Below are 144,179 nucleotides of genomic sequence, written 5' to 3' on the forward strand. Positions count from 1 at the left end.
AGCTCGCGGATGCAGCTCTCATCATTATATTTTGCATAACTAGTGGACCATCGCTCGAACAACCATCCGTTGGTACTTAGCACAATCGTCTTTGTTGACATCACACAGTAGATTCGTGATAATACAACTCAAAATAATATTTGACAACAATCAGGCCAACTGATGATCCTTAACTCTCGTAGGATTTCATCCTACGAGCTCCTTCCTTGCAATCGAGAACAGTCATCACATTCAGGTGACGTCACAATCTCCTTTGCGTTAAATAACTATTTAACTTGTTGTACAAGACTGCTTGCGTTTTTCGTTTTGAATTATACTCAAACAAAAACCGATTATACCGTTTGTTTGTTGTGATCACGTGACATTCCGTGCAATAAATGAATTTTGAAAGGGGAACTATTTAATCATAGATCAAATAGCCCGTTGTTAAAGATTGCCGGCCAGGTTGGCAGAACGAATATGCAGAAAGTTCTTTGCTGTTGTTTGTTTCTGTCCGAAACATCTTAGTTCTCGTACATTTACGTAATAAAATCTCGTACAATATGCTTAATAAATTATGTTTCCTGCTCCAGTTGCTTTGTTCGCAATTTTATTGTATTTAATAAGATATCTTTGGAAGGTTTTTCTCCCATTATTTTTTCGCCACTTGATCCCCTGCGAGTTCGTTCACCATCGGACAGGTTGTTCCGCTTCACTTCTCTCGTGCAATAGAAGGCGACGCGCTGGAGTGGTATCTTGTAATGGAAGGTAGAATAATAGAACACCATTTCCCGTCATTTTGAGGCGGCGATAATGACTTGTTTTGTATCGTCACGAACGGAAAAGGTCATTCAAGCAGCTCAGAGACGTAAAAGGATTGTTTGACAGGCTCAGCTGTACAAGGAGGTTAATTGAAGTTAGAAAAATAAAATGATCGAGTTTCATGCTTGTCAACATGAACAACGCATGTTCTACTCCAACGCATTTCGTCAAAACTCGCGTTATTAGGCATAACAAGAATGTGTTGCGCCGGTGTGTGACTGTCACCGTTTAAACCTGTGGAGCCAGGTTCCCATTGGCGAGAACATTGTTAGCTTTCTTGTATGAGATTGGTATAGCTATATGAAGGTTGGAATAAAGTCATTTTGTCACACAAGGACGTTTAATTTAGGCTTCTGTCGTCAGCCAGCGTTATGCTGGCCTGATATAGAGTTTGGTGTCACAGGATATCTTTACAAGTTTGGTTCTTGTTAGTTTTATCGATCTATGTTTTATTACAAGCAGCTTAGAATCCATTCAACGCTTGACAATTTTGAAGTCATTTTGTATTTGTATTTGCCGTCTCCTCAATAATCGCTTGTTAACGGATAATTAGTCAGACTCGGCTTACCTGACCAACAGCGAAGGACTAGAGACGTTTTCGTTTTGATAACAAAAAGCTGTGGGCCGCCTTGAACTGTTATTGTTACGTAACAAAGAAAACGAGCGTGCGTCCTATTGTCAATACAAATTTAAATTATGAAAGATATCAGTGTTTATCAGGCGCCTGGGCATAATGACTCTGCGTCCACTTCATTAAGTTGGTGTTTTAAATCTGGAATGTTGAAAATCTACTTCGCTGATAGAAGGTAGAACTTTTAGAATCGCGACAGACTTTTGTTTCCGATCCTGTCGCTCTTGAGGAGAAATGAGTCATCGCTAAGAGAATGAAAGAGAATAAGAAATCGCTCTCGCTCAAGGTTTCAATGTTCGCTCTCTGACGTATGAGACAACCGTTCTTAGTGAAGCGTGACTACTTTATATTGATCGGGGCTTGTGTTTGTCATTGCATCGATTTTTACGTCACAATTCAAGATGAATAGCAATTGCAAAATTTATGTTTTATGAAATCCCCTTCACAGCGAATCCATTGTTGCGTCACATTAACTGGAAAGTTTATGAGCCAGCAGGCAAATAGAAATTAGTCTGTTTATGTTCATTGCAGACAATTTACGACGTTAAACCTTATATTGAATGAGTTTAAGTTCTTAAACGGCAACCTGCTGTTCCTTGTGCTGCCAAGTCCAGCGCAATATATGAGTAAGTATCCGGCTTTTTGTACCATCGCGAAATTTTCTGGTTTTGTCAAAACAAAGTTAACTTTTTCAGCATCTATCCACAAACTGCCTACTCATGCCTGACGTAACAACACCTTTTGCTGATATGACATCATTCATTTACTTGTCATTGGTTTGTGTTATCTTCATATCGGTCCAAGCTTCAGAGTTCGACTGTTGCCGATCGCAAGGTGTCGCGGCAGAGTGCAACAGCACGCACTGCAAGGTTCCCTGCGAAGATCGCGACTCGTGCGAGACAGGACTCTGCAACCTTGACCTTTACTTGAACATGACCTCTGGCGTCACCTCTTTCAACGCATACGCCTTTTGCCAGGTATATTGACGTCATTCACGTCATCATTGCTACGCTTGACTGACGTTTTACTTCGCTTTTCATTCTTATTTTAGTCCTCGTTACAGAACGGAAAGCAAAAGCAGGAAGATCTCTTCTCGTCTGACGACATAAAGGGCTATTGTAGCGACGATGACCAAGGCCACTTGTTTTGCATTTGCGGATATGACGTTTGCAATCACGTCATCAAACTTCCGAACGTCCCATCGACCCCAGTACCAGGTAGAGTCTGCATGGAACAACAAGAAAGATTTTTGGGAGGTCGTATTGTGATGTAGTGATGACGAAATAGAAATATTGCGAACGAAGTTAACGCGACTCTTTGTCTTAGGCTAGGGACCACAAATTCATTGTTAGTGTTCAATTGAAGTTAAATGCGCAACGTTAACATATTTAAATGCTTGTGATGGTTTCTTGAAACAAGACAGTATCGATCAGGCCGAGTGCTTCCGCATTCCGAACGCGCTCGGCCGCTTTCGTCAACAGCTTAACTACATGACGTAATTGGAGCGAGTCCACTCCTCGCTATTTTATTGGTCGTGCGTCGATAAACAGAGCAAGCGATGAAAGTTGGCGGCAACCGTTGCAGAAATATGAGGCAAAAGACGTTTGTCAACAACTTGTTTATTTGCTGGAAAAAACGAATTCAATATTTTCGTCGTTTAATCATTGACAAATAGTTGTTTTATTGCCGTTGATTCTAAATTACCTTTTGTGTTTGTTGCCACTAATAACCAAGCATTCATTTTTGTTAAGATCAACCAAAAACCAACTCGATGACTCCGATAATTATCGGGGTGTCCTCCGCTGTCCTCCTCATCCTGATCTCCATCTTCCTTGTCCGCTGCTGCATCCGGAGGCAAGCCAGGATCAAGGATGACGAGTACGATTGCAAGCTGACCGCTGGGAGTCGCCTTTCTTCCGATGACGCGAGTTTGGTCGACGGAGGACTGTGGGATGAGAGCGGCAAGCACAGCTTCTCCGCATACAAGTGAGTGGGAGACTGTTTGGAGCAATTAATTAGAATCTAATGCAAAAGTCGAGCCACCGACAAAATGACTATTTTTGTGACGTCACATCCTATTTGTTGTTAAACTGCGGTTATACTAGGATCCATGTGCTGCTAGGACACGCGCAGCATCACAATATTTGGCCAAATATGCTAAAAATTCAAGTTCTTGCTTGTAACCGTCACCCAAAGATGGTGATGACCTTCATAACTTGTTCTTTCTTCACGCAGGTACTCCTCGAGCGTTGCTACGCAATACAGCAGAGGTTCAAGAGGAAACAGTGGTTGCCATAGCGACCAACTTCTTCCGATCGACCTTCAAACTATAATAGGTATGACGTAATGTATTTGAAATGACGTGAATCTGTGAGCAGGTCCTTGTAAGTTGCGAGATAACGCACGTGAGAAAATACCATCGTGCACATAGATGCCGTAGATAGATGATGATCACGTGATAGAAGGAAGCAGTGTTTTTATGGTTTCGCGATCGCCAAGAAATTTTTCGAGACCGCGACTTTTGAACACTTACTGTTGACTATCTGCTGTAAGCTGATTGGCTGCTGTAGTTGTAAAAGTATAAATTTTGAGAGACTGTTTCGGTCCCCAAAAACTCCTTAAAACATTGAGTGGCAAATTTATATAATGGAAAGACTTGAATAGAAAATATTTTTAATCGCCCCTTCAATGGATCTACAAATTACATTTCACATAAGAATCGCAAAATTTTACTTTGGTTTAATCTAAAATGTTAGTCAGGGCCGTTCAAGATGGCTGAAGCTACGAGAGAACAAATAAAATTATTATTGTTTTGTTTGTTGCCCCCATGTATGAGTCACAAATCGCAACACTTCCCTGTCAGAGCATTTATATTCTTTTGTGTATTTTCAGTTTTGAAATAATAGAAATCTATGTTTTGAACAGGTCGTGGTCGTTTCGCCGAGGTCTGGAAAGGCAAGCTACAGCAAGACGCTTCCAGTTGTCAGGTGGTGTCGGTGAAAGTTTTTCGACTTCGAAATTACGGCGCATGGAGACAGGAGAAGGATATGCTCACTGAGAGGTCGGTCTGATGAGATTTCACCAAGAACCTATCCGCCATCTCATCCAAAAATCCTTCTCAACCGTCTCATAAACTGATTACTTTTAAACTAATTATTACTGATCCTCCGCAGGAAGACGTGACACGAAATAACGAACTCTTTTTAAAAATCACTGAAATTTGATTGATTGATTGAAATTGAGAGTTGATTTTACTGTGCAGAGTTTTGCTGTTTTCATTCTTTTTGTATTTTTATATCTAGAGATTGTCAACGCTTCATGTTTGTTCTTCTTTATTATTACGTAGCTGGATGCGTCATGACAACATCATCGAGTTCTACGCATCGGAGCAGAGAACGGTGAAGGGCCGGCTCCAGTACTGGCTTGTCACCGCCTACTACCAGCAAGGCTCCCTGGCCGAGTTCCTTCGCTCACACATCCTGGGCTGGCTGCAGTTCTGCGATATGGCGATATCAATCGCAAATGGCAAGTTCTCGAGTCGTGGCTTCATGTTTTAATACTTGCAAAGTTTGTCAATAGAACCAGTCGAATTGCGAATAGATCAGAGATGAGAGCCGGGCTCGTGTCTCCGCACCAACACTTTTTTACAATATTAGAGATCAGTGGAATTATCAATTTCAAATTATTTAGTATTAAGTCGCTTTTATTTTTTGCGTCTAAACTTCACATCGTTGACTCATCCGATAAATTTGTTTCCGAGATTAAAATTAAACGTCTGGATTGGGTCTCACACAGTCGACCAATTTCCATCTCTAAAACAGACGAAAAACTTTGTTAATTTCGACCGGAATGTTTCCTCAGCTGCTACTTTGGTTATTCCCCCACAACATTCTACTCGGGATTTTCTTCAACTACAAACTCTTTTCCAGGTCTGGCCTATCTCCATGTTGAGCGCGACTCGGCCGGGAGAGCAAAGATCCCGATCGCGCACCGCGATGTGAAAAGCTGCAACATCCTGGTGAAGGACGATTGCAGGTCGTGTGTCCTCGCTGACTTCGGATTGTCGCTCAAACTCGACCCAGAGCTATCAAGAGATGAACTCTCAAACGCAGGTAAACTTAGTTGGAGTATAGTCGAGTGTCATCTGCAACTTGCAGCGTATCATGCATGCTACCGCCTATTACGTATACTTTCCCAGTGAAAGTTTGTTGAAAATTTTTTCAAAACTTCTGATGTTTGCAGGCCAGGTTGGAACCTCCCGCTACATGGCGCCAGAGCTACTTGAAAGATTGGTCAATTTAACCGACATAGAAATGTTCAAGAGGGTTGATGTCTATGGCATGGCGCTTGTCATGTGGGAGATGGCAAACAGATGTGACGCCACTGAAGGTAATTCAGTCGATGACTTATGGAAGTGTATGACGTAATAAAAATAACGCTGGAGGCGTATGGGTAAAATAGTGCAATTATTTGGTTTGTTTCATTGGTGAGTGAAATCCTGAAAACGCATTTATTCAAAAACCTGGCATAGGGATCGCTGGTAGCTGCATGTGAAGTGAACATGTTTGAGCCTGCCTCATACTGGAACTAAAATCGCTTTTCTCAAACTCTAGTTACAGAGGACCAAAATGAAAAGTAAATTGTTTGGTCTAAAAACGCACATTTTCTTTTTTTTCATGCCGTTTTATTAGCAACAATCTGCATAAAACCAGGAACTTTCTATCCAGTCAAATGCTACGGTAATTCCCCGGTTATAGAACTGCACCGGTATTGACGAACCGTGGCTGGTCTAAACGGATGTTTCAACCCTACGTAAAACTCTAACGAAATCATAACAATCCTATTTTTTACCCATATGCCCCCTAAAATGTACAATCTTAAACCTTCGACCATGACAAAGGTTTCCACCGATATTCTGACGTAACAATCGGGGAGCACAAGTCCTGCTACCGTGGTGGCTGAGGTGGAGGTAAAACTGATGCGACCGAGTTTTAAACTTTTTCGTTTACCCAGGGATGGCCTCCACTTATTCGCCCCCATTCGGCAACAAGATAAACGACCACCCCACCAAGCAACAGATGCTGCTCCTGGTATGCCGAGAGAGGCAACTTCCGGATATTCCGGACATCTGGAGGAGCCACAAGGTCAGTCATAATTGCTTGCAGCGATTGTTTATGACGTACTGGTTTGCATGGTGCCCGTCGACCGCAGTTAAGCTCCTGTTTGCGAACAATGGAAGACTCGGGTTCACATCTATTGCGCATAAAAGAAAATTTAGCAAAAAATTTGTAACTGAAGTTCATTTTATTCTGATCAGGGTTTATCCATATTTGTCGATGAAATCTTGACCGAGTCCTGGGAGTACGAAGCAGAAGCTAGAATCACCGCTAGATGCGTCTATGAACGATTGCTACATTTGCGTGACCTTGACGTCACTTCCGATAGCGACGAGGCGGCGAGACTTCGGGAGAAAGTGGAAAATGAAGTCAACAAACTTGCCAACTCTGTTATTTCAACCGTGGTTTGAATTCTCACGGCTTTCGTCGTTATGGCGGGATACATTGCTTTTTATTCCCATGCAAGACTGATGGACAACCGCCAAGCATCGCGATTTGGGAGTTTCTTGTTCTACCTCAAAATCAGAATTTCGTGAGTGGTCATCGACAAATAAAACTTTATCTCACATAGACACATTATACTTCGTTTACTTACACTTTACACGTGCTTTTTATTCGTCCATATTTTTGTACAATCCTTGCGTTTAAGACTGAGTTTTGTTTCCGCACAACGCCGTAGAAAGGTGTCGGCTAATCCCTACCAGGGACGTGTCCATGTACCGTAAAGTCAGGCTTTTGCGATGTAATCGATTGAATTATATAGTTTGAATGTTGTGGATATGAAATAACTTAACCTCATGCAATGATTTAATTAAACGCAATTTTGTGTGGCTCTAGTGTTTGATAATAAGGCTTCTTAGGGCAAACTACTACTACGGTATAGCGGATGTTGGTGCCAGTGCTTTTAAGGCGTTTTGAGGAACCGAAGCTGTCTCTTGAATTTCTCCAGCTCCCCGCAAAAGTTTCAAATTACGTGATAGTCTGAAATGCATAAAAATTTGCTTTTTTTTCAACATGACAACCAGCCCAAATTTATTTTGTGCTTCTCTTCTCAGTTTGCAGGAACGGACCAATTCACACGGAGGTTCGATTTGCACAACTCCCCCCTATTCTAAATACAGCAAATTAGCATTAACCAGTCTTGTCCTGAAAAACAGCGATTGGTTAACAATATTACTCGTATGCTATCTTTGTTCTTCGGAGCGCGTGTGCACAAACAGGGAGACCCCTCTTACCCTAAAGCCACTACTGGTTACATAGACTAATCTCATCTTGCATCAATAAAACTAAGTTCGGATAAAGATTGAAAATTAATAACTGTGACGATTTAACCACCAAAGTTTTTAAGAAAAAAAGTGTACATATATTTGGGTATGTCCCTGAACCGAAACTTAAGAACGTTAGATTCATAGCAGATGTGACGCCACTGAAGGTAATTCAGTCGATGACTTATGGAAGTGTATGACGTAATAAAAATAACGCTGGAGGCGTATGGGTAAAATAGTGCAATTATTTGGTTTGTTTCATTGGTGAGTGAAATCCCGAAAACGCATTTATTCAAAAACCTGGCATAGGGATCGCTGGTAGCTGCATGTGAAGTGAACATGTTTAAGCCTGCCTCATACTGGAACTAAAATCGCTTTTCTCAAACTCTAGTTACAGAGGACCAAAATGAAAAGTAAATTGTTTGGTCTAAAAACGCACATTTTCTTTTTTTTCATGCCGTTTTATTAGCAACAATCTGCATAAAACCAGAAACTTTCTATCCAGCCAAATGCTACGGTAATTCCCCGGTTATAGAACTGCACCGGTATTGACGAACTGTGACTGGTCTCAACGCCAGATTGGAAAATTTGCTTATTGCCCGGGAGATTAAAATTAATAGGAAGTGACTATTTCACCGTTATATAGGTCACGCAGCCCGTTGTTAAATATAGCCTATATGGACAACTAATTATGAGTATGCAAAGAGTTAAATTTAGCTGTGTAAGGTTTTATTGGAGTTAGCTTTAGTGGCCTAGTATAAAAGTGCAGGATTCCTTTGTATACTACGCTAGGTCCCAGCTACCGTATTTTCTTGAATAGAAACCGTGGCTACTATTATTTATTTTTGAAGGTTTTGTGCGGCTTCTATTCGAGGGCGGCTTTTATTCGAAGGCGGCTTTTATTGTTAGTACATGAAGTACCGGTAGTGTTGATTAGATGACAATAAAATTCTGTGCTCTTTTTTGACAAAAAAGTTTTATTCTATTACTACGCTATCCGATCACTACTGTAATGTGACAACTGCTTTTTTTTGCATGTGCAAGCTCTCAATGACAGCCTTTTTATTACACCGAAGCGATTTAAGCATTGTCTTCTGCTGTTTCTATTCGAGGGCGGTTTCTATTCAAGAAAATACGGTGTATAAAATCTGACGTCATTAAGGCCCTGCAGCCTGCAGAGTATGTCATGTGCACACCGGAGATTTTTTGGTCCATAAGCGCTTGCACACCCAGCTACTTTGGTTAAAATCACCACGCAAAATATTGTACTTAATGGCTATAGCTTAGCAGTATAGGTATAGTATAGGCAGTAGGGTACAGTATATATATCTATATACCTAAATAATATATCTAAAAGGTTTAGAATCATCAAAAACTGACAAATGAGCACGGCTGTCTTCATCTATTTAGGCCTAGTCATAGTGATTGGCCAAATTTTGATGAGAATCGATTAAAATTTATCCGGCCCAAAAGGTTTTTTGATGGTGTTTGAAAAATCTATAGTTACAAGTGGATGACCTAGGTATGTATAATAGCGGTGAAAGATTGAATAATTGAATGCTAGGCTAGACATTAAACACTTACAGACCAGAATTAGCAGATCTCGGCAAAACTTGCCATAAAATCCAGACTGGTCCAGCAGGGCTGCACTCGCTGTACTAAAGAATCTGCTACTTTTTTTTCTTAACGCTGAATTTTAACAAACAAACAAGGTCAATTAATGGTTCTAATAATAAATAAAAAAAATCCGTGTTCTGGTGAACAGTTTAAAATTTGAGCAATACATTATATTAAAATTATAAAACAAAAATTGTGTGTCTTTATGGCTGAAGTGCGCAAAAACAAGCTTAGTAGCCTGGGCATGAATGATAACAAAATATCGCCGAGTCATGCTAAGACTTTCCTCAGTCCAAGGATAAAGATTTTGATGCCGTATAAGTTTAATAGGTAGTTTTTATATAATTTAGTGTGCTCTTTAACTTAAATATTCTCAAACGCAAAAGATATATGGACAAACATCCTAAATCGGGCGCACACTGATTTGTTCCCAAAAAATGCGCACCGGTCATTATAAAAAACAAGCAAAAAATAAATTATTGTCTTTTATGTAATTGTTGACCTATCTTTCATCTAACCATATGCTAGAAATAAGCTCATTGCATGTGTTCTGACCTTCTCATCTGAACGTATTTTGTCAGGCTATTGATTTTAGGCCAATAACATGTTTCGCATTGGCTGTCTGAACTTTGTTGTGGGACGTTCTATGCTTGTAAATTCTAAAAAGTTTTAATTTTATTTTCTAATGGAAGGTTTTAGTCTTCGATCACAAGTAAAACATTTTCAAATCTTCTTCAGAGTTAGAAGCAATAATGTGCGTTTGGCTTTGGTTGTATTTTTGTATTTATGTATTTTGCGGTTTGTACTGAAGAAAGCAATAAGTGGTCTTGAGACATCTATTCGCGTGACTGAAGTTTTTTCCTATTTTTCTTTGGTGTCTTTTAAAATATAAATCTTTATTTCGTAAAATTCCAAAAAAATTGTAAAGGCTACCAAGAGTACCGTTTATGAACGTTTCTGTCTATTTTTTCTTTATTTAAGCCAGCATTTCGTTTATGACGTAACACTAGACATAGAATCCGACATTGTTTTCAGGTATAGATTCTATACTCTATGGCAAACGTGGTCAAAGTGCGCCTCGCCGACATGTTTGTTATGGGTCTTCTAGCTGAAAAGTAAAAATCCCAAAATGGCTACTAATAATATAATAACAAAATTGACAATCATTACTGATTTTGCCGCTCGCTGGTGTTTATAGTTTTCCGCAAGTGACTCTTTCACTGAACAAGTTTGCCCACCGCTGCCTTATAACTTCAAAATCACTCAACCTTATCATTTTCACTTTCAGTGTGGTGAGTAATAAAAACTCTATCGATTGGAATGCAAAAGATGATATCATAATCGTGGTGACCGCAAAAAGAGAAGTTATTGGAGTATCGTTACGGACTTTCGGCTTAATCGAGATTAGGGGAGACACTTAGTCTAGGCTAGCAATTTCAGAATTTAGTAATGAATGTTTAAACTGAAATATACCGGAGGGTTCCACAAAAAAACTAATACAGTGGACCGATGAGGACATGAAAAATGCTGTTGATAAATTTCTGAAGGTAAAGGGAATTGCGGAAGTATTGCAGTTAATTATAACATGAATGGAAGCATTTTACGCAAAAGTTAGATTTGCCAGGTAGACACCGGGTAAACTTGTTTATGCAGCAAAACAAAACCTCACTAAAGAAGGCAAACCTCATTATTGCAGCGCGATATACATTTTTTTCTATCTGCAACATATCAGAGGTCCCTCGGGGATAGAACCGGGGGGGGGGGGGGGGGGGAAAGGAAGCAAGTGGCGTATTTGTTACAGTGAAGGGTGAATTCAATGATGTCAAGTCTATAAATAGACTAAAGGTGGCAACGTAGCTTTTGATATTAATAGCTCGTGTGTTGTTGTTTGTTTGCTTTGCAACGTTTTGCAGCAATCTTAATGCTATTTATTATTTATGGATGCTTTTTTTCTTTTTTATCAGGTGTTACGCCTCACTTGTTTTCATTATTTTCAGTTTTCAGTCACTAGTTAAGTACCGAGAGTAGTTGTACGTTATAGTATTTAGTTGTGCATCGTCTGTCTCGTTTGTTTGACACTTTCCTCGTGAAACAAATCGAGTGAATCGTTTTTTTAACATCTACACTCACCACGTCTGTTAGCGGACCAGTGCGGCTAATTTGATGTTTTGGCCCGAAATAAAATTGCAGTGCAAATTACTAATTACACGAAAAGTGGTTGCTGTTACTTAAAACTTTTATTATTACTAAGTATAGGTAGGTACCATCTTCCACCCAAGTGTGACTTATTGCAAGTTGATGCACAAGCTAACTTGTAATTAGAAAGTTCCCAAAAAATTGCGCCTAATTGGGACGTTTGACCACATATGCTAATTTTATGGAGACTGACAAGGCTAAACTTTGCAGTTTTCAGATGGGCAAGTTGATTAAACTGGATTAAAACCAACCACTTTCTGTTGATTGTTTTTCCCAAACCTCATGAAAATACACTGTGGGTTTTTTTGGAAATGACCTTACGCACAACATGGAACATCACATTCCAGAGAAGACAAATATTGCATTTTATTGGTTTTACTTAGTCGGTTTTGTGGTGAGACATTACCTAAGTTTGCAATGTGATGATGATATCAAGACCTATAGTTAAATTGTTGATTTTTTTCCAGGACCTTATGGCAGCGAGCATGATAGTGCCACTTCTACCCCTGCATGTAGAAAATCTGGGATTTAGCCCAAGTGTTGTTGGTTTATTTGGTTCAATATATGGTGCTACTCAACTCTTTTCAAGTCCTTGGATTGTAAGTGGAAATTTTATCATGTTCTCACCGCTACATGAATAATCATTTTACTTTCAACTGGAGAATGCTGTATATGACAGCCTTGACAGGTGTTGAGACCAAGTGGTGTTGATGTCTATTGAAGCTTGATTAAGCTGCATTAGACCTCATATATGACAAGCGTTCTTCTAAAACAAATAACTGCAAGTGTTTTACGAAAGTCTAACTTCAACACATATTGTTTTTGAATAAATTCTCTGGTTTGTTTGGGACAGGGTTCCGCAACCTTTTTCGCACTATGTACCAGTTTAAGTCGGACATTATTTTGCGGACCGGTCTTCACAGAATTGTATACATCCTAATGTTTGCTAGTTTACTTAATTTGACTTTGCATAATTTGATGGTAAGATTACTTTGGCACTTTTTCTTCTTCCCCTGGAAGCATTTTGTTTGTTTAATTATGCATTGTATCATTGACTGCTCGTAAATGTGAGCATAACTAATCCTTGGTGGAACAAAGCTGGATTGAGAAACATATTTCAATTATTTTCGAAGACAGTAGAAAATAAATTTATTAATTAGATGAGAGGTTCTTAAACTGTTTGAGACACCCCTCTTGACATTACCTAAAATTCCGCGCCCCACTTCATCGCAAAATAAAAAAAATTAAACTAAACAACAATTTATTTTCAATTAACTTTCATTAATGTGAAGGATGCAGTTGTTTTTGGGAAACCAAACGTTTAATTTGAGGCTTTGTAGAAGATAATGCACATCTTAGGTCGGCTTCACAGTCAAGTTTGTTCCTAGGTTTTGTCTTTACATTAGCAAGTGTAGAAAAGCCACTTTCACTTTACTTTATGGCTTTAATATTGGCTGATGTTGGCTTTAGTCAGCACGAATAACTTCTTCACAGCATAGGGGGCTATAAAAATCACAACAGATTTCTTACGCAGTCGCGCTGGCAACCGTTACGAGACTAACACATCGTGGTTTACTACTAAAGCACTTTGCCTATCATACCACTTCTTACTCCATAGCCAGTAGTATAGCATGGTAGGCCTAGTAGTGTTTTCTAACTGGTCTGAACTTCAGTTATGGTACATATGTAGCAGCCTAATTGTTGAATCTTATGACCTAATAATTGACACATTTCAGTATCGAAATTTTAAAAATATTATTACGATTGTGCCACATTATTGCCATGTCCCCCAGTTAAAAAAACCCTGAATTAGATGTTTAAGCCGACACTACAGCCATATAGTGAATCTCCACGCTATATCTATAGTTCATTTTGTGTTGTAGGCTAATATCTAAATTACCTAAATGTTTGTTAAATGTTACTCTACTTACAGTAAGGGTTCTAGGACGATTCAACCCGCGGACGATTCAACCCGTGGACGATTCAACCCGCGGACGATTCAACCCGCGGACGATTCAACCAGTGGACGTTTCAACCCAGTACTATTCAACCCGCGGACGATTGAATTGAGCACTAGACGCAACATAATGAAGCCAGTATTCGATATCGAGTAATGCTCTATTGCTGTAATGCCTTTGTGCTCCTGTTCAGAAGACCTGGTGTACCATAGTGGGAAGTGTGGTACTTGCACGATGAACAAGATCTATCATTGTGCACTTTTAAATTTTTATGGTACCTTAACAAAATACGGTACGACTGCGATGGCGCCATAACCGTTAACCATAATGTACATGCCTGTTCAGGATGGCCTAACTCTAGAGTCTAGACCAGGGGTCGGGAACCTTTTTGGCGAAAGAGCCATGAAAGCCACATATTGTTAATTTTATTTCCGTTAGAGCCATATAATATTTTTCAACACTTAATGCAACTAACGTGTGCATTTTTAAGCAAAACCAACAATTTTAGACAACGGTAAATGTCTGAATTTACTCTTTAATAACATGCTAATTACTGTTAATGCGATTTCTGGTGCTGCATGGTAGGCTACAGAAATTACAAAACTACAAATACATAACAGAAAAGTTTTATTCGTAACAATCGAGCTAAGAAATGCCAGCTTAGATTTATCTGCGAGCCAGATGCCGTCATCAAAAGAGCCATATCTGGCTCGCGAGCCATAGGTTCCCGACCCCTGGTCTAGACTGTCCGATGTTAAGCTTACAATTGGCTACAAAGTAACTTGGTAATAACCTAAGCCATAAGAATCGTCCTGAGTTTAATCGTCTGCGGGTTAAATCGTCCGTTGTTTTAATCGTCCTAGGTTGAATGGTACTGGGTTGAAACGTCCGTGAGTTGAATGGTACTGGGTTGAAACGTCCGCGGGTTGAAACGTCCGCGGGTTGAATCTTCCGCGGGTTGAATCGTCCGCGGGTTGAATCGTCCGCGGGTTGAATGGTCCTGGGTTGAATCGTGCGCGGGTTGAATCGTCCGCGGGTTGAATGGTCCTGGGTTGAATGGTCCTGGGTTGAATCGTCTGTGGGTTGAATCGTCCGACCACCTACAGTAAGTGTTTTGCCAGCACTACTGTAGTTTACCTCACTTATGCAGATATTGAATTAACAGTCCTAACATTTGCCCACTTTTTCCCCAGGTCCTTAATGCCTTTTAACTTTTAATCCCAAACTTATTGGAAATTTACTTACAGGGTCATTTAGGGGACAGGGATGGGCGAATTTCAGTTCTTCTTCGATGTTTATTCTTGTCATCCGCAGTATACTTGTCATCATCTTTTTTTAACAATGAAATATTTTTTCTTCTTATTGCGAGGGTATTACTGGGCATGTTCAAACATACACAGGACCTCTGTCGGTAAGATATTATTAAGGAATAATTTAAATTCAGTAAATCTATTGTTAGTGCCATATTTCTGCTGCGATATAATATGAGCATATCTTTTGGGCAACTGTAGCGCTTGCAGTTCATTACTATAATTAATTATTTGTTCTGCTCAGATGACTTAAGCTAAAAAGTTGCTTATAGTACAAAAAAGTATATTCAATCTGTATTTATGAAAAGGAAAATTTTTTAAAGACAAGATCTTTTCTTTTTAATTAATCACGTATTTGTTGAAATACTGTGTAATTGCAGACTTACACATATTTTGTAAGAGTCTGAAACATGTCAGTTTCATGAATGACGCAGCTTGAACATTGAGTATATTTACACTTGTGCTATTTACAACAGTTTGTTTTCGCAAATCTGTTTCATCTTTACCAAAGTTACATGACTTGCTCTTATGAAAATTAGTGTCATGTCATTTTTTAGAAACTGTTTGGCCGATGCCGCTTTAGCATCGAAACGAACCAAGGTCATCGGGTTTTTTAATTCGCTATCAAGTATTGGCGTTATTATTGGACCCTCCATATCTGGACTAATTTCAAACAAAGTTGGACTTGACAAAACCATTCCAATTTGTTTCGTGCTTTGCGGTTGTCTGTTTGCTTTGAACTTCTGCATTGTGCGACTTGCTCATTGGTTGAACCCAAAAGCTAGGCAAGATGTTGAAGATGATGTCATCACTGCAACACATGATGATTATGATGTCATCAATGCAACACATGATGGCAACAGTTCTGACAAGAATCTGGGAGGTTTCTTCCAAGAACTCCGAAAAATTAATTGGAATGTAAGTGCGGCCACACAAGTCAGCTAACTTTTGCTTCTTTGCATGACTAATTAACTTCACTATGAATTTCCAGGTGCATGCGAGCTTGTTGCTGTCAAGACTTCTCTTATCCTTTGCTGTGATTCTTTACCGCTCATCATTTGTACTTGGCCTGAAGCATTTCTACCCTGATATGTCATCAGCTTGGATCAGCGTTCTCATCTCATACAATGGATTTGTTGGTTTCATTGTTGGCTTCTCTGTCAGTTCATTGTTTGATCACAAATATTATGCAGGGAATGAAGAGAAACTGCAGGTGCCACTGAGATTTGGGGCTATTCCATATTTTTAATTTATCCAAAGTATAGGTTAATAACATCATACATAGTTGGGAATGTGAACTTTGTAGAAATGTTTTATTCTAAACAGGGAAAGCTTTACATTATTTCACAAATAAAGACAGACATGCTGATGAGTGATAACTGGTAACCATAAATATCATTACGGTGTCATATTATTTGATAGATAAGTCATTTTTGCAAGGTTTGCATTCATTGCGTATGAATAATGATCATACCAATAAACGATTAAAATTAAATAACTGTAGTGAGGCCATTTGTTGTGCGTTAAACAATGAGGTAGCGAGTGGAATATTGTGGATGGAAACGTGACTCTATGGTCATGATCGTTCGTAAATGTTCTGCACTTCATCACTCCACAGATGCACGCCATTGTTTTTGTTGTGGTTGGGTTATTGCTCGTTACGCTTGCTCCAAGCATTCCTTTTCTAATGGTTAGTCTGGTGGTGCTCACCATAGGCACTGCAACCTCCCGTGCATGTGAAGTAGCACTCACAACAAAGGTGGCACGCCCAAACGAGGTACAATGCGCGGATTAATACTAATTATATCATTGCATGAAAAGTTTTGTTTCCGATATTATACTGTGTTGTAAAGTTTGTGGATTGGAATTAGTGTTTGATATCTTTCTTGTTGCAATTTACCCTGCAGTTGTTTACAATTATAAAAAGGTCGGCAAACTGCTGGGAATGAGTTCATCAATGGTCTCAGTTGCAAGGTCAGCTGGCCCGATTATGGCTGGTTTGCTGCAAGAGGTTTCTTTTGCTCTTCCTGCATATTTTGCCACTTTCATCTCGATCATTGGGTTGTGGGTTTTTCACTCCAAAGTTTATTGCCTGAAGCGGTCACAGGAATAAAATATTTCCATGTTTGGATGCATTTGAGTGGTTTTGTTTGGTGTAATCTGCTCGATCGATTATTTTTCTTTCCTGAACTTTAAAAGGTTTCGATTTGACCACCAAAGTGTATGAGCTTGTATTTTCTTACCTCCTGATTATTTTTTGTTTTAATGTTAAATTAATTACTCCACCATGTTGCATCGTGCTTGTAATTGTTTTCATTGCATCTCTCTGCTTAAATCTTATCCGACTGTGATTGATTGCATTACATTTAGCAGTATATTATTCTAAATCAGGTGAAATATATTTACTATGCAGTGTTTGCGAAATATGTCTTTCATACGTTACAACGTGATCGAATTTTACTTCAGTGTTTGCATAAAGCCCATATGGCTCTCCAAACGAGGAAATTTTTACATCCTGTCTTTCTCATCCTGCCTCGTGTGTACAACTTCTCAATTATAAGCATACTGGTAATTCGTATACGAGTAAAAAAGGGACTTCTTGTTTGTTTAGTGTTGTTCACGATTTTCCATTTTATACACGTTCTGGTTTATCGCGTTTTTGAGTTATTTCATTTCAATTTAGATGCAGTCTAAAATTGGTAACATTCTGGATCGTTGCCTTTTCCTGTCTCCGGTTGTGGTTTTAATCATTTTCCACTTTTGATTCTTGCACTTTGTTATCGTATTCTTTTTGTCAAACCGTGTGACCTGTCTCTTTTTATTACTTGTAGTTCTCTTCCCATGACCTTTGGTCGTCTACTGATGAATAGCTGCCAAAGTTTACACTGTTTGAGGACAAAAAGCGTTTAAGTTGCATTAGCTATGTTACATGTTAGGTAGCGTGTGAATGAGTGATAATTGCAGATCAACCAAGAAAGAGTTCCTTTCACAAAAAAATCTCCTAGAAAGTAAGTAATTCCTGTGTTTTCTTGTGTAAGCCTTGCATGGTTTCCAAAAGTATAGCAATAGATTTAAACATATGGACTGGGATAGGTTTTAAAATTGTTTGTTTCCTACGAACTTTCCTTTCATTTCCTTTACTCTGAACATTTTGGAAAGGTCTGATGTAACACGAAAAAAGTTGAAAAAAGTCATTTTCATTGAAATAACGAGAGATGAGCGTCTGGCACCTAATGTGCTTGCCTTTTCTATTACGCAGTTAAAATGTAGTTGGTGATTATGCGATTTGAAGCTTGGGAGCCAGTGTTTCGCAAAAGTTCACAACAAAGCCCGGTATGGCCTCTCAACTAATTGCAAAAAACAATCAAAATTTAAAAACTTTTTCCAGATCAAGCGAACAAAGCGATGTGAAACCTGAGAAAAAGAAACGGATTAGACCGAAGAAAAAGTGTCCGTAAGTTCTATTATAATTTCTGCCAACTTTCAAGTATGAAAGGAAGATAATTTGAAATATTTCAACTTTTCAATACTGTGTTTGATTATTATGTGTAAAATAAAACAAAAGCCAAACATGTCCAAGACCAACGACATAATGGTGGTAGTAATTGTTGTAGATACTGTGGTGTCATGAATTCGAATATCTCGCGCCACTGCAAAGTCGTGTACGATAAAGAACATTATGGGGAAGGTGATTTTGAGTGCGAACTTTGCGGTAAGCGACTGACTTCTTGGAATGGCCTCGTGAGACACCTACGTGGCAAGTGTCACGCTGGTCAACCCGACGCAAAGGAGACACGAAGAACGGGTAGCCCAAGATAAAGTATCACTTATGCAAAATATAATGAAAGATTGTGATTTCAAAACGTTGGAGTCCATTAACCTGGACACATATACAGAGAAACATGTGCAGGTTAGGACGTAATGTTAATTTTGATAAGTTACATACAATATTCTTTGGATATACTACAGATAGAATCCACTACGTAATATACTCAAAGAATGTATATATACAAAGTCTTAGCAAATTTAGTTGTATTTAAAAATAAAAGGAGACCATCTTGCTGTATTTTAGAAATTACAAAAGGAAAATAAGACTCCGTCAACATTCATATCCCACTCTAATGCCATGACGAGCTTCCTCAACTTTTCATTAATGAAGAAGCTGCCATTGACCTTCAATGTGGGGGAGGCCCTTATTAACTTGAAGAATAGAAGGGCATCTTACAGAAAATTTAAAAAAAAGGTGATTACAAGCACCGCCTACATATAACCTTTAAACTGTTGGATACTTTACTCGTGTTGGTATCTGAAAACTAGTTTTGTTATTGCAAGTAAAACTACTTCCATGTTAATAAATATACGTTTGTTAACCACTCTTGATTACCTAAAATTTTTGTGTTTTCTAGGAGGCGAGTTATTAAGGAGATTGATCGCAGAAATGCGTTGGACCCAGCAGAAGTGAATAGAGTGAAGAAAAATCCACTTTTTCATAAAGCTGCGCTAACCACAAAACGTAAATGACAGTTACAGTTGTTTGATATTTTTACATTATTTCATTTTTCGTTGAAAGGGTAACTCACTATATTCTACAAACATGCAGTCTGGGAAAACGACCCCGGAGCCGAGGTGAGAAGAGCCCACGGGTAAATCCTCATGGCCTATCTGATAATCGAAAACTCGCAGCGGACAAGTGCAGTCCGCAACATGCTCGTGGAAGAGCTTATACATGGCTGCCGGACCAGGAAAGGACGATGGATTAATTATTTGTGTAAGTCACCACATTCTCCTTTCATGTAGAAAACTATTAAAAATGGATGTTTTTAATGCAGGTGCGCGATCACAAAACATTCTCAAGATATGGGGATGCAACAATTGTAATGCCCGGCTGGTTGAAGGAGGGGCTTGACAACCTTGTCCGGTTCAACGGCGAAGGTTGTGAGATTGTATTTCCCATAAAGGAAAAAAAAATCTTTCAAGTTCCGCTGCAGCAGAAGCAATACAGCGGGTGTGGAAGTTGGCCGGAGGTCGCGGAAAATTTACAGCGATTACAATTTCTATTCTTGGCAACGAAACAATTTCTTGTCAATGACAGGTTTGTTGTGAACACACGCTTCCTCCAAGCAAATGGTTGTTCGTAAAAATATGAATTATGTTTTTTAATCGCAGTCGTGCAGTTCGGCTGGTGGCACCGAAACAATAGCCGCATCAACTGAATGAAGCCCATATGCTGAACGAGTTGCACCAGCTGGTGACGTTTCATCAGAAGAAGGTTCGTCAGCTGCAAGAAGCCCATCTGCTGAAGGAATCTGATTAGCAGAAAGAGAAAAAACATTACAAATTCGCCGAAACAAAGACGGTGGCCCACAAAAATCGGTCCGGGAAAAAATAGTTGAGCCCCGTGTTGTTCTGCAGCAGGTAAATTACTTGAAACAATCTGTTAAAAAACAATCGTGGCAGTTTTGCAATTTTTGTTTTATAAATAACCTCTCTAGTGTAGCAGGTCTTTCGAAGCTGCCAGTAAGTTAAAATTTAGTTACGACTTCACAATGAACTATGGTTTTATTGATATCATTTCATGTCACTCCATGTGCTTTATGTGTCCAATGCATGCATCAATCAAGCATGGGTTAATAAAATATATATGTAGTAGTCACACATATTTAGATGAAAAGTAGAAATTTGCTTGATATACCAAAAGTTCTTTTAATAATATAGGAGAGCCCCAGCACATCTTCAACACCCTCTAGAACAGTTTTTCCAATTCCTCCCTTACCAACCAAAACACCGTCAATTCCTCCCCCCCAAAAAATCACAAAAAATAATTTCCAAAATTTGACACTATCTGAATATTGTCCCTGGATGATGTCTTTTGAAGATTTATCTCAGGAATAAAATTCAAAATAGCAAAAGAAACTTCTTACAAAATAACCAAACAAATCGTTGCTCATTGTTAGTGAGAACCGTGAGCCTCATGTTGAGAAGTTAATAAAGAAAATCGAGGAGAAGAGCGTGTGAGTTTTGCTCGAAGGTCTCCGCAAATATCGTGTGTTCCTCTTTTTTTCATCACTAGCTTACTAGCTAGTTCTATAAGTACCTTACTAACAATAAAGAGAAAACAATAGCCATTATGAACCAAACAGACACGTTTATAACGTCAGTCACTGCAGTTAAGGAGCTTGTCCTCGCGCACTATTGTAGACATCTAAACAACCTCTCCGAGAGGATTTTTCTGTTACAAATAAAATTAGAAAATTAAAGTTTTTTTTATATACAGTTTTTCGTCCCCAATTCCTCCATGGAGAAAATTTCCTCCCTGGAATTAAAAATTCCCCCCCTGGAATTAAAAATTCCCCCTTTAGTGAGCCAAGTGGCCCGGTTTGAGAAGCACTGCTCTAGAAAGAGGAAAAGGAAAGCTACTTTCGCTCATTATAGTTTCTCGGTAAGTACTATTCTAAACATTTTAGTATATTGTAATATATAGCATATATATTTACATATTTCTAAGTAAAGTAAAGGATAAGGAAATAATCTACAAAGTGCACGTAAGGGAACATTTTTCGTGGTATGACAAACCAAAAAGTCTTAACCCCAAGACTTTTACAATTAATACGTCAAATTGGCCCATTGGAAAAGTACTGTGTGATTTCGATCGATATGGTTTCCCAATGCCCCTACACACCGTTCCAGGATGGAGAACTTGTCCGGATACCATTTCCTACGATACTAACCCTCAATTTTAAGGGCGCTTTCACCCCTAACCCTAACCCCTCAAATACATTGGGTCATTTTGCCAGATGCGACCGGTCATTAAGTTCTAACTCTGAAGATTTAGAAACCGGTATTGTCTTTATTTTAGAGCCTAAGGAACTATCTTTCCGGCCATAATGCAAACAAGCAGTAAGCCTAACAACTTCGACACTCAAATTGACAGCTCTGACGATCAGAAAAAGCCGACCCCATTAAAAAGGTTCGCGTACCATTTCGGTCGATATGGAATTGCAATGCCTCAAAATACAGTTTGTCGATGGAGAACTTGTCCAGACACCATTTCCTACGATACTAACCCTCAATTTTAAGGGTGCTTCACCCTTAACCGTAACCCCTCAAATAAATGGAGTCATATTGCCAGATACGACCTGTCATTAAGTTCTAACCCTGAAATTTTAGGGTGACTATATCTTCTTTATTCTAGGGCGTAGGGGAACGTCCTTCTGGCCAGAGGGCAAACATTATTGTAAGAATAAGTGTAGTTAATTTCAAGGTGTAAAAATCCATTTTAAATTTTGACGACTCTGCTTGTCGAAATCAGGTCATGTAGAGATCATAGAGCATTCTGAACACGAAGTATTTTTCAAACATAAAGTGCTCTAACACAAATTCTACTCAAAGAAATTCAACCAAACTCGCGTTGCCGACGCACACTGTGACGATCTTAAACATAACTAAATTTGAGTGGTTTTGCTTTAACCTGACGCATATAACATAGCGAACAAGAATGAGAAACATTTTTCCAGTTTTCGACACCGCAAAAGTCGTAACCCCAAGTCGTTGGGGTTAGGATTTTTTAAGTTACTACATATTGCATTTTTCCTCCTTGCTTGGGTTAAGCATTTTTCCTCTGCCGTATTGAACAAGATGCTTCTTATTTTGTTGTCTATGCATTCTCGTGATAGCAGTATATCTCTTAGTTTCCAGTGCTAGGACGTTTGGCTTAGGAGTAGCCTATTTCCCGTGTTTCGTCATGGAGGTGGTCAAAGATTTTTACATTTCAAAAGTGAACTCGAGGCTTTGTAAAGTCCATGCCGTATTTTGCATGTTTTAAAAATTTGATATGGCGTCTCCATGCAGAGAGAAGTTGTTTCCGGTTAAAAACGTTGTTGTCGCTGATGATAGTTCAAGTCCTGTCGACGACAGTGACTTGGACAGGGATTTCCATCCAGGGCTATCCAGCTCGTCGTCCAATGACGACATGGAAACCATTGTCAGTCCCTCAAAGCTTCCCAAAAGAGTTCGTAGTTTGATTTTTCGTTTTGTAAATTCTGTTGATTAACAAGTTATAAAATGTTGTTATTTTATTTTGCAGATTATTGAAAGAAAAAGAAGAAAAATTCCGAAAAACTTTCATGTTACAAGCCCTGGGTATTTTGAAACTCGGCAGAAGGAAATGAGAACGTATGTGCAAGGGTTTAGGTAAGAGTTTTCACTTTTTCTTTCACTCTGTTCTTGACACAAATTCATACAGATTTTTTCCTTAAACTCTGTGCCAGTTAGCAGAAGAAAAAGGTGAAAAGTTTTTTTTGCAGATCAGTTCAAGAAGGCCGTGATTATGGGATAAAAAGTAAAGACCTACAACAGTCTAATTTCGGCCAAGCCGCAATCGAGAGTTTTGGCGAGTTTGGCCAGGAGTTGAGTTCTGCTTATAAGTAAGCCCGTTAACGTTAGCATTCAGATTGTTTGTTTTTATGTATACGGACAGAATTTGAGTTAAATTCTTATTTTAATTGACAATATTTGCAATTTTTGGTAAGTTTTTCTACGTCTGCCGTTTTAGGAACCTCAGCGACTCTACGGCCGAAGCCGTAGCAGCGAGAGAAATTGTGGCAAAAGTAATGCTAGAAAGAATCGACAGTAGTCTGTGAGTAAAATGGCTTGAACTTATGCGAGATTTTAAAAATTACCATGCTCTATGTAAACTGTGATGACTTAAAATGCTTTGTTTTATGATGAAAGCGAAAGGAAAAGTATCGAAAAGGAATCAGAACAAGAGATGGAAGAGGCAGCAGGGCAAGAAGTGTCGGAGAGAAAAGAAGATGAGATGGTGGTGGATGATGATGGGTTGCTGGTAGATGGTGGGCAATCTGACGGGTTGGAAGGTGACGCGGAGGAAAATGCTGCAGAGGAGGTGCAACGGAAGAAGCCTGACTCCAAAAGAAAGGCAAATTATAAATTCTCTCGTGAAGGCAAGGACAAATGCCCCTTATGCGATAAATATGTAAAGCATCTGGTGAAACACCTGAAAGGTGCGAAACATAAGGATGACGCACAAGTGAAGGAGCTAGTAATGTCGCTTGATAAACGGCGACGTGATAATACAGCAAAGGTAATTGCTTGTCTAGACATGTATGTAGCAATATTTAAAGAGAAGAAGTGCTTCAAGAACATGATGCGCTTTTAGTTGTATGTGTATTGTTATATCACTTATTGTCTGTTCAGTCGCCTGAACCAAAGAGTCCCACTTTTTCCTGGACTGCCTGCTTGAAAAATTTCTCGGGTTATCTACAATCCGTGTACGGAGGAGGAAAACGGTTGGTTGATGCAGAAAAGCAGAAATCTATTCTGCAAAGAATAGTTTCTAAATGTAATTTTGAAGATTTGCAAGCTTTCACCTTGGACACGTACCAAGCGAAGCACGTTAAAGTAAGTACCTGCGTAGAATTTGCTTCATTTGTGGTTTGTTGCGTTTACTACAGAATTCATTGGCAGTTGCTTGAGGAAGGCAGCTGCAAGCCTTCAACATTCATAGCTCACAATCCGCAGTAGTTGCATTCATAATTTTCTTGACTATGAGGCATGCGGCAGAGTGCAGCTTTGAATTTCAACCAACTATGATAAGAATAAAGCAGTGGAACGAGTTTTACCGGAGACGCCTCCAGGAGCGGTATGTTATTGGTTTGTTTAAAGTTTTGTTCAAACTTTGATGTTGCCGAAAATTGTTGTAGACGCCACGAAATCAGGGAGAGCGATAGAAGAAACGCAATTCGGACCGAAGATGTAAACAAAGTTCTTCATTCAAGATATGTTATGAGATGCCTTCAAGACATGCGACGTAAGTAGTGTGACGCAAAACTCGTAAAGCGGGTTTACAGTAAAGCCTTTTCCATTATCTACAGTCATGGTTGAGCATCCAGGACTTTCGCGGATGCGCGTATACGGGGAAGTCCAATTTTGGCGTTTGAAAATGCCCAAAGACCAAGTGCGGTCAGAGGCATGATGGTGAATGAAGCCAAGGCGGCCGAAAAAGGACAGAAAGGACTTTCCGTGATTCGAGTACGTATTGCTGGTCATTTTGTTGGCTGTCAAGTTTGTAAGTGATTGATAACTACTCAAAGTTTTGACAGGTGTTGCATCATAAGACCGGCCTGACCTGCGGGCCGGCTCAAATTGTAGTAAGACCACCGGTGATGGAAGCCCTTTTATCGTTCATCCGTGTGAGCGAAGAACAAAAGTATGTTTTCGAGTGGCGCGGGGAGCAATTTTCCAGTTCCCACGCCGCTAAAGCTATGCAGCACGTGTGCAAAGCTGCAGTGCCAAAGGGCCGGAAACTTACAGCGACCATGGTTCGCAAATGCACAGCCAGTCAGGTTTGCTTTCCTCATCTACTGTAGTACGTGTAACTATTTCTTATACCCTGTTGGGTGTTTGCAGTATGACAATGCACATACTATTTTGCAGATCCGCGCAAAAAACCCGCAACAGCGGGAAATGGTGGCAGGCCATATGGCGCACCTGCCTTCGACGCAGGAGGCGCACTATATTAATCCGCTCCAATGCGATGAGTCAGTCGTCGCTTTTGAAGCAATCCAATCACTTTATGTAAGATTGCAGCCTCAAAGAAATAAATGCTTTGTGTGTCCCATAAATGTTGAACTGGAACTACTGCAATTATTGTGTTTTAGGGTCGTGATACCATCAATGTAGAAGGATAAAGAAGGCGAAACTTGAAGGAGGAAGGCGAAACTTCTCGAAGTGTCCTTCCAGAACCAAGTGCAGGACCGTCACAACCGAGCTCTGAACCTCACTCCGAATTAACTTCTCCGGAGGAAGTGAGAACTACGGACGAGCCACAAAATAAAGACAATCCCGTTACACAAGCCGATGTGACAGAATATATAAGTTACAAAGAAACTGGAGCTTTGAAAGTTATTTAAGTAAGTAAAACCCTGGTATTAGCTAATGTTACTGTTTGGTGTTTCAGAAAAAATGAAAGCAATTTTCTAAAGAAGAACTGTCTGAAGTAAAGTGTTTCTTTGCCGAAAAAATCCACAAAGGGGAAAGAATATTCCTCAAGGATGCAAAGGCTGCATTAGCGAAGGGGGACCTAACTTGTTGTGCAAAAAAAACCCCGAAACAAATTCAAGACCGTGTGGCAGCCTTTATTAGAACGGCACAAAGGCTGGAAAAAAAAAACTGATTTGAATTAGGCTTAAATGTTTTTGTATCATTGTGTTCTGCGTTCTTCAACTTTCATTCATTGTAATTTTCTTTCATTTATTCAATTGTTAAATTTTCAATTTTCATCTAGCATTTTTCATTGTTTTTATGCGTTCATATCTTCCATCTTAAAAATAGAATTCGGAGAACATTGCTTCCTTCACATCTGACAAAATTTACCTTTATCTGAAAAAAGTTACTTAGGGGTAGGGTTAAGACCATTTGAGTTGTCGAGGTATGGAAAAACGCTTCCCTGAGTGAACAGTGGGGTTAAGTCCAATAAAGCAAGCCGCAGATGGAAAAAAGTATCCTTGTTTGGGGTAAGGACCAATAAGTTTGTGAAAATTGGAAAAGCGCTTCTCTGAGTAAACACTGGGGTTAAGGCCAATAACACATGCAGTCTGGATGCATGCAAGAGAAGGGGGACCTAACTTGTTGTGCAAACAAAACCCCGAAACAAATTCAAGACCGTGTGGCAGCCTTTATTAGAACGGCACAAAGGCTGGAAGGAAAAAAAACTGATTTGAATTAAGGTTAAATGTTTTTGTATCGTTGTGTTTTGCTTTCTTCAACTTTCTTTCATTAATTGTTAAATTTTCACTTTCTTCTAGCATTTTTCATTGTTTTTATGCGTTCGTTTCTTACGTCCTAAAAATTGATTTCGGAGAAAATTTAGGCTTACCATACGTCCCGGTTTAGCCGGGACAGTCCCCCTTTTTAACGTCTTGTCCCGGCGTCCCGATTTATTAGCCAAACGTCCCGGTTTGGCACTCAGTCAGCCAGCATAGGCATACCGCATAGAAGCCATACACGAACATTAGCATGTTCTTATTATTGTTTTTGCTATGTAGCGTACCGTTTCTTCTTGAAGAAGAATTCGTGATCTTGTTTGTTATTTATTTCATTGTATGCAATAAAAATGTTATTGTGACGTCATTGTTAGCGGATAATTGGTACAGCTTGTTACTTTGGCTAGTGGCTTCATTGTTAGCTAGTTCAGCTAATGCTGTGGTAGCTTGTAGAAATATACGGTGTTCTTTTAGTACAGGGGTGTGCAACCCGCGGGCCAAATGCGGCCCGCAAAGAAAAAATATGCGGCCCGCGGAGAAGTGACAATTTTGAACGGTGTGTGGCCCGCGAAACGAGTTTTAATTTAGTTTAGTCTGCTATGTGCAATCAATTCCAATCCCCTTGCAGTGCTGAATCAAACCTTGGCTGAATGTCTGTGACGCAACAATACCCTAACCGTTGGATATTGTTGCGTCACAGACAGACGATTAGGGCCTAACGGCTAGCTTGTGCATTTCAAGGAAAATGTAGACGCTGTTAAATAAGTAAGAAAGGGCAATTGAAGGTTAAGCAATTAGTAAATAGTCTATTGGAAAATGGACTTCGAATTGCTAGCACTTCCTTTGAAGCAAATTTGGAAAAAGTCGTCGGGAAAATGAGCCAGTTGCAAATTTCTCACTGAATTCGTTTAAAGCGGGTGTGACAATAAATTTAAATTGCAGTTTTCTTTAGAAATTCCTGCGTCTTAACTTATATTTCTGCAAGGAGATAACCCCTAATAAAGTCACAAGACCTGCAGAGGTCACTGCTTGTCTTAACTTACGTTATTCGGACTTAATTTACCTGCCGAATTAATGATCTGACTCCGTGGTTGCGTGCGGTTAGAATGCTCTAACCTTACGTCTACTAACCGCAAGTTCTTACGATTAACAGATACAGTTTATCAGAAGCAATCCTTTATTGTAGGAACTGTACAGGTTCCGATTATAATACATTCACAAACTTAACATTCATCATTTAAAACAAGTTTAACGAATTACAATTTCGCGAATAACGTAGCACGCGTTCGTACGATTCAGTATCTCTCTGTCTGAGCTCTTACTCGCGTATCAGCTCGAGTTTATAAAGCGGAGCGATGTGAACGGAAATATTCAACACAATATACACGAACATTTCAGAATGTGTGAACGATAAAAACAAAGCGTTGGCACTGGGAATTACATTCAGTTAAAACTGGAATGTTATGAAATCACCTGGTAACGCACTAAACGGCGTTTTCACATAAAGTTATTTAGGGCAAGTTTCCAAATATTACATTACGATTGCAGTTTTATCAAGTTGCAGCTGCAGCCAAATATTAAATGCTAGCTGCAGTTTTATCAATGAACAATGTTTCAATAATTAAATGGCGCATACGTTTCCACAATTGATATAACGGTATTGAAAGCGGCTCCCAGGCCGCTACATTCCTCCCCCGCTACGGAAGGAAAAAAATTGACAATTAAAAAGTGACATCCTGATTACAACAACTGTGGGCGTGAACAAACCACAGAACGACTATATACAGATACCCGAATAATTACATGTTGGTCGGAATCTCAGACAGCAACAGGCTTTCCAGATAACTTTTGAACTGTTCGTAAAATTGGGTTCCTGTTGGCATATTGATTCTAAGGAGGCCGACAAACCTTAGCAAGTCGGTTGAATGGACAGCAGGTGTGGCTGCTATCATTGTAAAGATTCTTGTCTCACAATCAGCTTGCGGAACCAGTCCGAACAGTGCTTCCAGTCGTTGGAACCAAAGCCTTAGGTCTTCCGCCGACGTGGCCGGTGGTCCGGGAAATGCCAGGATCTGCGGTGAAATATCTGGTCCCCATATTTCATAACGTTTGTATACCGGCTTTAATGCTGTTTGTTTCCAACCCGCCAAATCCTGCCGCCTGGGAAGGAGGAAACTAGAGCCATGTACGCCAGGCCTGATGATTGACTGTTGCGGAGCGGGGGTTGCCTGTTCGTCCGGTGAATCCGGTGAATCGGGAATCGGTGAGTCGGGCATCGTTTCATCCGGTGAGTCCGGTGAATCGGGAATCGTGAGGTCGATAAACGTAACCGCCGTCGAAGGGGCAGCCTGTGTAACCGACGGTTTACTGTCCATTTGAAGGTCAGGGGTCGAATCCGGGAACCACGACATGGTGGAATTGTTTGGTAGGAAGGGTAATGATGGCAAAGTCTGTGGAGAAACCAGAGGGTGGAGGGTTATTGTTTGGTTAAAGCAGGTCATGCGCGAAAAACGTAAACAGGTAATGTGATGGAAAATCGGTAACGATACAAGTACAAGGCAAGGCGACGCAGCAAAGAGAAGGTTATTACGCATGCACTAAGCGAGAGATACACTAAAATTGTCGGCGCCGACAACTACAAAGGGAAATGGTAAAAGGCTACATGCATAAGACATTAACGGCACCGAAAAACACGTTGATACAAAAAAATGAAACTCAAAGTGTGTGTGTGTCCGCGAACTCATCACGGGACGACACAGCGGGCGGCGCGTCATCGGAAGATCCAGAAGAAGACGGTTGGTCACGAGAACGTCGAAGCAAAGGCGACGGTTGAGTGTGTTGTGGACGTGCATCTCGTGCCTGTTGTTGCTGGCGCCCAGCGCGAATACGGGATACAAGAGATCTGGCATACCGCAAATGCTGCGGAGATGATCGGATAAACCCGATGGTATTGAAGAAGGCCCACATCATGGCAAGGAGTTGCAGGATGAATATAAGGGCTGAGAGAAATGGATTCGTAATCTGTGACAATGCAAGCAGTAACGTTTGTTTTGCGGCGTGCGCGAATGTGTCTGCGACGTAGGAGCCGTTGATCATAGTTTTATCAGTAGTAGTAAGACTCGTTATGACATGTCGCATTTTCTCCTTAAGCAGGTTGGCTTCAGACATAGAGCTGAGCAGCGATTGAAGGTCAGTGAACGAGTCGGAGTCAGGTAGCTCGTTGAGAATCTTCTCGTAGTCGGGAGCGTTGTAGTTGATGTGTATAGCCGACAAAGGTAAATTGAGTTGGTGCACCTGCACATGTTCGTGCGATAAAGTGTAGTTGTGATAAAGGACAGTGTGTCCCAGAACTCGGAAGACAAAACTTCTAGCTGGTCGATACGATTCCAGCAGATGTACTCCCGGTAAGACAATGTTGTCTGAGATGAGTTGGCCGTATTGACTGTGGCCGTTTTGATCGCGATATTGGATGAGAGGACGTTGGCTAAACGCGTTGCGGTACGCAAGTGACGGTAAGACGGTACCGTTGATAGAGTGACATGTTGCTCTGGACATAAAATCTCCGAGGCTGGAACCCATGGTTTGATGTCCAAGAGTGGAAGACAGTATCTCAGTAGGGAAGATCTTCCCAACTGCTTTGTAGAGTGTGCCAATCAGCTTCGTGAGTTGACAATGTAGGAACTTGTTCTCTTCATTGAAAGTAGTGAGAACTTCGGAAATGAGATCGTCCTGTTGTCCGTCGAAGGTTGCAAGAAGTCGCGAGAATTCAGAATGTGGCGTTTGAGAAGACACACGCCTTGGCAGATTCGGGCGAAAAAGAGCGAGTCTGTCGAGCTCTGTACCAGAGTTGGATCAATTACATTATTTCAGTTCAATTACAATTACAATTACAATTACAATTACAATTACTCCCTTACATGTTTCAATTACATTACAATTACTCCGTGCTAAAAATATCAAATTACAATTACAATTACAATTACAATTATAACTACTGTTAAACATGTAATTGATTAATCATAAATTCAACTTCGGTAGAGAGGTGCTCTTTGAAAACCGTAGCGACGTAATTAGCAACAATCACAAACTATTCATGTTTCATTCATGATACGTAGAATACCCTTTAATTAAAAAAAACTCGAACGTTTTCGAATATTTCAACTATTCCTAATCATGAGTACTGAAAAATACAAACACAGAAAAAAATTTTTAAGCGACTGTTAACAACCAAAAGTTTGAGCGACTGGCAACGACTAACAACGAATAGGCTACAAGACAGGCAATGAAATGTAATCAAACGAATACACAAAGCTGATAGCGGTAAGGCGCCAGCGATAAGGTGTGTAAAATTAAAATAAATGCAAAAGGAAAGAAGCTCCTGATAACTACAAATTACAAAATTTTGTTCGCATTTACATTTTCACTTGCTCAAAAACTGTTGGATTGCATTTGATGAACATTAGGGTGCGAAAAGTTTCTGGCCCGAGTAGGCCTATATTTCTTCTTGCCGTATAAAAGTTACCCGCAATTGAAAATATTCTTTCTGACGGGGCTGATGTTGCTGTTAGTCCCAAATAATCCTTGGCTAAAGTAGAAAGCGTGGGAAGTTCTTCTGACTTCTTCTTCCAATACATTAGTGGGTCTTCATGGAAATGCATGGTTTCTACCCCCAAATAGCTGTTGACTTCACTTATTGAATTATGAATAAGAAGAGATGCAAGTCTGTTGAGAATTTATATATGGCAACAACCTTTTAGAAACAGAGTCTTTAAGATTAGTTGCCAGTTTCTGGCAATAGTGGAGATTTGAGTTTTTTAGTAGTTCCATTGCTTTCAGTAAGCCAAGCACTACCGGACAAATGCAAGAGGATGTTACAATATTTTCTCCTTCAACTTGCTGCATTGCTTCCTTGAAAGGCAGTAGCACACTCACGAGCTCACTCAATGCCAAATAATCTTGATTTGTTATTTTTTCCCGTGACTGGATCAAGGTGAGAGCCGCGTTAACTTCTACGTGATCCTTTAAGACACTTTGCAACATGACAAGCTGCGAATTCCATCTTGTCACATTCTGTGCTCTTAACGTTATTTTTTTACGTTGCAAATAAGAGGTATCATTTACAGATTTTCTTACTGAATTTACAATTTTGGCCACCTTTCCCAGCTGCTTACCAACGTAAGACTTAGCAAACTCCGAATGTTGCAGACAATCCTTAATACAAAGTTGTTGTGTATGAGCAAAACAGCTTACTCTTTCTAGTAAGTAAGTGAGAAGAGCATGCAAATCAGCACCCTCCTCGGACATTTCTTGTTCAGGATCAGGATTCAACTGTTTCTCATTGTCCTCATTGATTTCTTCACCAGTTTTATGCAGTGTGAACTCAGGAAGGGAAACCTGAAATGCTTTTATCATGGAGGAAGCATTGTCTGACACAACCTTTTTTACTTTTATTGTAAATCTAAACTTTTCTATTACGTTGTCATAAGCCTCAGCAATGTTTTCAGCTGTATGCTGTCCTAAAAATGAGTCCACTGCCAGGACAAAGCTGCGTAGCTTCCATTCTGCATCAACAAAATGCATAGTGATGCCCAAGAAACTTGTCATGTTGCGGTTAGTCCAGAGATCAATTGTCAAGTAAACATTTGACAAACGTGCAATTTCACGTCTCATCTCTTCTTCCATTTGCTGAACAACCGTTGGTATAAGGGAATTTCTAAATGTGGAGCGGCTTGGTATTACATATCTTGGTTCAGCAGTCAACAACAGATTTCTGAATGTTTGACTATCTACAATACTTAATGGTAACTGATCACAAGCTATTGATTTGAGTAGAGCTTTTGTTAATGCTTTTTGAGTGGCATCATATGAAGCAAATCGCTGGGAACAACAAGTTTGAAAAAATGACTTGATAGGTGGTTGACTCTGATCTACCTATCTATCTATCTATCTATCTATCTATCTATCTATCTATCTATCTATCTATCTATCTATCTATCTATCTATCTATCTATCTATCTATCTATCTATCTATCTATCTATCTATCTATCTATCTATCTATCTGTCTTCTTCGTGTTTTCCTGGTGTTTTCTTTTGAGGTTTATATATTTAGGATAAAGATTGGGAGAACATCTCTTCAAATGCGTGATCAAGTTTGATGAAGCCTTGGTTGAAAACTTAAATTTCTTTTTGCAATTGTTGCAGCAAGCCTCAGTACTGGTCAAAGATTTAAAAAAAACTCTGACAGTGGCATAGGAAAGGGTTCAGCACAGGTTTCGGAAGAGTTTATTTGCTGTTCATCCATTTTTGAAATATTAAGATTTAGACTATATTGTAATTTACTAAGTTTTCTGTTGCTGCTGAAGTATGCTAAAGCATGGCTGAATTATCTAGTTAACGAGGCACGCATAGCACATCTATGTAAATAGGCTTAATTATTTTATGTTGTGCTTGTCAGGTCTCAATAACAATGTAATTGAAATTGTAATTAGGCAAAAATTTTATCAAATTACAATTACAATTACAATTACACAAAATAAAAATGCTTCAATTACAATTACAATTACAATTACATGAAAAATGTAATTAATTACATTCAGCTCAATTACAAATTACAATTGATCCAACTCTGCTCTGTACATTGCTGGTAGCGATAGATAAAGTTGTTGTTGTCGCAGTGAATCTGCTCGCCATAGTAGCTTTTCGCACGTGTGGAACATTTCCTCCAGTGATGTACGGAGATTCCCAGGTCAGGTAAGGAAACTCTATACAAAGACGTAGAGTTGTAATGAAGTAGCATCTTATGTGATCCAAGTAGTTTGGTGGGGGGGCAGTTGATTTTCGAGGGTACTCGCCATATAAACATACGATTGCCTGTTAAGCAATATCCACGCTCGATTGAGCACGATGCTAGCGATCCCAGCGACGACGTCATTGTGTCCGTGACGTAATCGTAGTAGATTGTAGTGTGAAACAGGAAGTCGTTGGTTACAGTCCCTGACGCTGAAGTCGGCCAGACAAACTTGTAATGGACGGCATTCCGTGTGGAGTACGCTGCAGGATTAGATTGGATGAGTGGGCCATTCGATGAAACTTTGGTTTCATTCCAAGACGTACATTTTTGATTGTAAGGTGGGTGTGCGTCAATGGTATTGGCCGATTTTTGATAACTCCCAAAAAAGAAGTAAATGGTGCTCCAGGACGTAATCTGTGAAGTGCAAACTGTTGCAGGAATCTTCTGGAGATGCAGATCTGGAGAAAACACGGTAGCAGAGCAGTTGTGTATGGTGAAGGGTGTCTGCTTTTGGCAATGCATGTCGTCATCAAAGGTATACAACCCAAGAGAGTGTGATCGTTGGCATAATAGAAATTCTTGGTCGGCTTGTTGGAAGTTCCTCTGTTCGGCTGATGAGAACAAGCAGAGGCACGAAAGCATCAAGCAAATGAACATGTTGCTTTTATAATTTGCGAAACGTTTCGGTGGAATAATTTTGCGACCAGTTCGAGACGTCTTTACAACCGTAGGAGGTTTTGTTGGCTCGGGAGCAGTAACAGTCGGTGGTACCGTTTGTCGTCTCGTTGAGGAGGAGGGCAGTGACTGCGGAGCAGGATCTTGCGTCTGCAAAGAAAAATTCTGTTGTTGATGCGAAGGTGTTGATGTTAAAGGGGCATCAATATCGATAGTGTAGCTAGGCTTTAGACGGTCGAGGGAAACGCGGTCCGGTTTGCCCTGGCGAGAAATAACAAAATACTTTTCGTATCTCTCCAATACTGGAAACGGACCAACATACGGGCGTTCTAACGCTCTTTTGACATGGTCACAGCGCACATAGACGCGGTCACAATGTTTCAAATCCGGGTGAACGTAGGACTGCATGAATTTCGTATGAGCGGTCGTTGGTGTAAACTGAAGGTCGTTGATGAATTCTCGATATGCACCGAGGTAGCTGGATGTAGGAACTGCAGAGGCAAGCTTGGCGTCTGAGAAGAAACCACCAGGGAGACGTAAGGTGTGTCCAAAAGCTAACTCAGCGGGTGTACATTTCAGGTCCTGAAGATAGCGATTACGCAGAGCTAGGACAATAAAACCCAATTTGTGAAACCAACGCTCAGGTTCATCGGAACACTTGATGTCGCGCTTGATCTCCGCATTTGCACGTTCCGTAATTCCATTGGACATGGGGTGGTAAGCAGTTGTCAGCTTATGTTGAATACCTAGAGAGCGCATAATTTCCGCCCAAGCAGAACTTGTGAAACACGGTCCACGATCACTTGTGAGGATGATTGGAACGCCGACCAAGGAACACCAGTGATTTACAAAGTAAGCGGCGACGGTTTCTGTGGTGGCATCCGGAAGTGGTATGGCTTGAACGAACCGAGTATATCGGTCAATACATGTAAGGATGTATTTGTAACCATGTGAGGTTGGAAGTGGTCCAATCAGGTCAATTGCAACATCGGAAAATCGACCTTCAGGAACTTTAAATGTCCCTGGTGCGGTTTTGGTGTGGCGGAATATTTTTCCTTCTTGGCAGTTTGGGCATTGCTGGACCCAGGTAGCGATTTGTTTACACATCCCTGTCCAGATAAATCGTTCCTTGATGAGCTTGATGGTGGCTTTCTTTCCAGGATGCGATAAGTTATGTAAGTGCAGAAAGACTTGACGTCGGAAGGAGGACGGAACCAGAACACGCTCTGTCTCGGCGGACACGTCACAAAGAATGGTTACGTCGTTATTGGGCAGCTTGCAGTCTTGGAGTTTGAGTGCTGTTGTCGCGGCGCGTAGTTTCTGAATGGCAGGATCAGTGATTTGAGCTTGTGCTATTTTTTCATATTCTAAAGGCGGCGGAAAATTGGAAATAGCATTAATGTCGGGTGTTGCATTATGCGACCTTGACAAAAGGTCCGCCACCACGTTATCAGAACCTTTGATGTGTTCCACGGTTGTCGTATATTCTGAAATGAACAACAATTGTCGGAATTGTCTTGGTGAGTAGTGTTCGGAGAGCTTCCCGAGACTAGAAACCAGAGGTAGATGGTCAGTACGTAAGGTGAATTGACGGCCTGTCAAGAAGTAGCGAAAATGTCGAATGGACTTGTAAGCGGCCAACAGTTCTCGGTCAAAGCAACTGTATTTCTGTTGACTTGCAGTCAGCTGTCTTGAAAAGAAGGCTAACGGGACAAGTTGGTTTCCTTGTTGTTGTTCCAACGTTGCTCCAATACCGGTCAATGAAGCGTCAACTGTTAAATAAGTTGGGGCGTGGAGTTTCGGAAACGCCAAAGTGCTAGCATTTGCAATAGCTTGTTTGCTATCAGCGAACGCGCGTTCTGCATCCGCATTCCAATGTAAAGGGGCGCGTTTGTTTCGATTGCCTGAAACTAGTTTGTACAGCGGCTGCAACATGGTAGAGCAATGCTTCAGGAAACGAAAATAATAGCAATAAACGCCCAAGTAACTTTTCAGCTGTTTGCAGGTTTTTGGCTGAGAGTAATCGAGAATGGCTTGCACTTTTTCTTGAGTTGGTCGTATACCCTCAGAACTTATGTGATGTCCTAGGTATTCAAGAGACTTGCGGTTGAATTCACATTTGCCGAAATTCAGCGTTAAGCCGAATTCATCAAGCCGTTGAAAAAGCATCTTAAGGTGTTCAAGATGTTCCGACAGATTACTACTTCCAATGATGATATCATCGAGGTAGGCAAAGATTCCAAGGTGCTGAAGAGGGCGTACCACTTCTCCTATGAGTCAGGAAAACGTCCGTGGCGCGACGGACAGACCAAACGGAAGTCTTGTATATTCAAATTGTCCAAGGAGGCAAACAAATGCCGTCTTATGAACATCCTCAGGAGCCACCTCAATTTGGTGGTAGGCGGCCTGGAGATCTAACTTGGAGAAGACAGTCTTACCATACAAGACATCTGAAAAGCTGTGTAGGAACGGAAGAGGGTAACAGCTGTCGGTTGTTTGTTTATTGACCAGTTTGTAATCAATGACAAGACAATACTTGTTGCCTGACGAGCCTTTAGGAACGAGTAACGCTGGACTTCCGTAAGGCGAATCACTGTAGCGGATGATTCCCCGTTCCAGCAAGCTGTCGATTTCTTTCTTCAAGATTTCCATTGTTTCTGGACTATAACGACGCGGGCGTGAACGCACAGGCGGACCTGTGGTATGAATATGGTGAACGATGGAATGTTTCACCGGTTTAACAGCAGCTGACAAGGGTTGTAGCAGGTACGGGAATTGATGTAGCAGATCGCCCACAGGATTTATCTGACTGAGAATGGATATTCGAAGCGGGTCATGTGCAAAAGGCTCTAACGTGTATTGTTGTTGGTTCGGTACATCTATCAGCTGTTTTGCTTTAAGGTCCAAGACAAAGTTGTAGTTAGTGAGAAAATCCAATCCCAGGATGCAAAAGGGTGTGTCCGCCAGCACAAACTCAAAGGGATAAGAAAAGCGAGGATGCAGAGAAACATTAAGCTGTTTAATGCCATACGTAGTAATAAGCGTGTTGTTGGCTGCAAAAAGCGGCGTTTTTGGTTCCCGATTTAATTTGTCAGCTGAACTAGCCGATAACAGCGAAGTTGCGGCCGCGCTATCAACATAAAAATGAATATCATTGCAGTAATCATAAACAGTCAACAAAGGGCAGCCTCTTATGGCAGCTGATGCGATCGACGGGGCTGAGCGTTCTATTGTTGCGTCGACCGCCAAGCGTTTTTTGTCGCTTGTGACTGTTTTTTCCACATGTAGCATGTTGGGTGACAGCGGCGCGCATCCCTTCCAAAACGCGCGTGATAGTAACATAAGCCATCAGAACCACGGGAAGCACCAGGGTAATCACCAGGGGAAGCACCATCGTAATTGTTGCGTTGATATTCTCGTTTCGGAAAGGTGGCAGGCGAATTTGAGAACCTGTCGTTGCGTTTGTTCGTGAAGGAAGAACCGCGTGGTCGTTGGTCATCTCGATCACAGACGTTGTAGTTGCCTGATTCGTGGAACCGTCCATTGTTTGCGTGTGACGATCGTTGTTGCCAAGTCGCGTTGAATGCTTTGCGTTGGTTTGCTGGATTTTCGTTGGAGTAGTAAGGATTTCTTGGTCCGAAACTCTTCGTTGCATGTTGTTGTCCTTCCGTATTAGTGATAGCAAGCGAAAGGTTGTTCCGTGCAGTTTGCGGTTGTTTAAGCAACAATACTTCGTGCGCTTTGTTTGCGAGGCTCTGTAGATTTTCATGTTCCACGCTGGCTAGCGCAATTGCGACGTACGGCGGTAACGCTTTGAGAAATTTCGCACGAATTAGTTTAACCACTGGCGGAGTAAGATTCTCTTGACCTACTGCACTCATCAATTCCCGCATTAAATGTTTGGGTGATTGACCATGCAGCGTGAGGTCAGCCAACAAAAAATCCAAATGATCCTCACGTTTATCAAAGTTCCTCAAAATTTCGTTGATCAAGGTGTCGTAACAGTCCTGAGCCGACGCAGAAGGCAAACGAAGTAATGCAAGGTCTGTAGCCGGTATTGCTTCTACTGCTAGCAAGTAACGGTTTGTTTGCGAAGCGATGCGATACAGAGAAAATTTGTGTTCCAGGTGGGAGATCCATGCTTCAGGATTGAATTTCCAAAAGGTAGGAAGCTTGACGTGTGAAAACAAATCGTTCCTCGAGGTAGTGTCCTGTGTCCGCACACTTATCAGTTCTTTCCTGTCAGCCCCCAGACCAGAGGGTCCGGCCGCCTCATTGCTGGAGGGCTCTGCCGATTGTTCTTCGTTTTCGTTCGACATGGTCGTATCCTGAATTGACTCGACGGGCCTTGTGGTTAATCGTGTGCTAATGTGATACTCTGACTTAGCTTTGCCTGGTAGAGAAGTAACTTTTCGTAGTGTCGGCAACGGTTTTGGCATTTATCAGAACCGATAAAAAATTCGCCGACACCGCGCAAAAATGTTGGGCACAAAAGATCCCGAAGAAAAAATTTCACGACAAAACTTTTATTGCATATTACAGCGCGGTGTAAAATGATAGCCTAAGCCAAGTGAGCATGCATTACGAGCTGGTGGGCATGCATTACAAACTAGGGTTGCAGCTATTTGTAAAAAGAACATGCAAAATCCACTTACCAGTGAAGAACGGGGCTGTAGGGATTGAAACACGTCGTGTCAACGTCGGGGTCACCAAAATGCAGAGATCACTGCTTGTCTTAACTTATGTTATTCGGACTTAATTTACCTGCCGAATTAATGATCTGACTCTGTGGTTGCGTGCGGTTAGAATGCTCTAACCTTACGTCTACTAACCGCAAGTTCTTACGATTAACAGATACAGTTTATCAGAAGCAATCCTTTAATGTAGGAACTGTACAGGTTCCGATTATAATACATTCACAAACTTAACATTCATCATTTAAAACAAGTTTAAGGAATTACAATTTCGCGAATAACGTAGCACGTTCGTACGATTCAGTATCTCTCTGTCTGCGGCGCTACTCGCGTATCAGTTCGAGTTTATAAAGCGGAGCGATGTGAACGGAAATATTCAACACAATATACACGAACATTTCAGAATGTGTGAACGATAAAAACAAAGCGTTGGCACTGGGAATTACATTCAGTTAAAACTGGAATGTTATGAAATCACCTGGTAACGCACTAAACGGCGTTTTCACATAAAGTTATTTAGGGCAAGTTTCCAAATATTACATTACGATTGCAGTTTTATCAAGTTGCAGCTGCAGCCAAATATTAAATGCTAGCTGCAGTTTTATCAAAGAACAATGTTTCAATAATTAAATGGCGCATACGTTTTCACAATTGATATAACGGTATTGAAAGCGGCTCCCAGGCCGCTACAGACGAAAAACGAAAGAAACTGTTATTGATTTTGTGCTTTTAACTACGTGTATGTTAATTAAAGGTGTGGCCCGCGGTTTCAACCAGTTGTTGGGATTTGGCCCTCTTGTACAAAAGGTTGCACACCCCTGTTTTAGTAGATTAGGCTTGCAGGGCTGTAGGCTTGGGTCGCTAGGTTTTTGAATAGACTTATTCCTTAAACATATTTGGGCAAATTTAAACCGGTTAGAACTGGTTTGAAAATATTTCCAAACATTTTTAAATATTTGAACATATTTGTGCAAATGTAAACCGGTTTGAACCGTTTTGGAAATATTTCCAAACATTTTGACATATATGGACATTTCTGGCGAAATTTAAAACAGCTTTAACCGGTTTGGAAATATTTCGAAAAATTTTAACGTATTTGGGCAAATGTAAACCGGTTAAATGCAAATGTGAAACGTAAACCGGTTTGAAAATATTTCGAAACATTTTGACATATTTATTATCTTAAAATATTTTGGAAGAATTTTGAAATCCTGTTCATTTATGTTCAGATAAAATACCAGGAGGATCTCAAAATGACAAAAGGAAGAGCGATCAAGGTCGTCGATGAGTTTTATTTGAGGAGAGTCCGACAAGCAACGAGGATATCGAGTGATCTGGAGTACAAAGGACTGAAGAACAAGCAGCAGGAGCGCACTCCCGAAAAATGTAAAGAAAAAAGTTTGAATCATTTAGTGTGAGAATTCCAGATTCAAGAATTTGCTCAAAAAACTGCATTAAGTCCTTTTATCCTACATCTCGGCGGATACAAAACTCAGCGAAGTGACCGGGCTTGTTTAGATGGTAATTCAAATTGAAAAATGGTACTTTGCATTGTTTAACATAAGGCTTCGGATAGGACTACAGACCCTTAATATGTTTGGGCAAATTTAAACCAGTTTGGAATAATTTGGAAACCTTTTGACATGTTTGGAAATTTTCGCCAAATTTAAAACAGCTTTAACCAATTTGGAAATATTTGGAAACATTTTGAAATATTTGAACAAATTTTGGCAAATGTAAACCGGTTTGAACTGGTTTGAAAATATTTGGAAATATTTTGATATAATTGGACATGTTTGGCCAAATAAAAGATTTTACTTGTTTGGAAGTCTTTGGAAACATTTTGAAATATTTGAACATAATATGTTCAGATATTTAAACATATTTGGGCAAATGTAAACCGGTTTGAACTGGTTTGGAAATATTTGGAAACATTTTGACATATTTATACATTTCTGGCCAAATTTAAAACAGATTTTACTGGTTTGGAAATTTTTAGAAACAATTTGAAATATTTGAATATATTTGGGCAAATGTAAAGCAGTTTGAAATGGTTTGGAAATATTTTGATACATTTTGACATATTTGGACATTTCTGCACAAATTAAGATAGCTTTTACCAGTTAGGAAATATTTCGAAACATTTTGTAATATTTGAACATATTTGGGCAAATTTAAACTGGTTTGAACTGGTTTGGAAATATTTAGCAATATTTTGATATATTTGGACATGTTTGGCTAAATTTAAAAAAGCTTTAACCGGTTTGGAATGATTTGGAAACATTTTGAAATATTTGAACATATTTGAACAAATGTAAACCGGTTTGCACTGGTTTAGAAATATTTGGAAACATTTTGAAATATTTGAACATATTTGTGCAATTGTAAACCGGTTGGAACTGGTTTGGAAATATTTGGAAACATTTTGACAGATTTGGACATTTTTGGGCAAATTTAAAACAGCTTTAACCGGTTTGGAAAAATTTCGAAACTTTTGAACATATTTGAACAAATGTAAACCGGTTTGAACTGGTTTGGAAATATTTCGAAACATTTGGACATATTTGAACATTTTTGGCCAAATTTAAAAAGCTTTTACCGGTTTGGAAATATTTTGAAACATTTTGAAGTAGTTGAACATATTTGGGCAAATGTAATACGGTTTGAACTGGTTTGGAAATATTTTGAAATATTTCAATATATTTGTGCAAATGTAAAATAGCTTTAACCGGTTTGGAAATATTTCGAAACATTTTGAAATATTTGAACATATTTGTGCAAATGTAAACCGGTTTGAACTGGTTTGGAAATATTTTGAAATATTTCAATATATTTGTGCAAATGTAAAATAGCTTTAACCGGTTTGGAAATATTTCGAAACATTTTGAAATATTTGAACATATTTGGGCAAATGTAAACCGGTTTGAACTGGTTTGAAAATATTTGGAAACATTTTGACAGATTTAAACATTTCAGGCTAAATTTAAAACGGCTTTTACCGGTTTGGAAATATTTTGAAACATTTTGTAATATTTGAACATATTTGGGCAAATTTAAACCGGTTTGAACTGGTTTGGAAATATTTGGAAACATTTCGACAAATTAGACATTTCTGGCGAAATTTAAAACAGATTTTACTGGTTTGGATATATTTGGAAACATTTTGAAACATTTGAATATATTTGGGCAAATTTAAAACAGCTTTAAACGGTTTGGAAGTATTTCGAAATATTTTGAAATATTTTTACTTATTTGGGGAAATGTGAACCGAACCGGCTTGAACTGGTTTGAAAATATTTGAAAACATTTTGACATATTTGGACATTTTTTTGCCAAATTTTAAACAGCTTTAACCGGTTTGGAAATATTTCGAAACATTTAGAAATATTTAATATTGAAATATTTTAAAATCCTATTCATTTATGTTCAGATAAAATACCAGGAGGATCTCAAAATGACAAAAGGAAGAGTGATCAATGTCGTCGATGAGTTTTATTTGAGGAGAGTCCGACAAGCAACGAGGATATCGAGTGATCTGGAGTACAAAGGACTGAAGAACAAGCAGCCTGAGCGCACTCCCGAAAAATGTAAAGAAAAAAGTTTGAATCATTTAGTGTGAGAATTCCAGATTCAAGGTTTTGCTCAAAATACTGCATTAAGTTCTTTTATCCTACATCTCGGCGGATACAAAACTCAGCGAGGTGACCGGGCTTGTTTAGATGGTAATTCAAATTGAAAAATGGTACTTTGCATTGTTTAACATAAGGCTTCGGATGGGACTACAGACCGTTAACATGTCTGGGCAAATTTAAACCAGTTTGGAATAATTTGGAAACCTTTTGACATGTTTGGACATGTTTGGCCAAATGTAAACAGTTTAGGAAATACTGGTGAACAGTTTTACATATTTGAACATTTTTGGGCAAATTTAAAACAGCTTTAACCAGTTTGGAAATATTTCGAAACATTTTTAAATATTTGATCATATTTGGGCAAATGTAAACCGGTTTGAATTGGTTTGGAAATATTTGGAAACATTTTGACATATTTGGACATTTCTGGCGAAATTTAAAACAGCTTTTACTGGTTTGGAAATATTTCGAAACATTTTGAAATATTTGAACCAATTCGGGAAAATGCAAACCGGTTTGAACTGGTTTGGAAATATTTTGAAACATTTGGACATATTTGGACATTTTTGGCCCAATTTAAAAAAGCTTTAACCGGTTTAGAAATATTTGGAAACATTTTGAAATATTTGAACATATTTGGGAAAATGTAAACCGGTTTGAGCTGGTTTGGAAATATTTGGAAACATTTTGATATATTTGGACGTTTTTTACCAAATTCAAAACAGCTTTTACCAGTTTGGAAATATTTCGAAACATTTGAATATATTTGGGCAAATGTAAACCGGTTAGAACTGGTTTGGAAATATTTCGAAACATTTTGAATTATTTGAACATATTTGGGCAAATGTAAACCGGTTTGAACTGGTTTGGAATTATTTCTAAACATTTGAATGTATTTGGGCAAATGTAAAACAGCTTTAACCAGTTTGGAAATATTTCGAAACATTTTGAAATATTTGAACATATTTGGGCAAATGTAAACCGGTTTGAACTAGTTTGGAAATATTTAGAAACTTTTTGAAATATTTGAATTTATTTGTGCAAATGTAAACCGGTTGGAACTGGTTTGGAAATATTTGGAAACATTTTGATATATTTGGACCGTTTTTGCCAAATTGAAAACTGCTTTAACCGGTTTGGAAACATTTCGAAACATTTGAACATATTTGTGCAAATATAAACCGGTTTGAACTAGTTTGGAAACATTTGCAAACCTTTTTACATATTTGAACATTTTTTTTCAAATTTAAAACAGCTTTGACCGGTTTGGAAAAATTTTAAAACGTTTGAACATATTTGGGCCAATGTAAACCGGTTAAATGCAATTGTCAAATGTAAACCGGTTTGGAAATATTTCGAAACATTTTGACATATTTATTATTTTAAAATATTTTTGAGGAATTTTAAAATCCTGTTCATTTATGTTCAGATAAAATACCAGGAGGATCTCAAAATGACAAAAGGAAGAGCGATCCAGGTCGTCGATGATTTGAATTTGAGGAGAGTCCGACAAGCAACGAGGATATCGAGTGATCTGGAGTACAAAGGACTGAAGAACAAGCAGCCTGAGCGCACTCCCGAAAAATGTAAAGAAAAAAGTTTGAATCATTTAGTGTGTGAATTCCAGATTCAAGAATTTGCTCAAAATACTGCATTAAGTCCTTTTATCCTACATCTCGGCGGATAAAGAACTCAGCGAGGTGACCGGGCTTGTTTAGATGGTAATTCAAATTGAAAAATGGTACTTTGCATTGTTTAACATAAGGCTTCGGATAGGACTACAGACTCTTAATATGTTTGGGCAAATTCAAACCAGTTTGCAATAATTTGGAAACCTTTTGACATGTTTGGATATGTTTGGCCAAATTTAAAACAGCTTTAACCGGTTTAGAAATATTTGGAAGCATTTTGAAATATTTGAACATAATATGTTGAAATATTTGAACATATTTGGGCAAATGCGTTGCTGTCTCTGTAATGTTTCTTCAAATCAACACCAACTTCATAAAGTTTAATTGTTATATTGTCCGAATAGGTTGTATCGAATTAGAAATATTTACACCATCTTTCCACATTTAAACAAAGCTATAACTCAAATTCAGTAATGATTCCAATTCCGAATAATTCAGCAATAACTTCAATTCAGCAGAACAGAAAAAATACCCAAGATAAGAGAGGTACTAGCCAGTCCTGAAGGGACTAGCCCTCCAAGACTAGCCAGCCCGAGCAGAACGATTTCAACCAAGTTTAACCTTTTATATCATACACCTCAACCAATCAGCTAACGCCATGTTATATTTATCATTGCTACGTATATATGTGTAATATCTATTATTCTTCGTCATCCAAACATTTCATCAAGTACACTTCAAACTTTACGCCGTAAATACAAGGTACTTGAAATACTTATATCTGCGTCCAATATGTCGGTTTAGAATTCCTTGTTTAAATAAGAGCTTAGCACGAAATACGCAGCTTTGTAAACATTACATTATCTAAACTGGAGAAAATACAAAAACTCATGCAAAATGCCAAATTGTATAGATTATTGCAATTATTATCACGAACGCCACAACTCTATCCACTTCGGCCGGGTTCAATGCATTCTTGCGGTCCCAAAAGCTTTTGAAGTCGTTTATAACCTCGTCCCAGTTTAAGCAGTTAATTCGTTGCTGTAAAAAGTAGCGAGGATTTGTGTTAATCATTGCATGAGTTGTTTCAACTGTACAGTCAGTTTGTACTGTATGTATTTAGCGAAACTTACAATTGGGACGCTTTTCCGGCGGCGATCCATAGAATCAGCCATCTCCTTTGCCTCGGGTTGATCAGTGTGACACTTGCCACGTAAGTGTCTCACGAGGCCATTCCAAGAAGTCAGCCTTTTTTTGCAAAGTTCGCACTCAAAATCACCTTCTCCATAATACGGTTTATCGTGCACGACTTTGCAGTGGCGCGAGATATTCGAATTCATGACACCACAGTATCTACAACAATTACTACCACCATTATGTCGTTGGTCTTGGACATGTTTGGCTTTTGTTTTATTTTACACATAAAAATCAAATACAGCATTGAAAAGCTGAAAGTATTTTAAATTCGCTTCCATTTATACTTGAAAGCTGGCCGAAATTATAGTAGAACTTACGGACACTTTTTCTTCGGTATAATCCGTTTCTTTTTCTTCGGTTTTACATCACTTTGTTCTTTTGACCTGGAAAGAGTTTAATAAAATTTTGACTGTTTTTGGCAATTAGTTGAGAGGCCACAAGAAAACACAGGAATTAAAATTACTCTCTCAAGAGATTTTTGCGTGAAAGAAACTCTTTATTTGCTTATCTGCAGTTATGTTATGAAACAAATTTTAAATCAAACGCTTTCAAAGTGTACGTGTCAATGATGGTTTTCACAAAAGCTCTACTTACCCAGAAGGATTAATGGCCTCGTTTGCCATATCCTGTACAAACTCTCTGAAAAAGTACAATCGTTAGTATTTTCTGTTACAATTTGTTACACATAATTCGGCATACCTGGCACCCGTTTGAGTCGCAACCTTTTCGGCTTCGGTTATGCCACTTATTGACGGGATATCGTCAAGTTGGTCAAGTTCAAACTCGTATGGATCGCGTCTTTCTTCTTCTTGTCCCCCCTGCAGAAGTAGGATTAAACCGGTATGTTAAATTTTTGCCAGTAAAGTTGACATTGTCTTTATTATTTTATCGATAAAAGCAACCAACCCGATGCTTCCTCAAACGGATGCCAGACTGCTTTGGGTCCTTTTCTTCTTTACGATTCTTTCCTGCACAATTCTCTTCCCCTAGAAACGAATAGCAGACTATTTAACACACGTACATGGCTACATAAGTACGCACTCGATTCCACAAGCTAGTGTACATTACCTGATGTCACAAATTCAACCATCTCCATGTCTGTCATTTCGTTCATATTCATTTTCGTTAATTTGTTTTTTGATATTACCTGTGTAAATTAACTGATGCATTTACTTTGGCCACTTTTTAGCGAATTAGGGAAAAACATTACATGTCTTTGAGCCCTATCTGATCAAAGACTATGGCTAACAATTGAAAATAGCTAAAAAGACTGTAAAACTTTCGGGCCAAGCCACGTGTGTTCTTTCAGCCGCCTGGCAAGCTGTACATAAAACTGGTCTTCTAACAAAACCTGAAGCCTTATGTAGCCAGTTCTCACTTGATAATACGCTGCAGGAGATGAGAAGAAAAAATGACCCAATAAGGTCATATATGCTGCTGGGTTTGACAAAAGCATAAAATTTACAAAAGAAATGAGAAAATGGACGTCGCCAGCAAAGTCGCAACGGGATACAAGAAGAATTAATGATCCAGAAAGTTATCAATTTTACGGTCGTGAGTTTAGAACTGAAGAACCTAACAAAGGCGCTCTATAAAGAGATTGATTGAGTAAAATAATCGATTTTTCCTCGGGTAATTAAAAAGTGTGGAAAAAAGATACTGTAATAAGCAAACAATCAGAGACCCATGTTTTAAGGTTTTAATTAAATAAAAATAGGATACACATCTAAAAACAAACAAAAAGGTTAACAGCTAGGTTACAAAATAACACACGCCTTAATGTGATGTTTAGTTTATGTCACCCTAAACTCATTCATTCGTTATTCACCCTGGAAATGTTTTATTTATGCCCGGGCCACCAGCATTAGGTCTTATGCGACTACCCCAAGGTACAACAACTGTTTGTTGTTGCATTCACTAAGCGCGTTATACTTTTTATGAGTCGACCCGAACTCTATATAATCTATTATCGACCATTTAATAGCGCGAATTAGGTATGTGGAGTTACTATGTAATTCTCAAGGTGCATTGACTTTAAAGATTAAATCACTACGGACGTAACCGCCTTTCCGCCCTTTTCATTTAGGCTTAAACAGGTGTTTCAATTTTGTTAGTTTTTGGGTACTACCAGGCATGCATTCCTTGTTTCAGAAGCAGTGTGAAATCATTTCATGACAAATATATATAACAATGCTTTAAAGCGCATTATTAGACTTGATTACAAATTACTGTAGATCAATTGCATTGTTAAATTTACGTCTTCTTAATTCAAAAGGGAAAGATTATAAGTGTTTGTCCACGGCGCCGCCTACAGCAAAATCGGTAAATGTTTCCGCTGTGCTATCTGAAGTTATGTTTTAAAAACTTGTTCTCCTGATAAACGACCAGAACTCAGAGTCATATTGAACATTGTTGATTTGATTTCATCCAATTCATCACATTATGTTGCGTCATGTAGCTGCATGGGAAAAAAGTTACGCCTAATTAGATCTCGCGGTAGATTTGGAATTTTTAGTTCTCTCTGGGGAATGAAGATTTTACCGTTTTGACTATACCAAAAAATTAGTCGCATTTCATTGGCTTCGACTGTAATGATTAATGATTGGAATTGACGTGGAATTCGAAAAAGAAAAAAAGGCAAGTTTGAACAAAATTTAGTTAAACTAAACCATAGCATGGGTTAATTATCACTACCAAATCTTTCGGTTAAGATGAGTATAAAAACATTCCCTGTACGTTGAAAAATGTTTTTTAGTGTTATTCAAACACAGGTAGGCAGAGATCATAAGGACATTTTATCAAGTTACTGAAATAAACAAGGATAATGCAGAAAAAGCGATTAACAAAGGTGGGATAAACATGGAAAAGACGCGACACACAACACAGAGCATGACGTTTCTTCCAGCAAATCGGCGCAAATATTTTATTTGATAAACTTTAACGTAAACGAATTATTGCAGTTTATGTTGGCGATGCTTTCATTTGGATAAACCACAAGTTTCACGAAAAGCGGACCTTGAGATGCCAAAGGATAAGTGAATTTTTAAAAGTGAATATTTCGGTTCTTCTGTTGCTGCAATCTAATTATCGTTGCCTAAATATTAAATCCATTTCAAAACTGGATCCATTTCGGACAGAAAACGAAAATTACAAAGAATCAACATCATTTTCGTGACGTCAAATGTAACCATTTGTCAAAAAGCCACTAATCGACGGATTTAAAATGGTCGCAATCCCAACGATTATATTGCAATTATTTTGAAAATCTGTTGCACGAAAACATTAAAAATTGGCATCCTTCCACTCACCTACAAGATTAAGCCTTAGTCTTTTTGTATTGAGCAAGAAATCGCGAAACATTAATTGGAAAATTTTTAAACAAACTAGAGGCTTCCAGCTACCGAACGAGCACATATACTTGTAACAATCAAAAAACTTTCCAAGTAAAGCTTTTTATTTTGCTCTAGTTTATTTCGTTATGTAATCATTGGCCGAAATATGAAAATATTTCTAATTGACTTTTCTGACAAAGTTAATTGAAAATTGCTCTTCCGAGAATATACAACGTTGTAACTTAGCTTGTAGCCGGCAGGTATATTATCATTTATAAAAACTACGAAACAAATTTAAAATACATTTCAATTGACAATTGGCAACGAAAAACTCCTAACCCTGACCCGGAAAGTTAAACTTGTCACGAAATCTTTAATTTTTAAATTAAAGACGTGAAACCTAAGACAAACCGTGATTGTTGTGCCGGCAACGTTGGTACCAATTTTTGTTACGATAGACTGTGACATAAACGAATTGTTGCAGTTTATGTTGGCGATGCTTTTATTTCGATAAACTACAAGTTTCTCGTATAGCGGACCTTGAGATGCCAAACAAAAAGTGAATTTTTAAAAGTGCATATTTCGCTTCTTCTGTTGCTGCAATCTAATTGTCTTTGCATAAATATTAAAACCATTTCGAAACTGAACCCATTTCGGACAGAAAACGAAAATTATAAAGGCTTAACTTAATTTTCGTGACGTCATAAGTAACTATTTGTCAAAAAGAAATTAATCCACGGATTGAAAATGGTCGCAATCCCAACGATTATATTGCAATTATTTAGGAAACATCTTGCACGAGAGAATTACAAAATGGCAAGCGATTGAGGCTGCTTTGTCTTTCCACTCACCTACAAGATTAAGCCGTAGTCTTTTTGTATTGAGCAAAAAATCGCGGAAATTTAACTGCAAACTTTTCAAACAATCTTGACATTTCCAGCTATTAAATATGCGCTTAAGCTCGCAATAAGCGAACAATTTACCAATTAAACCTTTTCATTTTGCTCTAGTTTATTCCGTTAAGGCCTTACTGGCAGAAATATGACAAAACTGCTTATTGTTTTTCCGGCAAAGTTGAGTGGAAAAGAAGTTTGGTTTGTAGCCAACAGGTGTATTCTTACTTAAGAGAAATTCTGGAGCTATTTTAAAAGACATTACAATTGACATATGACAATACAAACGTTCGACCTAGTTGCTGATAAATGAACTTTTGAGAAACAGATATTTTTTTATGCATAGACCTCATAGATGACTGAAAGCATGATTGTGTCGGTAGCAACGTCTTTTAAATTCTTAAACAAGTTTATACTGCCTTTTTATCATTTGGCTACCGATGGTAACCTTTTGCTATTTAAAAATGGCTACTTCGAGTTACCAATTGCTAAATAGGGTTAACAAATGGCTGCTGAGTGTAACCATTTGCTAAATAGGGTTAACAAATGGATACTGAGTATAACCATTTGCTAAATAGGATTAACAATTGGCTTCTGACCGTAACCATTTGCTGAATAGGGTTAAGCAGGAGTTTCATATTCTTGAGATTAATCAGAGGTAGTAAACTGTTTATTAAAATGTCAAGCTATTAAGTGCAAATTGTTAATACCGATAAATCATTTTTAACTTAAAGACGTCATAATTATCACAAAGCGTGATTGTTGTGCGGGCAACGTCCGGGCAATTTTTTCTGTTGATAAACGCTAACATAAACGAATTATTGCAGTTTATGTTGGTGATGCTTTCATTTCAATAAACCACAAGTTTATTAAGTTATATTATTTATATATTTATTTATTAAGTTATTAGTTATTAAACCACAAGTTTATTAACTGTAACCATTTGCTAAATAGGCTCAACATTTGGCTACCCATGGTAACCTTTTGCTATTTACAAATGGCTACTTCCAGTTACCAATTGCTGATGAGAGTTAACAAATGGCTACTGATTTTTTCTGTTGATAAACGCTAACATAAACGAATTATTGCAGTTTATGTTGGCGATGCTTTCATTTGGATAAACCACAAGTTTCATGTATATCGGACCTTGAGATGTTGTACGCATACGAAATTTTTAAAAGTGAATATTTCGGTTCTTCTGTTGCTGCAATGAAATTTTCTTACGATGAATATTAAATCCATTTCAAAGCTGGACCCACTACAAACAGGAAACGAAAATTACAAAGGATTAACTTAAATTTCGTGACGTCACACGTAACCATTTGTGAAATGGCGGGTTTTCGAGGAACTTAAAATGGTCGCAATCCCAACGATTATATTTCAATCATTTTGGCAATCTGTTGCACGAGAGAATTAAAAATTAGCATGTAATTGAGGCTGCTTCATCCTTCCACTCACCTACAAGATTAATCCTTGATATTTTTGTATTGAGCAAGAAATCGCAAAACATTAATTGGAAAATTTTTAAACAAACTAGAGGCTTCCAGCAACCAAACGAGCACACATACTTTTAACAATCACAAAACTTACCAAGTAAAGCTTTTTGGTTTGCTCTAGTTTATTTCGTTATGTAATGATTGGCCGAAATATGAAAATATTTCTAATTGACTTTTCTGGCAAGGTTAATTGAAAAATGCACTTCCGAGAATAACGAACATTGCTTTGCGATTTGTAGCCAACAGGACTTTTATCATTTATGAAAAACTACCATACAAATTTGAAAAACATTACAATTGACAATTGGCAACGAAAAAGTCCTAACTTTGACCCGGAAAATTAAACTTGCCACGAAATCTTTAATTTTAAAAGTAAAGACGTGAAAGTTAACAAAAATCGTGATTATTGTACCGTTAACGTCTGTACCATTTTCTGTTCCGATAGACTGTGACATAAACGAATTATTGAAGTTTATGTTGACGATGCTTTTATTTCGATAAAACCACAAGTTTCTCGTATAGCGGACCTTGACATGTCAAACGAAAAGTCAATTTTTAAAAGTGATTATTTCGGTTCTTCTTTTGCTGCAATCTAATTGTCTTTGCGTAAATATTAAAACCATTCCGAAACTAGACCCATTTCGGACAGAAATCGAAAATTATAAAGGATTAACTTAATTTTCGTGACGTCATAAGTAACCATTTGTCAAAAAGAAATTAATCCACGGATTGAAAATGGTCGCAATCCCAACGATTATATTGCAATTATTTAGGAAACATCTTGCGGGAGAGAATTACAAAATGACAAACGATTGAGGCTGATTTATCCTTCCACTCACCTACAAGATTAAGCCTTAGTCTTTTTGTATTGAGCGAAAAATCGCGGAAATTTAACTGCAAACTTTTCAAACAATCTTGACAAGCCATGGCAACTCCGCTACCAAAACCATTGTTTCGGCATAAAACTGCAAGATGCAATCGACCAGGTATGGTGTTTTCGAAATGCCTGCCTTTCGGCAGCGTTTTCGAAAATGTAGCGTTTACACTTTCGCACTTGTTGGTGGTTTTACCTGAACGGATTTTACCCAAAATCCGTTGATTGAAGTATTTGGCAACGGTCTGTAGGCAAAGCGTTTTTGATTCGTCATTTAGTACAAGACCTACTTTGTTATTGTTCCATAACCGTGGTCGCGATTTACCACGGCAAACGAAAGAAAACCGTCGACATTCATTCGCTGTGATCATCTTGCAGGCCGGCTAAAACAGCTTCTGTTGCGTTGTTTAGCAGACTTGTCACAGTTTTAATATCCTTTTCACGTGCTTTTCGATGCAGGCTTCGTACTGAGCAAACAACCTCGACTGGAAATGGATGGCAAACTTCTTTCGCGAACGTGCTTTCATCGCGCTGTTAGTGTCTTCTTTTGGAAAGAACTTACCCATGCGAAGCTTTCGAAAACGCCGACCAAGGAATGGAAAAGTATGGACACAGCTTGTCTCACATGTTACCGGTTGTTCTCGAGTTGATTGCATTTGCTTGGAAAAGCCGTTAAAAACGTTTAAATCGTTGTCAGTTGTGAGAACGTTAACGACCAAGCCATCACCTTGTAAATCTTTAAAAATGTTTAAATCTTTGGCAAGGTTCTCCCCTAGGTCGCGCTCCATGTTGCCTTACAAAACCGAAATAAATACGATCGCAGTTTTTATTTTATCAGTAGGTGTGTCTTGTCTATGTTAGTGCTAGACGTCGTCTTCCTACGACTTTCCTGCGAGCGCTCCTAAGATAATCTGGCAACTCGCATAAAATCGCCTTTTTGCGAGATCCTGCTGGCGTATTGTTGAATTATAATCTTGTTCCAGGCTTCCTGCGTTTCGCCATGTCGTACACAACGCATAGATTTTCAATGGGACTAAATTACTTGTGGCTGGTCCAGAATTTTAACCTTAATTGATGTCCTTTAACCAATTAAGGATGTCTGTGCTCTAATCTCCACCTAGCAGTTAGTGTAAATTTGCTCTGTTTGATAAACGTTCGAGCTCTTTTGGATAAAGATGACAAATCTTTCGCGCATGCTGCACTTTCAGTTGGTATGTACTAATGCAAGCGTCTTTAACCTCAGACAGTTGGATTAAAAAACTCCCCTATAAGGGGTCACTTCCCAATACAAAGACAATTTTGAGCCGGCAACACTTTGATTATTACGTGTTCGCACTCAATGCGTCATATTAAAAAAAGTAAGAAGTTTTCCGGTCCAATGCGCATGTGACGTCGATGCGGAGTAAATTTTTGTTGTTTTGGCGACAGCTGGTTCCAGGTTTAGGCTAAGTTGTACATTTTTTGAGGGTTTGATTTTTTGCTTTTTTGGAATATTTGTGCTAAATTTTAAGTTCAAAACTTGCTGTAAAGTTTAGGTAGCTGTTATAGAAAACTGAGTACATGGATTTTGTCCAAATTAATACTGCGGACAGACATAACCTAGATCTCGTTGCAAGCCAAAATTCAGAATAGGTTTATGATGTGGAATTGCGACAGGAGCGTCTTGATTTAATGTACTTTGCATTGAAAAGCCTATCTCTTTGAATTCGGATATGACCCCTTAAAGGAAGCATTTACTGTGAAGAACCGCGGTTTATGGAGCCACTCAAAATTTTGCTACTCGAAACAATTGCAGTGTTTTGGGGCGCGTTTAGACGTTTCCAAACGGGACAGAAGAAGCTGTTTCTCTAAAAATCAAATGATTCTTCGGGACACAATAGGGATTCTTTTTAGGTCACACGATTGCCAAAAGGTCTCCGGTCGTTTCTTGTCCTTAAATTGCGCGATTCTAATTTCATTGTGACGTGCACAATATATAGAAAATGACACCCCATTGCTTTTCGATACAATAATTCCGGTAACAAGCGCTTATTTATCACGCACGAGAAATGGAAACCTGAATTCATTAGGGTGTCTCCTGCTATTTTGAAGAAATTTGTTTTGTTTTCTACATTTAGCCACTGCTGTTACCGACGCCAGTCAATAGCATTCCCTCGATTAATTTGAACAGTCTTTCTCCACCCGATCAGCGTCGATTTCGTCCAGAGATTCGCACCAAGACTGAGTCTTCCGTGCAAGGTTAGTTTCAACATCATTGCCCAACATAAAGTTTCAAATTGAAACGTGTCTATACGTAAAAAAATAAAAAAAGCACCAGGCAGGAACAACGTGGCTTGTTTTTTTCAGTTGTTGCGTGACGTTTACAGCGTTTATATTGATGTACCGTTATATCATGCAAGCAGCAGGCGAACATCTATGCGAACGCAAAATGGAGCCACACTCCAACAGCTTGGTTAGATCAAACAAATCATACAACCGCCAATGCCACAAAGAGGGATACGGCAAACTATGTGATAGAGCTGATGGCGGCGTCCAACTTCGGCTCACGTCTCTGACAAACGTTGAAGAAAGAAAGTCGTCTTCAGAGGTAATTCGTGCAGTTGTTATTTGATTGTGACGTATAACAATTTTCTAATATGGTTTGCTTTTGACTTTTCAAACAGCTCCCGCGAGAGCTTACCTTGGACGAAAATAGCTTGCATTATCAGTTTATCACTCGCCGACGTCCCCTTCGTGATTACCTGTTTTGCCGCATATATAGCAATTGTTAACGTTCAGCAGCCTGGCGTAAGTAATAAGTTGGCCCGGAATGAAGGCAAGGTCTTCGGAAGATGACTAAGAGCGTATTCTTGTATATTCCTTACGGGTTCGCGAGCCTTTGAGAAAAGGATTCCACCTTTGATAAAGACATTGTTTTGTCGCTGCTATCATTTAACACACAGATGCCGACCTGAAGTTTTTAAGACTAGCAAACGATTACCCACGAAATTCCTGCAGTTCTTTTTAGGCAGTCCATTTACTAAAGATATAAAATTATTGCGGAAAAATCTAGTATGATAATAATTAAAACTTAACCGCATAAAACGATTACATAATGCGTTACGTGAATTACCCTCATTTTAGTATAAATCATGATCAATGAACTGCGGTTTGGACTTAGTGACGTATACCTCATTGTTGTTCATTTATACGCTTATAGCAGTGCAACAACTCGATTATATATTTCGCATGAGCGTCAAGTGCTTTCAGAACGTCCCCTAATCGTATTGTTTGTTTCCTAAGTGTTGGCTTGGTGTAATCTATAAATACACCACAGCCGTAGGGAATTTCATTTTCATTACATTGTTTGAAAATTTTTGTCCCAGGAAATTTTATTGTTTTTTTGCATGGCCTCTAGTAAAGCTATGAGTGTCATTGTAACATTGTTGGCTGACGTCCAATTATAGTCACATTTTTGGAGCTTTAGGTTCAATCAAAGAATCTTAACCGTTTTAAATTTCGTAGTGTTGAAAATTAAGACTTCCGTGCAGTGATAGGACTATACAGAATGTTATTAAAAGAAGTAAGTGTTTCCAACCAACCAACCTTAATATCACTCCTTACACAAAAAGTCCGCTTAATAGATAAGACGCAGTTTAATGGAAGGTACGGAAACCTGGCAATTATGCTACTTTTAAAGTCGTGAAGTAACCACCACATTTGAATAAGTAAGCAACGACCAAACAAATACCGACACCCACGTAAGTTGGTACGTATAATGATGTATTGTGGGCCTGTTAATGGGTAATAAAACAAGCTCTTCACTGCCGACCTGTAGGACGCTGGCCTTGACGAAATTTGGATAAGTTTCCTTGACGTATCGACCGCCGATTGTTTTTTGTGAACATATGCCTGTCACATTTCCATGTACTTACTTTTTATTACACAATCGTGTACACGGATTTAGTTTCCGTCCTTAGAAGAGACGGTGCATTATCGGCGGAGGAAAAATATTTCGCATTGAACAGGAGCGCGCCTTCATTGATAGACAAACAATTTGCTGAATGAAACATTGCTTTACATCCCGAGGAAACAGAGATTCGATTCACTTGCCTATCTCCCCATACAAAGAGCACTTTTGATAGGTCTTCATGTTATTGTCGATGTCGCGAATCCTGACAGGCTATGTTTGAGATCATGTAATCGAAATTTATGGGACATATTGGTAAATACGTTTCCTTGTCAATAGACGGAAGTGAAAACAAGTCACCCCATTCCATTCAAATCTTTCTTATCGCATGAACGTTCCTTTCAAAGGATTTGTTTCAAGATATAAATGTCCCAGTTACGTGTAATCTTATATATGAGTACACCGATCGGCACATAAGGGTATTTGGCGTTAATTTTTTCCTGCATTCATGGAAGATATTCCCTGCCTTATTGTATGGGCCATCATTTCTTTGCCAGGCCACCTGTCGTCATTGAACGTAGCGAAAGTCATGACTTTAAAAGCAACTTTGCCATAGATGCAATTTACTTCAGTGACTAAGAAGTACAAAAAGCAATCAGTAATTAACTGTTCAATTTATCAAATTGTCGATTGAAACGAACATTATCGCCACGTCCACTGCTTTGCTCTAATGGCTCTCCCGAGACAAGCCTAATGTTTATAATTTCCATTTCCAATTGCCATAGTTATGTGCAAACATTAACAAATAAATGGCCTTAAATTCTTTATTGAACTTTGTTGCTGTAATCTGTTCCGCAGTTTTTTTGATTTTTTGTGTTTTAACATATTTTTGACTTGTCTCAGAGACATACGAGTACAAGTGACCAATAATTAATAACACGTGATCTCAAAGACTAATCTGTAAGTTACGTTGTTTGCGATTACTTGTAGGCTTGATCAATACTATATAATACAGCAGAACATCAAGTTACGCCCCACACTGTCATAATTCGTGACCATCTTAATGCAGTGAAGTTACTGATATGGAGCTACAACCGATAAAAAAATACAAATTGCGCACAACTTATTTGCCACTCGAGCTGTTCAGATCAGATTTATAAATAACATTTGCCTTCTTACACCATTACAGGCCGCTGACGACAATACCTTAACAATGCAAACAATCTTGTAATCTTAAACGCAATGTTCATAATGAGAATTTTCTCATCTTGTTTATCGTGCTGTGATAATTATGACACTAACCAGGACAGTTTTACTGTCACCGCCGTCCAGACAACAAAGCCACTTAAGACATTTATCCAAACTATTTGCAAACGGTAATGGAATTTGGGCAGATATCATGCGTTCTTGAAGTCGACAATAGTAATGAGTCAAGGTATCATATATTGCTGAATTTCCCGTCTTTGATTGTTGTCACTGCAAACGGAGCCCATTTAATTAAGACATTTTTAATCCCGTTTCCACTTGCTTTATTAGTTATTTTGGTTTAGTTCCAACTTCAGTACTACATTGTTTGTTTCATTATTTTTCAAGGATGGTCCGATTAATCTTACGCGTAAGGCGTCGTCGTCAAGCATCGAGCCATCAACTTACTGTATGTCGTCACCTTCGAGTGACGTCAACGATAAAGGTAAAATTAAATGAATAACAAAACTTTTCGTTACAATACAGTGTGTCATTGCCTATGCCCTATAGGCTATAATTGGTTATTTAGAAATTAATATCTACCATTTGTCATAAAGTCCTTTTTGCTAACCATAAATAAAAATCAGCAAAACGTATATCTTAAACCGACAATGACACACACTGTTGTGGTAGGAAAAAGTATTAGTCAAACAAAATAAAATGCATATTTCCGTCTCTGGAGCAAATTATTTTTGTAATTATTTCATTTGAAATTCACCGTCAGCAGCTTTTTTTCGACAGGATTTGTTTAGTTAAAGTGATTAATTAATCGGAAGTATTCATTACGGATTAAAAGCATTAAAGTTCACGAATGTGAACTTAAAACCGGATTTTGATGTCAGAAATAAAACGCCGGATCTCAGATAGAACCAGGCTTGACTGTTTTTCATCTCCCATTATAATACTGGTGTTGTCAAAAACGCGAAGTCCTTCATGACTTTTAATGTTGAATAAGCCATTCTGTCACGATACCGCGTGTGAATCCAGTGAGATAAAGCCAGAAGTTGAGCACCGGGTCATTTTGCCGACTATTATGCTCAAGCACGCCATCTTGGGATTAGATTTATTTCCCCTCTACGTTATAATTTATCTCCCGTGTAAGCACAAAAAGGTGAATGTCCGTTTCTCTGTTTCGTGTCATTGGCATTTGAAGCATTATTTATGTTTTAAGCAACAGCACTTTGCTTCACTGGACGTACTGTATTGCAATTTAACGAGCTGACTTTTTGAATTTTTCAGACAGGTCCCACCCATCACTGTGTTCTAAGAAACGACGAGCTTCTACTGACGAGGTATATTAATTAACACGTCCACAAAGCACGTTGGTGATGCCATCTTTAGCTATAAAGTTATGCTAACTCTACCTCAAAATGCTCTATAGCTGACTTTAAACTCCATCTCATCTTTACAGACTGAAGCAGTAGAAAGCAAACAAAGTTACCTGGGTTAACAACGGTAAGTTGTTAACCGTTAACAACGGTAAGTAACAGAACGTATTGCAGGGCCTACACTAGGGTTATGACTTAAAAAAAAATTTTAAATTTTGTGTGTCCTGTAGTTACAAATGATGAACTTTTATGTCCTGATTTGAAAACTCACAAAGTTAAGACTGTTTAACAAAAAACTCCCGCACCAAATTTTTCCAGTTTTCAATGTGATATATATATATATAAATCGACTAATTTGAATTTGACTGACACAATTTCAATTGCGAAGATTTGAAATTTTATTTTGGTAAATTGTGATTGCACAGATTAAATTATTCATATCATGTTCTTGTTTACAGTCAAAGATTAATATAAGTATAAATGATTAATAATTTCTTTTGTAGATATATACTATATATATCGAGTAATTTGAATTTGCCTGACATAATTTCAATTGCGAAGATTTGAAATTTTATTTTGGTAAATTGTGTGAGCAGTTATAAGAGATGACAACAATGCAAAGCTAAAATTAAAATCAATTATGAAAGAAGAGAATAATTTCTGTTTACACTTTGATGGAAAAATGATTGGCAAACATGAATATCAGGTAGTATGCTTGAAAAGTCCATCAAGATAAATCAAACTGGGTGTTCTAAAATGCGAAAGTGGAACAGCTCAAGATATTTTCAGCAGCCTAGAAAACCTACTAGTGTCACGAGAGTATTTTTATACACCGTTTTTATATCCATCACGTTATACACCGTTTTTATATCCATCACGTTATACACCGTTTTTATTCGCATTGTATTTCTTTATATGCATGTTCACGATATGCCGTGTTTTACTTGTTTATACTCGTGACGTCTCAGATCGTTAGCCCGAGGGCCCAATTGGTAATGTATTTAGCGTCCCACGGGGAATCCTTAGTCGCGTGGAATTTGTTTTGTGGTAATGTTGCGCTCGGCTGTGTGGTGCTGAGCTAGTGTAAAATCAGTCTACGTGAGGTTTTAATAAAGAGAACACGTTTGTTTTTATTTAAGAAAGACTCGTAAAAATAAGAGAGTCTGGCTGATTGACTAGCCGTTAAAGCGGGGAGCTTACCTGGCCAGAAAAAGTTTGGTTACACTAGATGAATATGATGCATGGAAAAAATTGAAAATGATCATATGTGACACAACATCTGTTAATACTGGACGGCTGAATGGCGTTGTTGTGAAACTGCAAAATGCAATGATCAGCAAGGGTTTTGATAAACCACAGTATATTGGTTGCCAACATCATATTCTTGATAGAGTCTTAAAGCATGTATTATAGTTCTTCAATCCAACGTCTTCAACAAAACCAACTCCCAACTACAAATTTGTAGATGATGTGGTGAAACACTACGAAAACTTGCAGCAATCATACAAGCCAGAAATTGAGATGGAAATGGTTGAAAACCCAGGATGGAGGATGATTTTAAGTTTCTCTTTGAGTTGTGCAGAGCATTCCGCTTCTTCAAAGGAAATGGTAGATTTCCACTAATCAAATGGCATGAATTTACATCTCTACACAATGCTAGATGGAATTCAAGAGCCATTTATGCTATGATTGCCTACTTCCTCATCCATAGATGGAGATTAACTCTGGAGATATCATGCTCATTCATTGCAAATGCGTGGCAGGAAGCCTCGTTTTACATTGCAAATGCGCGGCAGGAAACCTACAAAACGCATCACGCTTTTCTGGAATAACAGTTTTATGTACTGCTGTTCAGTTTGCCAGCCAGCTGAAGGGACACACGTGGCTTGGACCGAAAGTTTTACAGTTTTTTAACCATTTTCAATTTAGAAATAGTCGTTGGTCAGATAACCATTTTCTAAATAGGGTTAACAAATGTCTACTGAGTGTAACCATTTTATAAATAGGATTGGGGTTAGTTATAATTCGCACGGGTACAAACGTAAGTTTTGTAAGTTATAATTCGCACGGGTACAAATATGCACGAAGTAACTATTACCAAATGTATCTCGCAACGTATACGGGTATCAAATTGCACGAAGTAACAATTACCAAATGTATCTCGCAGCGTATACGGGTATCAAATTGCACGAAGTAAAAATTACCAAATGTATCTCGCAACGTATACGGGTATCAAATTGCCTTTGTTTGTGATCCTGGAATTGATCTGGGCTGTGGTCAACTAGTTCAAAAATTCTGAATATATCTGGCCTGGCTTTTTGTCGACCAAATAAATCGCATCTGCTCGCGTGTTTGTTTTATTTAATCATTGTCCATTCATTCATGATAAAAGACTTCTATGACGTCATAAATTTATTAATTACCTTTCAGTTTCAATAAACACAGAATGCTACTTCGTGCGACAGCCTTAACAACACGGTGGTGGCCGGCACAAAGCAAGTGGTTGTCCAGTGCTACATCGCCAATTATGACGAAATATTTATGGTTTTTACGAATTTTTGCAGCGCTTTCTGACGTAAAATAACACTACGTAACACAATTTTTGTTTGGCTACTTTTTTAATGCCCCTTTACGTATTTATGGATGCTGAGTTCAAAAATCCAGTTGGTTTTTTCGTACCATCGTTACTTTTTGAGATATTTAAACTTTGATATAGCTGTAAGTATAGCAAATTGTATTATACTCTTGCAGTAGATTTTAACTCCACATCAAGGTTCCGTTTGGTTTATTAAACACAAAAACCAGTGTAAAACCGTTAATAAGAAAGGCTTGAAAATAAATGTAACATAGTTTTGTCAAACAGTAAGAGTCGTTCAAAAATGTACTTTTCAGCGAGCTTTTCTTTTATGACGACTCCTGTCTAACCTTACTAAAGACCAAATGTAGTCTCCCATCATTGCCCTGTCCCAGCAATCTTTATATAGTTTTTCCATTGGCTCAATATCTTGATGAAATCTCTCACCATGCTCCTCACTGAAGTCACCTAGATTTTCTTGAAAAAAAATCCAGATGAGAACATAAAAAATGAAGTTTGACAGACATGTGACAACTTATGTTCCGGTAACTTTTAATAAGTTTCTTCACCAACTCTATGTAATTTCTGTCACTTTTATTTCCCAAAAATCCATCAACCACACCTCGAAATGCGACGACATAGACATCCAACAAAACGAGGATATTTTTTTCTTGTTTTTTTATTATATTTGTGCGTTTCACAACAACAACCGTTCCCAAGGTAATATATTTATTAAGAGTTTTGCAAGCATTAGTGCGCAGTTATTGAATAGCTTGCAGTTGTGGCGGTGCAAATCGGAAAACCGGTGGCTTGGACATCATATTAGAGCGTACATCGGTGGATGACCCAGATCTACTCCGGAAACTGGGGTCGTGGGTTTGAGGCTATCTTTTGAGAAATCGGGACTGAATACATATGAGGCATCGGTAACTCCATTTGCAAGCGGGAAAGCTGAACAACACATTGGCATCATGAACGGTTTTGGTAGCAGCAAACTGCTTTTAAGTTATATGCCAAACCATTACCGTGTGGGACTGGCAATCAATATGATTTCTTCTGGCACTGAACAAGATCACTCCCAGTCAAAAATTATGTAGGTTTTATCTATGGGCTTTACATGGCTACGAAGTAGCATGTAAACTGTCATTCATGTGTTTAAAATTTAAACACAATTTTACTTCTTCAAACATGTTAAAGTGTTTAATTATGTGTTTAAGTGTATAGATTTTGTTAATTTGACAAAATTTAAACACTTTATGGATTAAACACCACAATCCATGACACGTTTAATAATGATTTATGCCTATTCTACACTTTTTCCAGGCTTTAGGCGTTTAAATGTTAAACACATAACACAAAGATTACAAAATGTGTCAAACAAAAAGGTGTTTAGGAGGAATGTGTTTATTTTGATGAGTTTTATTGAATTATATCTTATACTATACTTTAAGTTGCTTTAGAAAGAATCTATCAAAAACAGTTCGGTACTATATGCTTTAGACTTGTTCGCATTACCCAATTACACGAGCTATTGTTCAGTATAAATTTGTATCTCGGACTCAATTCTTAGGTTTAAAGTTGGAAAATGGAATAAAAAGTTGGCAACTTGAAGTCGTTTTAAAAATTTTCCTGTATGGAGTGGCTGAACACTAAATTGTATTGTTCAGGCCTTACTGTAGGCTATATTTCAAAGGGGTGAAAGGGGCCTTGGCCACCCCGCCTCCATATTTTGTGTCTATAGGTTTCTACATCGGGTGGCGGTGTCTTAAAACCAACAATTTGTATAGTTCTCTTTATAATCTCATGAAATATTTGACCCCCCCAATTTTTTTCCGGCTACGCCACTGGCTGTGATTGGTTTTCAAGTAAAGCCATTCACCCAGGAATGGAGGGTGAAAAAACAATTACCATACTTTGCCCATCAAAGTTTAAAATTACTCGGGCATGGCCTAACGTGGGCGTTCTCTTCTCGTCGTTTGATTGAAAGGTAAATGACAAGCGTTCACCATCAGTTAGTGGAACGTCTGAATAACGTTTGTTCATATAATGTAGAATGTGTATCTGAAAATAGTAGGTTATAACTATTTATTCCATGTTTAAATAACTCAAAATCTAAAATATTAAAATAAAAAAAACTTTCATAACATTACATTAAACGTATTTTTTTTACATTAGAACAAGCAATTGTTGTTTTTATTTGTTTTTTATTCAGCAAGTTTACCATTTCAAAATTATTTTAAGTTCTATGAAATAATATGTTAAGTTCTACCATTGTCAAAAATGTGGGCGCGCATTTCCTCCTTCAGGCAGCTACAAGCTATCTCTAAAATCTGAATCCTCTTTTCAGCTAATCAGCTTACATAAAGACAGCGAATTGTTTTATGATGTTTCGTAGGGCTGTAGCTTATTGTCCCAGTTTATTTTCTGTAGCCTATATAGGTAGCCTGGTGTAACGTATTTGGCTGTATGGTTCAGGTTTGTTACTGCAAGCTAGGCCTATATTCCATGCAGGCAGAAAGGTTTACAGAGTTACAGACAATAACAAATAGGCCTACTTATAGCATGTTTTCGATACCCGGTGGTGCCATACCGTTTTAATGCTCTTGGGCAAGGCATTGGCCTTCGGTAAGCATTTGATTTTGATAATTTAGTAGTAAGAAAATTATTGTAATAATTGTAATGATAAATTTCCTACATTATAAAATATTTTTGTACGCAGTAGGCTATAACAGTCTATACTAAGCTGTTTCTTCAGGCGTTTTCTGTAGAAAGTTATTGGAAAAGCTTAGAAACTTATGTTGAAGAGAAGCCATCCACCTGTGCCATCACATAGTAAACAACCCTCATCATTAGGTTTCCTTCAGCTACAAAGACTGGCAGGTGATGCAGAATTATATATTTTTGATCCACATGACATTTATATTATTAACAATATTGAGTTAATTTTAAAATATACTGTGCATGCCAAAAAGTGTTGCTTCAGTGTTGGATTGGCTTAGCACCAGGTTCAAACAATGCGGACTTATTGCAAATGTCCAGTGTTACTACTTTTGTAATGTTCTTGGGTAAGGCATTATTAATCTTTACTCTTCTGGTACCGGTAAGCAGTGTCAGGGTTGGTCAATACGTTATAAAATTCAATTTATAAACAAATGAAAATTGAGTTTTTGTGGAAAACTGCAGAGAGTGGAGGAATCATTGCCGAGTCCGAGTCTTCTAAAGACGTTCCTTAGGCCAAGAAGAAAGATTCTGATACCTTATCAAAAAGCTTAAATAATAATTACATCTCACTACTGTTTTAAAAGCTATATTGTTTAGTTTTATATTTGTAATCACTGTAGATTCAGAATGGACAAAAAAGGCTACTGAAGTTATTAGACAACATTTAGAAAAAGAAGAATCAGAATGGGAATACGGTCTACTAAAACAGGTATTTAAGACCAATGTCTGTCTTTCACCAAGAAGCAATTAGTTTAATGTAAAGATGGATGCATTAGTGGAATCATTGAAAATTTTTCATTATTAGGACAAATGTCTTTTGTCAGTGTTTGAAAGAAACTATGATAAGGTGTTTTAGATTTTGATGCATTTTTAAGAGAATACAGTTGTAGATCATGTTTAGAGGCTGCAACATGGTTATTGATATGATGATAACTTATGCAGATTGAGGAAAAATTCAGAAACGTTTATCAATTTGATTACAATACGATTTAAGAGGCTTGCGTAAGCATGCTAACCACACTAGACAACAAATGTGACAGCAATGTTGAGCGGCAATGCCATGAGACTAAGGTGAGCAATCTGAGCATTCATCCAGCAATTAACAAAAATCTAATTTGGTTGTTTGTGTATTAGTTTATTGCTTTGTTGAGGAATAATGTGTTCAGATCTTGAGACACTTAATATATATTGAGGGAAAAATAGAGTCATTATTATTAATAGTGTAAAAATCTAACAAAACTTTTGACATAGGATCCATCATCAGAGAAAAAACTTAATCTCTTTTTGAGGTCACAAAAACAACTTTGGCCGACCCGCAAAACAAATCTTTTTCATGCAATGCAGACTGTTAATGTGAGTTGTAGTTGCTTTACAGAACAATTGAACAGAACATGCGGCTTTACAGAACAATTTGTATACATTGACATTTTTGTTTTAATTTTTTAGGCATCACGGATTACTTTAAACTCCAGAAAGAAAATACCGCCAAGTTTGCTTGTTTCTTACAACGAAGCCGGAACCATGAAAACATTCATTGTTGCTGATTCAATCCACGTCAGATGTAACAACGATGCAACTTGTCGGTTGTTATTATGCTTAGCAATTGCAATACCCAAAGGTTTACCCTATTTTGGGTTTTTTACAAGCTCATCTCTTGAAGGATAGTCTGTCTGGTTATCTTATCATAAGTCCTCCAAATACGTCTTCTTTGAGAAGTATGTGAACAATATGAACATAGAACATTATGAGTAATGATTTTACACTAAACTTATTGCAGCAATTATTATTACTCACGGGTGCCGGAAGAGGAAGGGCAGAGAGGACATCGCCCCCTTTTCTTTCTTTATTTTCCAAAATGACATTCAAAAAGTGTCCTTTTTTCGGATTTTGCCCCCTGCCAAAAATAATTCCGGCGCCCGTGATTGTACCTGCCTTGTTTCTGTTGCGCTGCTGTAATAAACGCTATTTTGGAAATTTTGACTGCCAAGTGACAATACGCATAAAATAGTAAACACCTAGTTAGTAAACACGTACAACATTTAAACATAAACACCAAAGATAATAAACACCTAGTTAGAAAACACGTACAACATTTAAACACAAAACAGAATAAACATGTGCGATTTAAACATGTAACCATTTTAGGCGTTTCTTTTTGGCCTCACTTTTCGTGTTTAATTAAATGTTTAACAAAATAACAGTGTATGGCTTATGTGTGGGCTTACTAAGGAATGGCCAAATCATTAAATGCCAAACAAGGGCCATACATGGCTTTTGTCTGTGAAAATGCAAAAACATTTTTATTTGACTATATCTACTTCATCCTGATAACAATTGCAGTGTTTGTTGCATTTCATTATCGTATAGTTCAATATTTCTGTATAAATTTTCTCAAAACCTTTGCCTAACTTCATGTGCGAAAAATGCTGCAGTTTGTAGTTTTTAAAAGCTGAAATAGAAGCAATCAGTGTATTATTATTTTATAAAGCAATTGATGAAAGATATCTTTCATTTAAATTCAAAACGTATACACATTTACGGTTACGAAATTGCTGTTTTGATAATAACGTTTAAGAAAAATTAGAAGTCAGTAATTTATTGAACTTTTAAAAACCCAAATAATAAGATGTTAATTGGCAATCAGTCTATTCATACGTTTAAATCAATGTCATTATAACACAATATCTCAAATAAACAAGCTCTACGAGTCTACGGGACCAGTTGGTAGTGCTATTATTCTTAAATTATCGTCACTTACCCGGAGTTTGTTCTCGAATAAAGAGGAATCGCGTTGTGTGGTTGCGTCACGTTGCTATGGAGATCCCACGCGTTGACGCTCTGGTACATTACGGGATGCATGCGCATGAAGTTGAGACTGCGGACGGATAATTTGCTTGGATCGCTCGCACAGCTGGAAATGAAAAAATACGTCATAATTACTAACCCTTGTGCATAGCACGATGATCAAATATTACGTCAAAAACGACTTTTATGAGACGTCATAATAATGTATGATGTACCTGGCCAGGTGAGGTTCGGAGTAGTTGTCCTGCTGAGCCCAGTATTGTGCACTGGTCTTTGCATCGGCGAATTTCTCATAAAATGCGCCGTTCCTGGAAGCTTCAATGTCCGGCAGAGAGAATGCGCAAATGGCCGATGCAGGGATGCTGTTGCTGCGAGGAGGAGCGAGAATTCAATGTGGTGTGGTTAAGCTTGGGTTATGCTGCCGGGTGCCTTCATACTAGTTCGAGGTTTGTGAATATTCAGCCCTATGCTAACCCACCTGGGCGTGTTCATGAGAGCGAAAACCATCTTTGTCTTCCCGACCTTGTACAACTTGTCCAACGTCACCAGCTCAGTGACGTCACTAAGCTCGTTGAAGTAGAACGGCGGTTGTCCTGGCAACGAGCAGTTCAGTCTCGCTTTGAAGAATGACGAGAACTGATTCCTCAAATTGCGCCATCCACCGTCGTGCTTGCAAACTTGACCGATGCGTGTGTAAACTTGCTGTAGGGAAAACATTAATTTAACTTTCCCGCCAATTTTAAATTACTGCCTATTATATGAAGTAATTTAATGTACCTCTGATTTATCCTCGACGGAGATCTCGGTAAAAACGAATAAACTTTGTTCAAAGACATGCCGCCGTCGACGAATTTAATGAAATGGGGGGCTGGAAAATAACAACCATTATTTATGGTCATTAACTGGCAATTAGTTGCTATTTATTAACGAACACCAAGCATTAAAATTTTAATAAATCTTAGACGATAACACTTTTCATTCCGACGAAGTGACTTGGCGTGACAAGTTTGGGACATAGTCATTTGTTTCTTACATGATAATAGGTTCTATTACATGTCATTACGTCACATAGAGGTCGGGTTTACTTTAGCAAAATGCTTATTGTTGCGTGAAGGCTAAAAAAACGACAAGTACCAAGTAAGAAATGCAAGTCTTGTGCAAACGCAGGTTAAGAAACCATCTACTCCAAACGAAGAAGAAGAGAGAAATGAGAAAAATGGAGCGTAAAGTTAATTCACAATGGGATACAGGAAAACGTACCGATCGAAAACGTTATCAACTTTAAGGTGGTGAGTTTAGAACTGAAGAAATTTGCTAAATACCATTGCTAAATTTGCCATTTGCTAAAAAGGGTTAACAAATTGCTACTGAGTGAAACCATTTGCTAAATAGGGTTAACAAATGGCTATAGACAGTAAACATTTGCTAAATAGGGTTAACAAATGGCTACTGAGTGTAACCATTTTCTAAATAGGGTTAACAAATGGCTACTGATTGTAACCTTTTGCTAAATAGGGTTTACATTTGGATACTCATGGTAACCTTTTTCTATTTTACAAATGGCTACTTCTAGTTACCATTTGCTAAATAGGGTTAACAAATGCCTACTGAGTGTAACCATTTTATAAATAAGGTTAGGGTTAGTTATAATTAGCACGGGTACAAACGTAAGTTTTGTAAGTTGTAATTCGCACGGGTACAAATATGCAGGAAGTAACTATTACCAAATGTATCTCGCAACGTTGCGGGTATTAAATTGCACGAAGTAACAATTACCAAATGTATCTCGCAACGTATACGGGTATCAAATTGCACGAAGTAAAAATTACCAAATGTATCTCGCATCGTATACGGGTATCAAATTGCCAAAAAGTATGGTATCTGGAAAATGGCTACGCATTTTGTAGCCATTTCCAGATTAACTTGCAAATCACTACTCCAAATTAGAAATTTAACTGGGCAACTCGCAAAAGGCTATTGTATTGCACAGCGTTTAACTTTTGCAATTTTAATTTTGTGGTTAGTAAAGAAACATATTGCAATAATTTTGATTAAAAAAGTGTTTTAGGCAAAGAACCGCAAGATGAAGCCAGACAAGTCTATTTTTTGAATTTCGATTCATCTGCGTCAAGTGGTGAAAGCGTTTTATTGCAGTAAAATATTGTGTTTGCTGTTTCAAATTTGAGAAAATTAATTTTTCTCAAACGCGTAAAAACGCTGTGTGTTAGTGATTGTTGGTAGGCCCAACGTCGAATCGTGTAAGATTGTAGTTAGCGCGCCAACCTAGGTCTGACGAAGATTTTTTGTTGCAATTTGATACCCGTATACGTTGCGAGATACATTTGGTAATTTTTACTTCGTGCAATTTGATACCCGTATACGTTGCGAGATACATTTGGTAATAGTTACTTCGTGCAATTTGTTACCCGTATAAGTTGCGAGATACATTTGGTAATTGTTACTTCGTGCAATTTGATACCCGTATAAGTTGCGAGATACATTTGGTAATTTTTACTTCGTGCAATTTGATACCCGTATACGTTGCGAGATACATTTGGTAATTGTTACTTCGTGCAATTTGATACCCGTATACGTTGCGAGATACATTTGGTATTTGTTACTTCGTGCAATTTGTTACCCGTATACGTTGCGAGATACATTTGGTAATTGTTACTTCGTGCAATTTGATACCCGTATACGTTGCGAGATACATTTGGTAATAGTTTCTTCGTGCATATTTCTACCCGTGCGAATTATAACTTACAAAACTTACGTTTGTACCCGTGCGAATTATAAGTTACAAAAAATACGAACGCAATGCGAATGAAATGAATTTGTTGCTTTAGTACCTCAAGACACTTAGATATATTATTATATATAACAAATATTATTCTTATATAAAAGAAATCTATGGCTACACTGTTAAAAAAATCTTGTAAAATTTACCCCTTCAATCTTGGCAGCAGTTTTTACAAAAATTATTGTAAATTTTCCTCTAAAAACATTGTAAATTTTACTTACTTTTTTCGAAAATGTTCCGATGTTTACTTGTAAAATCTACGTAGCATGGTTTGTAATATTTACTTACTAAAGATGGAAAATTTGTTGGTTTAAAGCAGTAAATTTTACATGGTTAGGTGGTATTTTTGATATGAATTTCATTGCGTGATTAAAATGCGAGCACACAACTTTTGCACTTAAAATTGAAAACAGACCTACAAACACATTTACACAATTTATTTTACATAATTCGAATTACACAAAACTTTTTTAACATGAAACACATGCCCACTAAATGATAAACGTGGGAAACACATCATGAAGTAAATCATATCACATGAAAAACAGGGGTGTTTAAAGTAGAAACAAAGCATTTACAGGAGACATTCAAAATAATATAACAATACTAATTTATATAACTAAGTTGACGTTTTTCATTGATTTAAACTGTACATGTATCCTTAAAATGTTGCATGTTGATGAGGCAGAATTGATAACTACAGAATTGCACCCTAATAACCCTAACCTAACATACTTTGTTCTGTGGTAATTGTACATCTAAATTTGAAATAGGTGCAATACAAGGTAAATCCAGTTTAAATTTTGTTTAGAAATGGTGTCATGTCAAATCTCATAAAAGAAAAAAATGTAGTAAAAACATTTTGAACATAGAAAGGTTAACGAAAGCCAACATAACGCAGGGTCCTTTTCAACAACACTGTAAAACAGCATAGAACGACTTCTTTCCATCATTTTAGTGATCATTACAAGCTTGAGATATCATTTTGCAAAGTTTCAAGATTTTAGAAAGAACATCATGTCATAGAAAGAACACAGAACACATCATTACCTTCACATTAAAATTAAACATTAGTAAGTCAGTATTTTACAGCAAAGTAATTTTCTTGCACACAAATACAGTACTTTTGCACAAATTTCGTTGTAAATTTGGCCTTTTGTCTTTCTATTGACACGACATATGTTCTTCCAGTCATAAGATAACTGCCTGCAATAAATAAAAAGCACATGAAGACAACAAATATAACCGAAAAATTCCTGTTGTTTTAACAGTAAATATAAACCAACAGGCGGAGAAATAGAACTAATAAAGTTAAACATACCCAATGTGGTAATGAATGGTGTGACTGGAATTCCGCTTAATGTACTTTCCATAGAAACATCTTCCTAAACCCCAAAAACAAGACTTAAAAAGCCATCATCACTGATCAACCTTGACAAAAATGAATCCAACAGTTTACTTACAGCAAAGACTTTGTGTTAAATATATCAATTAATGAAATATAAAATTGTGTACGACATAGAATTCTCATCTATCGAATCAGTGAAGCATAACACTGCGTGACGTAATCGATTGCTTCCCCTGTGCGTGCATTACGAGTCATCACTTTTCAGTCGTATGTTCAACGCCGCAACATGTCTTTGTGCTGTTGCTGTAACAATGTTCTATTTTGATTTATTCGTTCAATGAAGCTTCAATATAATCAGAATATATAGTTGTCAAGGTGTACAATTAATTCTAAGATTAAAAAAAGCGAAACAACGACCTGAGACTCATTCACTTCGAGGACATTGAACAATTCAACAGACAAACTTTGTAATTGAAGTGGTCGCCCTTACAGGCTAAGGAACGACAAACAAACATTTCATTACAACTTCATAGACAGATTGCTTCTAATATGACATTTTATATGACTTTGCAAAGACATATCACGAAATTCCTTGTTACATATTGGCAATGTGCACTGAAAACCTACTGTAGATGCCATTTATCGTTAACCAAGGCTATACCTGTACAAGCACAAAAAAAACAATTCTATAACAATTTTGGCCCAGTGTCATAAAATCGTGTCACAAGAAAAAAGCATACAAAATTTCAAGTACATTGAAATTCCATTTAGCCTAGTTTCATTACTTGACAGTTGTAACTTAACAGTGGGACAGATAGGCAGGGTAGTGCCAATGGCCTTACAATCAGCATCATTTATTAAAATATAGACCTAGGAATTAGTTGCGGCAGAAAATAATTAGAATTTCAGTATTTGCATGGCGTAAAACATAGGCTTAGGCTAGAAGTTATTATTTTCGGCTTAAATCTCCCTGCAATAAAACGCAAGTACTACAGGACTTCATCTGTTCACTCAGCAAATGGTAGTGTATAGGATTAGCCTAGTTTGGCTCAGGCGTAAATCCTATACGGTACCCGACTGAAAAGTTTGGCAGTTTGACCAGTTGTCGTGCGAGCATACGCAAATTTTGGGCTGGTGATGGATACTGATGCCTAATTTCTTTGTTTCATTGCTACAAAATTACACCATCATATCAATCTTTGCACGCACGATTACTCGTCAAAAACTGCCTTACTTTCCAGTCGGTTCCACTATTGCTACACCGTACCGGTATTATTCGTAGCCTGTAGGGTGATTTTGTCAATAGAGTCTAGCTAGATTTAAAACTTTGCATTGTAATATCCAGTTAAACACTCATTCTTCCATTAGTTACGTAGCCTATAGTTCAAATAAATAATACTACTAACTTTTTTTAGCGAATTGGGAAACATTATACTGTACTCTAACTGTTTTTGAGCTCTATCTGATCAACGACTATGGCTAACTTGAAAATGGTTAAAAAAAGATAAAACTTTCGGGCGAAGCCACGTGTGTTCCTTCAGCTGGCTGGCAAACTGAACAGCAGTACATAAAACTGTTCTTCCAGAAAAGAGTGATGCGTTATGTAGTCAGTTCCCATTTGACAATACCCTACGGGAAATTTGAAAAAAATGACCCAATATAGGCAAATACAAAGAAATGAGCATCACCACCGGGTACATCACAGAACATCACCACCGGGAATGTATTTTCCCAGATGTGCTTGGCCTAAACTCAATCGCCTTCGAACTGGCGTTGGCCATTTTCCGCTCAACCATGCACAAATGGGGCATGGCTCCATCTTCGGCATGTGAGTGTGGTGCAGAAGAGCAGACTGCAGACCACGTCATAACATCTTGTCCGACATACCGCTATCCTTGTGGAACCGTGGTCTGACAACAATGGATGAAAACCTGGTCAGCTGGCTAACAAACACTTGCCCTACAATATGAGGTTTTTTGCTCACTCTCTCAAGAAACCATCTACTCCAAACGAAGAAGAAGAAAGAAATGAGAAAAATGGAGCGTAAAATTAATTCACAATGGGATACAGGAAAACGTACTGATTGAAAACGTTATCAACTTTAAGGTGGTGAATTTAGAACTGAAGAAATTTGCTAAATACCATTGCTAAATTTGCCATTTGCTAAATAGGGTTAACAAATTGCTACTGAGTGAAACCAGTTGCTAAATAGAGTAAAAATGTGGCTACTGACTTTAACCATTTGCTAAATAGGGTTAACAAATTGCTACTGAGTGAAACAATTTGCTAAATAGGGTTAACAAATTGCTACTGATTGTAACCATTTGCTAAATAGGGTTAACAAATGCCTACTGAGTGTAACCATTTTATAATAGAGGTTAGGGTTAATTATAATTACCACGGGTACAAACGTAAGTTTTGTAAGTTGTAATTCGCACGGGTACAATTATGCACGAAGTAACTATAACCAAATGTATCTCGCAACGTATACGGGTGTTAAATTGCACGAAGTGGTACGAACGTATGATCGAATCCTGCCGACAACGCGGAATTGAAATCATGTTTTCATAAGTGATTCGAGAAAAGTGTGTTTTTATCTATTTGCGTTGAACATTAAGCACAGTTGTCGTGGCCGAGTGGTTAAGACGACAGAATCGAAATCTGCTGGGATCTGCCCGCGTAGGTTCGAATCTTGCCGACAATGCCGAAATGAAATCATGTTTTCACAAGTGATTCGAGAAGAGTGCGATTTTATCTATTTGCATTGCACATTATGTACAGTTGTCGTGGCCGAGTGGTTAAGGCGACAGACTCGAAATCTGCTGGGTCTTGCCGGCGTAGGTTCGAATCCCCCCGACAACGTGGAATTAAAATCAGGCTTCCATAAGTGATTTGCGACAGTGCGATTTTATCTATTTGCATTGAACATTAAGCACAGTTGTCGTGGCCGAGTGGTTAAGACGACAGATTACAAATTTGTTGGGCTCTGCCCGCGTATGTTCGAATCTTGCCGACAATGCGGAATTGAAATCATGCTTCCATAAGTGATTTGCGACAGTGCGATTTTATCTATTTGCATTGAACATTAAGCACAGTTGTCGTGGCCGAGTGGTTAAGACGACAGATTACAAATTTGTTGGGTTCTGCCCGCGTATGTTCGAATCTTGCCGACAATGCGGAATTGAAATCATGCTTCCATAAGTGATTTGCGAAAAGTGCTGTTTCGTCTCCATGACTACGCTAGACTGCGCTAGATTGCGCTAGACTACGCTCGACTACGCTCGACTACGCTCGACTACGCTCGACTACGCTCGACTACGCTCGACTACGCTCGACTACGCCCGACTACGCTCGACTACGCTCGACTACGCCCAACTACGCCCGACGACGCCCGACTACGCCCGACTACGCAAGACTACGCAAGACTACGCAAGACTACGCCCGACTACGCCCGACTACGCCCGACTACGCCCGACTACGCTCGACTACGCCCGACTACGCCCGACTACGCCCGACTACGCCCGACTACGCCCGACTACGCCCGACTACGCCCGACTACGCAAGACTACGCAAAACTACGCAAGACTACGCTAGAATCTTGCCGACAATGCGGAATTGAAATCAGGTTTTCATACGTGATTCGAGAAAAGTGCGAATTTATCTATTTGCGTTGAATATTAAGCACAGTTGTCGTGGCCGAGTGGCTAAGGCGACAGACTTGAAATCTGTTGGGCCTTGCCGACGTAGGTTCGAATCCTGCCGACAACGTGGAATTAAAATCACGCTTCCATAAGTCATTTGCGAAAAGTGCGATTTTATCTATTTGCATTGAACATTAAGCACAGTTGTCGTGGCCGAGTGGTTAAGGCGACAGATTCGAAATCTGCTGGGATCTGCCCGCGTAGGTTCGAATCTTGCCGACAATGCCGAAATGAAATCATGTTTTCACAAGTGATTCGAGAAGAGTGCGATTTTATCTATTTGCATTGCACATTATGTACAGTTGTCGTGGCCGAATGGTTAAGGCGACAGACTCGAGATCTGCTGGGTCTTGCCGGCGTAGGTTCGAATCCCGCCGACAATGTGGAATTAAAATCAGGCTTCCATAAGTGATTTGCGACAGTGCGATTTTATCTATTTGCATTGAACATTAAGCACAGTTGTCGTGGCCGAGTGGATAAGACGACAGATTACAAATTTGTTGGGTTCTGCCCGCGTATGTTCGAATCTTGCCGACAATGCGGAATTGAAATCATGCTTCCATAAGTGATTTGCGAAAAGTGCTGTTTCGTTACCATGACTACGCTAGCCTGCGCTAGATTGCGATCGACTACGCTCAACTACGATCGACTACGCTCGACTACGCTCCACTACGCTCGACTACGCTCGACTACGCCCGACTACGCCCGACTACGCCCGACGACGTCCCACCACGCCCGACTACGCCCGACTACGCCCGACTACGCCCGACTACGCCCGACTACGCCCGACTACGCCGGACTACGCCCGACTACGCCCGACTACGCAAGACTACGCAAGACTACGCAAGACTACGCTAGAATCTTGCCGACAATGCGGAATTGAAATCATGCTTCCATAAGTGATTTGCGAAAAGTGCTGTTTCGTTACCATGACTACGATAGCCTGCGCTAGATTGCGCTCGACTACGCTCAACTACGATCGACTACGCAATACTACGCCCGACTACGCCCGACTACGCCCGACTACGCCCGACTATACCCGACTATACCCGACTATACCCGACTACGCCCGACTACGCCCGACTACGCCCGACTACGCCCGACTACGCCCGACTACGCCCGACTACGCCCGACTACGCCCGACTACGCCCGACTACGCCCGACTACGCCCGACTACGCCCGACTATACCCGACTATACCCGACTACGCCCGACTACGCCCGACTACGCCCGACTACGCCCGACTACGCCCGACTACGCCCGACTACGCCCGACGACGCCCCACCACGCCCGACTACGCCCGACTACGCCCGACTACGCCCGACTACGCCCGACTACGCCCGACTACGCCCGACTACGCCCGACTACGCCCGACTACGCCCGACTACGCCCGACTACGCCCGACTACGCTCGACTACGCCCGACTACGCCGGACTACGCCCGACTACGCTCGACTACGCCCGACTACGCCCGACTACGCCCGACTACGCCCGACTACGCCCGACGACGTCCCACCATCGCCGACTACGCCCGACTACGCCCGACTACGCCCGACTACGCTCGACTACGCCCAACTACGCCCGACTACGCCCGACTACGCCCGTCTACGCCGGACTACGCCCGACTACGTCCGACTACGCAAGACTACGCAAGACTACGCAAGACTACGCTAGAATCTTGCCGACAATGCGGAATTGAAATCATGTTTTCATAAGTGATTCGAGAAAAGAGCGATTTTTTCTATTTGCATTGCACATTAAGCACAATTGTCGTGGCCGAGTGGTTAAGGCGACAGACTTGAAATCTGTTGGGCCTTGCCCTCGTAGGTTCGAATCCTGCCGACAACGCGGAATTGAAATCATGCTTCCATAAGTGATTCGCGGAAAGTACCATTTTATCTAATTGCATTGCACATTAAGCACAGTTGTTGTGGCCGAGTGGTTAAGGCGATAGACTTCAAATCTGTTGCGCCTTGCCCGCGTAGGTCCGAATCCTGCCGACAACGGAGATATTAATTTTGCAAATTCACATGTATATTGAGAAAAGTGCCACTTTAATCATTTCGTCTATTCATAGATCATTAAGCATAGTTTTCTTGGCTGAGTGGTTAAGGCGACAGACTACAAATCTGTTGTGCTCTGCCCGCGTATGTTCGAATCCTGCCGACAACGCGGAATTGAAATCAGGTTTCCATAAGTGATTTGCGAAAAATGCCATTTGCTCCATTTGCATTTCACATTAAGCACAGTTGTCGTGGCCGAGTGTTTAAGGCGATTGACTACAAATCTGTTGGGCTCTGCCCGCGTATGTTCGAATCCTGCCGACAACGCGGAATTGAAATCATGCTTCCATAAGTGATTTGCAAAAAAAGCCATTTGATCCATTTGCATTGAACATTAAGCACAGTTGTCGTGTCCGAGTGGTTAAGGCGACAGATTCGAAATCTTCTAGGCTGTGCCCGCGTATGTTCGAATCTAGCCGACAATGCGGAATTGAAATCATGTTTTCATGTTCAATGCGATTTTAACTATTTGCATTGAACATTAAGCACAGTTGTCGTGGCCGAGTGGTTGAGACGACAGATTACAAATTTGTTGGGCTCGGCCCGCGTAGGTTCGAAACCTGCCGATAACGCGGAATTGAAATCATGCTTCCATAAGTGATTCGCGGAAAGTAGCATTATATCTAATTGCATTGCACATTAAGCACAGTTGTTGTGGCCGAGTGGTTAAGGCGATAGACTTGAAATCTGTTGGGCCTTGCCCGCGTAGGTTCGAATCCTGCCGACAACGGAGATATTAATTTTGCAAATTCACATGTATATTGAGAAAAGTGCCAGTGCCTTTGCCCGCGTACGCTCGACAATGCTCAACTCGGCTTTGCTCGCGTACGCTCGACTACGCTCAACTACGCACGACTACGCACGACTACGCACGACTACGCACGACTACGCACGACTACGCACGACTACGCACGACTACGCACGACTACGCACGACTACGCACGACTACAAACATTATCTGCACTAAATTACCTAATATCAAGGTTTAGTTTTTCGATGTATAATTTCTACGTATAATCTGCAGAAACAGCAAAGTATAGCCATAGATTTCTTTTATATAATAATAATATTTGTTATATCTAATAATATATCTAAGTGTCTTGAGGTACCAAAGCAAAACATTAATTTCATTCGCATTGCGTTCGTAATTTTTGTAAGTTATAATTCGCACGGGTACAAATATGCACGAAGTAACAATTACCAAATGTATCTCGCAACGTATACGGGTATTAAGTTGCACGATATAAACATTACCAAATGTATCTTGCAACTTATACGGGTATCAAATTGCACGAAGTAACAATTACCAAATGTATCTCGCAACGTATACGGGTATCAAAATGCAAATCAATTGGTAATAGTTACTTCGTGCATATTTGTATAATTCCCACGGGTACAAACGTAAGTTTTGTAAGTTATAATTCGCACGGGTACAAATATGCACGAAGTAACTATTACCAAATGTATCTCGCAACGTATACGGGTATCAAATTGCACGAAGTAAAAAATACCAAATGTATCTCGCAACATATACCGGTATCAAATTTCACGTAATGTAGTAATAATTACCAAATGTATCTCACAACTTATACGGGTATCAAATTGCACGAAGTAACAATTACCAAATGTATCTCGCGACGTATACGGATATCAAATTGCAACAAAAAATATTCGTCGGACCTAGGTTGGCGCGCTAACTACAATCTTACACGATTCGACGCTGGGCCTACAAACAATCACTAACACACAGCGTTTTTACGCGTTTGAGAAAAAGATAAATTTTCACAAATTTGAAACAGCAAACACAATATTTTACTGCAATAAAACGCTTTCACCACTTGACGCAGGTGAATCGAAATTCAAAAAAAAGACTTGTCTGGCTTCATCTTACGGTTCTTTACCTAAAACACTTTTTTAATCAAAATTATTGCAATATGTTTCTTTACTATCCACAAAATTAAAATTGCAAAAGTTAAACGCTGTGCAATACAATAGCCTATCTCGAGTTGCTCAGTTAAATTTCTAATTTGGAGTAGTGATTTGCAAGTTAATCTGGAAATGGCTACAAAATGCGTAGCCATTTTCCACATAACATACTTTTTGGCAATTTGATACCCGTATACGATGCAAGATACATTTGGTAATTTTTACTTCGTGCAATTTGATACCCGTCTACGTTGCGAGATACATTTGGTAATTGTTACTTCGTGCAATTTAATACCCGCAACGTTGCGATATACATTTGGTAATAGTTACTTCGTGCGTATTTGTATAATTCGCACGGGTAAAACGGAAGTTTTGTAAGTTATAATTCGCATGGCTGCAAATATGCACGAAATAACTAGTACTAAATGTATCTCGCAACGTATACGGGTATCAAATTGCACGAAGTAACAATTACCAAATGTATTTCGCAACGTATACTGGTTTTAAGTTGCACGATGTAAAAATTACCAAATGTATCTCGCAACTTATACGGGTATCAAATTGCACGAAGTAACAATTACCAAATGTATCTCGCAACCTATACGGGTATCAAATTGCACGAAGTAACAATTACCAAATGTATCTTGCAACTTATACGGGTATCAAATTGCACGAAGTAACAATTACCAAATGTATCTCGCAACTTATACGGGTATCAAATTGCACGAAGTAACAATTACCAAATGTATCTCGCAACGTATACTGGTATTAAGTTGCACGATGTAAAAATTACCAAATGAATCTCGCAACTTATACGGGTATCAAATTGCACGAAGTAACAATTATCAAATGTATCTCGCAACTTTTACGGGTATCAAATGGCACGAAGTAACAATTACCAAATGTATCTCGCAACTTATACGGGTATTAATTTGCACGAAGTAACTAGTACCAAATGTATCTAGCAATCTATACGGGTATCAAATTGTACGAAGTAACAATTACCAAATGTATCTCGCAACTTATACGGGTATTAATTTGCACGAAGTAACTAGTACCAAATGTATCTCGCAACGTATACGGGTATCAAATTGCACGAAGTAACAATTACCAAATGTATCTCGCAACGTATACGGGTATCAAATTGCACGAAGTAACAATTACCAAATGTATCTCGCAACGTATACGGGTATCAAATTGCACGAAGTAACAATTACCAAATGTATCTCGCAACTTATACGGGTATCAAATTGCACGAAGTAACAATTACCAAATGTATCTCGCAACGTATACGGGTATCAAATTGCACGAAGTAACAATTACCAAATGTATCTCGCAACGTATACGGGTATCAATTTGCACGAAGTAACAAATACCAAATGTATCTCGCAACTTATACGGGTATCAAATTGCACGAAGTAACAATTACCAAATGTATCTCGCAACTTATACGGGCATTAATTTGCACGAAGTAATTAGTACCAAACGTATCTCGCAACGTATACGGGTATCAAATTGCACGAAGTAACAATTACCAAATGTATCTCGCAACTTATACGGGTATCAAATTGCACGAAGTAACAATTACCAAATGTATCTCGCAACGTATACGGGTATCAAATTGCACGAAGTAACAATTACCAAATGTATCTCGCAACGTATACGGGTATCAAATTGCACGAAGTAACAATTACCAAATGTATCTCGCAACTTATACGGGTATTAATTTGCACGAAGTAACTAGTACCAAATGTATCTCGCAACGTATACGGGTATCAAATTGCACGAAGTAACAATTACCAAATGTATCTCGCAACGTATACGGGTATCAAATTGCACGAAGTAACAATTACCAAATGTATCTTGCAACTTATACGGGTATCAAATTGCACGAAGTAACAATTACCAAATGTATCTCGCAACTTATACGGGTATCAAATTGCACGAAGTAACAATTACCAAATGTATCTCGCAACGTATATGGGTATCAAATTGCAACATAAAATCTTCGTCGGACCTAGGTTGGCGCGCTAACTACAATCTTACACGATTCGACGTTGGGCCTACCAACAATCACTAACACACAGCCTTTTTACGCGTTACGAATTTGAAACAGTAAACACAATATTTTACTGCAATAAAACGCTTTCACCACTTGACGCAGATGAATCGAAATTCAAAAAATAGACTTGTCTGGCTTCATCTTGCGGTTCTTTACCTAAAACACTTTTTTAATCAAAATTATTGCAATTTGTTTCTTTACTATCCACAAAATTAAAAATTGCAAAAGTTAAACGCTGTGCAATACAATAGCCTTTTGCGAGTTGTCCAGTTAAATTTCTAATTTGGAGTAGTGATTTGCAAGTTAATCTGGAAATGGCTACAAAATGCGTAGCCATTTTCCAGATACCATACTTTTTGGCAATTTGATACCCGTATACGATGCGAGATATATTTGGTAATAGTTACTTCTTGCCTAACACTGAACACAGTCGATCACAGGCTAATGTGTCACAAACATATGTTGCCTAAATAGAACAAGGGTAAAGCACACAGTGAAAAGCCAATATGTCTCGTCGAAACCAATATTTCATCTATGCTTTCTGAATTTATAGTTTAAAAAGTTGATCGCTTGAAAACGACCAGGCTGTAATTGACATTTATTTTACACCATTGTCGAAAATGGTTAATTTGTAACATAGTTAACGGGTGTTTCTGCTTTGCTGTATTGTCAAGAAAACGTTCCTCAATGAGCTTGATTGAGGCGCGAGTACCAGGATGCGCGATATTACTGGTGTGATAGCTCTGGACAAGAAATCTGCTGCTTGATTGTCCTGCGTAGAAAGTAGGATCAGTTTTGGGTTATATTGCGATATATAAAGCAAATGTCAATATTGACGCGGCGACAAATGTGTTTGTTTGCCCGATACAATTGCATTGTAAAGAGGTAAGTTTTCCACTCTTAAGGTAAAATTACGACCTTCCAAAAAATAAATAAAAATGTTTGTGTCAATCCAAACAAGCACACCGTCTAGCTCAGTAATCATCGCTCGAGAGGTGAACAACGACGGCCGATTTGATAATAAAAAAAATATTAATAATAAATTTGTATATTCCTTACGTTTCAGGCATAGTCTTGTCTTGTAAATGGACTTTTTCACTCACTTCGATACGAGAAAAAAGTCTTCCAAGGGGTTGTGTAAGTTACAAAGACAGTCTTTCACATCAAACATTCTAATCAAAAAATTTCAACACTTTCCGCATTTTAAGATTAACTTAAATCAGTTTACTGAAAACAATCTAAAACAGGGGTGTCAAACTCAATCGCACCAGAGGCCAAAACTCAAAACTTATTTAACGCCGCGGGCCGGTCAAGGATAAAACTTGATTGAACATTTCGTGACAAGAAACATGAGTTGGAACAGGCAGCGAAACAACACCAAATTTTTGATGTTTTTGACGATTTTTGACTGGGCTATTTTTGATTATTCTTCTCTTACATCGGTATGTTTCATTTTTCTCTTTGCAAAAGCATTAACGAATTAACAAACAATAAAGAAAAAAGCAGCCCAGATTACAAGCGTTGGAATAAATCGATTTATTCTGTCGTATTGTGGGGCAACTGCTGTGCTGCTGTATTTTACGATTTGTTATAATCTTGTTTCTTGCTTGAAAAAAGTAAGTTTTACTATACAATGATCTCGCGGGCCAGAAATAGTTCTATGTATAAAATAGCATTGTGGGCCAAGTTTTAATGTAAAGCGGGCCGGATGTGGCCCGCGGGCCGGGAGTTTGACACGTATGATCTAAAACAAAAAAAATTTAGCAACTTAAAAATGCTATTTATGGAGTTCCCGCCGCCAAGCAAACTTTTTTTTTTGCTATGGATGTGTTCTCTTCTCGAAGTCAGCTGATTTTACAGGCAATTAAGCATAGCGGGAAGGCGGCGTAACAAAGAAAAACTTCTAGAAATGTATCACTTGAAGAAATACTTAATTTACACGAAATGCACTTTCTTTAGTATTACAATTATGATGTACACAGGAAGCTAATTGATTTTTCTACTAACCTGTAAAAATCCGATCAGTTTACGACGCATAGTTTTCTAGTAATTTACGATTGAAAGTGTGTGTACGGGGTCCTAGTTTTTTAGCCTAGTTTTTTAGTAAATTTTAGTAAACTCGAGTCTGGTTAGGATAAGGTTAATTGAAGAGAAAACTTAGAGTGGGGCATAAATTAACTAACTAACTCACAACTAACTCAGCCAAGACAAGTTTTCAAACTGAAAAAAAATTTCGAGTTTCTCCGTTTTGAAAGTGCAACTGTTCCACGTACTGCGACCGTGGCCAATCACGCCTTCCCCGGTCAATATAACTGCAATATTCGCGTCTTCTTTGTAACTTCATTGTGGTCTGTCATGCGTGATGCCGCACGTGGTCTGTCATGCCGCACAATGGAGTTGGCGACGTGTGACGACCTCACGACCTCAGCGCAGTTGGAAAGTAACAAGTCAATAGTTACCTTTATACTGTTTCCAGAATGGACGCGAAGCTACAGAATCAATGGAAACATCCGAATCGGCAACGGCTGCATTATGGGTCCGCGAAGGTTTACCCTTCGCGCGTTTCCAGATTTATGTCGAATTTTCCCACCAAACACGCGAGCGATCGTTTTCGCGCCCAGGGATAACTTCGCTGCTCCTTGAGGTCGTGGGAAAAGAGCTATTACGGGGAGATTGCTTAAATTAAGTAATAAAGTGCACCAGCACGCGATTTCTGTAAGAGAACATGCGACGTTTCGTTCTCGAAATAAAATCGTCACATCCGGCGCGTCCTTGAACGAAATGAGCTGGTAAGAAGTGGGTGGGCGTCGTAAAATTTCACTAAAATTTCAACTCTGCTACTGACGTCATCCCACATACAACTGAGCGGACCTATTAAAATGGGTTCTAATTCGTGGTATTCAGTGATTTTTAAACAAATGATGAGTTTATCTACAACCAGCATGTTTTCTCACGACTTTGTAACAAAGACAAAAGCTTTAGTTTTGTCTTAATTTAATACACTTATGCGTAATGTGCCTTATCAGTTATCAGTAACAGTTAGCTCAAATTTATTGAGTAACAAAAACTTGTATTGAACACATTTACTCGTGATGCGTTTTATTAAAAGACTGCTACTAATTAATCTTTTAACTCTGCGGCTCGCAATTTTAAGAGCTTAGTTACCTCTGCTCTAAATATTTTCAGAGAATTTCACTGGAAGTTTAGAAAAAAAATTGACCAAACCTGCTCAAAAGCATTGCATTATATATTTTTTCTAACTTTAAATGTTTTAACCATTAAGTTTCAATCATGAATGACTAAAGCTATATTAATGGTTTCATATTCTGTTATGATCAGAGATTAGGAAAATTATCATGCAAGACTATGAAGCCAATGGAATAAAGGGGGAGAATAGGGGAGTCCATTAATAGTTTTTTGCAAATTTACGGCCTAATGGTTCAATGCCGGAATATATCAGAGTTGTAACGAAACTAAATTGTTGAATTTTTAGTGTTTTACTTCATCTGAGTAAAACTTCGACAAAATGAAGTTCACAAATGTATTGTACTTCATCCTACATTGAGTTCAATAATTGCAGTTTGTTAAACTTTCTTATAAACCAGGTTGAAATTGGCTTAGAACGAAACTTAACTTTTGCACTGCTTCGAAGACAATTTTAATTTTTCGTTCTGGCAGCGCACACGCAATGCGTAAGCTTTGTGACTTGTACTGCGCTTTGTTACGAATCAATGAAACCAACCATTCTCAATTTAAGCATTAACACGTGGCTGTCAATACACAGACATTAACATTTGCACTGTTTTAGTTTCATTTAAGGCTAAGCGTTGCGTTAAGATGATGCCGTAATATGTGAAGAAGTTTACGAAACAAACAAGTTGAAAAAGACGACAATAATAAAGAAAGCTCTGCTGACGCAATCGCTGTGACAACACCAAAAAAATAAAGAAGTTCTGCATGCACTTCATACAATTCGCCAACGACTACAGTTTGAAGGGGCGGACATGGCCACATTTGTGCGCTTAAAAACACAAATGCAAGAAAGCATGTTTTCATCTTTTGCGTGCTTGAATGAATGAATGATCGCTACACACAATAAAAGTTAGTGTTTTGCGTGTTGACGTCTTTACACGTGACCAGCGTCGCACGTCAAGTAAGAAAATTAGTGGAATTTGCACTTTCTCATAAACGCATAATTCGTTTAATCGCATAAAAAGGCTTGGAAAATTGACTATGCAATTGTTATGTTTTGCTTATCTCACTCTTAGAATTCCAGGCATATGTTTTATTTAAAAGCAGTTAAGTTAAGTTTGTCTTCACACAGCTCATCTCAGGACCACCACTACAAAACTGTCAACTACTTGTCGGACACACGTCGATAAAAAGACACATGTGCTTAATTAACCATGGAAACGCGCAATCGGCCGCAAGGGACAAACGTAAAAGATACAGGGCAAAACAAGTGTAGCACAATTAACCGGATTCGACTGTATATACTTTGTTGGAAGTGTTTTCCATTCTCTGGTGTCTGTCTGTACAGACAAACATAATGACCAAAATTAACCTTGGGACGACGCATGCGAACCGTTTAAAGAGGATAACGACTGCAAACCTAGAAAAGGGTGCGGAAAAGCACAGGCTATATACTTTACTCAACTGCATGGTTGAAAATTTTAACGTTTTTGATTAATTATTATGTGTCAAATAGAAGTATATTCAGTAATCGTTGCTGCTAATTTTGTTAGATCTATTTCGTTTTTTTGATGCAAATAAAATGAAAAACGAAAGATAAATAAAGAATAGATAATATATAATTAATGATTGAATAATGCGTATAAGAATTTCGTTCATTTTTGCCGTAAGGTTCACAGAACTAAAAGTAGGACGTATGGTGGAACAAAGAACATGCTCACAGCGATCCGTAGGCAGAAAAAAGTGGCAGAGCACTAAGTCTAAAACATGAATAGAAATACAATTGTGCTATAAGTGTTAGGTTAGCATAACCAACAAGTCTAGGATTTTTATAAAAAGCAAAAACTTGTAGCATGGCTGATGTCGCAAATAACGTTGATTAGAAGTATATTTTATCCTATTTTATGTTTTTACACGAATCCGCTTAATTCGGAAACCGGATAACCCGGAAAACAGCTTTATTCGGCCAAAATGCTCGGGAACGGAACAAAAGTAAAAATTGAACGTAAAAAACACCCGTTAATTTGGATAATTATCCGCTTAATTCGGACAGAGGTTCGCAATTCCTATCACTAGGTTATGAAACAATAAACAGTACTTCGTTCGTTTTAACCGTGCCGTGGCAGCTTCATAGTCGCTTTTACTTCTGTACAATTACGTCCATCTTGTAGAACAGAATGCTGCAGAAAAGTTTAGCAGATAAAGTGAATTGCTCACTAAAGTAAATGAAGAAAAAAATAAAGACGCTTCCATGACACAGCTATATACAATATTTGTTGAATGGTTTGGTATCGAAATACTCTACAATACAACTACCCTGAAGCTATAACTTTTGTGCGTTTTATGCGATCAGTGCCAATTACTGCAGTATAACGCAGCTGCAATTCATTTATTACGCATTGACACATTTCTAGAAATTTTTCTTGTTACACCGCGCCCCCACTGTGCGGAAAACCAGCTGACGTTGAGTAGAGAACGAAAGAGAATAGTTAGTCATTTTATTAGTGCGTAAATGAGTAATATTAAATGGAGTCATTTTGCCATTTGTGAATTGCCCAGCCAAATTTCTAAGCTTGTGTAGTCATTTGATAATTAGGGCTTGTCAAATGGCAATTTGTATTTCACAATTGGCTACAAAATTCGTAGCAATTTGTTAAAGACCACACCTTTTGACAAATGACAATCTGCTACGGTACCACTTTGTCAATTCTGTAGCCATTTTTTAATTGCCCAGCCAAGTTTCTAAGATTGTGTAGTCATTTGATAATTAGCATTTGCCAAATGGTTACTTGTATTTCACAATTGGCTACAAAATTCGTAGCCATTTGTTAGAGACCATACCTTTTGACAAATAACAATCTGCTACGGTAACACTTTGTCAATTATGTAACCATTTGTGAATTGCCCAGCCAAATTTCTAAGCTTGTGTAGTCATTTGATAATTAGGGTCTGCCAAATGGCTACTTGTATTTTACAATTGGCTGCAAAATTCGTAGCAATTTGCCAGAGACCATACTTTTTGACAAATGGCTACCCGTGCACATTGTCAGATACATTTTACAATTTGTAACTCCGTAGACATTTGTAAGTTATGCAATTTTTTGTCAGTGAGAATTAACAAATTACTACCTAATTGTCAAATGGCTACGTTAAACCACCAGGGATGGGGTGGTGGAGCAGAAAATTTGTTGAATTTTATTGGTAGGCTGACGTTTCACCCCTAACCCTAACCCCTCAATTAAATGGAGTCATTTTGCCAGATGCAAACGGACATTAGGTTCTAACATTATAAATTTAGAAACCGTTACTTCATTTATTTAGATCGTAGAGAACAGCTCCACGATGAACAACTTTTCCATTCGCGCATTCCTACGGTTCTAAATCTCAAGTTTAAGGCGCGCTTTCACCCCTAACCCTCACCCATAAATTAAATGGAGACATTTTGCCAGATGCGACCGGTCATTAAGTTCTACCCCTGAAGATTCGGAAACCCGTATTGTATTTATATTATATCGTAGAGTACAATTCCACCATGGAGAACTTGTCCAGACACCATTTCCTACGCTTCTAACCCTCATTTTTAAAATCGATTTCTCCCCTAACCCTAACCCATCAATTAAATGGAGTCATTTTGCCAGATGCGACCGGTTATTAAGTCCTAACCCTGAATATTTGGAAACCGGTATTGTATTTAATTTATATGGTAGAGAACAATTCCACCATAGAGAACTTGTCCAGACACCATTTCCTACGATGCTAACCCTCAATTTTAAAAACGATTTCACCCCTAACCCTAACCACTCAATTAAATGGAGTCATTTTGACAGATTCGACCGGTTATTAAGTCCTAACCCTGAATATTTGGAATCCGGTATTGTATTTAATTTATTTGGTAGAGAACAATTCCACCATAGAGAACTTGTCCAGACACCATTTCCTACGATGCTAACCCTCAATTTTAAGGGCACTTTCACCCCTAACCCTAACCCCTCAATTAAATGGAGTCATATTGCCAGATGCAAACGGAAATTAGGTTCTAACACTATAATTTTAGAAACTGTTAATGCATTTATTTTAGATCGTAGAGAACAGCTCCACAATGAACAACTTTTCCATACGTACATTCCTACGGTGCTAAAATTCAAGTTAAAGGCGCGCTTTCACCCCTAACCCTAACCCCTTAATTAAATGGAGTCATTTTGCCAGATGCGACCGGTCATTAAGTTCTACCCCTGAAGATTCGGAAACCGGTATTGCATTTATTTTAGATCGTAGAGTACAATTCCACCATGGAGAACTTGTCAAGACACCATTTCCTACGATGCTAACCCTCAACTTTAGGGGGCTTTCTCCCCTAACCCTAACCACTCAATTAAATGGAGTCATTTTGCCAGATGCGACCGGTTATTAAGTCCTAAACCTAAATATTTGGAAACCGGTATTGTATTTAATTTATTGGGTAGAGAACAATTCCACCATGTAGAAATTGTCGAGACACCATTTCCTACGATGCTAACCCTCAATTTTAAAAGCGATTTCACCCCTAACCCTAACCACTCAATTAAATGGAGTCATTTTGACATATTCGACCGGTCATTAAGTCCTAACCCCGAAGATTTGGAAACCGGTATTGTATTTATATTATATCGTAGAGTACAATTCCACCATGGAGAACTTGTCCAGACACCATTTCCTACGATACTAAGCCTCAATTTTAAGGGCGCTTTCACCCCTAACCCTAACCCCTCATTTAAATGCAGTCATTTTGCCAGATGCGACCTGTCATTAAGTCCTTACCCTGAAGATTTGGAAACCGGTATTGTATTTAATTTATCTGGTAGAGAACAATTCCACCATAGAGAACTTGTCCAGATACCATTTCCTACGATGCTAACCCTCAAATTTTAAAAGCGATTTCACCCCTAACCCTAACCTCTCAATTAAATGGAGTCAAATTACCAGATGCAAACGGACATTAGGTTCTAACATTATAATTTTAGAAACTGTTATTGCATTTATTTTAGATCGTAGAGAACAGCTCCACGATGAACAACTTTTCCATACGCACATTCCTACGGTGCTAAACCTCAAGTTTAAGGCGCGCTTTCACCCCTAACCCTCACCCATCAATTAAATGGAGTCATTTTGCCAGATGCGACCGGTCATTAAATTCTACCCCTGAAGATTCGGAAACCGGTATTGTATTTAATTTATATTGTAGAAAACAATTCCACCATAGAGAACTTGTCCAGACACCATTTCCTACGATGCTAACTCTCAATTTTAAGAGGCTGTCACCCCTAACCCTCAACCATCAATTAAATGGAGACATTTTGCCAGATGCGACCGGTCATTAAGTTCTACCCCTGAAGATTCGATAACCGGTATTGTATTTATATTAGATCGTAGAGTACAATTCCACCATGGAGAACTTGTCCAGACACCATTTCCTACGATGCTAACCCTCAGCTTTAAGGGGCTTTCTCCCCTAACCCTAACCACTCAATTAAATGGAGTCATTTTGCCAGATGCGACCGGTTATTAAGTCCTAACCCCGAAGATTTGGAAAATGGTATTGTATTTATCTTATATCGTAGAGTACAATTCCAGCATAGAGAACTTGTCCAAATACCATTTCCTACGATGCTAACCCTCAAATTTTAAGGGCACTTTCACCCCTAACCCTAACCCCTCAATTAAATGGAGTCATATTGCCAGATGCAAACGGACATTAGGTTCTAACATTATAATTTTAGAAACTGTTATTGCATTTATTTTAGATCGTAGGGAACAGCTCCACGATGAACAACTTTTCCATACGCACATTCCTACGGTGCTAAACCTCAAGTTTAAGGCGCGCTTTCACCCCTAACCCTAACCCATCAATTAAATGAAGTCATTTTGCCAGATGCGACCGGTCATTAAGTTCTACCCCTGAAGATTCGGAAACCGGTATTGTATTTAATTTATATTGTAAAACACAATTCCACCATAGAGAACTTGTCCAGACACCATTTCCTTCGATGCTAACCCTCAATTTTAAGGGGCTTTCACCCATAACCCTAACCCCTCAATTAAATGGAGTCATTTTTCCAGATGCGACCGGTCATTAAGTCCTAACCCTGAATATTTGGAAACCAGTATTGTATTTAATTTATTGTGTAGAGAACAATTCCACCATGTAGAAATTGTCGAGACACCATTTCCTACGATGCTAACCCTCAATTTTAAAAGCGATTTCACCCCTAACCCTAACCCCTCAATTAAATGGAGTCATTTTGCCAGATTCGACCGGTCATTAACTCCTAACCCTGAATATTTGGAAACCGGTATTGTATTTAATTTATATTGTAGAAAACAATTCCACCATAGAGAACTTGTCCAGACACCATTTCCTACGATGCTAACTCTCAATTTTAAGAGGCTGTTACCCCTAACCCTCAACCATCAATTAAATGGAGACATTTTGCCAGATGCGACCGGTCATTAAGTTCTACCCCTGAAGATTCGATAACCGGTATTGTATTTATATTAGATCGTAGAGTACAATTCCACCATGGAGAACTTGTCCAGACACCTTTTCCTACGATGCTAACCCTCAGCTTTAAGGGGCTTTCTCCCCTAACCCTAACCACTCAATTAAATGGAGTCATTTTGCCAGATTCGACCGGTCATTAAGTCCTAACCCTGAATATTTGGAAACCGGTATTGTATTAAATTTATATGGTAGAGAACAATTCCACCATAGAGAACTTGTCCAGACACCATTTCCTACGATGCTAACCCTCAACTTTAAGGGCGCTTTCACCCCTAACCCTAACCCTTCAATTAAATGGAGTCATTTTGCCAGATTCGACCGGTCATTAAGTCCTAACCCTGAATATTTGGAAACCAGTATTGTATTTAATTTATTGGGTAGAGAACAATTCCACCATGTAGAAATTGTCGAGACACCATTTCCTACGATGCTAACCCTCAATTTTAAAAGCGATTTCACCCCTAACCCTAACCACTCAATTAAATGGAGTCATTTTGACATATTCGACCGGTCATTAAGTCCTAACCCCGAAGATTTGGAAACCGGTATTGTATTTATATTAGATCGTAGAGTACAATTCCACCATGGAGAACTTGTCCAGACACCATTTCCTACGATACTAAGCCTCAATTTTAAGGGCGTTTCACCCCTAACCCTAACCACTCATTTAAATGCAGTCATTTTGCCAGATGCGACCGGTCATTAAGTCCTTACCCTGAAGATTTGGAAACCGGTATTGTATTTATTTTATTTGGTAGAGAACAATTCCACCATATAGAACTTGTCCAGATACCATTTCCTACGATGCTAACCCTCAAATTTTAAAAGCGATTTCACCCCTAACCCTAACCTCTCAATTAAATGGAGTCAAATTACCAGATGCAAACGGACATTAGGTTCTAACATTATAATTTTAGAAACTGTTATTGCATTTATTTTAGATCGTAGAGAACAGCTCCACGATGAACAACTTTTCCATACGCACATTCCTACGGTGCTAAACCTCAAGTTTAAGGCGCGCTTTCACCCCTAACCCTCACCCATCAATTAAATGGAGTCATTTTGCCAGATGCGACCGGTCATTAAGTTCTACCCCTGAAGATTCGGAAACCGGTATTGTATTTAAATTATATTGTAGAAAACAATTCCACCATAAAGAACTTGTCCAGACACCATTTCTTACGATGCTAACTCTCAATTTTAAGAGGCTGTCACCCCTAACCCTCACCCATCAATTAAATGGAGACATTTTGCCAGATGCGACCGGTCATTAAGTTCTACCCCTGAAGATTCGATAACCGGTATTGTATTTATATTAGATCGTAGAGTACAATTCCACCATGGAGAACTTGTCCAGACACCATTTCCTACGATGCTATCCCTCAGCTTTAAGGGGCTTTCTCCCCTAACCTTAACCACTCAATTAAATGGAGTCATTTTGCCAGATGCGACCGGTTATTAAGTCCTAACCCCGAAGATTTGGAAACTGGTATTGTATTTATCTTATATCGTAGAGTACAATTACAGCATAGAGAATTGTCCAAATACCATTTCCTACGATGCTAACCCTCAAATTTTAAGGGCGATTTCACCCCTAACCCTAACCCCTCAATTAAATGGAGTCATATTGCCAGATGCAAACGGACATTAGGTTCTAACATTATAATTTTAGAAACTGTTATTGCATTTATTTTAGATCGTAGGGAAAAGCTCCACGATGAACAACTTTTCCATACGCACATTCCTACGGTGCTAAACCACAAGTTTAAGGCGCGCTTTCACCCCTAACCCTAACCCATCAATTAAATGAAGTCATTTTGCCAGATGCGACCGGTCATTAAGTTCTACCCCTGAAGATTCGGAAACCGGTATTGTATTTAATTTATATTGTAGAAAACAATTCCACCATAGAGAAATTGTCCAGACACCATTTCCTTCGATGCTAACCCTCAATTTTAAGGGGCTTTCACCCATAACCCTAACCCCTCAATTAAATGGAGTCATTTTTCCAGATGCGACCGGTCATTAAGTCCTAACCCTGAATATTTGGAAACCAGTATTGTATTTAATTTATTGGGTAGAGAACAATTCCACCATGTAGAAATTGTCGAGACACCATTTCCTACGATGCTAACCCTCAATTTTAAAAGCGATTTCACCCCTAACCCTAACCTCTCAATTAAATGGAGTCATTTTGACATATTCGACCGGTCATTAAGTCCTAACCCCGAAGATTTGGAAACCGGTATTGTATTTATATTATATTATATCGTAGAGTACAATTCCACCATGGAGAACTTGTCCAGACACCATTTCCTACGATACTAAGCCTCAATTTTAAGGGCGCTTTCACCCCTAACCCTAACCCCTCATTTAAATGCAGTCATTTTGCCAGATGCGACCGGTCATTAAGTCCTTACCCTGAAGATTTGGAAACCGGTATTGTATTTAATTTATTTGGTAGAGAACAATTCCACCATAGAGAACTTGTCCAGATACCATTTCCTACGATGCTAACCCTCAAATTTTAAAAGCGATTTCACCCCTAACCCTAACCCCTCAATTAAATGGAGTCAAATTGCCAGATGCAAACGGACATTAGGTTCTAACACTATAATTTTAGAAATTGTTATTGCATTTATTTTAGATCGTAAAGAACAGCTCCACGATGAACAACTTTTCCATACGCACATTCCTACGGTGCTAAACCTCAAGTTTAAGGCGCGCTTTCACCCCTAACCCTCACCCATCAATTAAATGGAGTCATTTTGCCAGATGCGACCGTTCATTAAGTTCTACCCCTGAAGATTCGGAAACCGGTATTGTATTTAATTTATATTGTAGAAAACAATTCCACCATAGAGAACTTGTCCAGACACCATTTCCTACGATGCTAACCCTCAATTTTAAAAACGATTTCACCCCTAACCCTAACCCCTCAATTAAATGGAGTCATATTGCCAGATGCAAACGGAAATTAGGTTCTAACACTATAATTTTAGAAACTGTTAATGCATTTATTTTAGATCGTAGAGAACAGCTCCACAATGAACAACTTTTCCATACGTACATTCCTACGGTGCTAAAGTTCAAGTTAAAGGCGCGCTTTCACCCCTAACCCTAACCCTCACCCATCAATTAAATGGAGTCATTTTGCCAGATGCGAGCGGTCATTAAGTTCTACCCCTGAAGATTCGGAAACCGGTATTGTATTTATTTTATATTGTAGAAAACAATTCCACCATAGAGAACTTGTCCAGACACCATTTCCTACGATACTAACCCTCAATTTTAAGGCGCTGTCACCCCTAACCCTCACCCATCAATTAAATGGAGACATTTTGCCAGATGCGACAGGTCATTAGGTTCTACCCCTGAAGATTCGGAAACCGGTATTGTATTTATATTAGATTGTAGAGAACAATTCCACCATAGAGAACTTCTCCCGACACCATTTCCTACGATGCTAACCCTCAAATTTAAGGGCGATTTCACCCCTAACCCTATCCCCTCAATTAAATGGAGTTATTTTGCCAGATTCGACTGGTCATTAAGTCCTAACCCTGAATATTTGGAAACCGGTATTGTATTTAATTTATATGGTAGAGAACAGCTCCACCATAGAGAACTTTTCCAGACACCATTTCCTACGATGCTAACCCTCAATTTTAAGGGCGCTATCTTCCCTAACCCTAACCTCTCAATTAAATGGAGTCATTTTGCCAGATTCGACCTGTCATTAAGTCTTAACCCTGAATGTTTGGAAACCGGTATTGTATTTAATTTATTGGGTAGAGAACAATTCCACCATAGAGAACTTGTCCAGACACCATTACCTACGATGCTAACCCTCAATTTTAAAAGAGATTTCACCCCTAACCCTAACCCCTCAATTAAATGGAGTCATTTTGCCAGTTGCGACGGGTCATTAAGTCCTTACCCCGAATATTTGGAAACCGTTATTGTATTTATATTATATCGTAAAGTACAATTCCACCATGGAGAAATTGTGCAGACACCATTTCCTACGATACTAAGCCTCAATTTTATGGGCGCTTTCACCCCTAACCCTAACCCCTCATTTAAATGGAGTCATTTTGCCTGATGCGACCGGTCATTAAGTCGTTACCCTGAAGATTTGGAAACCGGTATTGTATTTAATTTATTTGGTAGAGAACAATTCCACCATAGAGGACTTGTCCAGATACCATTTCCTACGATGCTAACCCTCAAATTTTACAAGCGATTTCACCCCTAACCCTAACCCCTCAATTAAATGGAGTCAAATTGCCAGATGCAAACGGACATTAGGTTCTAACACTATAATTTTAGAAACTGTTATTGAATTTATTTTAGATCGTAGAGAACAGCTCCACGATGAACAACTTTTATATACGCACAATCCTACGGTGCTAAACCTCAAGTTTAAGGCGCGCTTTCACCCCTAACCCTATCCCCTCAATTAAATGGAGTTATTTTGCCAGATTCGACTGGTCATTAAGTCCTAACCCTGAATATTTGGAAACCGGTATTGTATTTAATTTATATGGTAGAGAACAGCTCCACAATAGAGAACTTTTCCAGACACCATTTCCTACGATGCTAACCCTCAATTTTAAGGGCGCTATCTTCCCTAACCCTAACCTCTCAATTAAATGGAGTCATTTTGCCAGATTCGACCTGTCATTAAGTCTTAACCCTGAATGTTTGGAAACCGGTATTGTATTTAATTTATTGGGTAGAAAACAATTCCACCATAGAGAACTTGTCCAGACACCATTACCTACGATGCTAACCCTCAATTTTAAAAGAGATTTCACCCCTAACCCTAACCCCTCACTTAAATGGAGTCATTTTGCCAGTTGCGACGGGTCATTAAGTCCTTACCCCGAATATTTGGAAACCGTTATTGTATTTATATTATATCGTAAAGTACAATTCCACCATGGAGAAATTGTGCAGACACCATTTCCTACGATACTAAGCCTCAATTTTATGGGCGCTTTCACCCCTAACCCTAACCCCTCATTTAAATGGAGTCATTTTGCCTGATGCGACCGGTCATTAAGTCGTTACCCTGAAGATTCGGAAACCGGTATTGTATTTAATTTATATTGTAGAAAACAATTCCACCATAGAGAACTTGTCCAGACACCATTTCCTACGATGCTAACCCTCAATTTTAAGGGGCTGTCACCCTAACCCTCACCCATCAATTAAATGGAGTCATTTTGCCAGATGCGACCGGTCATTAAGTTCTACCCCTGAAGATTCGGAAACCGGTATTGTATTTAATTTATATTGTAGAAAACAATTCCACCATAGAGAACTTGTCCAGACACCATTTCCTACGATACTAAGCCTCAATTTTAAGGGCGCTTTCACCCCTAACCCTAACCCTCATTTAAATGCAGTCATTTTGCCAGATGCGACCGGTCATTAAGTTCTACCCCTGAAGATTCGGAAACCGGTATTGTATTTAATTTATATTGTAGAAAACAATTCCACCATAGAGGACTTGTCCAGATACCATTTCCTACGATGCTAACCCTCAAATTTTAAAAGCGATTTCACCCCTAACCCTAACCCCTCAATTAAATGGAGTCAAATTGCCAGATGCAAACGGACATTAGGTTCTAACACTATAATTTTAGAAACTGTTATTGCATTTATTTTAGATCGTAGAGAACAGCTCCACGATGAACAACTTTTATATACGCACAATCCTACGGTGCTAAACCTCAAGTTTAAGGCGCGCTTTCACCCCTAACCCTCACCCATCAATTAAATGGAGTCATTTTGCCAGATGCGACCGGTCATTAAGTTCTACCCCTGAAGATTCGGAAACCGGTATTGTATTTAATTTATATTGTAGAAAACAATTCCACCATAGAGAACTTGTCCAGACACCATTTCCTACGATGCTAACCCTCAATTTTAAGGGGCTGTCACCCTAACCCTCACCCATCAATTAAATGGAGACATTTTGCCAGATGCGACCGGTCATTAAGTTCTACCACTGAAGATTCGATAACCGGTATTGTATTTATATTAGATCATAGAGTACAATTCCACCATGGAGAACTTTTCCAGACACCATTTCCTACGATGCTAACCCTCAATTTTAAGGGCGCTATCTTCCCTAACCCTAACCTCTCAATTAAATGGAGTCATTTTGCCAGATTCGACCTGTCATTAAGTCTTAACCCTGAATGTTTGGAAACCGGTATTGTATTTAATTTATTGGGTAGAGAACAATTCCACCATAGAGAACTTGTCCAGACACCATTACCTACGATGCTAACCCTCAATTTTAAAAGAGATTTCACCCCTAACCCTAACCCCTCAATTAAATGGAGTCATTTTGCCAGTTGCGACGGGTCATTAAGTCCTTACCCCGAATATTTGGAAACCGTTATTGTATTTATATTATATCGTAAAGTACAATTCCACCATGGAGAAATTGTGCAGACACCATTTCCTACGATACTAAGCCTCAATTTTATGGGCGCTTTCACCCCTAACCCTAACCCCTCATTTAAATGGAGTCATTTTGCCAGATGCGACCGGTCATTAAGTCGTTACCCTGAAGATTTGGAAACCGGTATTGTATTTAATTTATTTGGTAGAGAACAATTCCACCATAGAGAACTTGTCCAGACACCATTTCCTACGATGCTAACCCTCAAAATTTAAAAGCGATTTCACCCCTAACCCTAACCCCTCAATTAAATGAAGTCATTTTGCCAGATGCAAACGGACATTAGGTTCTAACACTATAATTTTAAAAACCGTTACTTCATTTATTTTAGATCGTAGAGAACAGCTCCACGATGAACAACTTTTCCATACGAGCATTCCTACGGTGCTAAACCTCAAGTTTAAGGCGCGCTTTCACCCCTAACCCTAACCACTCAATTAAATGGAGTCATTTTGCCAGATGCGACCGGTCATTAAGTTCTACCACTGAAGATTCGGAAACCGGTATTGTATTTATATTATATCGTAGAGTACAATTCCACCATGGAGAACTTGTCCAGACACCATCTCCTACGTTTCTAACCCCCAATTTTAAAAGCGATTTCACCCCTAACCCTGACCCCCCAATTAAATGGAGTCATTTTGCCAGATGCGACCGGTCATTAAGTCCTTACCCTGAATATTTGGAAACCGGTATTGTATTTAATTTATATGGTAGAGAACAATTCCACCATAGAGAACTTGTCCCGACACCATTTCCTACGATGCTAACCCTCAAATTTAAGGGCGATTTCACCCCTAACCCTAACCCCTCAATTAAATGGAGTCATTTTTCCAGATTCGACCGGTCATTAAGTCCTAACCCTGAATATTTGGAAACCGGTATTGTATTTAATATATATGGTAGAGAACAGCTCCACCATAGAGAACTTTTCCAGACACCATTTCCTACGATGCTAACCCTCAATTTTAAGGGCACTTTCTTCCCTAACCCTAACCTCTCAATTAAATGGAGTCATTTTGCCAGATTCGACCTGTCATTAAGTCTTAACCCTGAATGTTTGGAAACCGGTATTGTATTTAATTTATTGGGTAGAGAACAATTCCACCATAGAGAACTTGTCCAGACACCATTTCCTACGATGCTAGCCCTCAATTTTAAAAGCGATTTCACCACTAACCCTATCCCCTCAATTAAATGGAGTCATTTTGCCAGTTGCGACGGGTCATTAAGTCTTAACCCCGAATATTTGGAAACCGTTATTGTATTTATATTACATCGTAGAGTACAATTCCACCATGGAGAACTTGTCCAGACACCATTTCCTACGATACTAAGCCTCAATTTTAAGGGCGCTTTCTCCCCTAACCCTAACCCTCATATAAATGCAGTCATTTTGCCAGATGCGACCGGTCATTAAGTCCAAACGCTGAAGATTTGGAAACCGGAATTGTATTTAATTTATTTGGTAGAGAACAATTCCACCATAGAGGACTTGTCCAGATACCATTTCCTACGATGCTAACCCTCAAATTTTAAAAGCGATTTCACCCCTAACCCTAACCCCTCAATTAAATGGAGTCAAATTGCCAGATGCAAACGGACATTAGGTTCTAACACTATAATTTTAGAAACTGTTATTGCATTTATTTTAGATCGTAGAGAACAGCTCCACGATGAACAACTTTTCTATACGCACATTCCTACGGTGCTAAACCTCAAGTTTAAGGCGCGCTTTCACCCCTAACCCTCACCCATCAATTAAATGGAGTCATTTTGCCAGATGCGACCGGTCATTAAGTTCTACCCCTGAAGATTCGGAAACCGGTATTGTATTTATCTTATATCGTAGAGTACAATTCCACCATGGAGAACTTGTCCAGACACCATCTCCTACGATACTAACACTCAATTTCGAAGCGCTTTCACCCCTAACCTATCAATTAAATGGAGTCAATTTGCCATTTGTGAATTGCCCAGCCAAATTTCTAAGCTTGTGTAGTCATTTGATAATTAGGGCTTGTCAAATGGCAACTTGTATTTCACAATTGGCTACAAAATTCGTAGCAATTTGTTAAAGACCACATCTTTTGACAAATAACAATCTGCTACGGTAGCACTTTGTCAATTATGTAGCCATTTGTGAATTGCCCAGCCAAATTTCTAAGCTTGTGTAGTCATTTGATAATTAGGGTCTGCCAAATGGCTACTTGTATTTTACAATTGGCTGCAAAATTCGTAGCAATTTGCCAGAGACCATACTTTTTGATAAATGGCTACCCGTGCACATTGTCAGATACATTTTACTATTTGTAACTTCGTAGACATTTGTAAGTTATGCAATTTTTTGTCAGTGAGAATTAACAAATTACTACCTAATTGTCAAATGGCTACGTTAAACCACCAGGGATGGGGTGGTGGAGCAGAAAATTTGTTGAATTTTATTGGTAGGCTGACGTTTCACCCCTAACCCTAACCCCTCAATTAAATGGAGTCATTTTGCCAGATGCAAACGGACATTAGGTTCTAACACTATAATTTTAGAAACCGTTACTTCATTTATTTTAGATCGTAGAGAACAGCTCCACGATGAACAACTTTTCCATACGCACATTCCTACGGTGCTAAACCTCAAGTTTAAGGCGCGCTTTCACCACTAACCCTAACCCATCAATTAATTGAAGTCATTTTGCCAGATGCGACCGGTCATTAAGTTCTACCCCTGAGGATTCGGAAACCGGTATTGTATTTAATTTATATTGTAGAAAACAATTCCACCATAGAGAACTTGTCCAGACACCATTTCCTTCGATGCTAACCCTCAATTTTAAGGAGCTTTCACCCCTAACCCTCACCCATCAATTAAATGGAGACATTTTGCCAGATGCGACCGGTCATTAAGTTCTACCCCTGAAGATTCGGAAACCGGTATTGTATTTATATTAGATCGAAGAGTACAATTCCAACATGGAGAACTTGTCCCGACACCATTTCCTACGATGCTAACCCTCAATTTTAAAATCAATTTCACCCCTAACCCTGACCCCCCCAATTGAATGGAGTCATTTTGCCAGATGCGACCGGTCATTAAGTCCTTACCCTGAATATTTGGAAACAGGTATTGTATTTAATTTATATGGTAGAGAACAATTCCACCATAGAGAACTTGTCCCGACACCATTTCCTACGGTGCTAACCCTCAAATTTATGGGCGATTTCTCCCCTAACTCTAACCCCTCAATTAAATGAAGTCATTTTGCCAGATTCGACCGGTCATTAAGTCTTAACCCTGAATGTTTGGAAACCGGTATTGTATTTAATTTATTGGGTAGAGAACAATTCCACCATAGAGAACTTGTCCAGACACCATTACCAACGATGCTAACCCTCAAATTTAAAAGCGATTTCACCCCTAACCCTAACCCCTCAATTAAATAGAGTCATTTTGCCAGTTGCGACGGGTCATTAAGTCCTTACCCCGAATATTTGGAAACCGTTATTGTATTTATATTATATCGTAAAGTACAATTCCACCATGGAGAAATTGTCCAGACACCATTTCCTACGATACTAAGCCTCAATTTTATGGGCGCTTTCACCCCTAACCCTAACCCCTCATTTAAATGGAGTCATTTTGCCTGATGCGACCGGTCATTAAGTCCTTACCCTGAAGATTTGGAAACCGGTATTGTATTTAATTTATTTGGTAGAGAACAATTCCACCATAGATAACTTGTCCAGACACCATTTCCTACGATGCTAACCCTCAAATTTTAAAAGCGATTTCACCCCTAACCCTAACCCCTCAATTAAATGAAGTCATTTTGCCAGATGCAAACGGACATTAGGTTCTAACACTATAATTTTAGAAACCGTTACTTCATTTATTTTAGATCGTAGAGAATAGCTCCACGATGAACATCTTTTCCATACGCGCATTCCTACGGTGCTAAACCTCAAGTTTAAGGCGCGCTTTCACCCCTAACCCTCACCCCTCAATTAAATGGAGTCATTTTGCCAGATGCGACCGGTCATTAAGTTCTACCACTGAAGATTCGGAAACCGGTATTGTATTTATATTATATCGTAGAGTACAATTCCACCATGGAGAACTTGTCCAGACACCATCTCCTACGTTTCTAACCCTCAATTTTAAAAGCGATTTCACCCCTAACCCTGACCCCCCAATTAAATGGAGTCATTTTGCCAGATGCGACCGGTCATTAAGTCCTTACCCTGAATATTTGGAAACCGGTATTGTAATTAATTTATATGGTAGAGAACAATTCCACCATAGAGAACTTGTCCAGACACCATTTCCTACGATGCTAACCCTCAATTTTAAAAGCGATTTCACCACTAACCCTCACCCATCAATTAAATGGAGTCATTTTGCCAGATGCGACCGGTCATTAAGTTCTACCCCTGAAGATTCGGAAACCGGTATTGTATTTAATTTATATTGTAGAAAACAATTCCACCATAGAGAACTTGTCCAGACACCATTTCCTACGATACTAAGCCTCAATTTTAAGGGCGCTTTCACCCCTAACCCTAACCCTCATTTAAATGCAGTCATTTTGCCAGATGCAAACGGACATTAGGTTCTAACACTATAATTTTAGAAACTGTTATTGCATTTATTTTAGATCGTAGAGAACAGCTCCACGATGAACAACTTTTATATACGCACAATCCTACGGTGCTAAACCTCAAGATTAAGGCGCGCTTTCACCCCTAACCCTAACCACTCAATTAAATGGAGTCATTTTGCCAGATGCGACCGGTCATTAAGTTCTACCACTGAAGATTCGGAAACCGGTATTTTATTTATATTATATCGTAGAGTACAATTCCACCATGGAGAACTTGTCCAGACACCATTTCCTACGATGATAACCCCCAATTTTAAAAGCGATTTCACCCCTAACCCTGACCCCCCAATTAAATGGAGTCATTTTGCCAGATGCGACCTTACCCTGAATATTTGGAAACCGGTATTGTATTTAATTTATATGGTAGAGAACAATTCCACCATAGAGAACTTGTCCCGACACCATTTCCTACGATGCTAACCCTCAAATTTAAGGGCGATTTCACCCCTAACCCTAACCCCTCAATTGAATGGAGTCATTTTTCCAGATTCGACCGGTCATTAAGTCCTAACCCTGAATATTTGGAAACCGGTATTGTATTTAATATATATGGTAGAGAACAGCTCCACCATAGAGAACTTTTCCAGACACCATTTCCTACGATGCTAACCCTCAATTTTAAGGGCACTTTCTTCCCTAACCCTAACCTCTCAATTAAATGGAGTCATTTTGCCAGATTCGACCTGTCATTAAGTCTTAACCCTGAATGTTTGGAAACCGGTATTGTATTTATATTATATCGTAAAGTACAATTCCACCATGGAGAAATTGTGCAGACACCATTTCCTACGATACTAAGCCTCAATTTTATGGGCGCTTTCACCCCTAACCCTAACCCCTCATTTAAATGGAGTCATTTTGCCTGATGCGACCGGTCATTAAGTCGTTACCCTGAAGATTTGGAAACCGGTATTGTATTTAATTTATTTGGTAGAGAACAATTCCACCATAGAGAACTTGTCCAGACACCATTTCCTACGATGCTAACCCTCAAAATTTAAAAGCGATTTCACCCCTAACCCTAACCCCTCAATTAAATGAAGTCATTTTGCCAGATGCAAACGGACATTAGGTTCTAACACTATAATTTTAAAAACCGTTACTTCATTTATTTTAGATCGTAGAGAACAGCTCCACGATGAACAACTTTTCCATACGAGCATTCCTACGGTGCTAAACCTCAAGTTTAAGGCGCGCTTTCACCCCTAACCCTAACCACTCAATTAAATGGAGTCATTTTGCCAGATGCGACCGGTCATTAAGTTCTACCACTGAAGATTCGGAAACCGGTATTTTATTTATATTATATCGTAGAGTACAATTCCACCATGGAGAACTTGTCCAGACACCATTTCCTACGATGATAACCCCCAATTTTAAAAGCGATTTCACCCCTAACCCTGACCCCCCAATTAAATGGAGTCATTTTGCCAGATGCGACCGGTCATTAAGTCCTTACCCTGAATATTTGGAAACCGGTATTGTATTTAATTTATATGGTAGAGAACAATTCCACCATAGAGAACTTGTCCCGACACCATTTCGTACGATGCTAACCCTCAAATTTAAGGGCGATTTCACCCCTAACCCTAACCCCTCAATTAAATGGAGTCATTTTTCCAGATTCGACCGGTCATTAAGTCCTAACCCTGAATATTTGGAAACCGGTATTGTATTTAATATATATGGTAGAGAACAGCTCCACCATAGAGAACTTTTCCAGACACCATTTCCTACGATGCTAACCCTCAATTTTAAGGGCACTTTCTTCCCTAACCCTAACCTCTCAATTAAATGGAGTCATTTTGCCAGATTCGACCTGTCATTAAGTCTTAACCCTGAATGTTTGGAAACCGGTATTGTATTTATATTATATCGTAAAGTACAATTCCACCATGGAGAAATTGTGCAGACACCATTTCCTACGATACTAAGCCTCAATTTTATGGGCGCTTTCACCCCTAACCCTAACCCCTCATTTAAATGGAGTCATTTTGCCTGATGCGACCGGTCATTAAGTCGTTACCCTGAAGATTTGGAAACCGGTATTGTATTTAATTTATTTGGTAGAGAACAATTCCACCATAGAGAACTTGTCCAGACACCATTTCCTACGATGCTAACCCTCAAAATTTAAAAGCGATTTCACCCCTAACCCTAACCCCTCAATTAAATGAAGTCATTTTGCCAGATGCAAACGGACATTAGGTTCTAACACTATAATTTTAAAAACCGTTACTTCATTTATTTTAGATCGTAGAGAACAGCTCCACGATGAACAACTTTTCCATACGAGCATTCCTACGGTGCTAAACCTCAAGTTTAAGGCGCGCTTTCACCCCTAACCCTAACCACTCAATTAAATGGAGTCATTTTGCCAGATGCGACCGGTCATTAAGTTCTACCACTGAAGATTCGGAAACCGGTATTGTATTTATATTATATCGTAGAGTACAATTCCACCATGGAGAACTTGTCCAGACACCATCTCCTACGTTTCTAACCCCCAATTTTAAAAGCGATTTCACCCCTAACCCTGACCCCCCAATTAAATGGAGTCATTTTGCCAGATGCGACCGGTCATTAAGTCCTTACCCTGAATATTTGGAAACCGGTATTGTATTTAATTTATATGGTAGAGAACAATTCCACCATAGAGAACTTGTCCCGACACCATTTCCTACGATGCTAACCCTCAAATTTAAGGGCGATTTCACCCCTAACCCTAACCCCTCAATTAAATGGAGTCATTTTTCAAGATTCGACCGGTCATTAAGTCCTAACCCTGAATATTTGGAAACCGGTATTGTATTTAATATATATGGTAGAGAACAGCTCCACCATAGAGAACTTTTCCAGACACCATTTCCTACGATGCTAACCCTCAATTTTAAGGGCACTTTCTTCCCTAACCCTAACCTCTCAATTAAATGGAGTCATTTTGCCAGATTCGACCTGTCATTAAGTCTTAACCCTGAATGTTTGGAAACCGGTATTGTATTTAATTTATATTGTAGAAAACAATTCCACCATAGAGAACTTGTCCAGACACCATTTCCTTCGATGCTAACCCTCAATTTTAAGGAGCTTTCACCCCTAACCCTCACCCATCAATTAAATGGAGACATTTTGCCAGATGCGACAGGTCATTAAGTTCTACCCCTGAAGATTCGGAAACCGGTATTGTATTTATATTAGATCGAAGAGTACAATTCCAACATGGAGAACTTGTCCCGACACCATTTCCTACGATGCTAACCCTCAATTTTAAAATCAATTTCACCCCTAACCCTGACCCCCCCAATTGAATGGAGTCATTTTGCCAGATGCGACCGGTGATTAAGTCCTTACCCTGAATATTTGGAAACCGGTATTGTATTTAATTTATATGGTAGAGAACAATTCCACCATAGAGAACTTGTCCCGACACCATTTCCTACGGTGCTAACCCTCAAATTTATGGGCGATTTCTCCCCTAACCCTAACCCCTCAATTAAATGGAGTCATTTTGCCAGATTCGACCGGTCATTAAGTCCTAACCCTGAATATTTGGAAACCGGTATTGTATTTAATTTATATGGTAGAGAACAGCTCCACCATAGAGAACTTTTCCAAACACCATTTCTTACGATGCTAACCCTCAATTTTAAGGGCGCTTTCTTCCCTAATCCTAACCTCTCAATTAAATGGAGTCATTTTGCCAGATTCGACCTGTCATTAAGTCTTAACCCTGAATGTTTGGAAACCGGTATTGTATTTAATTTATTGGGTAGAGAACAATTCCACCATAGAGAACTTGTCCAGACACCATTACCAACGATGCTAACCCTCAAATTTAAAAGCGATTTCACCCCTAACCCTAACCCCTCAATTAAATGAAGTCATTTTGCCAGTTGCGACGGGTCATTAAGTCCTTACCCCGAATATTTGGAAACCGTTATTGTATTTATATTATATCGTAAAGTACAATTCCACCATGGAGAAATTGTCCAGACACCATTTCCTACGATACTAAGCCTCAATTTTATGGGCGCTTTCACCCCTAACCCTAACCCCTCATTTAAATGGAGTCATTTTGCCTGATGCGACCGGTCATTAAGTCCTTACCCTGAAGATTTGGAAACCGGTATTGTATTTAATTTATTTGGTAGAGAACAATTCCACCATAGATAACTTGTCCAGACACCATTTCCTACGATGCTAACCCTCAAATTTTAAAAGCGATTTCACCCCTAACCCTAACCCCTCAATTAAATGAAGTCATTTTGCCAGATGCAAACGGACATTAGGTTCTAACACTATAATTTTAGAAACCGTTACTTCATTTATTTTAGATCGTAGAGAATAGCTCCACGATGAACATCTTTTCCATACGCACATTCCTACGGTGCTAAACCTCAAGTTTAAGGCGCGCTTTCACCCCTAACCCTCACCCCTCAATTAAATGGAGTCATTTTGCCAGATGCGACCGGTCATTAAGTTCTACCACTGAAGATTCGGAAACCGGTATTGTATTTATATTATATCGTAGAGTACAATTCCACCATGGAGAACTTGTCCAGACACCATCTCCTACGTTTCTAACCCTCAATTTTAAAAGCGATTTCACCCCTAACCCTGACCCCCCAATTAAATGGAGTCATTTTGCCAGATGCGACCGGTCATTAAGTCCTTACCCTGAATATTTGGAAACCGGTATTGTATTTAATTTATATTGTAGAGAACAATTCCACCATAGAGAACTTGTCCCTACACCATTTCCTACGATGCTAACCCTCAAATTTAAGGGCGATTTCACCCCTAACCCTAACCCCTCAATTAAATGGAGTCATTTTGCCAGATTCGACTGGTCATTAAGTCCTAACCCTGAATATTTGGAAACCGGTATTGTAATTAATTTATATGGTAGAGAACAATTCCACCATAGAGAACTTGTCCAGACACCATTTCCTACGATGCTAACCCTCAATTTTAAAAGCGATTTCACCACTAACCCTCACCCATCAATTAAATGGAGTCATTTTGCCAGATGCGACCGGTCATTAAGTTCTACCCCTGAAGATTCGGAAACCGGTATTGTATTTAATTTATATTGTAGAAAACAATTCCACCATAGAGAACTTGTCCAGACACCATTTCCTACGATACTAAGCCTCAATTTTAAGGGCGCTTTCACCCCTAACCCTAACCCTCATTTAAATGCAGTCATTTTGCCAGATGCGACCGGTCATTAAGTCCAAACCCTGAAGATTTGGAAACCGGAATTGTATTTAATTTATTTGGTAGAGAACAATTCCACCATAGAGGACTTGTCCAGATACCATTTCCTACGATGCTAACCCTCAAATTTTAAAAGCGATTTCACCCCTAACCCTAACCCCTCAATTAAATGGAGTCAAATTGCCAGATGCAAACGGACATTAGGTTCTAACATTATAATTTTAGAAACTGTTATTGCATTTATTTTAGATCGTAGAGAACAGCTCCACGATGAACAACTTTTATATACGCACAATCCTACGGTGGTAAACCTCAAGTTTAAGGCGCGCTTTCACCCCTAACCCTCACCCATCAATTAAATGGAGTCATTTTGCCAGATGCGACCGGTCATTAAGTTCTACCCCTGAAGATTCGGAAACCGGTATTGTATTTAATTTATATTGTAGAAAACAATTCCACCATAGAGAACTTGTCCAGACACCATTTCCTACGATGCTAACCCTCAATTTTAAGGGGCTGTCACCCTAACCCTAACCCCTCAATTAAATGGAGTCATTTTGCCAGTTGCGACGGGTCATTAAGTCCTTACCCCGAATATTTGGAAACCGTTATTGTATTTATATTATATCGTAAAGTACAATTCCACCATGGAGAAATTGTGCAGACACCATTTCCTACGATACTAAGCCTCAATTTTATGGGCGCTTTCACCCCTAACCCTAACCCCTCATTTAAATGGAGTCATTTTGCCTGATGCGACCGGTCATTAAGTCCAAACCCTGAAGATTTGGAAACCGGTATTGTATTTAATTTATTTGGTAGAGTACAATTCCACCATGGAGAACTTTTCCAGACACCATTTCCTACGATGCTAACCCTCAATTTTAAGGGCGCTATCTTCCCTAACCCTAACCTCTCAATTAAATGGAGTCATTTTGCCAGATTCGACCTGTCATTAAGTCTTAACCCTGAATGTTTGGAAACCGGTATTGTATTTAATTTATTGGGTAGAGAACAATTCCACCATAGAGAACTTGTCCAGACACCATTACCTACGATGCTAACCCTCAATTTTAAAAGAGATTTCACCCCTAACCCTAACCCCTCAATTAAATGGAGTCATTTTGCCAGTTGCGACGGGTCATTAAGTCCTTACCCCGAATATTTGGAAACCGTTATTGTATTTATATTATATCGTAAAGTACAATTCCACCATGGAGAAATTGTGCAGACACCATTTCCTACGATACTAAGCCTCAATTTTATGGGCGCTTTCACCCCTAACCCTAACCCCTCATTTAAATGGAGTCATTTTGCCTGATGCGACCGGTCATTAAGTCCAAACGCTGAAGATTTGGAAACCGGTATTGTATTTAATTTATTTGGTAGAGAACAATTCCACCATAGAGAACTTGTCCAGACACCATTTCCTACGATGCTAACCCTCAAAATTTAAAAGCGATTTCACCCCTAACCCTAACCCCTCAATTAAATGAAGTCATTTTGCCAGATGCAAACGGACATTAGGTTCTAACACTATAATTTTAAAAACCGTTACTTCATTTATTTTAGATCGTAGAGAACAGCTCCACGATGAACAACTTTTCCATACGAGCATTCCTACGGTGCTAAACCTCAAGTTTAAGGCGCGCTTTCACCCCTAACCCTAACCACTCAATTAAATGGAGTCATTTTGCCAGATGCGACAGGTCATTAAGTTCTACCCCTGAAGATTCGGAAACCGGTATTGTATTTATATTAGATCGAAGAGTACAATTCCAACATGGAGAACTTGTCCCGACACCATTTCCTACGATGCTAACCCTCAATTTTAAAATCAATTTCACCCCTAACCCTGACCCCCCCAATTGAATGGAGTCATTTTGCCAGATGCGACCGGTCATTAAGTCCTTACCCTGAATATTTGGAAACCGGTATTGTATTTAATTTATATGGTAGAGAACAATTCCACCATAGAGAACTTGTCCCGACACCATTTCCTACGGTGCTAACCCTCAAATTTATGGGCGATTTCTCCCCTAACCCTAACCCCTCAATTAAATGGAGTCATTTTGCCAGATTCGACCGGTCATTAAGTCCTAACCCTGAATATTTGGAAACCGGTATTGTATTTAATTTATATGGTAGAGAACAGCTCCACCATAGAGAACTTTTCCAAACACCATTTCTTACGATGCTAACCCTCAATTTTAACCCTTATTAGCACATGCGTTGACATTTTGTCAAAATCGATTTTTTGTGTGACATTGCTCTCGTAGCTTATGCACTAGCTCAGCAAGATCCTTTGACGATGGAGAACTTCTGAATAGCTTACTGCTGTAGCGATTTCAAAATGTTAAATTGTTTCCCCAATGAGTTATTTGCGTTTTAACTTAATCGGCACATCTGTTGACAAAATGTCAACAATCAGAAACAATAGGAGTTTGGAATGTTAAGTCACTACATAGTAGTTAGCTATTATCACAATGTGATAACCTGGGACTTACATGAGAGTTGCACGTGTATTTAGTCAATCACTGTCTGACTAGGAGGAGTTAGATTGCCAGTTGATAACTTGATATAACTCAGAAGAAAAATATTGTCTAAGCAGTTGTGTCAGAAACGTTTGCCTTAGCTCTAACTAGCTCTTACAAGCTCTGCGAAACGTCTACATTCCTAGGGAATCCTTGACTGTGGATGAACAACTCATCGGATATCGAGGCAAAATTGCTGGAAGAACATTCATGCCATCGAAACCAAGGAAATATGGTGTAAAGTTCTTTTGGCTGTGTGAAGCCACATCAGGTTTTGCTCTAAATGGCATTATTTATTCCGGAAAAGAAACCGACTCGGCTCCTGACAGAAATCTTGCAAATGATATAGTGATGAACTTGTGTTTTGTTTACTTTGGTACTGGTCGTGACATATACATTGACAGATATTTTACATCTCTTGGTCTTGTTTACAGTCTCTTGCTTCAAAAGCTTACATTGGTAGGAACAGTAATGGCTAATCGCCGTGAAGTTCCATCGCAGCTCAAGTCAGCAAGGAGAAGAGAGGTGGAAAGTACTGAAGCATTGTATGACCATTTGAACAACATTCTGCTATTGTCATATGTACCAAAACGAAACAGGAATTTCCTCATGATATCTTCTTCACACTCTTCTGTTTCCATCACTGAAACTCACAGGAAACCTACAGCTATCATGGATTACAACAAACATAAAGGTGGAGTTGACACTCTTGATGAAAACTGTGAAAAATTCAATTGCTTGAGGAAAACAAATTGTTTGCCAATGGTTAATAATTACAATTTGATAAATGTTGCCAGTAACAACGCATTTCTCATTATAAGAGGCAATGGGAAAAGTAACAAAAAAACAGATTTTCTAAAAAACCTTAGCTTTCAGCTTGCTCAACCATATGTCATCCAAAGAAAATTGGCGGTAGAAGCTAAACTACTTGCCGAAAAGTTGAGGTTCGTTGATGCTGCTACTTCAAGCACTTTCAATGGCACAGTTCAAGGTATCAAACGGGGAAGATGCTACAGATGTGCAGAGCATACTCGATCTGCATGTGTCACTTGTAGCCGACGGGTTTACGACTTGTAGCCGACGGTTCAGAAGAACAAAAATTGTAGTGCTCCACGTTTCTTCGTTTTTGTGTTTGAAAAACACGTGGAAAAATTTTTCTCGTTAAGATTTTCTTGCATTTTATCTGAGAACTAGTAAGCTAAAACTATGTCCTGGGAAGACAGCAGACCTCCCAATTAGGATTAATAATTGCTTTGTTAAAGTTTTATCAACATCAAATCATCTAAAATGAAAACTTCACTTTGAGACAAGCGCATTGGTATCGAAAAACACAAGGAAATGCCATGTTGACAATTTGTCAACATATGTGCCGATTAAGTTACCTAAAATCCCTGTGCTAATAAGGGTTAAGGGCGCTTTCTTCCCTAATCCTAACCTCTCAATTAAATGGAGTCATTTTGCCAGATTCGACCTGTCATTAAGTCTTAACCCTGAATGTTTGGAAACCGGTATTGTATTTAATTTATTGGGTAGAAAACAATTCCACCATAGAGAACTTGTCCAGACACCATTACCAACGATGCTAACCCTCAAATTTAAAAGCGATTTCACCCCTAACCCTAACCCCTCACTTAAATGGAGTCATTTTGCCAGTTGCGACGGGTCATTAAGTCCTTACCCCGAATATTTGGAAACCGTTATTGTATTTATATTATATCGTAAAGTACAATTCCACCATGGAGAAATTGTCCAGACACCATTTCCTACGATACTAAGCCTCAATTTTATGGGCGCTTTCACCCCTAACCCTAACCCCTCATTTAAATGGAGTCATTTTGCCTGATGCGACCGGTCATTAAGTCCTTACCCTGAAGATTTGGAAACCGGTATTGTATTTAATTTATTTGGTAGAGAACAATTCCACCATAGATAACATGTCCAGACACCATTTCCTACGATGCTAACCCTCAAATTTTAAAAGCGATTTCACCCCTAACCCTAACCCCTCAATTAAATGAAGTCATTTTGCCAGATGCAAACGGACATTAGGTTCTAACACTATAATTTTAGAAACCGTTACTTCATTTATTTTAGATCGTAGAGAATAGCTCCACGATGAACATCTTTTCCATACGCACATTCCTACGGTGCTAAACCTCAAGTTTAAGGCGCGCTTTCACCCCTAACCCTCACCCCTCAATTAAATGGAGTCATTTTGCCAGATGCGACCGGTCATTAAGTTCTACCACTGAAGATTCGGAAACCGGTATTGTATTTATATTATATCGTAGAGTACAATTCCACCATGGAGAACTTGTCCAGACACCATCTCCTACGTTTCTAACCCTCAATTTTAAAAGCGATTTCACCCCTAACCCTGACCCCCCAATTAAATGGAGTCATTTTGCCAGATGCGACCGGTCATTAAGTCCTTACCCTGAATATTTGGAAACCGGTATTGTATTTAATTTATATTGTAGAGAACAATTCCACCATAGAGAACTTGTCCCGACACCATTTCCTACGATGCTAACCCTCAAATTTAAGGGCGATTTCACCCCTAACCCTAACCCCTCAATTAAATGGAGTCATTTTGCCAGATTCGACTGGTCATTAAGTCCTAACCCTGAATATTTGGAAACCGGTATTGTAATTAATTTATATGGTAGAGAACAATTCCACCATAGAGAACTTGTCCAGACACCATTTCCTACGATGCTAACCCTCAATTTTAAAAGCGATTTCACCACTAACCCTCACCCATCAATTAAATGGAGTCATTTTGCCAGATGCGACCGGTCATTAAGTTCTACCCCTGAAGATTCGGAAACCGGTATTGTATTTAATTTATATTGCAGAAAACAATTCCACCATAGAGAACTTGTCCAGACACCATTTCCTACGATACTAAGCCTCAATTTTAAGGGCGCTTTCACCCCTAACCCTAACCCTCATTTAAATGCAGTCATTTTGCCAGATGCGACCGGTCATTAAGTCCAAACCCTGAAGATTTGGAAAACGGAATTGTATTTAATTTATTTGGTAGAGAACAATTCCACCATAGAGGACTTGTCCAGATACCATTTCCTACGATGCTAACCCTCAAATTTTAAAAGCGATTTCACCCCTAACCCTAACCCCTCAATTAAATGGAGTCAAATTGCCAGATGCAAACGGACATTAGGTTCTAACATTATAATTTTAGAAACTGTTATTGCATTTATTTTAGATCGTAGAGAACAGCTCCACGATGAACAACTTTTATATACGCACAATCCTACGGTGGTAAACCTCAAGTTTAAGGCGCGCTTTCACCCCTAACCCTCACCCATCAATTAAATGGAGTCATTTTGCCAGATGCGACCGGTCATTAAGTTCTACCCCTGAAGATTCGGAAACCGGTATTGTATTTAATTTATATTGTAGAAAACAATTCCACCATAGAGAACTTGTCCAGACACCATTTCCTACGATGCTAACCCTCAATTTTAAGGGGCTGTCACCCTAACCCTAACCCCTCAATTAAATGGAGTCATTTTGCCAGTTGCGACGGGTCATTAAGTCCTTACCCCGAATATTTGGAAACCGTTATTGTATTTATATTATATCGTAAAGTACAATTCCACCATGGAGAAATTGTGCAGACACCATTTCCTACGATACTAAGCCTCAATTTTATGGGCGCTTTCACCCCTAACCCTAACCCCTCATTTAAATGGAGTCATTTTGCCTGATGCGACCGGTCATTAAGTCCAAACCCTGAAGATTTGGAAACCGGTATTGTATTTAATTTATTTGGTAGAGTACAATTCCACCATGGAGAACTTTTCCAGACACCATTTCCTACGATGCTAACCCTCAATTTTAAGGGCGCTATCTTCCCTAACCCTAACCTCTCAATTAAATGGAGTCATTTTGCCAGATTCGACCTGTCATTAAGTCTTAACCCTGAATGTTTGGAAACCGGTATTGTATTTAATTTATTGGGTAGAGAACAATTCCACCATAGAGAACTTGTCCAGACACCATTACCTACGATGCTAACCCTCAATTTTAAAAGAGATTTCACCCCTAACCCTAACCCCTCAATTAAATGGAGTCATTTTGCCAGTTGCGACGGGTCATTAAGTCCTTACCCCGAATATTTGGAAACCGTTATTGTATTTATATTATATCGTAAAGTACAATTCCACCATGGAGAAATTGTGCAGACACCATTTCCTACGATACTAAGCCTCAATTTTATGGGCGCTTTCACCCCTAACCCTAACCCCTCATTTAAATGGAGTCATTTTGCCTGATGCGACCGGTCATTAAGTCGTTACCCTGAAGATTTGGAAACCGGTATTGTATTTAATTTATTTGGTAGAGAACAATTCCACCATAGAGAACTTGTCCAGACACCATTTCCTACGATGCTAACCCTCAAAATTTAAAAGCGATTTCACCCCTAACCCTAACCCCTCAATTAAATGAAGTCATTTTGCCAGATGCAAACGGACATTAGGTTCTAACACTATAATTTTAGAAACCGTTACTTCATTTATTTTAGATCGTAGAGAATAGCTCCACGATGAACATCTTTTCCATACTCGCATTCCTACGGTGCTAAACCTCAAGTTTAAGGCGCGCTTTCACCCCTAACCCTCACCCCTCAATTAAATGGAGTCATTTTGCCAGATGCGACCGGTCATTAAGTTCTACCACTGAAGATTCGGAAACCGGTATTGTATTTATATTATATCGTAGAGTACAATTCCACCATGGAGAACTTGTCCAGACACCATCTCCTACGTTTCTAACCCCCAATTTTAAAAGCGATTTCACCCCTAACCCTGACCCCCCAATTAAATGGAGTCATTTTGCCAGATGCGACCGGTCATTAAGTCCTTACCCTGAATATTTGGAAACCGGTATTGTATTTAATTTATATGGTAGACAACAATTCCACCATAGAGAACTTGTCCCGACACCATTTCCTACGATGCTAACCCTCAAATTTAAGGGCGATTTCACCCCTAACCCTAACCCCTCAATTAAATGGAGTCATTTTTCCAGATTCGACCGGTCATTAAGTCCTAACCCTGAAGATTTGGAAACCGGTATTGTATTTAATATATATGGTAGAGAACAGCTCCACCATAGAGAACTTTTCCAGACACCATTTCCTACGATGCTAACCCTCAATTTTAAGGGCACTTTCTTCCCTAACCCTAACCTCTCAATTAAATGAAGTCATTTTGCCAGATTCGACCTGTCATTAAGTCTTAACCCTGAATGTTTGGAAACCGGTATTGTATTTAATTTATTGGGTAGAGAACAATTCCACCATAGAGAACTTGTCCAGACACCATTTCCTACGATGCTAACCCTCAATTTTAAAAGCGATTTCACCACTAACCCTATCCCCTCAATTAAATGGAGTCATTTTGCCAGTTGCGACGGGTCATTAAGTCTTAACCCCGAATATTTGGAAACCGTTATTGTATTTATATTACATCGTAGAGTACAACTCCACCATGGAGAACTTGTCCAGACACCATTTCCTACGATACTAAGCCTCAATTTTAAGGGCGCTTTCACCCCTAACCCTAACCCTCATTTAAATGCAGTCATTTTGCCAGATGCGACCGGTCATTAAGTCCAAACGCTGAAGATTTGGAAACCGGAATTGTATTTAATTTATTTGGTAGAGAACAATTCCACCATAGAGGACTTGTCCAGATACCATTTCCTACGATGCTAACCCTCAAATTTTAAAAGCGATTTCACCCCTAACCCTAACCCCTCAATTAAATGGAGTCAAATTGCCAGATGCAAACGGACATTAGGTTCTAACACTATAATTTTAGAAACTGTTATTGCATTTATTTTAGATCGTAGAGAACAGCTCCACGATGAACAACTTTTCTATACGCACATTCCTACGGTGCTAAACCTCAAGTTTAAGGCGCGCTTTCACCCCTAACCCTCACCCATCAATTAAATGGAGTCATTTTGCCAGATGCGACCGGTCATTAAGTTCTACCCCTGAAGATTCGGAAACCGGTATTGTATTTAATTTATATTGTGGAAAACAATTCCACCATAGAGAACTTGTCCAGACACCATTTCCTACGATGCTAACCCTCAATTTTAAGGGGCTGTCACCCTAACCCTCACCCATCAATTAAATGGAGACATTTTGCCAGATGCGACCGGTCATTAAGTTCTACCCCTGAAGATTCGATAACCGGTATTGTATTTATATTAGATCGTAGAGTACAATTCCACCATGGAGAACTTGTCCAGACTCCATTTCCTACGATGCTAACTCTCAACTTTAAGGGGCTTTCTCCCCTAACCCTAACCACTCAATTAAATGGAGTCATTTTGCCAGATGCGACCGGTTATTAAGTCCTAACCCCGAAGATTTGGAAACTGGTATTGTATTTATCTTATATCGTAGAGTACAATTCCACCATGGAGAACTTGTCCAGACACCATCTCCTACGATACTAACATTCAATTTCGAAGCGCTTTCACCCCTAACCTATCAATTAAATGGAGTCAATTTGCCATTTGTGAATTGCCCAGCCAAATTTCTAAGCTTGTGTAGTCATTTGATAATTAGGGCTTGTCAAATGGCAACTTGTATTTCACAATTGGCTACAAAATTCGTAGCAATTTGTTAAAGACCACATCTTTTGACAAATAACAATCTGCTACGGTAGCACTTTGTCAATTATGTAGCCATTTGTGAATTGCCCAGCCAAATTTCTAAGCTTGTGTAGTCATTTGATAATTAGGGTCTGCCAAATGGCTACTTGTATTTTACAATTGGCTGCAAAATTCGTAGCAATTTGCCAGAGACCATACTTTTTGATAAATGGCTACCCGTGCACATTGTCAGATACATTTTACTATTTGTAACTTCGTAGACATTTGTAAGTTATGCAATTTTTTGTCAGTGAGAATTAACAAATTACTACCTAATTGTCAAATGGCTACGTTAAACCACCAGGGATGGGGTGGTGGAGCAGAAAATTTGTTGAATTTTATTGGTAGGCTGACGTTTCACCCCTAACCCTAACCCCTCAATTAAATGGAGTCATTTTGCCAGATGCAAACGGACATTAGGTTCTAACACTATAATTTTAGAAACCGTTACTTCATTTATTTTAGATCGTAGAGAACAGCTCCACGATGAACAACTTTTCCATACGCACATTCCTACGGTGCTAAACCTCAAGTTTAAGGCGCGCTTTCACCACTAACCCTAACCCATCAATTAAATGAAGTCATTTTGCCAGATGCGACCGGTCATTAAGTTCTACCCCTGAGGATTCGGAAACCGGTATTGTATTTAATTTATATTGTAGAAAACAATTCCACCATAGAGAACTTGTCCAGACACCATTTCCTTCGATGCTAACCCTCAATTTTAAGGAGCTTTCACCCCTAACCCTCACCCATCAATTAAATGGAGACATTTTGCCAGATGCGACAGGTCATTAAGTTCTACCCCTGAAGATTCGGAAACCGGTATTGTATTTATATTAGATCGAAGAGTACAATTCCAACATGGAGAACTTGTCCCGACACCATTTCCTACGATGCTAACCCTCAATTTTAAAATCAATTTCACCCCTAACCCTGACCCCCCCAATTGAATGGAGTCATTTTGCCAGATGCGACCGGTCATTAAGTCCTTACCCTGAATATTTGGAAACCGGTATTGTATTTAATTTATATGGTAGAGAACAATTCCACCATAGAGAACTTGTCCCGACACCATTTCCTACGGTGCTAACCCTCAAATTTATGGGCGATTTCTCCCCTAACCCTAACCCCTCAATTAAATGGAGTCATTTTGCCAGATTCGACCGGTCATTAAGTCCTAACCCTGAATATTTGGAAACCGGTATTGTATTTAATTTATATGGTAGAGAACAGCTCCACCATAGAGAACTTTTCCAGACACCATTTCTTACGATGCTAACCCTCAATTTTAAGGGCGCTTTCTTTCCTAATCCTAACCTCTCAATTAAATGGAGTCATTTTGCCAGATTCGACCTGTCATTAAGTCTTAACCCTGAATGTTTGGAAACCGGTATTGTATTTAATTTATTGGGTAGAGAACAATTCCACCATAGAGTACTTGTCTAGACACCATTACCTACGATGCTAACCCTCAATTTTAAAAGAGATTTCACCCCTAACCCTAACCCCTCAATTAAATGGAGTCATTTTGCCAGTTGCGACGGGTCATTAAGTCCTTACCCCGAATATTTGGAAACCGTTATTGTATTTATATTATATCGTAAAGTACAATTCCACCATGGAGAAATAGTGCAGACACCATTTCCTACGATACTAAGCCTCAACTTTATGGGCGCTTTCACCCCTAACCCTAACCCCTCATTTAAATGGAGTCATTTTGCCTGATGCGACCGGTCATTAAGTCCTTACCCTGAAGATTTGGAAACCGGTATTGTATTTAATTTATTTGGTAGAGAACAATTCCACCATAGATAACTTGTCCAGACACCATTTCCTACGATGCTAACCCTCAAATTTTAAAAGCGATTTCACCCCTAACCCTAACCCTTCAATTAAATGAAGTCATTTTGCCAGATGCAAACAGACATTAGGTTCTAACACTATAATTTTAGAAACCGTTACTTCATTTATTTTAGATCGTAGAGAACAGCTCCACGATAAACAACTTTTCCATACGCGCATTCCTACGGTGCTAAACCTCAAGTTTAAGGCGCGCTTTCACCCATAACCCTCACCCCCCAATTAAATGGAGTCATTTTGCCAGATGCGACCGGTCATTAAGTTCTACCACTGAAGATTCGGAAACCGGTATTGTATTTATATTATATCGTAGAGTACAATTCCACCATGGAGAACTTGTCCAGACACCATCTCCTACGTTTCTAACCCTCAATTTTAAAAGCGATTTCACTCCTAACCCTGACCCCCCAATTAAATGGAGTCATTTTGCCAGATACGAACGGTCATTAAGTCCTTACCCTGAATATTTGGAAACCGGTATTGTATTTAATTTATATGGTTGAGAACAGCTCCACAATAGAGAACTTTTCCAGACACCATTTCCTACGATGCTAACCCTCAATTTTAAGGGCACTTTCTTCCCTAAATTTAACCTCTCAATTAAATGGAGTTATTTTGCCAGATTCGACCTGTCATTAAGTCTTAACCCTGAATGTTTGGAAACCGGTATTGTATTTAATTTATTGGGTAGAGAACAATTCCACCATAGAGTACTTGTCCAGACACCATTACCTACGATGCTAACCCTCAATTTTAAAAGAGATTTCACCCCTAACCCTAACCCCTCAATTAAATGGAATCATTTTGCCAGTTGCGACGGGTCATTAAGTCCTTACCCCGAATATTTGGAAACCGTTATTGTATTTATATTATATCGTAAAGTACAATTCCACCATGGAGAAATTGTGCAGACACCATTTCCTACGATACTAAGCCTCAATTTTAAGGGCGCTTTCACCCCTAACCCTAACCCCTCATTTAAATGGAGTCATTTTGCCTGATGCGACCGGTCATTAAGTCCTTAACCTGAAGATTTGGAAACCGGTATTGTATTTAATTTATTTGGTAGAGAACAATTCCACCATAGATGACTTGTCCAGACACCATTTCCTACGATGCTAACCCTCAAATTTTAAAAGCGATTTCACCTCTAACCCTAACCCCTCAATTAAATGAAGTCATTTTGCCAGATGCAAACGGACATTAGGTTCTAACACTATAATTTTAGAAAATGTTATTGCATTTATTTTAGATCGTAGAGAACAGCTCCACGATGAATAACTTTTTCATACGCACATTCCTACGGTGCTAAACCTCAAGTTTAAGGCGCGCTTTCACCCCTAACCCTCACCCATCAATTAAATGGAGTCATTTTGCCAGATGCGACCGGTCATTAAGTTCTACCCCTGAAGATTCGGAAACCGGTATTGTATTTAATTTATATTGTAGAAAACAATCCCACCATAGAGAACTTGTCCAGACACCATTTCCTACGATGCTAACCCTCAATTTTAAGGGGCTGTCACCCCTAACCCTAACCCCTCAATTAAATGGAGTCATTTTGCCAAATGCGACCGGTCATTAAGTCCTAACCCTGAATATTTGGAAACTGGTATTGTAATTATTTCATAACGTAGAGTACAATTCCACCATGGAGAACTTGTCCAGACCCCAATTCCTACGATACTAAGCCTCAATTTTAAGGGCGCTTTCACCCCTAACCCTAACCCTCATTTAAATGCAGTCATTTTGCCAGATGCGACCGGTCATTAAGTCCAAACCCTGAAGATTTGGAAACCGGAATTGTATTTAATTTATTTGGTAGAGAACAATTCCACCATAGAGGACTTGTCCAGATACCATTTCCTACGATGCTAACCCTCAAATTTTAAAAGCGATTTCACCCCTAACCCTAACCCCTCAATTAAATGGAGTCAAATTGCCAGATGCAAACGGACATTAGGTTCTAACACTATAATTTCAGAAACTGTTATTGCATTTATTTTAGATCGTAGAGAACAGCTCCACGATGAACAACTTTTATATACGCACAATCCTACGGTGCTAAACCTCAAGTTTAAGGCGCGCTTTCACCCCTAACCCTCACCCATCAATTAAATGGAGTCATTTTGCCAGATGCGACCGGTCATTAAGTTCTACCCCTGAAGATTCAGAAACCGGTATTGTATTTAATTTATATTGTAGAAAACAATTCCACCATAGAGAACTTGTCCAGACACCATTTCCTACGATGCTAACCCTCAATTTTAAGGGGCTGTCACCCTAACCCTCACCCATCAATTAAATGGAGACATTTTGCCAGATGCGACCGGTCATTAAGTTCTACCACTGAAGATTCGATAACCGGTATTGTATTTATATTAGATCGTAGAGTACAATTCCACCATGGAGAACTTTTCCAGACACCATTTCCTACGATGCTAACCCTCAATTTTAAGGGCGCTATCTTCCCTAACCCTAACCTCTCAATTAAATGGAGTCATTTTGCCAGATTCGACCTGTCATTAAGTCTTAACCCTGAATGTTTGGAAACCGGTATTGTATTTAATTTATTGGGTAGAGAACAATTCCACCATAGAGAACTTGTCCAGACACCATTACCTACGATGCTAACCCTCAATTTTAAAAGAGATTTCACCCCTAACCCTAACCCCTCACTTAAATGGAGTCATTTTGCCAGTTGCGACGGGTCATTAAGTCCTTACCCCGAATATTTGGAAACCGTTATTGTATTTATATTATATCGTAAAGTACAATTCCACCATGGAGAAATTGTGCAGACACCATTTCCTACGATACTAAGCCTCAATTTTATGGGCGCTTTCACCCCTAACCCTAACCCCTCATTTAAATGGAGTCATTTTGCCTGATGCGACCGGTCATTAAGTCGTTACCCTGAAGATTTGGAAACCGGTATTGTATTTAATTTATTTGGTAGAGAACAATTCCACCATAGAGAACTTGTCCAGACACCATTTCCTACTATGCTAAGCCTCAAAATTTAAAAGCGATTTCACCCCTAACCCTAACCCCTCAATTAAATGAAGTCATTTTGCCAGATGCAAACGGACATTAGGTTCTAACACTATAATTTTAAAAACCGTTACTTCATTTATTTTAGATCGTAGAGAACAGCTCCACGATGAACAACTTTTCCATACGAGCATTCCTACGGTGCTAAACCTCAAGTTTAAGGCGCGCTTTCACCCCTAACCCTAACCACTCAATTAAATGGAGTCATTTTGCCAGATGCGACCGGTCATTAAGTTCTACCACTGAAGATTCGGAAACCGGTATTGTATTTATATTATATCGTAGAGTACAATTCCACCATGGAGAACTTGTCCAGACACCATCTCCTACGTTTCTAACCCCCAATTTTAAAAGCGATTTCACCCCTAACCCTGACCCCCCAATTAAATGGAGTCATTTTGCCAGATGCGACCGGTCATTAAGTCATTACCCTGAATATTTGGAAACCGGTATTGTATTTAATTTATATGGTAGAGAACAAATCCACCATAGAGAACTTGTCCCGACACCATTTCCTACGATGCTAACCCTCAAATTTAAGGGCGATTTCACCCCTAACCCTAACCCCTCAATTAAATGGAGTCATTTTTCCAGATTCGACCGGTCATTAAGTCCTAACCCTGAATATTTGGAAACCGGTATTGTATTTAATATATATGGTAGAGAACAGCTCCACCATAGAGAACTTTTCCAGACACCATTTCCTACGATGCTAACCCTCAATTTTAAGGGCACTTTCTTCCCTAACCCTAACCTCTCAATTAAATGGAGTCATTTTGCCAGATTCGACCTGTCATTAAGTCTTAACCCTGAATGTTTGGAAACCGGTATTGTATTTAATTTATTGGATAGAGAACAATTCCACCATAGAGAACTTGTCCAGACACCATTTCCTACGATGCTAACCCTCAATTTTAAAAGCGATTTCACCACTAACCCTATCCCCTCAATTAAATGGAGTCATTTTGCCAGTTGCGACGGGTCATTAAGTCTTAACCCCGAATATTTGGAAACCGTTATTGTATTTATATTACATCGTAGAGTACAACTCCACCATGGAGAACTTGTCCAGACACCATTTCCTACGATGCTAACCCTCAAATTTTAAAAGCGATTTCACCCCTAACCCTAACCCCTCAATTAAATGGAGTCAAATTGCCAGATGCAAACGGACATTAGGTTCTAACACTATAATTTTAGAAACTGTTATTGCATTTATTTTAGATCGTAGAGAACAGCTCCACGATGAACAACTTTTCTATACGCACATTCCTACGGTGCTAAACCTCAAGTTTAAGGCGCGCTTTCACCCCTAACCCTCACCCATCAATTAAATGGAGTCATTTTGCCAGATGCGACCGGTCATTAAGTTCTACCCCTGAAGATTCGGAAACCGGTATTGTATTTAATTTATATTGTAGAAAACAATTCCACCATAGAGAACTTGTCCAGACACCATTTCCTACGATGCTAACCCTCAATTTTAAGGGGCTGTCACCCTAACCCTCACCCATCAATTAAATGGAGACATTTTGCCAGATGCGACCGGTCATTAAGTTCTACCCCTGAAGATTCGATAACCGGTATTGTATTTATATTAGATCGTAGAGTACAATTCCACCATGGAGAACTTGTCCAGACACCATTTCCTACGATGCTAACTCTCAACTTTAAGGGGCTTTCTCCCCTAACCCTAACCACTCAATTAAATGGAGTCATTTTGCCAGATGCGACCGGTTATTAAGTCCTAACCCCGAAGATTTGGAAACTGGTATTGTATTTATCTTATATCGTAGAGTACAATTCCACCATGGAGAACTTGTCCAGACGCCATCTCCTACGATACTAACACTCAATTTCGAAGCGCTTTCACCCCTAACCTATCAATTAAATGGAGTCAATTTGCCATTTGTGAATTGCCCAGCCAAATTTCTAAGCTTGTGTAGTCATTTGATAATTAGGGCTTGTCAAATGGCAACTTGTATTTCACAATTGGCTACAAAATTCGTAGCAATTTGTTAAAGACCACATCTTTTGACAAATAACAATCTGCTACGGTAGCACTTTGTCAATTATGTAGCCATTTGTGAATTGCCCAGCCAAATTTCTAAGCTTGTGTAGTCATTTGATAATTAGGGTCTGCCAAATGGCTACTTGTATTTTACAATTGGCTGCAAAATTCGTAGCAATTTGCCAGAGACCATACTTTTTGATAAATGGCTACCCGTGCACATTGTCAGATACATTTTACTATTTGTAACTTTGTAGACATTTGTAAGTTATGCAATTTTTTGTCAGTGAGAATTAACAAATTACTACCTAATTGTCAAATGGCTACGTTAAACCACCAGGGATGGGGTGGTGGAGCAGAAAATTTGTTGAATTTTATTGGTAGGCTGACGTTTCACCCCTAACCCTAACCCCTCAATTAAATGGAGTCATTTTGCCAGATGCAAACGGACATTAGGTTCTAACACTATAATTTTAGAAACCGTTACTTCATTTATTTTAGATCGTAGAGAACAGCTCCACGATGAACAACTTTTCCATACGCACATTCCTACGGTGCTAAACCTCAAGTTTAAGGCGCGCTTTCACCACTAACCCTAACCCATCAATTAAATGAAGTCATTTTGCCAGATGCGACCGGTCATTAAGTTCTACCCCTGAGGATTCGGAAACCGGTATTGTATTTAATTTATATTGTAGAAAACAATTCCACCATAGAGAACTTGTCCAGACACCATTTCCTTCGATGCTAACCCTCAATTTTAAGGAGCTTTCACCCCTAACCCTCACCCATCAATTAAATGGAGACATTTTGCCAGATGCGACAGGTCATTAAGTTCTACCCCTGAAGATTCGGAAACCGGTATTGTATTTATATTAGATCGAAGAGTACAATTCCAACATGGAGAACTTGCCCCGACACCATTTCCTACGATGCTAACCCTCAATTTTAAAATCAATTTCACCCCTAACCCTGACCCCCCCAATTGAATGGAGTCATTTTGCCAGATGCGACCGGTCATTAAGTCCTTACCCTGAATATTTGGAAACCGGTATTGTATTTAATTTATATGGTAGAGAACAATTCCACCATAGAGAACTTGTCCCGACACCATTTCCTACGGTGCTAACCCTCAAATTTATGGGCGATTTCTCCCCTAACCCTAACCCCTCAATTAAATGGAGTCATTTTGCCAGATTCGACCGGTCATTAAGTCCTAAACCTGAATATTTGGAAACCGGTATTGTATTTAATTTATATGGTAGAGAACAGCTCCACCATAGAGAACTTTTCCAGACACCATTTCTTACGATGCTAACCCTCAATTTTAAGGGCGCTTTCTTCCCTAATCCTAACCTCTCAATTAAATGGAGTCATTTTGCCAGATTCGACCTGTCATTAAGTCTTAACCCTGAATGTTTGGAAACCGGTATTGTATTTAATTTATTGGGTAGAGAACAATTCCACCATAGAGAACTTGTCCAGACACCATTACCAACGATGCTAACCCTCAAATTTAAAAGCGATTTCACCCCTAACCCTAACCCCTCAATTAAATGGAGTCATTTTGCCAGTTGCGACGGGTCATTAAGTCCTTACCCCGAATATTTGGAAACCGTTATTGTATTTATATTATATCGTAAAGTACAATTCCACCATGGAGAAATTGTCCAGACACCATTTCCTACGATACTAAGCCTCAATTTTATGGGCGCTTTCACCCCTAACCCTAACCCCTCATTTAAATGGAGTCATTTTGCCTGATGCGACCGGTCATTAAGTCCTTACCCTGAAGATTTGGAAACCGGTATTGTATTTAATTTATTTGGTAGAGAACAATTCCACCATAGATAACTTGTCCAGACACCATTTCCTACGATGCTAACCCTCAAATTTTAAAAGCGATTTCACCCCTAACCCTAACCCCTCAATTAAATGAAGTCATTTTGCCAGATGCAAACGGACATTAGGTTCTAACACTATAATTTTAGAAACCGTTACTTCATTTATTTTAGATCGTAGAGAATAGCTCCACGATGAACATCTTTTCCATACGCGCATTCCTACGGTGCTAAACCTCAAGTTTAAGGCGCGCTTTCACCCCTAACCCTCACCCCTCAATTAAATGGAGTCATTTTGCCAGATGCGACCGGTCATTAAGTTCTACCACTGAAGATTCGGAAACCGGTATTGTATTTATATTATATCGTAGAGTACAATTCCACCATGGAGAACTTGTCCAGACATCATCTCCTACGTTTCTAACCCTCAATTTTAAAAGCGATTTCACCCCTAACCCTGACCCCCCAATTAAATGGAGTCATTTTGCCAGATGCGACCGGTCATTAAGTCCTTACCCTGAATATTTGGAAACCGGTATTGTATTTAATTTATATTGTAGAGAACAATTCCACCATAGAGAACTTGTCCCGACACCATTTCCTACGATGCTAACCCTCAAATTTAAGGGCGATTTCACCCCTAACCCTAACCCCTCAATTAAATGGAGTCATTTTGCCAGATTCGACTGGTCATTAAGTCCTAACCCAGAATATTTGGAAACCGGTATTGTAATTAATTTATATGGTAGAGAACAGCTCCACCATAGAGAACTTGTCCAGACACCATTTCCTACGATGCTAACCCTCAAATTTAAGGGCGATTTCACCTTAAACCTAACCCCTTTATGAAATGGAGTCATTTTGCCAGATGCCGCTGGTCAATAAGTCCTAACCCTGAAGATTTAGAAATCGGTATTGTATTTAATTTATTTGGTAGAGAACAATTCCACCATAGAGAACTTGTCCAGACACCATTTCCTACGATGCTAACCCTCAAATTTTAAAAGCGATTTCACCCCTAACCCTAACCCCTCAATTAAATGAAGTCATTTTGCCAGATGCAAACGGACATTAGGTTCTAACACTATAATTTTAAAAACCGTTACTTCATTTATTTTAGATCGTAGAGAACAGCTCCACGATGAACATCTTTTCCATACGCGCATTCCTACGGTGCTAAACCTCAAGTTTAAGGCGCGCTTTCACCCCTAACCCTCATCCCTCAATTAAATGGAGTCATTTTGCCAGATGCGACCGGTCATTAAGTTCTACCACTGAAGATTCGGAAACCGGTATTGTATTTAATTTATATGGTAGAGAACAGCTCCACCATAGAGAACTTGTCCAGACACCATTTTCTACGATGCTAACCCTCAATTTTAAGGGCGCTTTCACCCCTAACCCTAACCTCTCAATTAAATGGAGTCATTTTGCCAGATTCGACCTGTCATTAAGTCTTAACCCTGAATGTTTGGAAACCGGTATTGTATTTAATTTATTGGGTAGAGAACAATTCCACCATAGAGTACTTGCCCCGACACCATTTCCTACGATGCTAACCCTCAATTTTAAAATCAATTTCACCCCTAACCCTGACCCCCCCAATTGAATGGAGTCATTTTGCCAGATGCGACCGGTCATTAAGTTCTACCCCTGAGGATTCGGAAACCGGTATTGTATTTAATTTATATTGTAGAAAACAATTCCACCATAGAGAACTTGTCCAGACACCATTTCCTTCGATGCTAACCCTCAATTTTAAGGAGCTTTCACCCCTAACCCTCACCCATCAATTAAATGGAGACATTTTGCCAGATGCGACAGGTCATTAAGTTCTACCCCTGAAGATTCGGAAACCGGTATTGTATTTATATTAGATCGAAGAGTACAATTCCAACATGGAGAACTTGCCCCGACACCATTTCCTACGATGCTAACCCTCAATTTTAAAATCAATTTCACCCCTAACCCTGACCCCCCCAATTGAATGGAGTCATTTTGCCAGATGCGACCGGTCATTAAGTCCTTACCCTGAATATTTGGAAACCGGTATTGTATTTAATTTATATGGTAGAGAACAATTCCACCATAGAGAACTTGTCCCGACACCATTTCCTACGGTGCTAACCCTCAAATTTATGGGCGATTTCTCCCCTAACCCTAACCCCTCAATTAAATGGAGTCATTTTGCCAGATTCGACCGGTCATTAAGTCCTAAACCTGAATATTTGGAAACCGGTATTGTATTTAATTTATATGGTAGAGAACAGCTCCACCATAGAGAACTTTTCCAGACACCATTTCTTACGATGCTAACCCTCAATTTTAAGGGCGCTTTCTTCCCTAATCCTAACCTCTCAATTAAATGGAGTCATTTTGCCAGATTCGACCTGTCATTAAGTCTTAACCCTGAATGTTTGGAAACCGGTATTGTATTTAATTTATTGGGTAGAGAACAATTCCACCATAGAGAACTTGTCCAGACACCATTACCAACGATGCTAACCCTCAAATTTAAAAGCGATTTCACCCCTAACCCTAACCCCTCAATTAAATGGAGTCATTTTGCCAGTTGCGACGGGTCATTAAGTCCTTACCCCGAATATTTGGAAACCGTTATTGTATTTATATTATATCGTAAAGTACAATTCCACCATGGAGAAATTGTCCAGACACCATTTCCTACGATACTAAGCCTCAATTTTATGGGCGCTTTCACCCCTAACCCTAACCCCTCATTTAAATGGAGTCATTTTGCCTGATGCGACCGGTCATTAAGTCCTTACCCTGAAGATTTGGAAACCGGTATTGTATTTAATTTATTTGGTAGAGAACAATTCCACCATAGATAACTTGTCCAGACACCATTTCCTACGATGCTAACCCTCAAATTTTAAAAGCGATTTCACCCCTAACCCTAACCCCTCAATTAAATGAAGTCATTTTGCCAGATGCAAACGGACATTAGGTTCTAACACTATAATTTTAGAAACCGTTACTTCATTTATTTTAGATCGTAGAGAATAGCTCCACGATGAACATCTTTTCCATACGCGCATTCCTACGGTGCTAAACCTCAAGTTTAAGGCGCGCTTTCACCCCTAACCCTCACCCCTCAATTAAATGGAGTCATTTTGCCAGATGCGACCGGTCATTAAGTTCTACCACTGAAGATTCGGAAACCGGTATTGTATTTATATTATATCGTAGAGTACAATTCCACCATGGAGAACTTGTCCAGACATCATCTCCTACGTTTCTAACCCTCAATTTTAAAAGCGATTTCACCCCTAACCCTGACCCCCCAATTAAATGGAGTCATTTTGCCAGATGCGACCGGTCATTAAGTCCTTACCCTGAATATTTGGAAACCGGTATTGTATTTAATTTATATTGTAGAGAACAATTCCACCATAGAGAACTTGTCCCGACACCATTTCCTACGATGCTAACCCTCAAATTTAAGGGCGATTTCACCCCTAACCCTAACCCTTCAATTAAATGGAGTCATTTTGCCAGATTCGACTGGTCATTAAGTCCTAACCCAGAATATTTGGAAACCGGTATTGTAATTAATTTATATGGTAGAGAACAGCTCCACCATAGAGAACTTGTCCAGACACCATTTCCTACGATGCTAACCCTCAAATTTAAGGGCGATTTCACCTTAAACCTAACCCCTTTATGAAATGGAGTCATTTTGCCAGATGCCGCTGGTCAATAAGTCCTAACCCTGAAGATTTAGAAATCGGTATTGTATTTAATTTATTTGGTAGAGAACAATTCCACCATAGAGAACTTGTCCAGACACCATTTCCTACGATGCTAACCCTCAAATTTTAAAAGCGATTTCACCCCTAACCCTAACCCCTCAATTAAATGAAGTCATTTTGCCAGATGCAAACGGACATTAGGTTCTAACACTATAATTTTAAAAACCGTTACTTCATTTATTTTAGATCGTAGAGAACAGCTCCACGATGAACATCTTTTCCATACGCGCATTCCTACGGTGCTAAACCTCAAGTTTAAGGCGCGCTTTCACCCCTAACCCTCATCCCTCAATTAAATGGAGTCATTTTGCCAGATGCGACCGGTCATTAAGTTCTACCACTGAAGATTCGGAAACCGGTATTGTATTTAATTTATATGGTAGAGAACAGCTCCACCATAGAGAACTTGTCCAGACACCATTTCCTACGATGCTAACCCTCAATTTTAAGGGCGCTTTCACCCCTAACCCTAACCTCTCAATTAAATGGAGTCATTTTGCCAGATTCGACCTGTCATTAAGTCTTAACCCTGAATGTTTGGAAACCGGTATTGTATTTAATTTATTGGGTAGAGAACAATTCCACCATAGAGTACTTGCCCCGACACCATTTCCTACGATGCTAACCCTCAATTTTAAAATCAATTTCACCCCTAACCCTGACCCCCCCAATTGAATGGAGTCATTTTGCCAGATGCGACCGGTCATTAAGTCCTTACCCTGAATATTTGGAAACCGGTATTGTATTTAATTTATATGGTAGAGAACAATTCCACCATAGAGAACTTGTCCCGACACCATTTCCTACGGTGCTAACCCTCAAATTTATGGGCGATTTCTCCCCTAACCCTAACCCCTCAATTAAATGGAGTCATTTTGCCAGATTCGACCGGTCATTAAGTCCTAAACCTGAATATTTGGAAACCGGTATTGTATTTAATTTATATGGTAGAGAACAGCTCCACCATAGAGAACTTGTCCAGACACCATTTCCTACGATGCTAACCCTCAAATTTAAGGGCGATTTCACCTTAAACCTAACCCCTTTATGAAATGGAGTCATTTTGCCAGATGCCGCTGGTCAATAAGTCCTAACCCTGAAGATTTAGAAATCGGTATTGTATTTAATTTATTTGGTAGAGAACAATTCCACCATAGAGAACTTGTCCAGACACCATTTCCTACGATGCTAACCCTCAAATTTTAAAAGCGATTTCACCCCTAACCCTAACCCCTCAATTAAATGAAGTCATTTTGCCAGATGCAAACGGACATTAGGTTCTAACACTATAATTTTAAAAACCGTTACTTCATTTATTTTAGATCGTAGAGAACAGCTCCACGATGAACATCTTTTCCATACGCGCATTCCTACGGTGCTAAACCTCAAGTTTAAGGCGCGCTTTCACCCCTAACCCTCACCCCTCAATTAAATGGAGTCATTTTGCCAGATGCGACCGGTCATTAAGTTCTACCACTGAAGATTCGGAAACCGGTATTGTATTTAATTTATATGGTAGAGAACAGCTCCACCATAGAGAACTTGTCCAGACACCATTTCCTACGATGCTAACCCTCAATTTTAAGGGCGCTTTCACCCCTAACCCTAACCTCTCAATTAAATGGAGTCATTTTGCCAGATTCGACCTGTCATTAAGTCTTAACCCTGAATGTTTGGAAACCGGTATTGTATTTAATTTATTGGGTAGAGAACAATTCCACCATAGAGTACTTGTCCAGACACCATTTCCTACGATGCTAACCCTCAATTTTAAAAGAGATTTCACCCCTAACCCTAACCCCTCAATTAAATGGAGTCATTTTGCCAGTTGCGACGGGTCATTAAGTCCTTACCCCGAATATTTGGAAACCGTTATTGTATTTATATTATATCGTAAAGTACAATTCCACCATGGAGAAATAGTGCAGACACCATTTCCTACGATACTAAGCCTCAACTTTATGGGCGATTTCACCCCTAACCCTAACCCTTCAATTAAATGAAGTCATTTTGCCAGATGCAAACGGACATTAGGTTCTAACACTATAATTTTAGAAACCGTTACTTCATTTATTTTAGATCGTAGAGAACAGCTACACGATGAACAACTTTTCCATACGCGCATTCCTACGGTGCTAAACCTCAAGTTTAAGGCGCGCTTTCACCCATAACCCTCACCCCCCAATTAAATGGAGTCATTTTGCCAGATGCGACCGGTCATTAAGTTCTACTACTGAAGATTCGGAAACCGGTATTGTATTTATATTATATCGTAGAGTACAATTCCACCATGGAGAACTTGTCCAGACACCATCTCCTACGTTTCTAACCCTCAATTTTAAAAGCGATTTCACTCCTAACCCTGACCCCCCAATTAAATGGAGTCATTTTGCCAGATACGACCGGTCATTAAGTCCTTACCCTGAATATTTGGAAACCGGTATTGTATTTAATTTATATGGTTGAGAACAGCTCCACAATAGAGAACTTTTTCAGACACCATTTCCTACGATGCTAACCCTCAATTTTAAGGGCACTTTCTTCCCTAAATTTAACCTCTCAATTAAATGGAGTCATTTTGCCAGATTCGACCTGTCATTAAGTCTTAACCCTGAATGTTTGGAAACCGGTATTGCATTTAATTTATTGGGTAGAGAACAATTCCACCATGGAGTACTTGTCCAGACACCATTACCTACGATGCTAACCCTCAATTTTAAAAGAGATTTCACCCCTAACCCTAACCCCTCAATTAAATGGAATCATTTTGCCAGTTGCGACGGGTCATTAAGTCCTTACCCCGAATATTTGGAAACCGTTATTGTATTTATATTATATGGTAAAGTACAATTCCACCATGGAGAAATTGTGCAGACACCATTTCCTACGATACTAAGCCTCAATTTTAAGGGCGCTTTCACCCCTAACCCTAACCCCTCATTTAAATGGAGTCATTTTGCCTGATGCGACCGGTCATTAAGTCCTTACCCTGAAGATTTGGAAACCGGTATTGTATTTAATTTATTTGGTAGAGAACAATTCCACCATAGATAACTTGTCCAGACACCATTTCCTACGATGCTAACCCTCAAATTTTAAAAGCGATTTCACCTCTAACCCTAACCCCTCAATTAAATGAAGTCATTTTGCCAGATGCAAACGGACATTAGGTTCTAACACTATAATTTTAGAAACCGTTACTTCATTTATTTTAGATCGTAGAGAACAGCTCCACGATGAACAACTTTTCCATACGCGCATTCCTACGGTGCTAAACCTCAAGTTTAAGGCGCGCTTTCACCCATAACCCTCACCCCCCAATTAAATGGAGTCATTTTGCCAGATACGACCGGTCATTAAGTTCTACCACTGAAGATTCGGAAACCGGTATTGTATTTATATTATATCGTAGAGTACAATTCTACCATGGAGAACTTGTCCAGACACCATTTCCTACGATGCTAACCCTCAATTTTAAGGGCGCTTTCTTCCCTAACCCTAACCTCTCAATTAATTGGAGTCATTTTGCCAGATTCGACCTGTCATTAAGTCTTAACCCTGAATGTTTGGAAACCGGTATTGTATTTAATTTATTGGGTAGAGAACAATTCCACCATAGAGTACTTGTCTAGACACCATTACCTACGATGCTAACCCTCAATTTTAAAAGCGATTTCACCCCTAACCCTAACCCCTCAATTAAATGGAGTCATTTTGCCAGTTGCGACGGGTCATTAAGTCCCTACCCCGAATATTTGGAAACCGTTATTGTATTTATATTATATCGTAAAGTACAATTCCACCATGGAGAAATTGTGCAGACACCATTTCCTACGATACTAAGCCTCAATTTTATGGGCGCTTTCACCCCTAACCCTAACCCCTCATTTAAATGGAGTCATTTTGCCTGATGCGACCGGTCATTAAGTCCTTACCCTGAAGATTTGGAAACCGGTATTGTATTTAATTTATTGGGTAGAGAACAATTCCACCATAGAGAACTTGTCCAGACACCATTTCCTACGATGCCAACCCTCAATTTTAAAAGCGATTTCACCACTAACCCTAACCCCTCAATTAAATGGAGTCATTTTGCCAGTTGCGACGGGTCATTAAGTCCTAACCCCGAATATTTGGAAACCGTTATTGTATTTATATTATATCGTAGAGTACAATTCCACCATGGAGAACTTGTCCAGACCCCAATTCCTACGATACTAAGCCTCAATTTTAAGGGCGCTTTCACCCCTAACCCTAACCCTCATTTAAATGCAGTCATTTTGCCAGATGCGACCGGTCATTAAGTCCTTACCCTGAAGATTTGGAAACCGGTATAGTATTTAATTTATTTGGTAGAGAATAATTCCACCATAGAGGACTTGTCCAGATACCATTTCCTACGATGCTAACCCTCAAATTTTAAAAGCGATTTCACCCCTAACCCTAACCCCTCAATTAAATGGAGTCAAATTGCCAGATGCAAACGGACATTAGGTTCTAACACTATAATTTTAGAAAATGTTATTGCATTTATTTTAGATCGTAGAGAACAGCTCCACGATGAATAACTTTTCCATACGCCCATTCCTACGGTGCTAAACCTCAAGTTTAAGGCGCGCTTTCACCACTAACCCTAACCCATCAATTAAATGAAGTCATTTTGCCAGATGCGACCGGTCATTAAGTTCTACCCCTGAGGATTCGGAAACCGGTATTGTATTTAATTTATATTGTAGAAAACAATTCCACCATAGAGAACTTGTCCAGACACCATTTCCTACGATGCTAACCCTCAATTTTAAGGGGCTGTCACCCCTAACCCTAACCCCTCAATTAAATGGAGTCATTTTGCCAAATGCGACCGGTCATTAAGTCCTAACCCTGAATATTTGGAAACTGGTATTGTAATTGTTTCATAACGTAGAGTACAATTCCACCATAGAGAACTTGTCCAGACACCATTTCCTACGATGCTAACCTTCAATTTTAATGGCATTTTCACCCCTAACCCTAACCCCTCAATTAAATGGAGTCATTTTGCCAGATGCGACCGGTCATTAAGTCCCAACCATGAATGTTTGGAAACCGGTATTGTATTTATGTTATATCGTAGAGTACAATTCCACCATGGAGAACTTTACAGGACACCAACTCCTACGTTTCTAACCTTTATTTTTAAAATCGATTTCACCCCTAACCCTAACCCCTCAATTAATTGGAGTGATTTTGCCAGATGCGACCAGTCATTAAGTCCTAACCTTGAATATTTGGAAACCGGTATTGTATTTATGTTATATCGTAGAGTACAATTCCACCATGGAGAACTTGACCAGACACCATCTCCTACGTTTCTAACCTTCATTTTTAAAATCGATTTCACCCCTAACCCTAACCCCTCAATTAATTGGAGTGATTTTGCCAGATGCGACCAGTCATTAAGTCCTAACCTTGAAGATTCGGAAACCGGTATTGTATTTATGTTATATGGTAGAGAACAATCCCACCATAGAGAACTTGTCCCGACACCATTTCCTACGATGCTAACCCTCAATTTTAAAAGCGATTTCACCCCTAACCGTTACCCCTCAATTAAATGGAGTCATTTTGCCAGTTGCGACGGTCATTAAGTCTTAACACCGAATATTTGGAAACCGGTATTGTATTTATATTATAATGTAGAGTACAATTCTACCATGCAGAACTTGTCCCGACACCATTTTCTACGATGCTAACCCTCAATTTTAAGGGGCTTTCACCCCTAACCCTAACCCCTCAATTAAATGGAGTCATTTTTCCAGATGCGACCGGTCATTAAGTCCAAACCCTGAAGATTTGGAAACTTGTATTGTATTTATTTTATAACGTAGAGTACAATTCCACCATAGAGAACTTGTCCAGACACCATTTCCCAAGATGTTACCTTCAATTTTAATGGCATTTTCACCCCTAACCTTAACCCCTCAATTAAATGGAGTCATTTTGCCAGATGCGACCGGTCATTAAGTCCTAATCCTGAATATTTGGAAACCGGTATTGTATTTATGTTATATCGTAGAGTACAATTCCACCTTGGAAAACTTGTCCAGACAACATTTCCTACGATACTAACCCTCATTTTTAAAAGCGATTTCACCCATAACGCTAACCCTTCAATTAAATGAAGTCATTTTGCCAGATGCGACCGGTCATTATGTCCTAATCCTGAATAATTGGAAACCGGTATTGTATTTATGTTATATCGTAGAGTACAATTCCACCTTGGAAAACTTGTCCAGACAACATTTCCTACGATACTAACCCTCATTTTTAAAAGCGATTTCACCCCTAACCCTAACCCATCAATTAAATGGAGTCATTTTGCCAGATGCAAACGGACATTAGATTCTAACACTATAATTTTAGAATCTTTTATTGCATTTATTTTAGATCGTAGAGAACAGCTCCACGATGAACATCTTTTCCATACGCACATTCCTACGGTGCTAAACCTCAAGTTTAAGGCGCGCTTTCACCCCTAACCCTCACCCATCAATTAAATGGAGCCATTTTGCCAGATGCGACCGGACATTAAGTTCTACCCCTGAAGATTCGGAAACCGGTATTGTTATTAATTTATATTGTAGAAAACAATTCCACCATAGAGAACTTGTCCAGACACCATTTCCTACGATGCTAACCCTCATTTTTAAGGGGGTTACACCCCTAATTCTAACCCCTCAATTAAATGGAGTGATTTTGCCAGATGCGACCGGTCATTAAGTCCTAACCCTGAAGATTTGGAAACCGGTATTGTATTTAATTTATATTGTAGAGAACAATTCCACCATAGAGAACTTGTCCCGACACCATTTCCTACGATGCTAACCCTCAAATTTAAAGGCGATTTCACCTTAAACCTAACCCCTTTATGAAATGGAGTCATTTTGCCAGATGCCGCTGGTCAATAAGTCCTAACCCTGAAGATTTAGAAATCGGTATTGTATTTAATTTATTTGGTAGAGAACAATTCCACCATAGAGAACTTGTCCAGACACCATTTCCTACGATGCTAACCCTCAAATTTTAAAAGCGATTTCACCCCTAACCCTAACCCCTCAATTAAATGAAGTCATTTTGCCAGATGCAAACGGACATTAGGTTCTAACACTATAATTTTAGAAACCGTTACTTCATTTATTTTAGATCGTAGAGAACAGCTCCACGATGAACATCTTTTCCATACGCGCATTCCTACGGTGCTAAACCTCAAGTTTAAGGCGCGCTTTCACCCCTAACCCTCACCCCTCAATTAAATGGAGTCATTTTGCCAGATGCGACCGGTCATTAAGTTCTACCACTGAAGATTCGGAAACCGGTATTGTATTTATATTATATCGTAGAGTACAATTCCACCATGGAGAACTTGTCCAGACACCATCTCCTACGTTTCTAACCCTCAATTTTAAAAGCGATTTCACCCCTAACCCTGATCCCCCAATTAAATGAAGTCATTTTGCCAGATGCGACCGGTCATTAAGTCCTTACACTGAATATTTGGAAACCGGTATTGTATTTAATTTATATGGTAGAGAACAGCTCCACCATAGAGAACTTGTCCAGACACCATTTCCTACGATGCTAACCCTCAATTTTAAGGGCGCTTTCTTCCCTAACCCTAACCTCTCAATTAATTGGAGTCATTTTGCCAGATTCGACCTGTCATTAAGTCTTAACCCTGAATGTTTGGAAACCGGTATTGTATTTAATTTATTGGGTAGAGAACAATTCCACCATAGAGTACTTGTCTAGACACCATTACCTACGATGCTAACCCTCAATTTTAAAAGAGATTTCACCCCTAACCCTAACCCCTCAATTAAATGGAGTCATTTTGCCAGTTGCGACGGGTCATTAAGTCCATACCCCGAATATTTGGAAACCGTTATTGTATTTATATTATATCGTAAAGTACAATTCCACCATGGAGAAATTGTGCAGACACCATTTCCTACGATACTAAGCCTCAATTTTATGGGCGCTTTCACCCCTAACCCTAACCCCTCATTTAAATGGAGTCATTTTGCCTGATGCGACCGGTCATTAAGTCGTTACCCTGAAGATTTGGAAACCGGTATTGTGTTTAATTTATTTGGTAGAGAACGGACAAGTTCTGCATGGTGGAATTGTACTCTACATTATAATATAAATACAATACCGGTTTCCAAATATTCAAAGTTAGGACTTAATGACTGGTCGCATCTGGCAAAATCACTCCAATTAATTGAGGGGTTAGGGTTAGGGGTGAAATCGATTTTAAAAATAAAGGTTAGAAACGTAGGAGTTGGTGTCCTGTAAAGTTCTCCATGGTGGAATTGTACTCTACGATATAACATAAATTCAATACCGGTTTCCAAACATTCAGGGTTGGGACTTAATGACCGGTCGCATCTGGCAAAATGACTCCATTTAATTGAGGGGTTAGGGTTAGGGGTGAAAATGCCATTAAAATTGAAGGTTAGCATCGTAGGAAATGGTGTCTGGACAAGTTCTCTATGGTGGAATTGTTTTCTACAAATTAAATGAAATACAATACCGGTTTCCGAATCTTCAGGGGTAGAACTTAATGACCGGTCGCATCTGGCAAAATGACTCCATTTAATTGATGGGTGAGGGTTAGGGGTGAAAGCGCGCCTTGAAGTTGGGGTTAGGGTTAGGGTTAGGGTTAGGGTTAGGGTTAGGGTTAGGGTTAGGGTTAGGGTTAGGGTTAGGGTTAGGGTTAGGGTTAGGGTTAGGGTTAGGGTTAGGGTTAGGGTTAGGGTTAGGGTTAGGGTTAGGGTTAGGGTTAGGGTTAGGGTTAGGGTTAGGGTTAGGGTTAGGGTTAGGGTTAGGGTTAGGGTTAGGGTTAGGGTTAGGGTTAGGGTTAGGGTTAGGGTTAGGGTTAGGGTTAGGGTTAGGGTTAGGGTTAGGGTTAGGGTTAGGGTTAGGGTTAGGGTTAGGGTTAGGGTTAGGGTTAGGGTTAGGGTTAGGGTTAGGGTTAGGGTTAGGGTTAGGGTTAGGGTTAGGGTTAGGGTTAGGGTTAGGGTTAGGGTTAGGGTTAGGGTTAGGGTTAGGGTTAGGGTTAGGGTTAGGGTTAGGGTTAGGGTTAGGGTTAGGGTTAGGGTTAGGGTTAGGGTTAGGGTTAGGGTTAGGGTTAGGGTTAGGGTTAGGGTTAGGGTTAGGGTTAGGGTTAGGGTTAGGGTTAGGGTTAGGGTTAGGGTTAGGGTTAGGGTTAGGGTTAGGGTTAGGGTTAGGGTTAGGGTTAGGGTTAGGGTTAGGGTTAGGGTTAGGGTTAGGGTTAGGGTTAGGGTTAGGGTTAGGGTTAGGGTTAGGGTTAGGGTTAGGGTTAGGGTTAGGGTTAGGGTTAGGGTTAGGGTTAGGGTTAGGGTTAGGGTTAGGGTTAGGGTTAGGGTTAGGGTTAGGGTTAGGGTTAGGGTTAGGGTTAGGGTTAGGGTTAGGGTTAGGGTTAGGGTTAGGGTTAGGGTTAGGGTTAGGGTTAGGGTTAGGGTTAGGGTTAGGGTTAGGGTTAGGGTTAGGGTTAGGGTTAGGGTTAGGGTTAGGGTTAGGGTTAGGGTTAGGGTTAGGGTTAGGGTTAGGGTTAGGGTTAGGGTTAGGGTTAGGGTTAGGGTTAGGGTTAGGGTTAGGGTTAGGGTTAGGGTTAGGGTTAGGGTTAGGGTTAGGGTTAGGGTTAGGGTTAGGGTTAGGGTTAGGGTTAGGGTTAGGGTTAGGGTTAGGGTTAGGGTTAGGGTTAGGGTTAGGGTTAGGGTTAGGGTTAGGGTTAGGGTTAGGGTTAGGGTTAGGGTTAGGGTTAGGGTTAGGGTTAGGGTTAGGGTTAGGGTTAGGGTTAGGGTTAGGGTTAGGGTTAGGGTTAGGGTTAGGGTTAGGGTTAGGGTTAGGGTTAGGGTTAGGGTTAGGGTTAGGGTTAGGGTTAGGGTTAGGGTTAGGGTTAGGGTTAGGGTTAGGGTTAGGGTTAGGGTTAGGGTTAGGGTTAGGGTTAGGGTTAGGGTTAGGGTTAGGGTTAGGGTTAGGGTTAGGGTTAGGGTTAGGGTTAGGGTTAGGGTTAGGGTTAGGGTTAGGGTTAGGGTTAGGGTTAGGGTTAGGGTTAGGGTTAGGGTTAGGGTTAGGGTTAGGGTTAGGGTTAGGGTTAGGGTTAGGGTTAGGGTTAGGGTTAGGGTTAGGGTTAGGGTTAGGGTTAGGGTTAGGGTTAGGGTTAGGGTTAGGGTTAGGGTTAGGGTTAGGGTTAGGGTTAGGGCCATGGGCAGATGAAAATTGCTTCGTACTTATCTCGAAAAAAATACGTCCTATTTCGAAAATGTTACGTGCCACTGGCGCCAAAATTTTTTTTACGAGACAATTTTCCAGAAAATCTGGAAAATGTTACTGGCATCTCGAAAAAAATACGTCCTATTTAGAAAATGTTACTTGCCACGAAGCATTTTTCGAAATTTCACTGACTTAACCCTGGGGTCACAGCGGTTACATTTTTCTAAATGCGTTTGGAAAATGTTACGTTGGTGTATTTTCTTCTCGGAACCACTTTTTATGAGGGGAATTCGGAAAATTGCTTCGTTATTTTCGTTTGAAATGACCCACTTCTACTATTGCCACTGAACTGAAAGCCCTAAACCCGAAACTACGCGAAGCATTTAAAAGGTTTTGTTCCTGGATAACGGCGTACAATAGGAGGTTGAAATCGAAATCACCACACACTCCGATCAAAAAAATACCCTCGCCAAACGCAGAGTCTCGTCTGAATAAATGGTAAGGAAATATTGCACAAAGTGAAGGTAACGAAACATTTTTCGTGGTCTGACAAACCCGAAAAGTCTTTACCCCAACACTTTAATCTTATTCGAGACCACTCAGAAGGCCGTGGAAATTTTGAACCTATGTATCTTCCTCATTATAACCCGTACATTTACGTCGCTTTGCCTGTAGAGGTTTTTTGCTTCTCTTTGTCGGACGATAGCGGTTAAATTCATTTAAAAGCACAGTTTTTGTTCCTGGATAACGGCGTACAGTAGGAGGTTGAAATCGAAATCACCACACACTCTGATCGAAAAAATACCCTCGCCAAACTCAGAGTCACGTCTGAATAAAGGATTAGGAAATATTCTACACAGTGCACGTAACGTAACGATATTCGTGGTCTGACACACCGTAAAATTCATTACCCCAACACTTTAACTTTATTCGAGACCACTTTAAAAGCCGTGGAAATTTTGAACCTTTGTATCTTCCTTATTATATACCGTACAATTACGTGGCTTTGTCTGCAGAAGTTTTTTGCTTCTCTGAGGCGGCCGATAGCGGTTAAATTCAGTTAAAAGCTCGGGTTTCGATTCTTGTTAACGGTGTACAATAGGAGGTTGAAATCGAAATCACCACACACTCTGATCGAAAAAATACCCTCGCCAAACTCAGAGTCACGTCTGAATAAAGGTTAAGGAAGTATTCGACAAAGTGAACATAACGTAACGATATTCGTGGTCTGACACACCGTAAAATTCATTACCCCAACACTTTAACTTTATTCGAGACCACTTTAAAAGCCGTGGAAATTTTGAACCTTTGTATCTTCCTTTATATATCCCGTACAATTACGTGGCTTTGTCTGCAGAAGTTTTTTGCTTCTCTGAGGCGGCCGATAGCGGTTAAATTCAGTTAAAAGCTCAGGTTTCGTTTCTTGGTAACGGCGTACAATAGGAGGTTGAAATCGAAATCACCACACACTTTGATCGAAAAAATACCCTCGCCAAACTCAGAGTCACGTCTGAATAGAGGTTAAGGAAATATTCCACAAAGTGAACGTAACGTAACGATATTCGTGGTCTGACACACCGTAAAATTCTTTACCCCAAAACTTTAACTTTCTTCGAGACCACTCTAATTGCTGTGGAAATTTTGAACCTTTGTATCTTCCTTATTATAACGCGTACAATTACGTGGCTTTGTCTGCAGAGGTTTTTTGCTTCTCTGAGGCGGACGATGGCGGTTAAATTCATTTAAAAGCACAGGTTTCGTTTCTTCGTAACGGCGTACAATAGGAGGTTAAAATCGAAATCACCACTTACTCTTATCGAAACAATATCCTTGCCAAACTCTGAGTCGCGTCTGAATAAAGGATAAGGAAATATTCGACAAAGTGCACGTAACGAAACATTTTTCGTGATCTGACACACCGTAAAATTCCTAGACCCAACACTAACGAAAAAAATTTTGAACCTTTGTATCTTTTTTATTATAAGTCGTACAAATATGCCGCTTTCTCTGTAGTGGTTTTTTTGTGTCTCCAAGTCGTACGACAGCGGTTAAATTCGTTTAAAAGCACAGGTTTGGTTTTTCGGTAACGGTGTACAATAGGAGGTTGAAATGGAAATCACCACACACCCTCATCGAAAAATTGCCCTCGCCAAATTCTGAATCACGTCTAATCAAAGGATAAGGAAATATTGTACAAAGTGCACGCACGTAACGAAGCATCTTTCGTGGTCTGACAAACCCTAATGTCCTAACCCCAACAATTGTGTACTGTGTGATTTCGATCGTATTGGTTTCCCAATGCCCCTCTCCTACCCTTCCAGGATGAAGAACTAATCCTGATAACCTTTCCTACAACACTAGCCCTCAATTTTAAGGGCGCTTTACCCCTAACCCTAGCCCCTCAATTACATGGAACCATTTTTCCAGATGCGACTGGTCGTATTGATCTAACCCTAAAAGTTTGGGGGTCTATATCTCCCTTATTCTAGGGTGCAGGGGAACGTCCTTCCGGCCGGGGAGCAAACATCATTGTAAGAATATGTGTAGTTAATTTGAAGGCGTAAAAATCGATTTCAAATTTTGACGACTTGTCCAAATCCACATCGGGTCGACCCATGTAGAGATCACAGACGATTCTCAAGACAAAGCATTTTTCAAACCCAAAGTGCTCTAACACAAATTCTACTTGAAGAAATTCAACCAAACTCGCGTTGCCGACGCACATTGTTACCATCTTAAACATACTCGATTTTGAGTGGTTTTTCCTTAAAAACGGACGAGTTACACCTGTTTGAAATTGCGTTTCTGGGGTTAGATCATTTTGAGTTTTAACGAAGCATTGTTACAAATAGGTCTCTCACTCACGATCGCAAATACAGATCGCCACGAAAGTCGGGACACGGAAGGAGAAGGAGCTCGCTGATATGGAGGTCAACTTTCAGCCGCGTACGTTCTTTATTTTGTCCGTAACCGCCTGCAGAAAATTGAACAGTTTTTCCACTTAAACTTTTGTTTGTGTGAGAAAAAACGTGATTTTGTGCGTTCAAGAAACAGCTCTACCGACGACAAACATCGTAACGGGTCGGAAATGTGCTGCAGACGTTTAATTAATCTTTAATTTTGATATTTGCATTTCGGTTGTAAACTCAAAAGGTTGCTACGTTTAAAAGTTGTAATTGGGTACACGTAACCTGGATATTGAGTGTTCCGTGTTCCCAAACTTTGACCACTTTTTTTCGAGTGACAAAGGAGATATTTACCAAGTGAACGTAACGAAACATTTTTCGTGGTCTGACAAACCCGAAAAGTCTTTACCCCAACACTTTAACTTTTTTCGAGACCGCTCAAAGGCCGTGGATATTTTGAACCTTCGTATCTTCCTTATTATAAGCCGTACAATGTTGTCGCTCGGTCTGCAGAGTTTTTTTGGGTTTCAAAGTCGGACGACAGCGGTTAAAGTCATTTAAAAGCACAGGTTTCGTTTTTTGGTAACGGCGTGCAATAGGAGGTTGAAATCGCAATCACCAAACAGTCTTATCGAGAACATATCCTCGCCAAACTCTGAGCCACGTCTGAGTCAAAGATAAGGAAATATTCTACAAAGTGCACTCAAGTAACGAAGCATTTTTCGTGGTCTGACATACCCGAAAAGTCCTAACCCCAAGACTTGTGGACTGGCTGATTTCGATCGTATTTGTTTCCCAATACCCCTCTCCTACCGTTCCAGCATGAAGAACTAATCCAGATAAATCCTCCTACGACACTAACCCTTAATTTTAAGGGTGCTTTCACCCCTAACCCTAGTCCCTCAAATAAACGGAAGCAATTTTCCAGATACGACCGGTCATAGAGTTCTTACCCTGAGATTTTGGGGCTCTATATCTCCCTTATTCTAGGGCGTAGGGCAACCTCCTTTCGGCCGGGGAGCAAACACTATTGTAAGAATAAGTGTATTTAATTTCAAGGCGTAAAAATCGATTTCAAATTTTGACGACTTGTCCAAATCCACATCGGGTCGACCCATGTAGAGATCACAGACGATTCTCAAGACAAAGCATTTTTCAAACCCAAAGTGCTCTAACACAAATTCTACTTGAAGAAATTCAACCAAACTCGCGTTGCCGACGCACATTGTTACCATCTTAAACATACTCGATTTTGAGTGGTTTTTCCTTAAAAACGGACGAGTTACACCTGTTTGAAATTGCGTTTCTGGGGTTAGATCATTTTGAGTTTTAACGAAGCATTGTTACAAATAGGTCTCTCACTCACGATCGCAAATACAGATCGCCACGAAAGTCGGGACACGGAAGGAGAAGGAGCTCGCTGATATGGAGGTCAACTTTCAGCGGCGTACGTTCTTTATTTTGTCCGTAAACACCAGCAGAAAATCGAACAGTTTTTCCGCTTAAACTTTTGTTTGTGCGAATATAAACGTGATTTTGTGCGTTCAAAAAACAGCTCTACCGACGACAAACATCGTCACGGGTCAGAAATGTGCTGCAGACGTTTAATTAATCTTTAATTTTGATATTTGGTTTTCGGTTGTAAACTCAAAAGCTTGCTACGTTTGAAAGTTGTATTTGGGTACACGTAACCTGGATATTGAGTGATCCGTGTTCCCAAACTTTGACCGCTTTTTATCGAGTAACAGAGGAGATATTTACCAAGTGAACGTAACGAAACATTTTTCGTGGTCTGACAAACCCGAAAAGTCTTTACCCCAACACTTTAACTTTTTTTCGAGACCGCTCAAAGGCCGTGGATATTTTGAACCTTCGTAACTTCCTTATTATAAGCCGTACAATGTTGTCGCTCGGTCTGCCGAGTTTTTTTGGGTTTCAAAGTCGGACGACAGCGGTTAAAGTCATTTAAAAGCACAGGTTTCGTTTTTTGGTAATGGCGTGCAATAGGAGGTTGAAATCTAAATCACCACACAGTCTTATCGAAAACATATCCTCGCAAAACTCTGAGCCACGTCTGAGTAAAGGATAAGGAGATATTCTACAAAGTGCACTCACGTAACGAAGCATTTTTCGTGGTCTGACCAACCCTAATGTCCTAACCCCAAGACTTGCGGACTGTGTGATTTCAATCGTATTGGTTTCCCAATGCCCATCTCCTGCCGTTCCAGGATGAAGAACTAATCCAGATAACCTTTCCTACGACACTAGCCCTCAATTTTAAGGGCGCTTTACCTCTAACCCTAGCCCCTCAAATATATGGAACCATTTTTCCAGATGCGACCGGTCGTATTGATCTAACCCTGAAAGTTTGGGGGTCTATATCTCCCTTATTCTAGGGTGTAGGGGAACGTCCTTCCGGCCGGGTAGCAAACATTATTGTAAGAATAAGTGTAGTTAATTTCAAGGCGTAAAAATCGATTTCAAATTTTGACGACTTGTCCAAATCCACATCGGGTCGACCCAAGTAGAGATCACAGACGATTCTCAAGACAAAGCATTTTTCAAACCCAAAGTGCTCTAACACAAATTCTACTTGGAGAAATTCAACCAAACTCGCGTTGCCGACGTACATTGTTACCATCTTAAACATACTCGAATTTCAGTGGCTTTTCTTTAAAAACGGACGAGTTACACCTGTTTGAAATTGCGATTCTGGGGTTAAGGCATTTTGAGTTTTAACGAAGCATTGTTACAAATAGGTTTCTCACTCGCGATCGCAAAAG

At 39.2% G+C, this 144,179-nt stretch overlaps 7 protein-coding genes and 6 non-coding genes across 21 annotated transcripts; 11 read left to right on the forward strand and 2 right to left on the reverse strand.

Annotated features, from left to right (window-relative positions):
- The first annotated feature begins 734 nt into the window (after positions 1 to 734).
- On the forward strand, positions 735 to 7,380 carry LOC143465701 (TGF-beta receptor type-2-like). 2 transcript variants are annotated; one of them, XM_076964131.1, is made up of 11 exons: positions 735 to 2,058; positions 2,128 to 2,409; positions 2,484 to 2,649; positions 3,184 to 3,418; positions 3,668 to 3,768; positions 4,358 to 4,493; positions 4,779 to 4,957; positions 5,362 to 5,544; positions 5,675 to 5,821; positions 6,446 to 6,576; positions 6,750 to 7,380. In XM_076964131.1, the coding sequence occupies exons 2-11, from the start codon at positions 2,152 to 2,154 to the stop codon at positions 6,957 to 6,959; spliced, it is 1,746 nt and encodes a 581-aa protein (XP_076820246.1). In that variant the 5' UTR covers positions 735 to 2,058; positions 2,128 to 2,151; the 3' UTR covers positions 6,960 to 7,380. The 2 variants fall into 2 exon arrangements, with proteins under 2 accessions (XP_076820246.1, XP_076820247.1); XM_076964132.1 differs by having other exon boundaries at positions 737 to 2,058; positions 2,496 to 2,649.
- Positions 7,381 to 8,853: 1,473 nt separating this feature from the next.
- On the forward strand, positions 8,854 to 20,309 carry LOC143464646 (major facilitator superfamily domain-containing protein 9-like). Of its 6 annotated transcripts, none has more exons than XM_076962543.1 (16): positions 8,854 to 9,109; positions 9,225 to 9,336; positions 11,838 to 12,021; positions 12,095 to 12,226; positions 14,833 to 14,996; positions 15,453 to 15,813; positions 15,887 to 16,108; positions 16,514 to 16,672; positions 16,823 to 17,903; positions 18,284 to 18,349; positions 18,510 to 18,805; positions 18,968 to 19,138; positions 19,302 to 19,408; positions 19,496 to 19,663; positions 19,725 to 19,987; positions 20,062 to 20,309. In XM_076962543.1, exons 3-9 carry the CDS (start codon positions 11,956 to 11,958, stop codon positions 17,006 to 17,008), a joined length of 1,290 nt encoding a protein of 429 aa, XP_076818658.1. In that variant the 5' UTR covers positions 8,854 to 9,109; positions 9,225 to 9,336; positions 11,838 to 11,955; the 3' UTR covers positions 17,009 to 17,903; positions 18,284 to 18,349; positions 18,510 to 18,805; positions 18,968 to 19,138; positions 19,302 to 19,408; positions 19,496 to 19,663; positions 19,725 to 19,987; positions 20,062 to 20,309. The 6 variants fall into 6 exon arrangements, with proteins under 6 accessions (XP_076818658.1, XP_076818660.1, XP_076818657.1 ...); XM_076962545.1 differs by having other exon boundaries at positions 11,845 to 12,021; XM_076962542.1 differs by having other exon boundaries at positions 8,854 to 9,336.
- An 884-nt stretch (positions 20,310 to 21,193) lies between these two features.
- LOC143464647 (uncharacterized) lies at positions 21,194 to 24,828 on the forward strand. The gene is made up of 10 exons (XM_076962549.1): positions 21,194 to 21,334; positions 22,744 to 22,903; positions 22,979 to 23,085; positions 23,199 to 23,318; positions 23,447 to 23,530; positions 23,626 to 23,995; positions 24,109 to 24,312; positions 24,379 to 24,553; positions 24,615 to 24,721; positions 24,786 to 24,828. Exons 2-8 carry the CDS (start codon positions 22,865 to 22,867, stop codon positions 24,433 to 24,435), a joined length of 981 nt encoding a protein of 326 aa, XP_076818664.1. The 5' UTR covers positions 21,194 to 21,334; positions 22,744 to 22,864; the 3' UTR covers positions 24,436 to 24,553; positions 24,615 to 24,721; positions 24,786 to 24,828.
- Positions 24,829 to 45,552: 20,724 nt separating this feature from the next.
- On the reverse strand, positions 45,553 to 46,436 carry LOC143465804 (uncharacterized). Its single transcript, XM_076964284.1, has 5 exons — positions 46,364 to 46,436; positions 46,202 to 46,281; positions 45,995 to 46,113; positions 45,890 to 45,934; positions 45,553 to 45,678 (listed from the first exon to the last, which is right to left on the reverse strand). The coding sequence occupies exons 1-5, from the start codon at positions 46,413 to 46,415 to the stop codon at positions 45,609 to 45,611; spliced, it is 366 nt and encodes a 121-aa protein (XP_076820399.1). The 5' UTR covers positions 46,416 to 46,436; the 3' UTR covers positions 45,553 to 45,608.
- A 7,564-nt stretch (positions 46,437 to 54,000) lies between these two features.
- LOC143466231 (uncharacterized) lies at positions 54,001 to 59,975 on the forward strand. The gene is made up of 5 exons (XM_076964865.1): positions 54,001 to 54,128; positions 54,293 to 54,477; positions 57,373 to 57,469; positions 58,264 to 58,316; positions 59,766 to 59,975. The coding sequence occupies exons 2-5, from the start codon at positions 54,319 to 54,321 to the stop codon at positions 59,973 to 59,975; spliced, it is 519 nt and encodes a 172-aa protein (XP_076820980.1). The 5' UTR covers positions 54,001 to 54,128; positions 54,293 to 54,318.
- Positions 59,976 to 62,533: 2,558 nt separating this feature from the next.
- LOC143466093 (uncharacterized) lies at positions 62,534 to 65,315 on the forward strand. Of its 3 annotated transcripts, XM_076964703.1 has the most exons (6): positions 62,534 to 63,552; positions 63,683 to 63,807; positions 64,269 to 64,357; positions 64,591 to 64,719; positions 64,900 to 65,001; positions 65,095 to 65,315. In XM_076964703.1, exons 4-6 carry the CDS (start codon positions 64,657 to 64,659, stop codon positions 65,311 to 65,313), a joined length of 384 nt encoding a protein of 127 aa, XP_076820818.1. In that variant the 5' UTR covers positions 62,534 to 63,552; positions 63,683 to 63,807; positions 64,269 to 64,357; positions 64,591 to 64,656; the 3' UTR covers positions 65,314 to 65,315. The 3 variants fall into 3 exon arrangements, with proteins under 3 accessions (XP_076820818.1, XP_076820817.1, XP_076820816.1); XM_076964702.1 differs by having other exon boundaries at positions 62,534 to 63,807; positions 64,550 to 64,719; XM_076964701.1 differs by having other exon boundaries at positions 62,534 to 63,807.
- Positions 65,316 to 66,637: 1,322 nt separating this feature from the next.
- On the reverse strand, positions 66,638 to 67,314 carry LOC143466232 (semaphorin-1A-like). The gene is made up of 3 exons (XM_076964866.1): positions 67,231 to 67,314; positions 66,932 to 67,155; positions 66,638 to 66,821 (listed from the first exon to the last, which is right to left on the reverse strand). Exons 2-3 carry the CDS (start codon positions 66,958 to 66,960, stop codon positions 66,638 to 66,640), a joined length of 213 nt encoding a protein of 70 aa, XP_076820981.1. The 5' UTR covers positions 66,961 to 67,155; positions 67,231 to 67,314.
- A 6,224-nt stretch (positions 67,315 to 73,538) lies between these two features.
- Trnac-aca (transfer RNA cysteine (anticodon ACA)) lies at positions 73,539 to 73,620 on the forward strand. The gene has a single exon. It is a non-coding gene; the product is annotated as a tRNA-Cys (tRNA).
- Positions 73,621 to 74,287: 667 nt separating this feature from the next.
- On the forward strand, positions 74,288 to 74,369 carry Trnas-uga (transfer RNA serine (anticodon UGA)). Its single transcript has one exon. It is a non-coding gene; the product is annotated as a tRNA-Ser (tRNA).
- Positions 74,370 to 76,066: 1,697 nt separating this feature from the next.
- On the forward strand, positions 76,067 to 76,148 carry Trnas-uga (transfer RNA serine (anticodon UGA)). Its single transcript has one exon. It is a non-coding gene; the product is annotated as a tRNA-Ser (tRNA).
- A 400-nt stretch (positions 76,149 to 76,548) lies between these two features.
- Positions 76,549 to 76,630, forward strand: Trnac-aca (transfer RNA cysteine (anticodon ACA)). The gene has a single exon. It is a non-coding gene; the product is annotated as a tRNA-Cys (tRNA).
- Positions 76,631 to 76,853: 223 nt separating this feature from the next.
- On the forward strand, positions 76,854 to 76,935 carry Trnac-aca (transfer RNA cysteine (anticodon ACA)). Its single transcript has one exon. It is a non-coding gene; the product is annotated as a tRNA-Cys (tRNA).
- A 76-nt stretch (positions 76,936 to 77,011) lies between these two features.
- Trnas-uga (transfer RNA serine (anticodon UGA)) lies at positions 77,012 to 77,093 on the forward strand. Its single transcript has one exon. It is a non-coding gene; the product is annotated as a tRNA-Ser (tRNA).
- Positions 77,094 to 144,179: the final 67,086 nt, after the last annotated feature.

The sequence above is a fragment of the Clavelina lepadiformis genome, chromosome 7 (assembly GCF_947623445.1).
Source record: "Clavelina lepadiformis chromosome 7, kaClaLepa1.1, whole genome shotgun sequence".
NCBI lineage: Eukaryota > Metazoa > Chordata > Ascidiacea > Aplousobranchia > Clavelinidae > Clavelina > Clavelina lepadiformis.

What these genes read in the sequence shown, in the direction of transcription:
- LOC143465701 (XM_076964131.1), top strand. Translation starts at nt 2,152, where the DNA reads ATGCCTGACGTAACAACACCTTTTGCTGATATGACATCATTCATTTAC. An exon ending in ACGCATACGCCTTTTGCCAG is followed by an intron (nt 2,410 to 2,483) that starts GTATATTGACGT and finishes TTCTTATTTTAG; the next exon opens with TCCTCGTTACAGAACGGAAA. An exon ending in AGATGAACTCTCAAACGCAG is followed by an intron (nt 5,545 to 5,674) that starts GTAAACTTAGTT and finishes TGATGTTTGCAG; the next exon opens with GCCAGGTTGGAACCTCCCGC.
- LOC143464646 (XM_076962542.1), top strand. Translation starts at nt 11,956, where the DNA reads ATGGAACATCACATTCCAGAGAAGACAAATATTGCATTTTATTGGTTT. An exon ending in TTTACTTAGTCGGTTTTGTG is followed by an intron (nt 12,022 to 12,094) that starts GTGAGACATTAC and finishes ATTTTTTTCCAG; the next exon opens with GACCTTATGGCAGCGAGCAT. An exon ending in GGAATGAAGAGAAACTGCAG is followed by an intron (nt 16,109 to 16,513) that starts GTGCCACTGAGA and finishes ATCACTCCACAG; the next exon opens with ATGCACGCCATTGTTTTTGT.
- LOC143464647 (XM_076962549.1), top strand. Translation starts at nt 22,865, where the DNA reads ATGGAAACCATTGTCAGTCCCTCAAAGCTTCCCAAAAGA. An exon ending in ACGTATGTGCAAGGGTTTAG is followed by an intron (nt 23,086 to 23,198) that starts GTAAGAGTTTTC and finishes TTTTTTTTGCAG; the next exon opens with ATCAGTTCAAGAAGGCCGTG. An exon ending in GAAAGAATCGACAGTAGTCT is followed by an intron (nt 23,531 to 23,625) that starts GTGAGTAAAATG and finishes TTATGATGAAAG; the next exon opens with CGAAAGGAAAAGTATCGAAA.
- LOC143465804 (XM_076964284.1), bottom strand. Translation starts at nt 46,415, where the DNA reads ATGAATATGAACGAAATGACAGACATGGAGATGGTTGAATTTGTGACA. An exon ending in TCCGTTTGAGGAAGCATCGG is followed by an intron (nt 46,114 to 46,201) that starts GTTGGTTGCTTT and finishes CTACTTCTGCAG; the next exon opens with GGGGGACAAGAAGAAGAAAG. An exon ending in GAGGCCATTAATCCTTCTGG is followed by an intron (nt 45,679 to 45,889) that starts GTAAGTAGAGCT and finishes AACTCTTTCCAG; the next exon opens with GTCAAAAGAACAAAGTGATG.
- LOC143466231 (XM_076964865.1), top strand. Translation starts at nt 54,319, where the DNA reads ATGGAGCCACACTCCAACAGCTTGGTTAGATCAAACAAATCATACAAC. An exon ending in GAGTGACGTCAACGATAAAG is followed by an intron (nt 57,470 to 58,263) that starts GTAAAATTAAAT and finishes TGAATTTTTCAG; the next exon opens with ACAGGTCCCACCCATCACTG. An exon ending in GACGAGCTTCTACTGACGAG is followed by an intron (nt 58,317 to 59,765) that starts GTATATTAATTA and finishes CATGTATTATAG; the next exon opens with TTCTTCAATCCAACGTCTTC.
- LOC143466093 (XM_076964702.1), top strand. Translation starts at nt 64,657, where the DNA reads ATGCTAACCACACTAGACAACAAATGTGACAGCAATGTTGAGCGGCAA. An exon ending in GGCAATGCCATGAGACTAAG is followed by an intron (nt 64,720 to 64,899) that starts GTGAGCAATCTG and finishes CTTTTGACATAG; the next exon opens with GATCCATCATCAGAGAAAAA. An exon ending in ATGCAATGCAGACTGTTAAT is followed by an intron (nt 65,002 to 65,094) that starts GTGAGTTGTAGT and finishes TTAATTTTTTAG; the next exon opens with GCATCACGGATTACTTTAAA.
- LOC143466232 (XM_076964866.1), bottom strand. Translation starts at nt 66,960, where the DNA reads ATGGTTTTCGCTCTCATGAACACGCCCAG. An exon ending in GCTCTCATGAACACGCCCAG is followed by an intron (nt 66,822 to 66,931) that starts GTGGGTTAGCAT and finishes TCCTCCTCGCAG; the next exon opens with CAACAGCATCCCTGCATCGG.